Raw genomic sequence first — 141,985 nt, forward strand, 5'->3', positions numbered from 1 at the left:
AAAATAGCTTCTCTGCACCCTCTTATAGAGGAAAGACTTTTTGTGTCTATGTTTCAGAAAATGAGGTGGGTCCCAGGAGTTCTGTTCTTTTACCCACGTGCTGGACTGACAACTCTAACTATGAGAAACCCCATTTGCCTGGGCACTCCCTGAAGTGTGGGTCCCTTGGGAAGCACCTGTATTGGAAGAAGGAGGTGGCAATAGAAGGAAGGTAAAAGTTGGGTGTTTTCCAAACCAATCGTCTCATCACACATACATTTTTAATGCTGTCAAAATTGGTTATACAAAGCTGGAAGCAGTAGCGTTGTGTGTAAATAGCAAATCGTGGGAAGACTGCTCTTCTCAAATACGTTTTTTTTTTTTTTTTTTTTTGGCCAACCCAGTCTGTTTTCATATCCATTTAATGTGTGAGTCTCTGTCCCTGGTGCTGAAACAATTGAATCAGCCGAGCGCCTGGGCTTCTGGAGGGGGACACCTCTGTCCGAGGTGCTGGAACTCCCTCCCCTTCACCCTCTCCTCGCTCTCATGGAGCTGGCCAGGAGTGCGTGGTCACTGCGCCCTGCCATTGCTGGGTCACGCTGCAATGATAGCTGCTGGAAATTACAAGGCTGGACTATAATTCCATCCTTATTTGGAATGTCTTGAAACTCATCCAGGTGCTGCTGCTACAGCCATCCTGTTCTGCTCTAGGGAGAGGGGCTATGGGATTCTAAGCCCTTTTGGCAGCTCCATGGGGTGTGTCTGGCCTCAGGTGTTGGAACCCATCAGTAATGCCATGAGAAAGGGCAGGTGGGCCACAGATCTCAGTTCACCATTTCCACTTAGTATGACACCTGCCAGTCCAGCCTTACATTGCCTAGTCTGCAGTGGTACCTCTGCAGGAGTCCACGTGTCCAATGGGGCAGATATGTTTCCATTTCCCTCAAGATGGAAAATAAGGAATAAGCTCTGTAAATCATGTGGCTCACAAGAAGTAAGTGACAGATAATAACTTAGATTTTGGAATGACAGAGTGACCATTTAAACATATTTGTTGGCTGGGCACTGTGGCTCACGCCTGTAATCCCAGCACTTTGGGAGGCTGAGGTGAGTGGATCACCTGCAGCCAGGAGTTCAAGACCAGCCTGGCCAACATGGTGAAACCCTGTCTCTAGTAAAAGTACAAAAGTAACCGGGCCTTGTGGTGCGCACCTGTAGCCCCAGCTATTCGGAAGGCTGAGGCAGAAGAATCCCTTGAACCCAGGAGGTGGAGGTTGCAGTGAGCTGAGATCGTGCCACTGCACTCCAGCCTGGGTGACAGAGTGAGACTTCCTCTCATAAAGAATTTTGTTAAAAATTTTGAGATATAACATATAAAGTACACAAATCTTAAGTGCACAGCTTAAAGAATTTTTGTGTGTATGCATGTGTGCGTGTAACCGCTATCCAGATAAAAACACATAACATTTCCAGCACGCCTCCTGCCTTATGCCACCTAATGAAGCATTTTCCACCAAAGGTAACTACTTTTCTTATATCCGTCACCATAGATTAGTTTTTCCCTGTTATCAAGCTTCATGTAAATGAGATTATTCCAGATGCACTCTTCTAAGTTTGACTCCTTTTATTCAACATTATGTCTTCAGGTTCATCCATGTTGTTGTGTATCAGCAGTTCATTCTTTTTCTCTGCTGTTTAATATTCTTTTGTGTGAATAAATCACATTTTACCTATCCATTCTACTATTGATGAATATTTGGGTTGTTCCCAGTTTGAGTCTATTATGAGTGAAGCTTTGAGCACTCTTGTGCATGTCTTTTGATGAATGAAGCACTTGTTTTTGTTAAATATATACCCAGGAGTGAAATTGCTGGGTCGTGGCACATACCTGTGTTTTCAAAGTAGTTGTATCAATTTACAGCCATTGCTTGAAAAAAACATTTCTCCTCTCTGATTTTAACTCTTCTGTCTTATTTTGATCAACGGAGATGTTCTAGGGGCAGGCTCTACTTAAATAGTTGTGGCTTTAGAGTTTTCCAGGGCACTCTATTGATCAGTATTGATTAGATGACTATTCCCTACTAATCTCTGCCTGGAAACTATTCTCCTCTCACATCTTTCTTCTCTTTGGCTGTCACCATGACTGACTCCTGTAATGGAATCTGAATGAGGTGGTGCAGAGTTTAGAATAAATCACCTGCTTTTCTTCTTCCACACCTCAGGCTAGAACGTGCCTGACAGAAGACTCCAGCCAAGGAGAGCCAGGAGTGTGGTCTTCATCCCCGGTTCCCTAGATGAGTCCTAGAGCTACAGATAGACAAAGGCCAATTAAAAGTCTGCAAGGAGGCTGAGTGCAATGACTCATACCTATAATCCCAGCACTTTGGGAGGCTGGAGGATTGCTTGAGCCCAGGAGTTCAAGACCAGCCCGGGCAACATAAGGAGACCCCATCTCTACAATAAATTGTAAAAATTAGTTGGATATGGTGGCACATGCCTGTGGTCCCAGCTACTCAGGAAGCTGAGGTGGGAGGATCACTTGAGCTGAGGAGGTCAAGACTGCAGTGAGCCAAGATCATGCCACTGCACTCCAGTCAATCTGCAAGGAGCTCTTTGCTCCAAGAAGAGGGGTGGGCAATTAGCAGGGAAAAGAGCAAGCTCCTCCTGTGTTCTCCCTCCTCACCTTTTCCTTAGATTCTATGAGATTTGGGGCAACATATCTACTCCCAGTGTATGCATAGTGTTTAGATAACTTTAGGCTCAAACTGTCAAACTGGGACTGTTTTATAGACAGCTCAACAACCTCAGGGGCACGCATGGAGGACTTTATCGACTGTCCTAGACATTAATCCGTTCATTACAGCACCCACTGCTGAGTTTGCCTCATCCTGCTGCTGTCCTCTCTGATGCTGGGGTCACAAGATTTCTTTTTTTTTTTTTTTTTTTTTTTTGAGACAGAGTCTCGCTCTGTCGCCCAGGCTGGAGTGCAGTGGCCGGATCTCAGCTCACTGCAAGCTCCGCCTCCCGGGTTTACGCCATTCTCCTGCCTCAGCCTCCCAAGTAGCTGGGACTACAGGCGCCCGCCACCTCGCCCGGCTAGTTTTTTGTATTTTTAGTAGAGACGGGGTTTCACCATGTTAGCCAGGATGGTCTCGATCTCCTGACCTTGTGATCCGCCCGTCTCGGCCTCCCAAAGTGCTGGGATTACAGGCTTGAGCCACCGCGCCCGGCCAAGGGTCACAAGATTTCTAATCACACACTGACTCCTCTGTAAAATCAATCTGTGTGTGTCTCTGCCTCTCTCTGACTGTATCTCTGCCTGTCTGTTTCTGCCTTTCTGTCTCTCTGTCTTTGTCTGTCTCTCTCTCTCTCTACCTCTGTCTTTATTTCTGTCTCTATTTCTCTGTCTCTCTCTCTCTCTCTGCATGTCTCTGTCTCTTTGTCTCTGTCTCTCACTGTCCTTTTTTTTTAGATGGGATCTCGCTCTGTCACCCAGGCTGGAGTGCAGTGATGCAGTCATAGCTCACTGTAGCCTTGAATTCCTGGGCTCAAATGATCCTTCTGCTTCAGCCTCCCAAAGTGCTTGGATTACAGGTATGAGCCACCCTGCCCAGCCACTCTCTGTCCTTTTGAACACTAGGTCTCTGTCATCCTCCTTGCTTCTTATCTCTGGACCTCTCTTCATCCCTGTCTTCTTCTCCTCCCACTTCCTCTTTTCTGCTCTACTCTTTGGAGAAAAGAGCTCGCAATTCAGAACAACCAAAGTAGCTGGTGCAGAATAAAATGAGCCTCCTGTGTCCTCCTCAGATGGAGCCAAAGGTTCTCGGAGCCCTTGTAGAGGCAGCAGTAAAGATGAGTAATGTTTTATGCTTTGAGAGATGGGAGCAATCAGGGCTATGCCAACAGGAACATAGATCTTTCACCCTGCCTTTCTGAGTTGGGGTCAAGAGAGCTTTTGGCTGGGCTGAGGGTTAAAGGACTCTGAACTTAGGATGAGGAGGGAGAGTAAATATTTGTGATGTACTTTGGCTTGGATTTCCTTATCCTGGAGACGTAGAGGCCAGGCAGGCATGGTGAGCAAAGAGAAGGTACAGAGAGTTCATTCTGGGGCCCTAGGAATATTAGAGGTTCACATAGATCTTTGATGTGCTTTTAGGGCAGTTCTGAGTACAATCTGCAGGACCGGGAGTCAGAACTCTGCCTGTTTCAAGGTTATTTAGTTCTCCTGTTAGGCATGACAGCTACCTGCAGGTCATACAGGAAACGAGCTCAAAATGCAACACAACTGCAGGCGCCTCCCCTGGCCCACCGGCCCCTCTGGCCTGCTGATGGTCACTGTCAGCACTTTCCCTCTCTATGCAGATCAATAGGGCCCTTGGCTGTGACCTCAGGTTCAATTATGGCTTCAATTACAGAATAAACAGGCTGCTACTGCACACCCACCTCTTATTAAAAACGCTGCACTGGGGGCTGGCAGAGACTGGACCTGGGGGGAATCATTAGCCCGCTAATTTGAAATCAATTTAAAGTGCATTTGCTTAATGGTATGAGCATTGTGAATTATCTACAAATTGTTAATTTAGTTGAACGTGACACTAGATTTTCATTTTACAAATTGCGTTTTGGGGTTGGCAAGTGTGGGTGTGTGTGTCCTTCATCTCCCCTCAACCCCTGCCATCTCCCTTTTTGTAAAAAAAGGTTTGGTCGCCTGTCTTGTGGTCTGAGCTTGCGATCTTTAGCTACTCAAAAGTCTTTGGTGTTTGAAGCAATTAGGGCAGGAAGGATGCTGCAAAGAGCTTGCACACCTGTGACCCACCCATGCATCAGTGACAGCTCAGGGAGGCGGGTGGAGCAGAGGAGGAAGCCTGGAGGAGACGACCTGTCTCCGAGCTGGCTCTGCTTGGCGCAGAGTGGGAGGTGGCTGTGCTGTCTTCTGTGTGGGTCACTTCCTCTGTCTGGACCAGGAGACAGGAACATGTGCTCCAGAGGCAGCTTCCCGGGGTGAGTGAGCTGGGAGTGGCTACCAGGCCTGTATGTTCTTTGCAACCACTGCCGTGGGAACAAGGTTGTTGACTTCAGCTGCAGCTTTTATGTGGTGGACTGGGCACCTTCAGATACGAGGTGGCACTGGGTGGGCCCTTGTGGCGGGCAGGGACTCGATACCAAACTGGCTGGAATTTGTAAGACTCTTCCTGAGCTTCTCTTCCATGCCAGGCATTGTGATAAAACTGGAGGTCAAACATGAGCAAGGACCTTGCCCTCAAAAATAGCTATGTTGCCAAATCATCATTTACTTTTATGGAGCCTTTGCTCTGTGCCAAGTGCTTCCCAACCTTGCCGTATTGAGTCCTCACTGGAACACTGAGTTAGGCTCATCTTTGGTCCCTTCTGATGGATGAAGTAACGGTGAGTGGTTGTTTGCACAGATTCCCCTCCCTGTGTCCCCATGCCTTTGCAACATCATTTCAAATTTCCTCCCATTAAGAGGTAGAGCCTATTCCTCCACCATTTGAACCTGGGCTGACCTGGGACTCACCTTGACAGCCAAAGGTGGCAGAAATGATGTTGTGCCAGCTCTGACTCCAGGCCTGGGGAGGGTGCTAGTTCCCAAAGGCTGCTGTAACTATGTAGCATAACCAACAGAAACATTTCGTCTCACAGTCCCGGATGCTAGACTCTGAATTCAAGGTGTAGATAGGTTCCATGTCCCTCTGAAACCTGGTGTGGCGGGATTCCCTCCTTGCTTCTCTGTAGCCTCTGATGCTCTGCTGGCCGTCCCTGGCTTGTGGGTGCACCGACCTATTCTCCATCCTCACATGGCATTTTGTCCCAGTGTCTTCACCTCGTCTTCCCTCAGCAGTGTCTGTGCCCAAATTTCCTCTTTTTATCAGGATACCAGCTGTGTTAGTTTGCTGGGGCTGGCATAACACGTGCCACAGACTGGGGGCCTAACCCAGAAAGGTTTTCTCCCACAGTTCTGGAGGCTGAAGTCCGAGATCAAGGTGTGGGCAGCGTTGGGTTCTCCTAGGCCTCTCTCCTGAGCTTGCACACAGCCGCCCTCTTGCCACCTCTGCACGTTGCTGTCAGTCCGTGCTTACAGGCCACTAGTGTCTCTCTGGGTGTCCTAATATTCTCTTCTTAAAAGGACAGCAGTTAGATTGGATTGCGGCCCAGCTGAATGACCTCGTTTTAACTTCGTCACCTCTTTATGGACCTTATTCTAAATACAGTCCTATTCTGATGTTCTGGGGATTAGGGCATCAAGATATGAATTTTGCAGTGGAGTGACACAATTCAGTGGATAATCGCAGTCATGCTGGGATGAAGGCCCACCCTAATGAGCTCATCTTAACTTGGTTCAATCAGTAAAGACCCTGTTTCCAAATAAGGTCACATCCTGAGATACTGGGGGTTAGAACTTTGACATGCTGTTTTTTGTTTTTTTGTTTTTTTGTTTGTTTGTTTTTTAGATGTAGTCTATCTCTGTCACCCAGGCTGGAGTGCAATGACGTGATCTTGGCTCACTGCAACCTCTGCCTCCTGGGTTCAAGCGATTCTCCTGCCTCAGCCTCCTGAGTAGCTGGGGTTACAGGTGCCTGCCACCATGCCTGGCTAATTTTTTTTTTTTGTATTTTTAGTAGAGATGGGGTTTCACCATGTTGGTCAGACTGGTCTTGAACTCCTGACCTCAAGCAATCCACCCACCTCGGTCATGAGCCATCATGACCAGCCCAACATGCTTTTTTGGGGAAATAAAATTCAGCCCATAACAGAAGGTCATGGGCCTTTCCACTCACTCTCCAGGAACCCTGGCGTTGCCCTGTGAACAAGCCCAAGCTAATTTGCTGGGTGGTGAGTGGCATATGACCCTGTGACCCCTGCTTCCTGCCTGACAGTCAGCTAAGCCCCCAAAGCAGAACCACCCAGTGAACCTACAGCTGACTGTGGACACACCAGGGAGCCCTGCCAGGGCCAGAACCTCCCAGATGAGCCCAGGTACTTTTGTGACAGAATCATGAGCTAAATACATGGTTGTCTTAAGCCACTTGATGTTGAAGTGGTTTGTTAGGCAACAAGAGATAATTGATACCCGGAGGCTCAGAGAGATTAGGAGTCTTGTACAGGTCACACAACTATGGGTGGAACGTAGGGAGCCTGATGGTCTCATCGCCACACCAAAGGGACAGGATATGTCCCAAGATATCAGGTTCTGCCAAAATGTCCCTGAGACAAGGGCTGCCCTGGGTGGGACCTCTGGAATTCAGTGATCCAGGGGACAAGATGGGAAGAGCCTTGCCTCAGCTTCGTCATTTGCTGTGAGCCCCCGGGAGAAGTCACTCCACCTTGCTAAGCCTCGGCTTTCTCATCTGTAGAATGGGGTGGTAACATGCCTGCCTCACAAAGTCATGAGGAGCTGCTGAGGTTCTGAACAAGACAGCCTCTTGTGAGGTGCATAGTCTCTCTTCTTATTGTAGTAGTGTCACAAATCCCCTGTCTTTCACTGAGGCCCTTTGAGCCATTGCTCCCTGTGAGGCATTCATACATAGTACAAACTGTCCTTGGAGTCAGCTGGCCTGGGTTCCAATCCCACCGCTCAGTGAAGGTGGGTGAGTCACTTTCCTCTCTGAGACATGGGGGTGCACCTTCTTCACAGAGTGGGTGGTGGGGAGGAAGTGAGCTTAGGTGGAGGGGAGCCTGTGGAAGGGACTCGGTTACGGCTCAGCTTTCCTCCCTTCCTGGTGCCCTGGCTTCTGCCTGTCCTCACCAACAAGGCAAGGCAGATCAGCCCTGAAGGCGCTCCGGCAGGCAGAGTGGAGTGACTGGGGACAGCCCCGTAGGAAGCTCTTCTCTTCTCCCCATGCAAACCAGGTAAGTACAAGCAGCATCCCATCACGTAGACCTGGGCATTCATCTTCTGGACAATCCGCATCTTCACCTAGAGTTCCTTGGAGAAGAGGCAGGACGATGATGGGAAGCAGGGACGGGCAGGCAGAGGCGGCTGGAGAGTGAAAGGTGCGGGGCTGGCTCCTCCCACTGCAGCCAGGACAGGCCAGGACACTGCTCTGCGCCAGTTCTGATGAGATTGTTCCCATTTTACAGAAAGGCAGATTGAGGCTTGAAGGGATAGAAAATGTATCCAGTCAAGAGATATTTATGAATAGACTATATGCCAGGAACTGGGGATACCCAGTCTTTGTCTTCACGGAGCCTTCATGCCTTCTCCCTGGAGTGTGGGGACAGAGCCAAGTACCAGGTCATTAACAACACAGGGCAGAGGAAGTACAGCGCTGTGTGTTCATATGCCAGAATGACGAACCCAGACTTGGGCACCAATGAAGGCTTCCTGGAGGAAGCTGCGTCCTGAAGGAGAAGGGGAGGCTATGAAGGTGTAGCAGGTGCAGGAGGAGTGTTTAGGCAGCGAGGGAGCCACAGCTCGACACACCTAAGGAACTGAAAAGTTGGTTCCGCTGAGACCTGAGGTGCAGTGTGGAGGCAGTGGCATGAGATAAAAACGCAGAAGTCATTGAGACCCTAAAGGACCTGGAAGGCTGGGTGAAGTAACTTCAACTTCATTCTGGAGGCAACAAGCAATGCTTCAGGCAACTATTGCTGCGGTAAAGCTGTGAAACAAACCTCTCGCACTCCATGGCTTCGCATGACAGTTACTTGGTGTCAGCTGGGAGTCAGTTGACCTGTACCAGGGCCAGCACAACCTGGCTCCAGGCCACACGTGGGCTCAAGTCAGTTCCACGTGTCTCTCAACCTGCTGGAACCAGTGGGCTCGCTGGGGCTTGCTCTTCCCAGGGAGGCAGAGAAGCACAGGGAGGTCCCCTCGGACAGGAACTACAAGCCTGCACTGGCCTCGCTCTTGACAACATCCCCAGGGACAACAAAAGTCACGTGGCTGGGCCAATAGGACAAGAAAACATACACCACCAGCAGTTGGAGAGGGACCAGCCGGGGACAGAATAGTTCCTATTTATCGCAGGGCTTTGCAATTCCAAGTGCATAAATGCTGTCCTGAGTTGGGAGAAATCTGTTTCGTAACAACGATGACGTCGGGATGATGGTTTTAGAGGTACTGCTGTGGCCAAGCCCTTGGCAAACATCATCTTATTAAAATACGATCATGCACGATGGGTATTATTCTATTGAATGGATGGGCAGACAGGTTAACATGGGGAATGTGACTTGCTCACATCCACATAGTTCACGGAGGCAGGGTGAGGAAGCGTTCCATGACCGCACCGCAGGATGGCTGCATCTGAACTCCGGCTTCTTTCTGTTACCCTGTGCGGCCCCCTCCCAAGCACCCCCTCTGCTCTACTACAAGGGTGGGCAAGGGAGCAGCATCAGGCAATGTCATGCTGCTCAGTGCTCCAAAGCCTCTGACTGGGACTCTAGCTCTGGAGCAGGCCAGAGGAGTCCTGTCGCATCCTTACTCAGGGAAGGCAGGGAGGGTGACTGGCGCTAGTGCCATCATCTCCTGGCGATGCCTCCAGGGCAGAGCAAGTCAGTTGACATTTGCTCATGCCTTCTGAGCAGGGGTGAGCTCCTTCTCTCCTTCCTCCCTGCTCTCTCTGCCTCCCCTCCACCCTCAGCCCTGCAGCCAGCGAGAGCTTTCTAAGGAGCAAATGACAGCCACGTCTCTCCCCTGCTTACAAAATATCATCTAGATAATACATTTCCGTAGTAAAAAAAAATCCAAGAGTGTGAAAAGATTTATAAAACCTTCCTCCTGTCGCTTTCTGCCATCTGCCTAACGCCACTCTCTCCACACACACAGGTAAGCACTGTTTCTGTTTTTCTTGTTTTCTTCAGAATTTCTTTATGCATATGCAAGCAAAAAATGAGTACATGTTCTCTCACCCAGCCATTTTTTTAACACATATTTTTTATACACACACTAGCATATTTCACACACTGTTCTGCAAGCTCCCCCCCGCCATTTAATATATCTTGGCATTTTTTTTTTTTTTTTTTTTTTTTTTTTTTTTTTTTGAGACGGAGTCTCGCTCTGTCGCCGGGGCTGGAGCGCAGTGGCCGGATCTCAGCTCACTGCAAGCTCCGCCTCCCAGGTTTACAGCTCACTGCAAGCTCCGCCTCCCGGGTTTACGCCATTCTCCTGCCTCAGCCTCCTGTGTAGCTGGGACTACAGGCGCCCGCCACCTCGCCCGGCTAGTTTTTTGTATTTTTTTAGTAGAGACGGGGTTTCACCGTGTTCGCCAGGATGGTCTCGATCTCCTGACCTCGTGATCCGCCCGTCTCGGCCTCCCAAAGTGCTGGGATTACAGGCTTGAGCCACCGCGCCCGGCCTCTTGGCATTTTTTTTTTTATGTTGTTACACAGAATGCTTCCTCATTCTTAATACGGCTACAGAATGTTCCACTGTCCCTGTGCCGATGGATATGTGGGGCTCACAGCCCTTTGCTGCACCGGATAAGCCTCTAGTGAATAACTTCTATACTTGGCCAGCACAGGAGGTTTAGCTGCAGGATAGATTCTCAAAAGCAGGATTGCTCAATCAAAAGAACTGTGAGATTGTAATTTTGATAGTGACTGCCAAATTATACAGTGGAATCTGTTAAATGCCCATCAGCAGTGCATGGCAGCCCGTGTCCCCTTAGCCTGGCTAGCAGTGTGCTATCAACCTTGTAGATCTTTACCAAGTGGATAAATATAAAATGGTCTTCTGTTATTAAAAACCTTTCATTGTAATTCCCATTCCCTCCAGGATAAAGTTCGGCTTCCTTGGGTGGACATGGGAGTGGGCACAGCCTTGCCCTTCCTCAAGGACCCTTGTCAGCTGGTGGGGTGTGGACCTGGGCACAGCTCATGTTTCTGGACTTCAGTTGCTTAGCAGTGAAATGGGGCAAAAACATTCTCTCTGACCGGTGCTCGAAAGATTCCCGAGAACACACAGATTCTCGCCCAGGCAAGGCAGGCGCTCCATACACACGAACACACGTTGATACCTCCTGGTCTCCAAAGGGAAGGAGAGAGAAGCGAGGGCTCAGAGAACCTTGGCAGGGAGTGGGGGTCCCTCTCCCCTCGCTCTCCTCATGCCTTCAGCCCCTCATCTGTGTCATGCACTGCCACCTTGGCACGCTAAATGTCTGCACATCCTCACAGACCTCAGGCTACCTGCTGTGCCTGAGCTAACAAAGAGCATCTCATTAACGCTCAGCAAAGCTCATTAAGACCGTGAGTTGTGCATCAGTGGCAAAGGAAGGTCAAGGTTCTTTTCGTGGGAGTTAGTGCCTCTGAGACCCTGTGGCGCCAGTATTCACAAATAAGATGAAGGGGGATTTATTTGGAGGTAAGCAAGCAACCGGTTGTGTGCCCAGAGTTCCCGGAAACTCCCAAACACTCAGAGCCTTCCCCCAGCCTGGCCATGGTCCCGCTCCTGGAGGAAGAACTACCACCCGCCGAGAGCTGGACAGATCAGGCACTGCACAGGGCCAGACAAGGGCCAGACACGTCAGCTTTGATGAGGAGACGCAGACCTGAAGTTGAGAATGCCATCCCCAGGGGTGACCCTGGCCAGAGGCTGGTGGGGAGGGAAGCTGCCTGGCAGCATGGTGGGTGTGCGCTCTTTCCCCTCTCTGGGCCTCTGAGTACTCATCTGTGAAATGGGAACTCCACTCGCAGGAGCATGAGGGTTACATCAGAGGTGTACGTGTGCCACGGAGCCCTCGCCACCCTGGGGGAGATGACAGTGACACAGGGCCAGACTTCTCCACCCTGGACCTGCCTGCCCAAAACCCCCACAACACCCTGAAAAGACAGAGGCCAGGGGAAGGAAGAGGAGCTGTACCACAAAAGGAGACGGTGGTGGGGGAGGGTTTCTTTACAAATGGGCATTATTATTTATTTATTTATTGCCACAGTCTCGTTCTGTCTCCCAGGCCCAATTTTGGCTCACTGCAATCTCCACCTCCCAGGTTCAAGTGATTCTTGTGCCTCAGCCTCCCAAGTAGCTGGGATGACAAATGTGCACCACCATGCCCGGCTAATTTTTGTATTTTTAGTAGAGACGGGGATTTACCACGTTGGCCAGGTTGGTTTTGGACTCTTGGCCTCATGTGATCTCCCCGCCTCGGCCTCCCAGAGTGCTGGGATTATAGGCTCAACCACTGCACCTGGCCAAATGGACATTATTTGAACTGCATGCAAATGATATGCAAATGATTCTATCTCCATATTAAAACTAAGCTTTTGGGAAGGTCTCGGGACAAGTACTTGGAGATGTAGATCCTTTTTCTAAGCACCTTCTGGGGCATCCTGTCAATTTGCCAGCCCCCTCCCCTCCCCTCCACTCCTGGGCCTCCTCCCACCACCCTGCCTCATTTCCCCCACATGGGTGGTCATTTGGACGAGGACTGACCCTGCAGATGTGGCCTCCTGCACACCTGGGGACTGCCGCAAGTGGGTCCCAGGTCAGAGCCCGGCCTGTGCCCTGACCAGGCCCTTCAGGGCTGTGTGCTTCAGGCCATGGTCCTTCCCCTCAGCCACTGCGCTCTTGGCTAGGCCTCCAAGGGTCCGGGTTTTCCAGATGTTGGATGGGAAGATGCTCAGGTATGAAGCATTGTACAAACACAAGGGTTCTCATTCCGGATTTTCTAAGCACAGGCCTCTTGATCTGACCACCAACCTCAGACAACCCTGTAACCACCATCAGCCTTTGTCAACTGTATTGAGAGGCTGTGAATCTGGTTGAAGGGTTGGTTCTTCTGGTTGAAGAAACACCCTGGGGACAGACGGGTGGCGCTCGGCGCCTGGCTCCACCATTCAGTAGCTGTGTGATCCAGGCAAGTCAATCTCAGATCCTTGGCTGCCCCGTGTGCAAAATGGGTGCGACAGCACCTACTCCTTATGGTTAACAAGTGAGCTCACACAGGGGAACCCTGCTGTGTCCCTGGAAAGATGTTGAAGTCCTAACTCCCGGTACCTGTGAATGCGAGATTTGGAAATAGGCTCTTTGCAGATGATCAAGTTAAGATGAAGTCATTAAGTGGGGGGAGGGCTAATCCAGTATGCTTGGTGCTTCTCTTAGAAAGAAGGTGACGTAAACAGAGAAACAGACTAAGAAAGTCACGTGAGGGCAGAGGCAGAGGCTGGAGTGACACCTCTTGGAGACAAGGAACAGGAAGGCTAGCTTGCTACTAACCAGCAGAAGCCTTCTAGGAGAGCAGGAGACAGACTCTCCCTGAAAGCCTGCAGGAGGAACCGACGCTGCCAATACTTTGCTTTTGGACATCCAGCCTCCAGAACTGTGAGAATCAACTTCTGTTGTGGAAGTCACACAGTGCATGGAGCTTTTTCATGGCAGCCCCGGACACAGACACAAACCCTGAGGAGAGCCTCTGGCAGTCAGTGCCGCCCGCTAGGCTCACTCATTGCTTGTCTGATGTCTTTCTTCACTATGCATTGTGGGCCAAGGTCTGACAGTCCCTCAACAAACACTTGCTAAGTGGAGTACACAATGGTGTACATCTATCTTGCATCCCCAGGCCCCCAGTTAATATTTACAGAAGGCCAGGAGGGCTGGCCTGCAAACCCCCTTTGATGTCTTTCCCACCCTCAGGGATTCATTCCAGCTCAGTCTGAGTCCACACTCATAAAGCCCAGTGGCAATGTCAGTCTCCAGGGAAAGAGCTCAGTGACCAGCACAATACTCGGCACACCAAAGGCATCCTCAAGATGCCTGCTCTGCGGAGCCAGTTGGATCCCTTAAAGAAAGAAGCATCTCTTGAACCTCACCTCCCCCAGAGCGCCCTGTGACCTGTTCCAGGATGGTCAGGCACCCTCAGCCCACCCACCTCTCCCTCTGGCACCAGCCCCAGCCTTTGTGCCAGGTTCAGGCTAGGCAGTGTGCAAGGTCGCTTCTTTAGAAATGTGGTGGAGACAGCAGTGCTTAAAATGCTCGTGTTAACAGCGGTGGTCTGCAATCCTATGTCACTTTAATAGGAACCCTCTGCCATGAGCAAGGCGGCAGGCATGGCAGCTCCTCCCCACAGGGGCGACCCCCCAAAACATCCACTCAGAGTCAGATGGGAAACATGGGGGCTTAGATCCATGAGGAAAGCTGTGCGGAGCCCCCACAGAACCAGAGAGGGCCTTCGAGGGGCCCCTTGAGGCTGGGGTCAGGGGTAGAACATGCAGAAGCCCAAGCCGGGTCCCTCTGTCTTCTCTGGCCAGGATCAAAAGGCCCAGGGAGGGCCACAGGGCCATTCAGCACTGGCTGCTGTAAAGCTGAAGGGGAGGGTTGCGGGGGAGAGGGGGGTAGGGGGTGTGAGGCCCCCACCCTGGATCCACTGTGCTCTTCCTGCGTGATCCCCCAGGGCAGCATGGAGCTTGGAGGCAGCTCTGGTTCTGCTACTGATCCAGCGGCAGGGCAGCCACTGTGTCCTGGCGCCTCAGTTCTCACATCGGTAGAATGGGGGTCACCCTGTAACATCCACACTGGAAGGTGGTGAGCACTGAGGCAGTGTGAGCGGGAGACTCCCTACAAAAATAACCTGACCCCCATGGTGACCGGGCATGGGAGGAGGGCAGGTCTCTTCTGCCACTGGGCAAAAAGCCGAGTGTGGCTGCCAGCAGACGGCCTATGGGGTGGCGGCCGTCTCCAACTCCCAGCTCCGCAAAGGCAGTGCGGTCCACACCATTTGTGTGGGTGTCAGCCTCCACGCTGGCCCACAGGGCGCCCTGGGCCCAGGCCTGGGGACACAGCTAGCTGGAGCCGAGCTGGGAAGCAGTTCCTGTCCCCCACCCACGGGACCAAAGGTGCAAGTGTCCAGAGCCCGGCCTGGGCTATAGGGAGGCCCCTGCAGGCAGAGGAATCTTATAGCCGCTCCGCAGGAGCACGAGGCAGGCACCCAGCCCCAGGGCCCCCGCCAGCAGCACGGCACCCAGGGCCTTGAGGAAGGAAGTCCGGGTCCGGGTGAAGGAGCCGGGCGCCATGATGCCCAGCAGGGCGGTGCTGACGGTCAGTGTGTAGAGGATGGACACGCCCGTGTTGAGTGCCACGATCTTGCCGAACTTGGCAAACGGGGCGATGATGCAGAAGAAGAGGGGCACTGTGGCGATGACCGTGGTGAGGGCACTGGAGACGATGGCCACGCCCACGTGCCGCACGGCCTCCAGCGTACGCCACTGGCGCTGCGTTCGGGCGTCCTGGGGGCGAGAGGAGAGCTGGGAGCCCAGCCCGCCCGCCCGCGGGACCCCTCTGGCCAGCACCTGGGGAATCGCACACCCCCGCCCCAGGCCAGGTTCCTGCTCTGTCACTGGGATGAGAGCTGCAAGCGGCCTCACAGGGTTGGGAGGGTACGCACCGGTGGGTGCTGCTATGTCAATAGGATGCGAGGGTCTGCACAGTGGGTCCTCATAAATGGGAGCCCTGCTTGGAACTCATTTTGTTCCTCTGACCACAGGCAGTTGAATGTGTAACTGATTTGATTTTTACATATTTGTGAATGTTTTCACACCAACGCCAATTCCAAACTAAAGAAAAAACCTTTACTAGGCCCAGAGCTGGTTTTGGCACTGAGTTTGTGAGCATGTCCTCACCAAGTCACCGGGGGCTGGAGCAGACTTGTGGTCTCTGAGTCATGGCTGGAAGGAGAATGAGCCATAGCTTGGGGCAACATGAAGCAGGAGGGCCCCCTTGGGATCCTGCATCTGGCCCAACCCTCTCATTGCTCACTTGGGGAGACTGAGGCTGGGGGGTGTGGACCTTAGAACTAGAGTCCCTGGGGCTTGGGGATCAGCTTTGGGAAACCTTAGTTTCTAGAACATAGCCTGCATGGGGGGGCCTGGTGCTGGGATGTCCAGCTGCCCTTGAGGGTCCCTCAGCTGCACCCAGGTGGGAGAAGACCCGATGTGGTGGGAGGTGGGTAAGGTGGGCAGGGTGCTCACCTCGGCCTGGTGCGGGGGCAGGTTCTCTCCAGCCAGCAGGTAGCCCTCCACCAGGTGGACGCAGTAGTCCACGGAGGAGCCAACGAGGATGGACAGGGAAATGGCTTCCACGGCGCCCATCTCCCAGCCACTCCAGTACATGATGGTCACCACCAGGCATACGATGCCTGCAAGGGGACAGCAGGGGAGGCAGCTCAGACCTCCCACCCTGGAGGCCTTAGGGGAACAGGGAGGTCTGGAGTCTAGCCCCCACCCTCAGGTGACAGGAGAGACAAGGCACACTGAGGGGACCCCCGAGGGAGGGGACAGGTGCAGCAACACATCACTGAGCTGAGGGCTACTACCTGGGTACCCTGGCTCTGCTCAGGAGCACAGACATGCGGGAGAGACAGTCCTATGAGCCACTGTCCCAGATGGCACCTGGCAGAAGGTCTTGTGACCTGGGGTGGGGGTGGGGGAAGCCTCCACCGAGATGTGACAGTGAAGGCTTCAGAGACACTTGCTACCTGGAGGCCAACGAGGGAGACTCTGCCTGCTCCCATCCCTACCGGCCGGATGCCTGTCAGCCCCTCGCCCACGTACCCAAGATGCTGAGGAGCACGGGCAGCAGGAGCAGGATGTGGGTGGTGAACACGGCCACCGCAGCCACGCAGATGAGCAGGGATAGCACCAGGCCGCACAGGGCGCTCTGCACCCCTGCAAGGGAGGACAGGGCCTCAGTGCGCTGCTCTGTGGGCGCTCACAGCAAGCTGTGCTGCTGGGGTGAGCCCTTGACCTTTCTGAGACTCCAATTCCCTGTCTGTAAAATGCGGTCATAACAGGACCTTACCCCACCTGCCTTGTTTGGAGTTGAAGAGAACACAGGTCAGGCCCTCAGCCCAGAGCCCAGGCACCCAGGAGAGGCTGGTAACTGGCAGCTGCCATCATGGTCATGACTGTTACTTTTTAGGTGGCCAAAGTCCAGATTAGAGAATGTAGCCAGATGCCCCCGAAGGAGAGGACCCAAACTCCAGCCTCTGATCAGTGTCCTGGCCACTGAGGCACCCGGTTTCCCCAGGGCTTTTGGCCAGGACAGAGAGTATGGCTCAGACTGGCCGCTCTGTGCCCTCCCCTCCCAGGTCCCTCTGCCTCCTGCCCACCCAGGGTGGAGGGGACGAGGCTGCTGCTTGCCTACGATTTCCATGAAGATCTGCTTCCAGTGCTCGCAGGTCTGGAAGCCCCGGCGCAGGGCTGAGCCCTCGGGGAAGGCCTGCAGCTGCTGCTGGAGGAAGCTCTCCCAGCGCAGGTAGTCTGAGTAGGTCTGGAAGGAGGATTTGCCCTTGTACGTGGTCTGTGGGGAGAGACATGAGCCAGTGAGACAGGCAGGGGCTGTGGCCCACCCGCCCTTCCCACGCATGGCTGGTCTGTTCTGTGGCCACCAATGGAGTGTTGCGTCTGTCGGGGAGGGTATGAACGATTCAATCCAAAATGAGTCCCCACCAGCTTCTGGAGGTATTATGTGATTGTGACAGCAGCACTGGTCCACATGCAACCACAGTCCCTGCCCACCAGAACCCCCTTCAGCTCCCAGGGTCCCCCACACTCTTGTGTCCATGCAGAGCGCGTGCTATTCCCTCTGCCTGCTCAGCCAGTTCCTGCTCATCCTTCAGGACTTTCTGGGGTTCCGTCTCCTCCAGGAAGCCTTCCTTGATGCCCCAAGGTGGGCCTCCGTTGGGGTCTCCAAACCCTCAGTGCTTCCCCTACTCTTGTCACTGCCTGGCAACCTGCCTGGCCCTGGCAGGTGGGACTGTGAATTGCAAGGTCAGGAGCAGCCTGGCTGGCCCACAGTGCCCAGCCCCGAGGGGTGCTCATGGATGATGAATGAGAGAAACAGGCACTCGCCCTGCTCTAAAAGGTTCTTAAGGTATCTGCTCATCAATTCTGCTCCTGCCAAGTACAAGCCAGTTCCCAGGAGGCCTGCGTGTGCGTGCGCAGGTGCACGCGTGTCTGAGTGCTGGTGGGGTCAGCTTGGAAGTGGGCGCCCTGCTGCGTGGTGAGCCTGAGTGGGGACTTCTCTCCTGCCTAGAACTGCCTGGGGCTTCAGCCTGCAGAGGGAGGTGAGTTCGGACACATGCTGCAACATGGTGAACCTCGCACTGAGTAAAATGAACCAGTCACTGGCTGGGTGCGGTGGTTCACGCCTATAATCCCCACACTTTGGGAGGCCGAGGTGGGCAGATCACCTGAGGTCAGGAGTTCGAGACCCGCCTGGCCAATACGGTGAAACCCCCTCTCTACCAAAAAAACAAAAAACAAAAACAAAAACAAAAATTTAGCTAGGCATGATGGTGGGTGCCTGTAGTCCCAGGTACTACAGGCACCCACCTGTAGGCTGAGGTGGGAGAATTGCTTGAACCTGGGAGGCGGAGGTTGCAGTGAGCCAAGACCGTGCCATTGCCCTCCAGCCTGGGTGATAGAGTGAGACCCTGACTCAAAACAAACAAACAAACAAAAAAAACCTGTTAAGATGGTTAATTTTACCTTATGTATATTTCACCACTGTAAAAAAAATGCAACCTAAAAAAGACCCATCTGGGTCTTTGAACTGGTGTCTGCATTTGATTGGGGGCCTGTTGAGGGCTCTGAGGCCCCCTTGGCTGGTGGCTGGTTTTGTTGCTTGTGCAATGAGTAACACAAATAAATAGTGGGAAGGAAGTCAGGGCGGGGGCCAGAGGAGAGTCACCTCCTCGCTTAAGCTGTCACATTGATTCTTAGTCCCCAGACTTTCCCATGTGTTCTTACCTCCACACCTGCCAGAGGGGCACAGGGATCTTGAACCCTCTTCTACAGATAAGGCCAGAGGGGACGAGTAACTTGCTCAGGGACACAGAGCACACCAGGATCCCGGCAAGGACTGAGCCCAGGTCTCTGCACGGAGGCAGCAGGGACCGGCTTGCCAAGCTGGGGAAAGCCACGTGCCAGGGCCGAGAGTCCCCACAGGGCTCAGGTCAGGAGTGTGTGCATGTGTGTGTATGTGCACGCGTGTGCCTATGCCTCCTTGGGCAGAGCTCAGCGAGCGTCCAGGGGTGACAGAGGCAGCAGGGAGGTATGGGGGATGGCCAGTCCCCTGGCCACCCTGAGGGAGGCTGCCAGGGTCTGGGGCCCCAACCTGGCCTCTCACAGTGGCAGAGGGGGGCATTCTGGACTTCCACCGGCCCCTACAGACCAGAGACTAAAAAATACCATGGATCCCCGGCTGGTGGAGAAGGAGGGAAGGGAAAGGGTAGGTGGAAGGGAACTGGCAGGCCACCCATGGGAAGAAAGGGCAGCGCTCTGCAGTCAGGGGGCCTGGTTTAGCACTTGACACTGACACCCACTAACTGTGTGACCTCAGGCAAGTCACTCCACCTCTCTGGGCCTCAGCATCTCCCCCCGATCTGGGAAGAGGGCTGAGATCAGAGGTGGCACACTCAGGGCAAGTATGCAGCACGGCACCCAGCGAGGCTGCCTGGGCTCACCGACTCGAAAGCCATGGAGATCCACTGCACGCGGCCCTCCCTGACGCCCACGGCCCCGTGGGACAGCTGCCCCGGGAGCAGGTTGGGCTCCGGCAGCTCCTTGCACTCAGGGTGCAACATCTGCAGGAAGGAGGAGATGCTGTAGCCTGTGGGGAGAGGCAAGAAAGGGAGTGGGTGGTGGCCCTGGAAGAGCCTGTCCCCCTGCATCACACCTGTGCCCACGCGCTCACCTACCTCTGAGGCTTAGAGTGTTTGTAACCATTGGCAACGGCACTGGGAAACCTACAACATGCATTTGCCATCGGGGTAGAACATGACGTGTGGGCCCCTCCCAGGGACGCCCCTGTGGTGACCTCATCCACATTGGCTGTGGGCCAGTCCCTGGCCCTACCCCCCAGTTTTGGAAAGGCTACTCCTACAGATGTGCCCCACATCCCACACACGCACACCTCTGCACCAGTCCTGTTCACACACAAGCCTGCTCACATCCAAAAACCCTCGACTGCCGACACACACCCCACCCTGGTGTGGACACACTCAGCACAGACACACAGCACAGACACTCAGCAAAACACCCCCACATGCCAGACACTGTGTCCTTCAGCTGTCTACCTTGGACCAGCCTCTGTGCCTCCCCAGTCAGTCCATTCTCCCTTGGAGGAACAGCTCCCCACACCCCACGCACCTGAAGGCAGGCACTGGGCCCCGCCTGGCTTCACCAGCTCGGAGTTGGCTGCAATGGCCTTGCAGAGGCGACACAGGTGTCCAATTTCCTTGAAGAGGTCAAAGCTGCTGTCGTAGACAACGCTGCCCTTTCCCAAGGAGACATAAGCCGGCCCAGGCCGCTCAGTGAGACAGGGACTCAGTCCTGCATGCTCACCCCCAACCCCAGGGAAGAACTTCCAGCAGCTCCCTGCTACCCGTCACCCTCACGTTGTCAGCCTCCAACTGCTCACTCACTGCCCCACCCTAACCCTCTGTCCTGCCCCCGCCAGCATCTTCTGCTTCCATCACTGCACACCCCACACAGGCCCCTCCGCCTCACCTCCTCCCCTTCCCCCACCACCTTCTCACCTGAACTTCTTGCTTTTCTCCCCACCCTCCCAGCCAGCCATATCCTCACTGTCCTGCAGGACCTGCCTGGTCCCCCAGCCCCTGCTCCCAGTGCCTGCAGATGCCCAGTGTGGACTGAACACACAGATCTCCTCCGACTCCACCTTGCTCCCGACTTACTCCACGGCTGCCATTCCCGTGTACCCCGCCGGGCTGTGACTAATTTATTAAAGGCAAGGGACACCCGCCCGTCCTTCCTCCCAGGAATCCTTAGCACCCACTATGTGCCGAACAGTCCCAGCTCAACCAGTGCCTTCAAACACTGAAGAGCCCCACACTGGACAGGAGTGCATGTGAGGGAGGGAAGCCTCAGAGAGGAGAAAGCCACAGCCCAGCTCAGAGTGAGGGGGAGGGCAAGGAGGTGCCCACCTGGACTGCCCTCTCTCCATTCGAGTCCCTCACAGGCACCCAGCTTGGACCCTAAACCCAGATTCCTGGGTGAGTCTAAGAGGTCAATGCCGCTGAGTCCTCAAGAAAAACAGGACCCCCAGGAGCCCATGGGGGATCTGTCTGGGCTAGAGGAGCCATCGAGGAGCCAAGAGGGGGTGTGAGGAGCTGGACGTGGTTCCCTGGACAGGTGCTTATTTGCAAGACTGTTGCAGCTGGGGCCCTCGGCATCTGCCCAACGCATGCCCCGTACCGGGTCTCCAATGACGTGGTTGTCCACCTGCCGAGTGCGGTTGACGCCAATAATGCCAAAGACCACGAAGACCATGGCCCCAGTATCCACCAGTGGCCGCACCGCTGGCTTCCCGCAGCCTGTGTTCACGCAGGGGTTGAAGCCGAAGGTGGCCGAGAGACGGGCCTTGGGCACTGCGAACAGGGAGTCAGAGCTGTAAGGGAAGGCGGGGCCCAGCTCCTGAGGTCCCCACCTGTGTGCCCCTGCTGTACCTTTCTCACTAGGCACGAAGAAGAAGCCTTTGGTAGGCCCATCAGGGCTGGAGCTGAGCAGGCAGCCAGGGGGTGCCATGCACACGCGCCCGTGGAAGGGGGGCTTGTGGGACTGAGCGAAGTACAGCTTCCTGTGGAGGCAACGGAGGCCGGGCTGAGGCCAGAAAGGCCAGGAGGAGTCAGGGGAGGTGAAGCCAGTGGGCCGGGGCTGGGGGTGGGGTGTCGTGGGGTCTGGACTTGGGCTCTGCTCCCGAATGGGGATTTGTTCTCAGGTTGAGGGCTGAGGGAATTGCCCTAGGCTGGAGGTCTGGAGGCTGTTCTAGCCCCGCCCCTGCCAAGGCTGACTATGGGAATCTAGTCAAGGCCCTTCCCCTCTGCCCCTCAGTCTCCCCATAGGAGTCATGAAGGGTGGAGAAAACCAGCAGCTTTCAAACTGTCCCCCATTGGGTACAAAGGTTCAGGAGGGGCCCCAGGGACAACCCTAGCGGTCCCCGCTCAGGGGTCCCCAGCCTTGCCTCAACCCCAACAGTTAGGGAGTCTCTACATTCTATAGGAAGGAAGCGCTCTAGGGTCAACAGCTGGCTAACCACTAGACCCAGTGCAGCTCAAAGTTCTTTCCAGAATGTTTCCAGCTCATCCAGGCAGGCTACCCAACCCCTGGTCACTGATGTGTCTGTGCAGGTAACACAGCAGGTCAGCATGGGGCTCAGGGGAGGACAGGCAGAGGGCCCCCCCCCGCCCAAGTCAGGATCCCAGGCTGGAAAGGACCCAGCCAGTGCTGTCCTGCCATTCCCCGGCCTCCAAGCTGCACCCCTCAGCCCCATGCAGAGTTCAGACTCCTCTGGGTGTTTGACACTCCAAAGCTAGCCCCATCAGAGACCAGTCCCCGTGTGTCACTGAGTTCTGTCAGAGACCACAGTCCCCGTGTCACTGAGTTCCATCAGAGACCACAGTCCCTGTGTGTCACCGAGCCCCATCAGAGACCACAGTCCCTGTGTCACCGAGCCCCGTCAGAGACCACAGTCCCCGTGTGTCACTGAGTTCTGTCAGAGACCACAGTCCCTGTGTGTCACCAAGCCCCGTCAGAGACCACAGTCCCTGTGTGTCACCGAGCCCTGTCAGAGACCACAGTCCCTGTGTGTCACCGAGCATGGCCTTGCACCACTGTTCTCCACCACAATGACAGTGGGACTATTTCTTTCAGAGCACGTATCATGGTTTGTAATGACATTGCTGTTTACTTGTTAGCTGCCTGTCTCCTGCTAGATGGCCCGAGGGCAGGAGTCACATCTGTCTTTGTCACTACTATATCCCTAGCACAGTGCCAGCACAGTTGGAGTCCACAGTTTGTTAAATCAGTGAACGGCGGAGGGAGGAGACCTTCAGCTAATATGGCCTCCACAGATAAATGGATATGGGGCTGTGTTTACAACACGGGGAAGGAAACCCCAGAAAAGGTGCCCCTGGATGGCATGGAGACCCCGAGAGCACAGAATGCGGCTTCTGACTCGGCATGTAGTGGGGGCCCGACTTCACACCGGGCGCTAGCAGGGACTGGGCCTGTGGCAAGTGAATACAACAGAGGCCCTCCCCTCACTCTCCTTCCAGTGGAAGGGGCAGGGGCATTAACTAAACATTTTCTGAATTAATGATGTATTTAGAGTGTGGGTGAGTGCCTTGTCAAGGAAGTGCGGCATGTACTCATTCATTCATTCAGCAAGCAGTTATTTGCACCTACTATGCCAGACACCGTGACAGGTGCTGGGGAGGCGGCACCAAAAGAGATGGCCAAGGTCCTACCACAGGATGCCTGTGTGCTCCCATGGGAGGACAGGTGACACTGCAGGTCAGCATAGTGGCAGGTGGCAGTGGGGCCAGGAGAGCAGTGGGTGATGTATGGAGAGAGGCTGGATGTGGTACTTGGGGAGGGACAGCCTCTCCCGAGAGGTGACTTTTGGACAGGGACTTGAATCTTGAGACGTTGTCTCGCACGTGAGGAGCTGGGGAAAGCATTCTAGGCAGAGGGAACAGCAAATGCAAAGGGCCTGGGATGGAAAGGGGCCTGGTATGCTACAGGGACAGCCAGGTGACCACTGCAACCCCTGAGGAGCTATCAAGGCAGGGAGCAGCTCCTGCGCCCGTCATTTTGCCAATGTTCTGCACTCCCCAGCCCTGGGCAGAGACCCATCTGAGCAGGTGGGTGAAAATAGACAGCAGTTTTTTTTCTTTTTTTTTCCTTTTTTTGAGACAGAGTCTCGCTCTGTTGCCCAGGCTGGAGTGCAGAGGCACGATCTTGACTCACTGCAACCTCTGCCTCTGGGTTCAAGCGATTCTCCTGCCTCAGCCTCCTGAGTAGCTGGGACTACAGGCGCCCGCCACCATACCCAGCTAATTTTTTGTACTTTTAGTAGAGATGGGGTTTCACCGTGTTAGCCAGGATGGTCTTGATCTGCTGACCTTGTGATCTGCCCATCTCGGCCTCCCAAAGTGCTGGGATTACAGGTATGAGCCACCGCACCTGGCCAGAGGTTTCTTAAAGGGGTCTGTTGGCATCCCTCAGGGCCAGGTGCGGTGGCTCATGCCTGTAATCCCAGCACTTTGGGAGGCCAAGGCATGTGAATCACCTGAGCTCAGGAGTTTGAGACCAGCCTGGCCAACATGGCAAAACCCCATCTTTACTAAAAATACAAAAAATTAAGCAGGTGTGGTGGTGCACGCCTGTAGTCCCAGCTACTCGGGAGGTTGAGGCAGCAGAATCACTTGAACCTGGGAGGCAGAGGTTACAGTGAGCCAAGACTGTGTTACTGCACTCCAGCCTGGGCAACAGAGTAAGACTCTGTCTCAAAAAAAAAAAAAAAAAAAAAAAAAAAGAGGGCCTGCTGGCATCCCCTATGTGAAAAGAGAGAGAAAAGAGAGAAAAGAAGCAGCCGGGCTGATGGGCACCGGCTTGTCTGCCAGGCTTTGTTACCGGGTGTGCTGCTGCTCCTTGGTGGCCACGTAGAAGCTGAAGTCAAACTTCCAGCCCCGCTTGGCATCACAGGCCAAGGTCGTCAGCATCCACTTGCGGGAGGGGCTCGCCGCCTGGAGCAGCCCTACTGTAGACATACAAGCGGTCAGCTTCTTGGTGAAGTTACCAAAAGGCGCTCTATACACCTAAGCAGTGGGTTGACAGAGACAAGACATGTGACTCGGGGGGGCTGCCTCAGCCTGGGCCAGCCTCAGGCTCCGTCCCCTCCCTCCTCGGCATAGTTCACCCCATCCCAGTCCTCGGAGTCGGGGACAGAGCCCTGGGCACAGGCTTGGGAGGCCTGGGTTTGAGTTCAGTGCTTCGGCAAATCCTTTCCTCCTCTGAGCCTCGTTTCTTCCCTCAACGATCGTTCACTGAGTGTCTGTGCCATACCAGGCACTGCGTCAGGCTCTGAGGGGCACGGTCCCTACCCTTGTGGAGCTGGCAATGATGATGGCTTCCAAGAATAAGGAAGATAAGACAGGATAAATGGCAGGGAGAGGAGGACAAGGCGAGAAAGGCGCCGGGGCAGGGCTCTGTGGGGCCCCACAGGGGTGCCGAGACCTGAACGAGCACCAAGGAGTCAGCCACACACGAAGCCGAAGGAAAAGCTTTTCAGGCAGTGGGAACGGCACACGCAGAGGCTTAGAGGCAGGAAAAGCCTCAGAGACCTCATCTTCCAAATGGAAATATAAATCCTGAACAAACAAATTGGCACGTGTCCCTGTCACCATGGAGGGCGTACCATGTTAAAGAAACACGAATGAGCCTGGGCAACACAGAGAGACCCCGTACCTACAAAAAATAAAAGACAAAACTAGCTCGTGTGGTGGTGTGTGCCCGTGGTCACAGCTACTCAGGAGGCTGACGAGAGAGGCTCGCTTGAGTCCAGGAGGTCGAGGCTGCAGTGAGCTATGATCATGCTACTGCGCTCCAGCCTGGGTGACGGTGCAAGCCCCTGTCCTCCCCCCAACCCTCCCAAAAAAAGAAAAAGAAAAGAAACAAATGACCCCCACGAAGGGGAAAACTCAAGTGTGGGCCTGGGGACTCCTTTCTGCGGTGCTGGAGCAGCTACCAAGGACAGCAAGATTCCTGGCCGCCACTGCCCGAGGAGGGACTGTACCCAGGCGTTCTGCACTGCACAGGCCTCACCTCACACACCTCCAACAATGCTGGCTGGTGCTTGTCACATCCCCATGTCACGGATGAAGAAACTGAGGCTCAGAGAGTAAGCAATCTGCCCAAAGACACACAGTTAATAAATGGCAGAGCCACGATTTGAATCCAGGCCTGGCTGACTCCGAAGCCCATGCTGCCACCACTTGGCAGGTTCCTGTCACAGACAAGGCTGGTTTGGGGCGGGGGGTTCTTCATCCTCAAAGCTGCTTCTCCCTATGTGGCCAGTGCCCACCAGTGTGGCCCTGAGGGCCCCCCGCCCCCAGTGGTGGTGGCTCGCTTCACGATAGCCCAGGCTCACCTGGAAGGAGGGCACCTCTCCATCCCCAGGCGACACAGCCTGCCAAGGAGCAGGCAGACTGGCATTGAGGGAGAGCCTGTAGACAGCGGGGTGGCCTTGACTCTTCACTTTAGAGATGTACACGGTGCCCAGGAAATCTATGGACAAATAAAGGATGAAAGAGAGGTGAACTTGACCTTGACTGGCTTCTCCTGACCCTGGAGCAGCCCACCCTCAGCTCTGTCGACTAATGAGCTCAGTCCTGGCCTTGGGCTCATCTCAAAATGCTGGCTGTGCCCCTCTCTACTGGACCAGGCCCATGGCAATAATAGTGGGGGAGGTGGTGGGCACAGGATGGGGTGGCAGGGGTGGTGGGGGAGGTGGTGGGCACAGGGATGGGGTGGCAGGGATGGTGGGGGAGGTGTTGGGCACAGGGATGGGGTGGGAGGGATGGTGGGGGAGGTGGTGGGCACTGGATGGGATGGGAGGGATGGTGGGGGAGGTGTTGGGCACAGGATGGGGTGGGAGGGATGGTGGGAGAGGTGGTGGGCACTGGGATGGGGTGGGAGGGATGGTGGGGGAGGTGGTGGGCACAGGGATGGGGTGGCCCAGATAGCGGAGGTGACAGTGATGAAGGGCATCCTGGTGAAGGTGTGCCAGTGATGGTTCAGGGCTGGTGCTGGGAGTGACAGTGGTAGGACAGAGGTGGTGACAGTGCCATAGGGTGACAGGGACAGACAGAGCTGCCTGATGGGGGATTCATTCCCCCAGTACACTTGTCCCAGCACCCACCTCTGAGGGAAACTCCAGCAGGGATAAGCCAGTGTTCGGGGCCCGGGACGCCTGCCTCTGCCCCTGGACACTCAGGATGGCTTTGGTGCACAGGTAGGGCTTAGGGGGCACCACAGACCAGGGTGTCGTGGGAGCCTACTGTCCTGGCAGGATGGCAGGTGAGGGCCCCAAATTCACCCCCCATCCCCAGCTCCTCTGCAGTGACCAGGAACACAGAGTGTCCATCTTGAAGTAGAATCCAGAAGGAATTTTATCTGCTCCCCTTACAGGATCCCCAACCCTAGCACCAGGGAGGATTTCCCCACCCTCCACCCCCCGTGCTCACCCTGCAGGGTGGCCTCAGGCTGGCTGGCCCAGGGAACCCCCGAGCCTCGCCTCTTCTTCTCCAGGGACGTCCGGATGTTGTTCTGCAGGCTGTGGGGCTTCTCCTGGAACAGACCTGCCCCGCAACGCCACGTCAAGGACAGCAGGACAGCAGGGCATCCCGGGCTGGGCCCGATGGGCAGAGGCAAGAGGCTGGGATCTGACACAGTCTCAGGAACTGGGGCCCAGGGACTGGAGGGGGTGGGTGTGTGGGGGTCAGAAACTAGGAAGAACTTTTAAAAAATCAAATACCAAACTTTTAGGAATTTTAGGCCCAGAGAAAGGCACCATCAGCCTGCCCAGAGAAAAACACTGAAATGCTCCCTGCTCACCCTCTCTGTGCCACTCTGCCCCCTGCTCACCCTCTCTGTGCCACTCTGCCCCCTGCTCACCCTCTCTGTGCCACTCTGCCCCCTGCTCGCCCTCTCTGTGCCACTCTGCCCCCTGCTCGCCCTCTCTGTGCCACTCTGCCCCCTGCTCGCCCTCTCTGTGCCACTCTGCCCCCTGCTCGCCCTCTCTGTGCCACTCTGCCCCCTGCTCGCCCTCTCTGTGCCACTCTGCCCCCTGCTCGCCCTCTCTGTGCCACTCTGCCCCCTGCTCGCCCTCTCTGTGCCACTCTGCCCCTGCTCGCCCCCTCTGTGCCACTCTGCCCCTGCTCGCCCCCTCTGTGCCACTCTGCCCCTGCTCGCCCTGTGCCACTCTGTCCCCTGCTCACCCTCTCTGTGCCACTCTGCCCCCTGCTTGCCCTCTCTGTGCCACTCTGCCCCCTGCTTGCCCTCTCTGTGCCACTCTGCCTCCTCTGTTGGATAGGGATGATACCACACTTCCCTTGGTGGTGGGACATCACATCCTCTGCATCCAATTAACAGGAGTGACTGTTAGGGTGACCCAAGGTCATCAGCTGGCAAACATGTTGGGAGACATATATGCCCGTTTTGCTTCAAGCATTGTGTGTTAGCCCTTTGGGTTTTTAAAATTAGAAATGAGAGAACTGCACCTTCAAAGTTTTAATCCTCACAGCCATCCTGAGGCTGTTCCCATGGACCCCACTTGATGGAGTGGAAAGCAGAGGTGAAGGGACCTGCCCAGAGAGGGACTTGCCTCCCCATTGGGGTCTGGCCTTGCCTGCCCCTTGTAAAGCCGAAGCACTCTGCTGCACTCTGAAGGGGTCCCTCTAAAAGGCAGTTCTCAGAGGAAGAGGTACAGGGAGCAGGGGCTGGGCTCTGGCTGGGGTCCTGGCTGGGGTCTGGCTGGGGTCCTGGCTGAGGTCCTGGCTGGGCTCAGGCTGGGCTGTGGTTGGGGTGCTGGCTGGGCTGTGGCTGGGGTCCGGGCTGGGGTGCTGGCTAGGGTCCTGGCTGGGCTGTGGCTGGGGTGCTGGCTGGTGTCCTGGCTGGACTGTGGCTGGGGTCCTGGCTGGGCTCTGGCTGGGGTCCTGGCTGGGCTCTGGCTGGGCTCTGGCCTGGTCTTGGCCCCAGATGTTGTCAGGGAGCTTTGGGGTTTGTCCATCTGTGGAAGGGGAGCAGGCCCTTTGGGCAGGCCGGAGGCCTGTGGTGGCGGTGATGATCAGGAGCAATGCCACGTCCTGGCAGTTGGGGAGAGGAGCTGGGGACGTGGCCGGGGCTGGCTCCGAGGTGCGAGGGGCTCTTCCGGTGCCTCTCAGAGCTGCAGTGGATTATCACACATTTGGCTGCCATTGCCAAGGGGAAGGCTAGGTTAATCTCAGCACTGCCCTAATTAAATAAAGGCAATTACAGCAGCCAGCAGATCCGCTCCTGTGAGCTGGAAGCTCTCACCCAGGCATCTTCTCATTTGGTTTCTAACTGCCCTGGCAAAGTGAGATGACCTTGGGTTGACTTTGCCTGCCCCCACCCTGCTCCCCCTCTGTAAAACGCGGCCTGGGCCAGCTACCTCAAAATCAAGGAGCCATCTCTATCTTCCCTCCTGGCTCATTCCCAACTCTCACTCCGTCACCAAGTCCTAAGGAAACCGCCTCCTAAAAACCTCTTGACTCCACCACCGCTGTCGTCAGCATGCTGGTCCCAGCGCCACCAACTCTCCTCTAGAATACCCCACCAGCCTCCTACCCAGCCTCCCAGCCAGCTTCCACCTCAGTGCCCCAATCACCTCCACACAGCACCTGGGAGACTCCATCACCCCGCTTCTCCACTTAAACCACGTGACTAGTTTCCAGTGACAATTAGAATAAAATCCAGACCCCTCACTTCAGCCCACCCGCCCTATCCCAGTCCACTGGGCCAGCCTAGCTCCTGCAACTGCCTCTCTCAAATGTGGCCTTGGTCTTTCCCACCTCTGGTGCTCTCCTCTGCCTAGACTCCTCCCTCCTCTCCCCTCCCAGCCTGGCTAACCCCACCCCTTCCCTCCTCTCCCCTCCTCACCAGGCTAACCTCTCCTCTTCCTCCCTCTCCCCTCCCAGCCTGGCTAACCCCTTCCCCCCCTCCCCTCCCAGCCTGGCTAACCCCACCCCTTCCCTCCTCTCCCCTCCTCACCAGGCTAACCTCTCCTCTTCCTCCCTCTCCCCTCCCAGCCTGGCTAACCCCTTCCCCCCTCTCCCCTCCCAGCCTGGCTAACCCCACCCCTTCCCTCCTCTCCCCTCCTCACCAGGCTAACCTCTCCTCTTCCTCCCTCTCCCCTCCCAGCCTGGCTAACCCCTTCCCCCCCTCCCCTCCCAGCCTGGCTAACCCCACCCCTTCCCTCCTCACCCCTCCTCACCTGGCTAACTCCTCCTCTTCCCTCCTCTCCCCTCCCAGCCTGGCTAACCCCTTCCCCCCTCTCCCCTCCCAGCCTGGCTAACCCCACCCCTTCCCTCCTCTCCCCTCCTCACCAGGCTAACCTCTCCTCTTCCTCCCTCTCCCCTCCCAGCCTGGCTAACCCCTTCCCCCCCTCCCCTCCCAGCCTGGCTAACCCCTCCCCTTCCCTCCTCTCCCCTCCTCACCTGGCTAACTCCTCCTCTTCCCTCTTCTCCCCTCCCAGCCTGGCTAACCCCTCCCCACCCCTTCCCTCCTCTCCCCTCCTCACCTGGCTAACCCCTCCTCTTCTCTCCTCTCCCCTCCTCACCTGGCTAACTCCTCCTCTTCCCTCTTCTCCCCTCCCAGCCTGGCTAACCCCTTCCCTCCTCTCCCCTCCCAGCCTGGCTAACCCCACCCCACCCCTTCCCTCCTCTCCCCTCCCAGCCTGGCTAACCCCACCCCACCCCTTCCCTCCTCTCCCCTCCCAGCCTGGCTAACCCCTTCTCTCCTCTCCCCTTCTTACCTGGCTAACCCCTCCCCACCCCTTCCCTCCTCTCCCCTCCTCACCTGGCTAACCCCTCCTCTTCTCTCCTCTCCCCTCCTCACCTGGCTAACTTCTCCTCTTCCCTCCTCTCCCCTCCCAGCCTGGCTAACCCCTTCTCTCCTCTCCCCTCCTCACCTGGCTAACTTCTCCTCTTCCCTCCTCTCCCCTCCCAGCCTGGCTAACCCCTTCTCTCCTCTCCCCTCCTCACCTGGCTAACTCCTCCTCTTCCCTCCTTTCCTCTCCCAGCTTGGCTAACCCCTCCCCTTCCCTCTTCTCCCCTCCCTACCTGGTTAACTCCTCTTCTTCTCTCCTCTCCCCTCCCAGCCTGGCTAACTCCTTCCCATTCTTGTGAGTTTTGGCCTAGACGTTACTTCCTCCAGGAAGCCTTCCATGATATGGGCCTCTAAGACACCCTAGTCTTCCTCCACCAAAGCCCAGATCTACTATTACAGTGACTAGTCTCTAGAGCTGGAATGTGAGCTCCCTGAGCTTGGGAAGCCTGTGCCGCCTGCCCACTGTACCTCCCCAGAGCCAGCATCCAGCAGGCACCCAGCAAGCATCTGTTGAATGAATTGTGGGAACACGGGGGCTCATCGGTGAGTGGGATTTGCCTGAGGTCAGGCATTGATGGGGAGCCTGGATCCTGCCTCTGTCAGACCAACAGCCTTTGGGACCCAGACACCTGAGCGGGCCGGGGACGGCCTGGCTGGAAGCCTCACCTGAACAGGTGATGCAGGAGATGCCCTCGGCGCTCAGGTTATACTTGAGGTCCAGCAGCACCTGGATGTTGGTATCAGGCCGGAAAAGGAGCGGGGCCCGACTGGCGGGGCGGAGCCGGCTGGCGAACACCAGGGACAGGATGAGGATGGAGACGAACAGCCCTGTGAGGAGATGGCGCTACACCAGGCGGGGCTGGGCCCAGCTGGTCCATTCCCAGCGGGGCTCCCAAGTGCCAGGAGACAGCTGCTCTGGTTGTGGTGGAGGTGGGGGGGGGTGTCCTAAGGGCGTGGGGGAAGGCCCTGCATGCCAGCCCGTGGGCACAGCTTACTGGGGATGGTCCTCCAGGGCCAGGGATCAGTTGCTTTGTGGTGTCCCGTGGGGTTTGACTATAAGCTATAATCTAACACTGCTGGACAAGAAGCGGCCGCCACCTAAGAGTACCTCATAGTTTATGAAGAGCTGGTGCACTACTTGATCTCACACAACCCTGAAATCCTGTTGAAGATGACAATAATAATAGCACTTAACATTCACAGAGCACTTACTACATGCCACGTGCTGGGCTGAGGTCTTTATACATACTCTCCAACTACAGCTGCCTTCCTAGCCACCGTTCTCATCCTCAATTACAGAATAGGAACTGAGCGTTAAACAGACTGGAATAGCCAAATTCACACAGCTAGGACGCGGCCAAACTGGGACTCAGACTCAAGTGGGTCTAACTCCAGGGCCCATGCGTGGCATGCTCTGTGCTACTGCCCAGTGTGAGTGGCTGGCACACAGCAGGGGCCGATGAGCAACAGCCGCCCGTGACCAGCTTCATTCTGCACAGGAAGGAGCGGGGCGGGTTGGAGAGGGAGAGACCCCAGCCCAGGCCTCTGCCCTGGGGCATCTGCGAGAGGGGGTGGGCTCCCAGTTCCTGTGTGTTTTGGGGGTGGAGCTGCGAGACAGGGGGAGGGGCAGAGGGCCCACTTACCCACAATCACCCAGCGGCTCTTGACGGCTGACCACAGGACCCAGTGGTGCAGCAGCTCCTGCAGCTGCACAATGAGCTGGCCGCGGCTGCCCGTGTTGGAGGCTGGCTGCAGACCTTCGGGGGACACAGACACCAGGGACACGTCTCCCAGCTCCAGTGACACTGCCAGGGCAGAGCAGTGGCCCGTCAAAGCCTGAGTCAAAGCCCACTGTGGTCCATGCTCGTTTCCAGGGAAGCCCAGATGCCTGGTGAGGAAGCCCGCAGGCCTCAGGACCAACTTATCAAGCGTTACTCCCCGGGCAGAGGCAGCGCTGGGTCTCGCTGGGGTCAGCAGGGCAGGCCTGTGCCAGCTCTCACCTGGCTCTTCCTCGACCTCCAGCAAGGGGATGTCATCGTCCAGGTAGGGTATGGGACCCTGGGCGGGGCTGCCTCCAACCTGCTCGGGAGCGGCAAACACGTCTCCAGGGAAGTGCAGGGAGCTCTTGCGGCCGCAATTCTGGTGGCAGCTGTGGTGAGAGTAGGGGACAGCGGTGAGCCAGAGGGTCCTGGGTACCCAGGGAGAGGGGGGCAGGGCCCTGAGGATCAGATGAACCCAGGTATCACAGTGCTGCTGACGTCACACACAGGATGAGCACCCCAGACTTCTGGGAGCTGGTCACCTGGTTTCTTTCTAGTATCGTCTACCCCAGGGCCCTCAGGTGCCAGTCTTCCTCCAGAGAGACAAATGGGGACAGCAGACATTACCCAGCAAGAGGGGATGACAACACACAGTGGCCCAGGCACTAAGGTGATCAAATCAGGGGACTCATTCCTTTGCTGCTGTGTGGCCCAGGGGCTCTGCCACCAACTTAATACGCAGGGGAGCCAGGAGGAGGGAGCAGGGCAGGGCTGAGGGTGTAGCTGCATGGCCGAGGTCTCAGCCGGAGTGAACACATGAGACACATGGCTCACCCTAGGGACTGGGCACCAGAATAATCCTCATGGCTGATATGAGCGCTGTGTGTGTGGCTAATAGCACTGCCACGTGCCAGCAGTGAGCTGGGAGCCCTGCGTGGATTATCTCACTTAATCCTCATGAGACTCACACACAGGGATCACAGCTGTTTCATAGAAAAGGAAACTGAGATGCAGAGGTGAAGTCACCTGCCCAGGGTTCCACGGCTGCCGAGGGAGGAGGTGAGGCTTGGAGCCCACGTCTGATTGACAGGGAACATGACCGCGCCCAATAGGACCACTGGGGAGACAGCCCCAGGCGGGGCGGCGGCAGAGCGGGGGCTTATTTGGTATCTCTGTAGAGATCAGAAAAAGGTGCCTTTTCCCCACAACGCTGCTTCTATGACATGAAACTGTCATGGAAAACAGTCAAATCTGAGCGCCCATGGTACAGAGAACAGTGTCTCTGCCAGGATACCCGTGTGCAGTGCCAACCCGCACCACCACAGCAGAGTCCTGAAGGGAGAGGATGTGAGTGGGGAGAGCTGAGGAGTCCTGCCTCAGGCCCAAGTCTAAGCTCCTCGCTGGGCCCTCCTCTCCCTCCAGCCCCTCCGGGGCTCACCATGGGCAAGTGGACATTGCTGACCACCACTGGCCAAGGCCTTTATCACAATGAGTGAGCGCTGTTCCGAGCCCAGAGCCCCTCCATCCTCCCAGCCCCAGGCAGCCACCCAGGCTTGATTCAACTCCACCACCATCCCCCTCCATCTTCCCAACCACCAGGCCCACAAGACCTTTCCCCCTAAACCTCCAGCAGCAACTCTGAACTGACCCGTTCAACTCTGCACACGGCTCACTACATCTACAGACGAGAACCTGAGGACACTCAACATGGTGGCTGACAGCATGGGCTCTGGAGGCAGAGTTCTTGGGTTTAAATCCAGGTTCTACTGCCTACTAAATGGGTGACCTTGAAAAAGCTACCGAACCTCCCTGAGCCATTGTTTTCTCATCTGCAGAATGGGCACAGCAAGAGAACCCTGCTCCCAGGGTTCTTTGGGAAGTGAATGGTGATGTCATCAGATCTTGGACCAAAGTGCTTTGCTCACTTCCTGGTGACACTGGTGACTCCAAATTGCAATTATTGGATGGAAGTATCTTCTCCTTCCCTGTTCCCTGCCTAGCACAGGACTGGGCATACAGAAGGCTTTTGGAAGAGAGGGTGGTACGCTGAGTGGCTCACAGAGGCCTGTTGTGGATATCTTGCTTGGGAAGAGGCCCCGCCTGACTTACCTGGTCTGGCAGGAGCTCTCCAGCGGTGCCAGGTAGAGGCTCCAGAGGCCCAGGGCTGCAGGCATGGTGACAAGCACGGCCAGCCAGCAGCAGGACACGATGAGAGACATGAACAGGCCAAAGTCGTGGACGGCTGGGATCTGGTGATGGAAAGGAAGAGAGGGATGTGGGGCTGGCTGGACCTGGAGTCAGTGGGCCTCGGTGCCCCCCTGCAGCCAGAGACACTCAGGATCCCAGATCCGGCCCAGACTGAGGCAGTAGGAGGTGGCCCAGGCTGCCAGAATGCCAACCACCAGCCTCACTGGTGGTGACACCAAGGGCTGGTATCAGGGGACAGGGGACACAGCAGCACAGGAAGGATTCACACCTCGAGTGGAGGCTCTTGTCTATCTGCAGCCCACTGCCCGGAACAGAGCCTGGCACAGAGGCAGTGGTCAGTAGCTGTCATTACGTGAATGAATGGGGGACAGAGGAAGACACATCCCGTTGGACCAAGCCATGTGCTAGTGGGGAGAGGGAGGGAGAGAATTCTGCCACATGAAGGAGGCAGGGACCCTGGGGACTAGGAGCAATGGGTATGTTCCAGAAGTACGACAGGGACCACACAGGGAGGTGCTAGTTGGAAGGAAGCTGTAACCACCAACAGAGCAGCCTGCACTCTGTGAAACACTTTCACCATCATCCTCTCATCTCAGTCCCTGGATAATCCACACATGAGGAAAGCAAGGCTCAGAGAGGTCACACAGCCTGCCCAAGGTCACACAGCAGAAGCTGAACCCAGTTCTGCCTACCTTCCAGAAGTGATTTCTCTAGAAGGACCTGGATAATCCTAAAGCATCTACTGGTTTCCAGAGGGACTACTCAGCCCAGGTCATAAAGTCTCTCAAAGACTTGGGCCAATTCACTGTCTTCCCACACCAAGAACCCAGCCTGGGCTCAATGCCTTCTCCTAAGCCCCACTCAGAGGCAGCAAGAGGAAGTCAGCGCGAGGGAGGAAAACGCAGCCAGAAGCAGGCAGAGCAGGAATGGCCGTGGACTTGGTCAGGCTTCTCACTTATCTGCTGTGTGATCCTGAGGAAGCCACTTTACCTCTCAAGGGTCAAGATTTTTTTGGAAAATAGGATGGTAATGGTACCTTTGTCAATTACCATGGTAATGAAGATAAATGAGAAAGAGCTTTGGAAACTGCCAAATGTTCTCCAGGGTAGAGGTTGGATTACTACTACTGAGGATCCCTAATAAATGCCGTCTGGATTATTATAACATTCACACTTGTTAAGTTTGGGTAATGGGTGATTCGTGACAAAAATGAACTCTAGAGATGAGGCAAGTACCTTGAGGTGAAGGCTATATGGCCACTCAAGCGGTGGTGGGAAGAACAGAGATCAGGGCCTAGGTATGCACGGGCGGGTGGGAGGCCAGGACAGGAATGGAGGGCAGGTCCGCACCTGGGAGAAGACGTTAGCTGCGTAGGCGGCTGCCGTGGTCAGGGAGGTGAAGAAGGTGGCCTTGCCTGCAGTTTGGACGGTGTGGATCATGCGCAGCTGTGGGTCTTCCAGGTGGGTGGCCTGGCGGTAGGTGTTAATGAACACAAAGACGTCGTCCACACCTGTGGGAGGGAGTCCCGGGCCAGGCTCAGCATCATTCTGCTATCTCCAGGATCAGGCCCAACCTGGCCCTAGACCAAGTCTGAGTCGCCTCCTGGGAGGTCAGACTGCAGGAGTCCTGCTTCTCAGCTTAGAGTGTGGAAAGACCCCTCTGACTAGCTCCTCCCACCAAGAGTTCAAGCTCCACCCACCACACTCCTTGGCCCCAACCTCACCCAGAGCTAGGTACCTTCTCCCACATCCTGGCCTCCTTCCCATACTTCCTGGGCCTTTCCCACCATCCTCACTTCCATCCAGCAAACCTTCCTGCTCTCTCCACTCACCCTATGCCAAGGATCTGCCCACCACCCACATTCTTTTTGTTTGTTTGTTTGTTTTTGAGCTGGAGTCTTGCTCAGTCGCCCAGGCTGGAGTGCAGTGGCGCCATCTCAGCTCATTGCAAGCTCCGCCTCCCAGGTTCACACCATTCTCCTGCCTCAGCCTCCCAAGCAGCTGGAACTACAGGCGCCTGCCACCATACCCGGCTAATTTTTTTTTTTGTATTTTGAGTAGAGACGGGATTTCACCATGTTAGCCAGGATGGTCTCGATCTCCTGAACTCGTGATCCACCCACCTTGGCCTCCCAAAGTGCTGGGATTACAGGTGTGAGCCACTGCGCCTGGCCCACCACCCACATTCTAAGCCCACACTCCAAGGCTCTAGGCCTCAGCAGGAGCTGTGTAGAGCCCCCAGGAAAGCCAGGCTTTGTATCCAGGGAGAAAGGGGATGTGGCAGACTTCCCATGTGGGAGGTGCACTGCCATGGCAACAGAGACGACTCACCAATGCCCACGATCACGAAGGCGGCCACCCCATTCAGGATGCCCAAGTACTGGATACCAAAGACCACGTGGTATAGGAAGAGGGCCACCAGGCAGCTGAGACCAATGCTGGCAATCCCGAAGAAGGACAGGAACACTGGGCAGGGTAAGAGGCACGAGGGAGAAGGTGGGGGGACCCTCATGGGACACAAGCCCCATTAGAGTCCCTGACCTCAGCTGGGTCCTGTCTCTTCCCCTCAACCCTGGGCACCATTCATGACTCTGTTCCCAGCACAGGGCTAATTCTCAGTTTTCCACGCCCAAAGAGGGCACCGGACAGGAGGCCCAAGTGGCAGATGGAGCCATCCCTGAGTAGGTCAGGCTGTCCTCCTCTTTGCAGACTTTACCTCAAGAGCCTTATGAACATCACGTATGACCTGGGGCTAGGAACTGTGTCTGGATCCCTGGCACCTTACAGCATCTGGCATACAGTTTGGTGCCCAGTAAATATCTGTTGCATGGATGAATTAATGTCTTTCCCATTTTGGAAAGTATTACCATTGTTTGCTTGGGCAGTAGAATGTGCTTACTGTATACAGACAGGAGTAAGCAGCAGCTAGTGTCCACGCTAGCAACTAGCAGCACGCGGAGGTGAAAAAGTGATCGGGGACAGAGGGCTGTTGACTTGGGACCCAAAATAGGCTACAAAGTAATCCACAAAGGAATACAATACCCCAGGCTCCCCAACACAAGGCTATCAACAGGAGACAGATGGTCAACAGGCAAAAGGTCCAACTGCGCAGGGGCCCAGGGTAGAGGGTGTGACCCAGGCTGGTACAGCCCAACCTGCCTCCAGGCCTCAGTCTGCGTGCTTGGGGTTGATAAATGATTTATTTGCATATCCCTGTGTCCTCAGCTCTGACATGCTCGGTTCAAGAGTACTGTGGCATTCTTGAGAAGGCGGGCTCTGGGTAGACATGAGCACCCTGGGAGGGGAGAAGGGGGCTGGCTTGAGAGAAGCCCTACCTGAGCAGGAGGTGAGGACGTAGACCAGGGCAGCGATGCAGCTGCTGCTGATGAAGGCCAGGAGCATGTCATTGTTGAACGTCCTGCGCACTTCATAGTCAAACAGGTCTGTCCCCCCATAGAGAACCTGGACTTTGCTGGGGGAAAGGAGGACGTGGAGAGAAGAACAACAGGAAGAGGATTAGAGATGGCTGTGAACACGTGGAGGAGGATCAGGAGTTGTCCACTTCACCTGTGACTCTGTACCTCTGCTGGACATCAAAATCACCTGGGGGCTTCCAATTATCCTGATGTCCAGGCCAGGCTTCAGACAAACTAGACCAGAACTGCTGGGGTGGGTCTGAATCATCAGTACTCTTTAACTGTCTCAGGTGATTCAAATGTAGGGTCAAGGTTAAGAACCACTGCTCTACGCAGATCATGATCAATTATAATCAGCTCTATGTCATCTTCCAATTCTCCACATCTATGGTCAAGTTCTAAATTCAAACTGGCTGCTAGATATTCAGTTTTACACTGCTATTCAATGTGTGCTTAACACAAGTTATTTTTAATTAAAAAAAAATAACATAACCAGGCTGGTCAAACTGTGTCTTAAAATACAAACATAAGTGACATCTGCTTCTGGCCAAGATGGAGTAACAAGATGGAGTCCATATTTATCTTCTCACTGGAACAAAAATGTGAGAAAATGCATGAAACAAGGCAACCAAGGATGATCTCTGAGAGACGAGAAACACAATGAGTCCTATGCTTACCCTGGCTTAGTGCTTTGAGAGTTTCCAGTCCTCAGTGCAGCCATGGGTTATTGGACTCCCCAAAGGAGGCTGAAAATTTTCCAAACTTGATGAAAACTATAAACCCACTGACACAAGAAGCTTCAGCAATGAACCCCAAGCACAAAAAAAACTACCATGCACATCATAACCAAACTGCTCAAAAATAGTGACCAAAATAAAATCTTAAAAAGCAGCCTGAGAAAAAGACACAGAGGAACAAAGACAAGGCTGACAGCAGACTTCCCATTAAAAACAGGGCACGTGAGAAGGCAGGGGAGCAACATCCTTTGCAGATAGTGGGAAGAAAGTCAGCCCAGGATTCTATACCCAGCAAAAATACATTTCAAAAACAAAGGCAAAATAGAACACTTTTTTTAGATAGACAAAAACTGAAATAATTCATCTCCAGTATACCTGCACTAAAAGAGATTTTTAAATTTTTTTTGAGTCAGGGTCTCACTTTGTCACCCAGGCTGGAGTGCAATGGCAAGATCATAGCTCACTATAGCCTCTAACTCCTGTTCTCAAACAATCCTTCCACCTCAGCCTCCTGAGTAGCTAGACTACAGATGCATGCCACCATGCCTGGCCAATTTTTTATTTTTTAGTAGAGATGGTGATAGGGTTTAGCTGTGTCCCCACCCAAATCTCAACTTGAATTGTATCTCCCAGAATTCCCAAGTGTCGTGGGAGGGACCCAGGGAGAGGTAATTGAATCATGGGGGCTGGTTTTTCCCATGCTATTCTCATGATAGTGAATAAGTCTCACGAGATCTGATGGGTTTATCAGGGGTTTCTGCTTTTGCTTTTTCCTCATTTTCTCTTGCTGTCCCCATGTAAGAAGTGCCTTTTGCCTCCTGCCATGATTCTGAGTCCTCCCCAGCCACGTGGAACCGTAAGTCCAATTAAACCTCTTTTTGTTCTCAGTTTCAGTTATGTCTTTATCAGCAGCGTGAAAACAGACTAATACAGTAAATTGGTACCAGCAGAGTGGGGCTCTGCTGAAAAGACACTTGAAAATGTGGAAGCAACTTTGGAACTGGGCAACAGGCAGAGGTTGGAACAGTTTGAAGGGCTCTGAAGAAGACAGGAAAACGTAGGAAAGTTTGGAACTTCCTGGAGACTTGCTGAATGGCTTTGTGCAAAATGCTGATAGCGATATGGACAATAAAATTCAGGCTGAGGTGGTCACAGATGGAGAGGAGGAACTTGTTGGGAACTGGAGCAAAGGTGACTCTTGTTATGTTTTAGCAAAGTGACTGGTGGCATTTTACCCCTGCCCTAGAGATCTGTGGAACTTTGAACTTGAGAGAGATGATTTAGGGTATCTGGCAGAAGAAATTTCTAAGCAGCAAAGCATTCGAGATGTGGCGTGGGTGTTGTTAAAGGCATTCAGTTTTATAAGGGAAGCAGAGCATAAAAGTTTGGAAAATGTGCAGCCTGACTATGCAATAGAAAAGAAAAACCCATTTTCTGGGTAGAAATTCAAGCCAGCTGCAGAAATTTGCATAAGTAGCAAGGAGCCTAATGTTAATCCCCAAGACCACGGGGATTAACATTCTCTGACATGGAGAATTTCATGGCAGCCCCTCCCATCACAGGCCTGGAGGCCCAGGAGGAAGAAGTGGCTTCCTGGGCCAGGCGCAGGGTCCCCATGCTGTGTGCAGCCTAGGGACTTGGTGACCTGTGTCCCAGCCACTCCAGCTGTGGCTGAAAGGGACCAATGTACAGCTCAGGCTGTGGCTTCAGAGAGTGGAAGCCCCAATCTTTGGCAGCTTCCACATGGTGTTGAGCTTGTGGGTGCAAAGAAGTCAAGAATTGAGATTTGGGAACTTCCATCTACATTTCAGAAGATATATGGAAACGCCTGGATGCCCAGATAAAAGTTTGCTGCAGGGGTGGAGCCCTGATGGAGAACCTCTGCTAGGGGAGTATGGAAGGGAAATGTGGGGTCGGAGGCCTCACAACGAGTCCCTACTGGGCCACTGCCTAGTGGAGCTGTGAGAAGAGGGCCACTGTCCTCCAGACCCCAGAATTGTAGATCCACTGACAGCTTACACTGTGTGTCTGGAAGAGCCACAGACACTCAATGCCAGCCCATGAAAGCACCCAGGAGGGAGGCTGTACCCTGCACAGTCACAGAGGCAGAGCTGCCCAAGACCATGGAAACCCACCTATTGCATCAGCGTGACCTGGATGTGAGGATGTGAGACCTGGAGTCAATGGAGATCATTTTGGAGCTGTAAAATTTGACTGCCCCGCTGGATTTCAGACTTGCATGGACCCTGTAACCCCTTTGTTTTGGCCAATTTCTCCCATTTGGAATGGTTGTATTTACCCACTACCTGTACTCCCATTGTATCTAGGAAGTAACTAGCTTGCTTTTGATTTTACAGGCTTATAGGCAGAAGGGACTTGCCTTGTCTCAGATGAGACTTTGGACTGTGGACTTTTGGGTTAATGCTGAAATGAGTTAAGACTTTGGAGAATGTTGGGAAGGCACGATTGATTTTAAAATGTGAGGACATGAGATTTGGAGGGGCCAGGGTGGAATGATATGTCTGTGTCCCCACCTAAATCTCAACTTGAATTGCATCTCCCAGAATTCCCATGTGTTGTTGGGGGGACCCAAGAGGAGGTAATTGAATCATGGGGACTGGTCTTTACTGTGCTATTCTCATGGTAGTGAATAAGTCTCACGAGATCTGATGGGTTTATCAGGTGTTTCTGCTCTTGCTTTTTCCTCATTTTCTCTTACTGTCACCATCTAAGAAGTGCCGTTTGCCTCCTGCCATAATTCTGAGTCCTCCCCAGCCATGTGGAACTGTAAGTCCAGTTAAATCTCTTTTTTTTCCTCCCAGTTTCAGGTATGTCTTTAACAGCAGTGTGAAAAGGAACTAATACAGATCGGGTCTCATTATGTTGCCCAGGCTGGTCTTGAACCCCTGGCCTCAAGCAATCTTCCCACTTTGGCCTCCCAAAGTGGGATTACAGGTGTTAGCCACTCTGCTAAGCCTAAGAGAGATGTTAAAGGAAGTCCTTAGGAAGAAGGAAAATGGTAACAGATGGAAATATGGAAATATGGATCTACACAAAGAAACAAAAAGCAATGAAAATGGTAATGACATAAATAAATACATAAAATTTTCTTTTTTTTTTTTTTTTTTGTTGAGACAGAGTCTCGCTTTGTCGCCCAGACTGGAGTGCAGTGGCCGGATCTCAGCTCACTGCAAGCTCCGCCTCCCGGGTTCACGCCATTCTCCTGCCTCAGCCTCCCGAGTAGCTGGGACTACAGATGCCCGCCACCTCGCCCGGCTAGGTTTTTGTATTTTTTAGTAGAGACGGGGTTTCACCGTGTTAGCCAGGATGGTCTCGATCTCCTGACCTTGTGATCCGCCCGTCTCGGCCTCCCAAAGTGCTGGGATTACAGGCTTGAGCCACCGCGCCCGGCCAAAATTTTCTTATTATTTATTTAAATCTCTTTAAAAGATAATTGACAGTTTAGACAAAAATAATATAGTGTGGGGTTTATAATATACATTAAAATAAAATGCATAACCACAATAACATAAAGGCTAGGAGGGAAGAAATAGTAGTATATTGTTATAAATGCTCTTACACTACATATGAAATGATATATCATTTGAAGATACACTGTGATAATTTAAAGATGTATACTATAAACGCTAAAGCAACTACTAAAAGAGTTACAGCATAAAAGCCAACAAAGGAGATAAAATAGAATCATAAAAAACATTCAATTACTTCAAAAGAGGCAAAATACAGGAAAAGGGAAACAAAGAGCATATGGGACAAATAGAACAAAATATACTTAAGTCTAACCATATTAATAATTGCATTAACTGGCCGGGCGCGGTGGCTCAAGCCTGTAATCCCAGCGCTTTGGGAGGCCGAGATGGGCGGATCACGAGGTCAGGAGATCGAGACCATCCTGGCTAACACGGTGAAACCCCGTCTCTACTAAAAAATACAAAAAACTAGCCGGGCGCGGTGGCGGGCGCCTGTAGTCCCAGCTACTCCGGAGGCTGAGGCAGGAGAATGGCGTGAACCCGGGAGGCGGAGCTTGCAGTGAGCTGAGATCTGGCCACTGCACTCCAGCCTGGGCGGCAGAGCGAGACTCCGTCTCAAAAAAAAAAAAAAAAAAAAAAATAATTGCATTAACTGTAAATGGCTTAAACACCCCAAGTAAAAGGGAGAAAGTATCAGAGATATTTATTTATTTATTTATTTATTTATTGAGACGTAGTCTCGCTCTGTCGTCCAGGCTGGCGTGCAGTGGCGAGATCTCAGCTCACTGCAAGCTCCGCCTCCCGGGTTCAAGCCATTCTCCTGCCTCAGCTGCCGAGTAGCTGGGACTACAGGCGCCTGCCACTATGCCGGGCTAATTATTTGTATTTTTTAGTAGAGACGGGGTTTCACTGTTAGCCAGGTTGGTCTCGATCTTCTGACCTCGTGATCCACCTGCCTCGGCCTCCCAAAGTGCTGGGATTACAGGCATGAGCCACCCAGAGACCTTTAAAAAAGTCAAGACCTAGCTGACTACAAGAAACCCACTTTAAATATAAAGACACAAATAGGATAAAAGCAAAGGGATAGAAAATAATATACCATGCTAACATGAATCAAAAAATAAGCTGGATTTGTTATATTAATAAAAAATAAAGTAAATTTCAGAGGAAAGAATATAACTAGGGGCAAAGAAGATAATTTCAAAATGATCATCAAAACTACAATCCTAAATGTTTTTATAGCTAATAACAGAGCTTTAAAATACATGAAGTAAAAACTAACAGAACTGAAAAAAGAAATAGACAACTCCCCAATTGTAAATAGATGTTTCAATCTCTCTCTCAATATTGCCAGAAAAATTAGACAGAAAATCAGTAAGGATATAGAAGACCATGAACAACACAATCAATGAACTTGATTTAATTAAGACTTATAGAACATCTCACGCAAAAACAGAACTTTTTTTTTCAAGTATACAGGGAACATGCAGCAAGGAAGACCATGTACTGGACCATAAAACAAGACTCAATAAATTTAAAAGAACTTACATCACACAAAGTATGTTCTCTAACCATCATGAAATTAAACTAAAAATCAGCAACAAAAAGCCTGAAAAATTCCCAAATATTTGAAAACTAAATAAGACACTTTTAAGTTATACGTGGGTCAAAGAAGAGATCAAAAGGAAAAATAGAAAGTATTTTGAACTGAATGAAATGAAAATAACATATCCAAATTTTGAAATGTGCTAAAATAGTCATACTTAAGGGGAATTTTATAGCATTAAATAACCTCTATTAGGAAAGAAGTTTCAAATCAATGGCTTTAGCTTCTATTTTAAGAAAGTAGTACAAGAGAAAATGAAATGTAACATAATCCAAAGAAAAAAAATCATAAAGATCAGAGCAGAAATCAAGGAACTAGAAAACAGAAAAGCAATGGAGAAAATCAATGAAATGGGTAGCACAATAGGGTAACTACAGTCAATAATAAGTTAATTGTATATTTTAAAATAACTTAAGAGTTTGTAACTTGAAGGATAAATGCTTGAGGGGATGGAGAGCCCATTCTCCACTGATGTGCTTACCTCACATTGCATGCCTCTTTCAAAGCATCTCATGCACCCCATAAATATATACACCTACTATGTGCTCACGAAAATCAAAAATAAAAATAAATAAGTCTAATTCTTAGAAAAGAAAATCAATGAAACCAAAAGCTAGTTCTTTGAGATCAATAAAATTGATAAGCTTCTAGCCAGACTGATGATGAAAAAAAAAAAAAAGAAGACACACAGAAGGTGACATCGCTACAATTTCTACAACCATTAAAAAGATAATAGGGAAATATTATAAATCATTTTATACCAACGAATTTGACAATTCTTTTTTTTTTTAAGAGACAGGGTCTCGCTCTGCCACCCAGGCTACAGTGCAGTAGCACAATCATAGTCCACTGCAGCCTCGAACTCCTCAGCTCAAGGGATCCTCCCACCTCAGCCTCCAAAGTAGCGAGGACTACAGGCTAATTTTTGTGTGTTTTTAGAGACAGGGTCTTGCTGTTTCCCCGGCTGGTCTTAAACTCCTGGCCTCAAGGATCCTCCTGCCTCAGCCTTCCAAGTAGCTGGGAATATAGGCATGAACTATGGTACCCTGCTAGCATTCACTGTCTTGATGGTGGTGCGGGGTTCCCAGTGTATACACACATGTCAAAACTAATCAAATTGTAAAGTATGTGCAGTTGGTTGTATGTCAATTATGCCTCAATAAAGCTGTTAAAAATGTAAACAGGACTTTTAAAAGCCAAGTTGAAAGGATCTCTGGATTATCTACTTTGTTGAATTAAATAGGTTAACTATCCTTTCATTAGAGTAGAAAATCAATCATTTATTCATTCACACATTAATTTGAAAAGCATTTATAGAGTATCTTCTAGATTCTTGGTCCTGTGCTAGATGCTGATTATAAAAAGACATAGGCCCATACTTTTACTCTCAAGTTGAAAGAAATAGCTCATGGAAGACCAGTATCCTCACCTAAAACTACTAAAATGTCCACTAAAATTCAGAAACTATCTGTGATGACAGTAGAGAGTTGCTGAAGTAATCAGAACTAAAGGGCTAAGATTCCAGAAAGGAAAGAACCTAGGAAAGGTAAGCTGCCCTTCTACAGCCATTTTTACCCTGGAGGCATTTGCTGATTCTAAACATGGGCAGAAGGCTGAAAAACTTGGCTGGGAGTCAGATAAGCTAGCAGAGCTTTGGGCAGACACTTGCAGATCAGCAGAACACATGGCCAGGTTTTCCCTCAGCACTTCTGCAGGAGACTGGGGCTGTGTGGGGCCTGAAGCCAAAAAACCTAAGCAGAAAGCCTCGGAAAAAGCAGAGTGGAATTTTTGTCTTTGTTCTAATTTTTTTAGCAGCTTTGAGAGATAAAAGATTAGAGTTTGGAACCTATCCAGGCAAAGGACTCTGCAGAATACACCAAGCTCTCAGTTGAAAATCCTAGAGAATCTAGGGCAAACTAGAGGTAGACTGAGACTTTCCAGGATTGCGAACCATCCTCAACTCTCAGTGTGGTCACTGCCTGCTTAAGGTGATCAGCCACGACTCTATGTGACTTCTGAAGTGAAGGAAAAATTCTCTCTGGGGGAAATAACATCATATGGACCTCTGTGTGTGTGTGTTTTTCACATAATGTTCATCACTTAATAAAAGTTACACTTTGAGAGGCCAAGGTGGGAGGACCACTTGAGGCCAGGAGTTTGAGACCAGTCTGGGCAACATAGTCAAATGCTGTCTCAAAACAAAAACAAAAACAAAAAACTAGCTGGGCATGGTGGCACGTGCCTGTAGACCTAGTTACTCAGGAGGCTGATGGGAGGATTACCTGAGCCCAGGAGTTTCAGGCTGCAGTGAGCTATGATCATGCCACTTCAGACTTAATGACAGAGTGACACCTTGTCTCAAAAAGATAAAAATAAAAAAATAAAAATCACCAGGTATACCCACAGGCAGGAACACATGATCCTAAACCAAGTGAAAGAACAGACTACAGAAACAAATCTGCAGGTTAACCGTATATTAAAAGTTGGTAAGAACTTTAAAACACTATAATTAATATGTTTAAGAACAGAGAGGAAAATGTGGACAAAATAAACTAAATGATGAATAAAATAATTGCACCAGTGATTTAGATCTATAACAGATTCAAATGGAAATTCCCAAAAAGGAAAAACAGAACAATAACATTAAAAACTCAATAGACATTAAATGGCAGACTACAGACAACAAATAGAAAGCAGGATCAGTGAACTAGAATATCTAAACCAAAGCATAGAAAGAAAAAAAAAAAAAAACCCAGAAAAAAAGCATTGAAAACATATGGGGCTCAGTGAAAAGATCTAACATTTGTGTAATCAGAGTGCAAAAAAGAGGAAACAGAGAACAAGATAGAAGCAAATCTGAAGAGATAATAGCTAGAACATTCTTAAAACTGATTATGGTCATCAACCTACAGCTTCACGAAGCTCTGTGCTCCCAAACAGAACAAACACAAAGAAAACACACCAAGATACGTCACAGTAAGACTGGTGAAAACAAAGACAAAGAAATCTCAAAAGCAGAAAAAAGAGAATTTTTAATGGAGCAACAAAAAAGATTTACAGCCTACTTTTCTACAGAAATGATGGAAGTCAGAAGACAATGGAGTGACATCTTCAGGTAAAGTATTAAAAGAAAATAACTGCCAATTTGTAATTCTATACCAGCAAAAATATGCTTCAAAAATGAAAGTAAAATAAGGATGTCTACTAGGCAAACAAAACAGAGAATCTATCACCAGCAAACCTGTACTGAAAGAAATGCTAGAGTTCTTTAGACACAAGGAAAATGATCCCAGAGGGAAACATGAAATTATACAAAGTAATGAACACCAACAGAAGAGGTAAATATGTGAATAAATATAAAAGAACAGTCTTATGAGGCTTAAGTATTAAGAATTAAAATGCATGCAACATAAATGCAAAAAATTGAAGCTCAATAAATGCAGTGAACTCATTCTAAGATTCTAGTATTAAAAGCAATAAAAGTGATCATTTATATTATTCTGTTATAAGTCAAGGTACATGTTACCATCTCTTGGGTAACCAATAATAGAGTAATTTTAAGAATTTTGTTCACCCAAAAGCACTAAAGTCAAGTCTACAGGATTGTCACCACTGCTGTGATGCTCTAATGGGAGAAAACAGAAAAGAGTGGCTTCTTCCCTAAGGGCAAGGGATTCGCCTCAGCAGCTAAACATCTGGGCAGAGTTAATACTGGTATCTAAAACCATGAAAGTCCTTCTATAGTCAGCACCTCTCAGTTTTCCAACACAGCCAAGTACCTTTCCTTGAGGCATCTCCATTCATTTATTCATTCACTCCCCTAACAAATCCTTACTAAGGGGTACCTGGCCTTGTGCTGGGGCTCGGCCCATAGAAACTGAACCAGAAACAATCCCAGTCTTCAATAAACTCACGTTCTATTGAGACAGATAATTAAACCAGACCTCTCTCAAACTTAAATATGCAAACAAATCACCTGAAAATACTGCAGGCCTGGGAGAGAACTTGAGATTCTGCATTTCTAACAAGCCCCAGGTGATGCTGATGTTGTTGATTGGAGGAATGCACTGTGAGTTACAATTGAAAGACAGAGTGAGAAACACTGTGATAAAATTGTAGCTCAGAGGGGTGAAATAGCTTGCTAGAACTCACAATAATTTGAATAACTGGGACAGGACCCAAGATATTATCTGACTCCAAAGTTTGTGTATGCTCTTTCCTGCCTCCCTTAGGGAGAAGAAAGGGGACTATGGAAACAGGTAGCGTCTCAGTCTGATTTATGTTGCTATAAGAGAATACCTGAGACTGGGTAATTTACAAAGAAAAGAGGTTTATTTAGTTCATTGTTCTGCAGGCTGGGAAGTTCAATGGCATGGCATTGGCTTCTGGTGAAGGCTTTTGTGCTGCATCGTAACACGGAGGAAGGTCAAAGGGAGAACAGGCAAAAGGGACCAAACAAGAGGAGGAACCTCACTTTATAACAATCCGCTCTCTTGGGAACTAATCCATTCCCTTGAGTGAGAACTAGCTCACTCCCACAAGATGGCATTCATCTATTTATGAGGGATCCACCCCCATGACCCAAACATCTTCTACTAGGCCCCACCTCTCAACACAGCTGCACTGAGTTTTAGGGGGGACAAAGCATATCTAAACCATAGCAGGTAATCAGCATTTAGTCCAGCCTTTGGCCAATGTTGTCCAAGTTGGATCTTAATAGATCTTAATAGGAGCTTGCCTGACAAAGAAGTAAGTCAGGGAGAAGGCTCCCAGTGTAGTAACTGGCACAAAAACACAAAGGGTGAGGTCGGGATTTGAATCTCATTCCACTACTGATGAGCTTTAAAATTGTGGATGACTTACCTAATTGCTATGTCTCAGTTTCCTTAACTATAAAATGGAGATCATCATAACAGCACCCACCTCATTGGGTTGGTGTGAGAATTAAATGAGCTGGTATGTATAAAGGGTTTTGAACAGTGTGTGGCACAGAGTAAGTGCTCAATAAACATTAGCTCTGATTATTCCAGCAGTTGCTCAATATAAAGGATGAACAGTGGAAGGAATGAGGGTATTTTGGGCAGAAGGATTCCTCCTGTGCCTGGGACTGGTTTATCAGGGTGGGGACTGGGAAAGCACTGCAGTTATTGCCCAGAAGGACTGCTGCTCTGTTCTGGTGTACTCTGGGGCACACCATTCCAAAGCACCTTCCACCCCAAAGCACTGTCACACCTGTTAGCTCATCTCTTCTTAGTGACTCCAGAGGGCAGCCAGAATCATGTTATCCATTTTAACGATAGGAACACTGACACCCAGAGAAGTGAAGTGACTTGTCCATTACCTCCCTGGGTATTAGAGGCAGGAAGTGTGGTTAATTTTAGGTGTCATTGTGATTGGATTAAGGAATATGGAGAGAACTCATAAAGCATTGCCTCTGGGTGTGTCTGTGTGGGTTTTCCCACACACTGGAGACTGGCATGTGTGTCAGTGGCCAGGGTGGGCACCGTCCAATTGGCTGGGGCCCAGGACAGAACAAAAAGGGCAGAAAGGTGATTTCCTATCTCTCTCTCTTTCCCCACTGGAGCTGGGACACTCTTCTCCTGCCCCTGGACATCAAAACTCCGGGCTCTCTGGCCTTCGGGCTCCAGGACTTACGCCAACAGTCCCTGGGGTCCTCAGGCCTTTGGTCTTGAACCAAGAATTACACCATTAGTTTCCCTAGTTCTGAGGCCTTCAAATTTGGACTGAGCCAGAGTACCAGCATCCAAAGGTCTCCAGCTTGCAGATGGTGTGTCATGGGACTTAGCCTCCATAATTGCATGAGGCAATTCCCCTAATAAATCCCCTCTCACATATCCCTCTGTCTATCTATCCTACTGGTTCCAGCCCTCTTGAGAACCCTGACTAATACAGTGAGGAACTCCTTATTCCCTGGCCAATACTCTTTCCAGAAATACCTCGAGTACCATCTCAGGAGAAAATCAATACCCAAAACCTCCAGGGCAGAGTCTGAGATTTCCTACCTGGCCCAAAGCTGTCATGTTCACTAACCATAGCACTGATCAAGCAAAGGGGACTTCTATTTGTCAGAGTGACTGCAAGGATGTACTTGGTTCTGCCTTGATTTGGAAAGAAAGACGTCCAAAGGAAAAGATAATAGGGAAAGAGGTATGGTGTTGATTAAGAGGCAATTGGAAATCAATGTCCTGTCCTAATGCATGCCTTTCCTGGGACACACATGGGTATGCACACACAGGATGCAGCAGCTGGACTTCCTACCTGGTAGACTGCTTGGCCAGCATGGCCACGTAGGTGACCACGAAGCTCTGAAACTTAGCCCGTTGTTCCTCCCAGCGGTCATCCACTGAGTAGTAGTTGGGCAGGGGTGCTCCAAACAGGATCTCACTGCGCAGGAGAGAGCTCTTCAGATTGTCTGCAGAGAGGCCCTCATCCACATACCAGTAGAACTCAGGGTGAGTCATGGCCAGCTCCAGGGAGCCTGCGAGGACAGCGGTGGGGGCCTCAAGAGTTCAGCCGGTCAACTCCCACCAACCCTCCCTCAAGGTCATCCAGTCTCATTGCAGCCCTGCCTCCCAGGATTCCCCTCTGTCCACATCCACCAAAACTCCACCCCAGGTCCCACAACCTCTCTCGCAACCTGCCCCACCCTTCCTCAAGCCCCATTCCTAATTTACCTAAAACGAACCCTACCTCAGTCTTCTTGAACCCCAATCTTTCTCCTGTCTTCCTCTGGCCAGATTCCTGGTTCTCTATAGCCACATCCTGGCCTTTCTCTAACCAGCCTCACACCCGAGCCCCACTCTACGCTTTCTCTACCTCTGACCACAACAGAACCCCCACCATCCTTCACCTGGGTCTGCATCCAAGCTTCCCTCTTCGGTTCCCTCTCACGCTCACCTCACACCTCAGCCCAGTCCTTTTCACCTTGCCCTCCAGCTATGCCCAGGACTCAGCTCCAGACTGACTGGGCCTGGGCCTGGGCCAAATCTCCATAAAGAGCTGTATAAAACCAGGACCTACGCCCCACCCCAGCATCCTGGCGGCTCACCCCGGATGTCCGCCAGGTCCTGGCCCATGCCGTCGTAGTAGATCTTGCCACCCCTCTCGGTGGGAAAAAAGTAGGTCATGAGCGAGCTGGGAGGCGAGCAGTAGGAGTAGGAACCCAGCGGCAGGTCCTTGAGCACCTCGTGGGGCTTCCAGCAGAACTCCCGGAAGCCTGGGTGGTCCATGATCTTGCGCTCGATCTCATGGATCGTGACCAGCCGCTCACTGGTGAAAATGTTGCGCTCCGCGTCGCCGCGTGCCAGGAAGATGAGCTCGATGCGCCAGTGTGCGTGCGTCTGGGTGTTAGCACTCACATAAGCATGCGAGTAGTCCCAGCGGGAGGCGCCTCGGCGGGCACGGCTCTGATTGGCCGCAGCTGCTGCGGGGGTCGGGATGCTGGGCGGGTGCCACCCATTCTTGCTTAGCCGCTGGTTTCGCGGGTCTTCACTCTGGTTGGCTGCCAGATCCTCCAGGGGCGGAATCTCACGCCGAAGTCGCCCGCTCCCATTGGCTGTGGGCTTTTGGGCCGCTGAAGTGTCCCGGGACAGGCCTGGGCCGCGGAGTGAGGTCGCGGGGATGACACGCGGGGCTCGGGAGGCTTGCCGCGAGCGGTTGCCGAGATGCAGCTGCTGCAGCTGCTCTGAGATAAGGCGCTGAAGCGTCTCGGAGGTGAAGTCGGCTAAGTCACGCCGGTTCCGCCCCCAGGATCCAAACTGGGACTTGAGCGCCAGGGTGAGGGCATCAAAACGCTGCGAGGCCTCATGGTTGCGGATTTCAAAGGCGTTGTAGGAGATGTCAATGTCCAGCGGTGGGTAGTAAAGGAACATGAAGGCTGACAGGGCCATGGGAATGCTGCAGCCCAGGAAGAGCACCAGCCCAGCACAGCAGGGATTGGTGAAGGCCCAGCCCAGGGTACTCCAGAAGCCTGAGGCTGGGGGCCGGGAAGGCAGGGGCCAGTGTCGCCAGCAACACTGCCCTCCTGCCCCAAGTTGGGGCCCTGGCTTCTGGGCCCCTGGAAAGGCTTCACCCGTTGCTTCTTCTTCCTCCTGCCCCTCTAGCCACACATCCTGCAGCAAGGGGTCATCCTCCATGTCCATAGCCTGCAGGAGAGGGAGAGGGTCAGTAGGCTAGAGAGACAGGGAGGGGAAGGTGCCCTGTGGTGCAGTTCGCCCAGCCCTAGGTACCAACCCCGTCCACTCATAACCAAATACTAATACTGCAATGGAATGGCATCAAGCATGCATCAACACAACTGAATTTAACCACCTGTGAAAAACACAAAGCAAATTCCTATTTGCCCGTCACCTCTCCCTTTTGGGTCTTGGCTTTCAAGGCCACAGAAAAAAGGAAAATCGCAGAACAACTGCAAACAGAAAAGATGTTTCTCCTGGGAGGAGGGATTAAAAAAAAAAATTGACCACACAATTTTCTAATGTTTGCTGCATCCTTTGACTTTAGAACTCAGGCCCAATGTAAGATGTGACTCCACTGCAACCACTCTTATTTAATGAGCAGCTGTAAAGTACCTCTAGGAGGTATTAGGGTGCAAGGGAAAGAGCATGATCTTTGGAATGAGGCAGACCCTGATTTGGGTCCTGGCAGTCTGAGTATCCAAGGCAGGGAGCCTCCCTGAACTTGAGTCCTCATCTATAAAATAGAAGTGGCCCATTGCTGCCTCCTACGACTGTGGAGTCAAAGGTGGAAGTACTCTGCAGTCTGTGTAGTACGTTAGTTATCTGTCACATAGCAGATTTCCTTGCTCCCCGCTGGGGTGCTGCAGCTGCAGCCACTGTTTGTCAGGCTCAGGCCACTTAATATGCAACTCCAGCAACATCAAACCTTTGGGCATGGGCAGGGGCCGGGCATCTGCCTCCCAGAGACTTGAGTGCAGCAGCAGGAGGGCCTGGCAGAAGAGGGCAGGGCTGGGCAACCCGAGGACTCCAGCGGGGTGTCCCAAAGAGAGGAGGCTTTCCGGCATCCCCGACATGGCCTGTCCCCCTTGTCCTGCCTGCCCTCTGGACAGAGAGAGACTCATTATCCAGTTAGATGCTAGGCAGTGAGAGGAGGAAGCTAATTATGCTAGCGCTAGCTAATTAATGCTGCCTTTCCTATTAACATTCTCTGGAGTGCTCCATTTCAATTAGATGATCTGTCCAGGAAGAGAGGCTGCCGTCAGTCCAGAGAAAGTAAGCAAGAGGAGGTGACAGAAGGAGGGTAACAGAGACAGAGACAGAGGAAAAGAGGAGAGAGACAGAGGGGAGAGTGGAATGGTCAGAGATGGGGGAGAGACTGAGATGCAAATAGGGAAACAAAAGAAGAAACAGGAAGAGTGACTGAGGATGTGAGGGACAGGCAGCAGAAGACTCGCAAGACAGAGGCCTGGAAGGGGCGGGAATTACTCCTGCAATATGCAAGATTCCTATCAATGAGATAATTAAACTTTCCATTTGCAACGCCCTAACACGAGCCTGCCAGCTTGCCAAGGGGATGGTAACTGCTCTGAGACCCAATTTGTATTCGCACTGGAGGCAGCTCAGACTCACCCCATCTCCAAAGGGAAAAACCAAGTCTGCATGTGGAGGTGAGGAGTGTGGGAGCCTCTGCCTGATTCTTAGCTTCAGAAGAAGAAAGCTGATGGGAATAAGGTGGAGAGGGGAGGGGCCGTGTTTGCAGTTTTCTGGGAACTAAATCCATCCATCCTGCCCGTGCCTCAGCCTGCCTTGTGGGGACTACAGTACGTGTGTTGGTGTTGCAGGGGGTCAAAGGCCAGGGTTCTGGGTCACAGCAACACTCCCTGGGTGATCTGAAGGCCCCTTGATCCCATTGCTATTCCACCAGGAATGCCACCCCCTTCCCCTAGGGGTCCACATTGAATTCATCATGCAAGGCCTTGCTCAAGAGTTACCTCTTCCAAGAAGCCTTCCCAGATCTGAACCTCCCCCAGCTTCCTGTCGAAGCTTCTCGCCATCCTTACTAGATTTTGCCTGGTAAAAATTACTGCGGGGAAGGGAGGGAGAGGCAGTGTAGCAGCATGTTAAGAGCTACAGCTTTGGAGGCAGACAGACTTGGGTGCAAATCCCAATTGTAAGATTTAGGGCAGGCAGTGTAACCTTGCTGAGCTTCAGTCTCCCCATCTGCAGAACGGGTATAACAGTACTCACCACAGAAATTGTCAGAAAGATGGTATACACAACAGACTGAATACGGTGCCTGGTAGGTATAAGTGCTTGGGAAATGACAGCTACCATTCTTTCATACGCTACTTCCCTCCAAAGGCTGGAACCCCTAACAGATACATGTAGTGGGCTGTGTTTTCCAAAGACGGCTGCAACAATATCTGCCATCTCACATGCTTATCTCATGATGTGACTTTGACACTCCACCCATCAAGCAGGCAAGGCTGCTAAAGTCACCAACCCACCCAGATTCAAGGGGAAGGAACGCAGGCATTAGGAAATAAAGGAAGATGCAGCTTCCTCCTAGCTCTCTTCAGACACTCATCCTTGGGATCAGCCACGGTGCTAACAGAACGTCCAAACGAGCCCCTGCAGAGAGATCACTCGTAGGACTTCCTGCTGACAACCAAGTTGACAGCCAGTGTCAACCACCATGTGATGTGAGCATGTGAGCGACGATGCTGCAGACAATTCCAGCCCCCGGTCATTGAGTAACCTCTAACCTTCAAGTCTTTCCAGCCGAGGCCCAGATACCACAGAGTAGAGCTCAGCCATTCTCTCCTGTCCTGACCTGCAGAATGCACGATAGTTGTTATACATCTCTGCACTCTGGGATGTTTTGTTACATAGCAATAGCAACTGGAACGATTGCAGTGAAGCCTTGTTCTGTATGTGTGGCTCCATGCCCTACAGACAGCATTTGCTGGATTTAAGTGACCAGAAAATTGGGCCCAGCCACTCCACCTCCCAGTGAGAGCCCCACAGGTGGGTAGATGTGAGCTTTAAGGGAACAGGGACTTACTTGGCTGTCGTATTCCCTGCTGGCTTCTCGTGGCCTAAAACACCCTTGGGGAGGGGGGCAGTCAGATGTGGAGAGAAAGAAGGAAAAGGAGTGTCTGATGAACTTGGGTTAGGTATTCAATAGAACTTTCCCCTGGACAAATGAATTAACAGCATTCATAGCAACCTGGATGAGATTGGAGACTATTATTCTAAGTGAAATAACTCAGAAATAGAAAACCAAGCATCGTATGTTCTCAATGATACGTGGGAGCTAAGCTATGAGGAAGCAAATGCATAAGAATGATACAATGGATTTTGGGGACTTGGGAAGGGTTGGGGGGGCAAGGGATAAAAGACTATAAATAGGGTACAGTGTATACTGCTCCGGTGATGGGTGCACCAAAATCTCACAAATCACCACTAAAGAACTTACGTAACCAAGTACCACCTGTACCCTAATAACCTATGGAAATTTTTTTTTAAAAAAAGAACTTTCCCCTGGACAGAAAGGGCAGTCAGACCCCAAGCCACATAAGCATAGGCAGGGGATATAGCTTCCTCCGGTTTGGGAAGGATCTGGAAGAGTGTGAAATGGACAAGGCCGGAAGTGGATTTGATGAATTCTTGGTCTACCACGCACCCTCCCCACCCTGTACCTGCCTTCTTAGTCCTCCCCAAAATGAAAAGTGCCACAAGGGAATCACACAAGACTGGTGGTCAACTCATGTGTCACCAGGCCTGGCCCAGCCACCGGCTTTCTGGGTGGCCCTGGGTATGTCCCACCCCTCTTGGGGCCCTGTCTCCCCGATCTCAAAGTGGGATGGTAAAAGCCCAGGTCCTTCCAGCTGTGCCACCCCTGGGGTCTCCAAGAAACCCCAGACAGCTACGCCATCCCACTTCGCAGTTTGCAGCCCAAGTAGGGCAGAAGCCATCTGAGAGTCCCTCGCACCAAACTGAGGCCGGGCTGGTAGGGGTGGAACACCAATGCCTCAGCCAGCACCTCCCTCCGCAGGCCCCTCCACAGCCGGTAGGATGGGCAGCAAATTGTAAATTTGTTTTCCTTTCTCAAATGATGGGAATTGATTAGCTTAGCAAGGAGCTCCAGCTGCTCCATGGAAAGGAACTAAGGTGATTCCTGAGGTAGCTGTCACTGATTCAGACAAAGCCCGGAGTAGGACTAGGAGGACTGTGGCCGTGGGGGTGGAGTGCGGTGGGGTAGACTGGGGGCTGTGATCAGGCCTTTCTGGGCCCTGGGAATGTTCTCCTTCCCTCTGTCTCTGTCACTCACATACAGGCACACTCAGAGGTAGTCAAAATTTAAACTCTGGGCCTCGCTGGGGCCCATGAATCAAGGTGGACACACATCCACGAAACCGATCGTCCTCCTCTTGGGAAAGGCAACTGGGGCAGCTGCTTAAAAGAGAACAACAGGCCCTAGGGAGCCTCGAAAGGGAAGAACTCACCCACTTTCAAGCCCAGGCTTGTGGAAATCCAAAGCCATATCTGCAGTCAAATCCCAGGTTTTTAACAGAAAAAACAAAAACAAAACAAAAAAAACCCCACATATATATGCATTTAAAAACCCATTAATAGCAGTAACCTGTTAGGGAGGGTTATGGGTGATTTTTATTTTCTCCTTTGTACTTGTCTCTTCCTAATTTTTCCGCAATGATCAGGTACGTCCTTAGTTTTAGAATCAGAAATAAATGTTATTTAAAAATAGAATATGTGTGTATGTGTGGGGAAGGGATTTTGCTAACAGCCTTCAACTCTTTGAGGAATTACTATAATAGGCAGGGGAGGAGGGCTCTGTCCTCTGAGGAGAGAAACCAAGGAGAGTTGGCGTAGGTTGTAGCAGGAGACAGCCCAGTGAGAAAGCAGAAGGACCTTGGACAGGGGGAGTTGGCAAATGCCCTACGGGTGAGTGAGTGTGGAGGGATCGTTCAATGTGCAGGAAGTAGATAATGGCCCACTGGACCCAGAAGAGACCTCAGAGTATACCTTGTCTAACGCCTTCATTTTACATATGGGGAAACTGAGACTTACCCAAGGTCAAGTCAAGGAGAAGGTCATCTTATCAGTGGCAGGACCAGGACTCCTGGATGAAGTTTTCATTCTACTCCATCCCCAGATTCTGAGGGCAGTTTTTGGCAGCCCCAGGGAACAACCAGACCTGGGTGGAGATGGCTTGTGGGCTCAAAGTGCCAAAATAGGAGAGCTATTTTTGTTTTTGTTTTGTTTTGTTTTTTGAGACAGAGTCTTGCTCTGTCGCCCAGGCTGGAGTGCAGTGGTGCGATCTTGGCTCACTGCAGCCTCTGCCTCCCAGGTTCAAGCGATTCTCCTGTTTCAGGCTCTCGAGTAGCTGGGACTACAGGCATATGCCACCACGCCTGGCTAATTTTTGTATTTTTTAGTAGAGATGGGGTTTCACCATGTTGGCCAGGCTGGTCTCAAACTCCTGATCTCAAGTGATCTGCCCGCCTCGGCCTCCCAAAGTGTTGAGATTACAGGCGTGAACCACCATGCCCAGCTGGCAGAGCAATTTTTGAAGCTGAAGAGAAAAGCCAATCTTCAAGTCACAGGCCAGATGGACTTCCCCATTTGGACAGAATGGGGCTTTTGTGGGAGGTGGTGTTGCCTCAAAAACACTCCCAGCCCCCTGCCAGGCCTCACTCTTCTCCAGAGCAAGTGAGTTCCCACGGATGTGAACCCCTGCCAGAATCTCCCTGTGTTCCTGTTTATAACTTCCCTGCTCTGGCAAAGGTTGACAGAACCCTTCCTTCTCCATTCCCCCATCCCAGCCAGACTATTAAAATGTAATCAAAAAATCATATTAGACATGCAGATTTGACTTAAAATACGTATATGTATATACAATTTAACGGCAATTAGGAGCTAATCAGCTTTTTCTTCCTGGCTCAGGGTGTTTTGCCTTCCCCGGTTTAGCTCTGGTCCTTGAACATCTTGAGGTCTTTGATTCTCTTACCCTTGGGTTGAGAGATTTGGGCAGAGTCTCAAAATGAGTTATTTTGAGTTGAACAGCTCCAGAGAAGGGAGGAAAGAAAAGAGGAGGCCTTGGTGCCTCCCAGGCATCACTGTCCTAAGTCCTGATACTCCATCTTCTGAGAATCCCTCGCTCTCTGGATGCCCCGGCTATGTGCCAGTCATCAGAATCCCAAACCTTCCCCCGAGACCTGGATACTCCACCTAGGCCAGGAGGCTGCAGAGGCACTGGAGATGTGGTGGTGAAACTGGGGCAAAATCACACACATGGAGTGAAGTCAAAAGTCCAGCTAGTTCAATGAAGAAACTCTGACACCCATTAAGACCATCATCATAATTAACTCTGCATCTACCATGTGCCCAGTACTCCTTATCCATCCTCTGTCATCCTCACATCAGCCCTGCAAGACGCTAGGGAAGGCATTATAAGCATCCACTTTTTACAGAAGCAAAATCAGAATCAGAGAGGTTAAGTGACTCCCTGGTGGTCACACAGCTACTAAGGGGCAGAACTGGAGTTTGAACCTCAGGTCTTTGATCCTAAAGCCCAGGCTCTTTGGGCCATACCAGGTAGCCTATGAGCTCTTTGAAAGCTGAGATGTCAGTACTCGTGGAAGAAACCCATTGCCTTTTAGCATTAGCAAGCTTGCACCATCCCCATAAGACTGGAAATCACTTGGGGTCTAGTAATTCTGCTTTCAGTAGGCAGCAACTCAGGGCACGATGTAAAGGAAGTCTCCCACCAACCTCAGAAGCTTGGCCTTCCCTTCAATGGGTCATGGGTGTGATGGTTAATTCTATGTATCAACTTGACTGGGCTATGGGGTACCCAGATATTTGGCCAAACATGATTCTGTGTGTGTGTGTGTGTGTGTGTGTGTGTGAGAGAGAGAGAGAGAGAGAGAGAGAGAGAGAGAGAGAGAGAGAGAGAGATTGTGTCGGGTGGGGGCTCTGTGGCGAGCCTGTCCAAGCCCCCCATTTCTCAGAGAAGGTCCGGCTGCACAGATGGAGTGGATGAAGGATGACTGGCCTCCTGGGGCTGACAGCTGGTGAGGAAACTGTGGGCGCTGATACGTAAACCCAACGGCTCAGTATTTATCAGGCAAACAAGCTTTGCCTGGGTCAATATATTACCTGAGGAAACATCCCAGCCAACACCAGAGGGATCTAACGTTCATGGGCACAACAGCCACTATTACTTTCCCTGTTCTGTGTCCCCTCTCTAGTGAGCTCAGTAGGACAGAACTGGACCCCCTAACACCAAGAGGGAAATCTGTAAAATGGGGGTGGCGATACTGCTCCCCTGCTGAACCAGAGCAGCTAGTATGATGATTAACTTCTTAGCCAGCCAGAGCCCAGGTCTGGCCCCTGCTGTAGGCAGGTCCACAAGTCAACTGGAACGGACTCTTTTATTCTCTGCCCCAAAGATCCTTGGACTTTAATGTGAGAGTCACTAGGCATACTTGTTAAAGTGCAAATTCTAGGGTGACAGCAGGTCAGATTCTGAGGAGGTGGGGCCCAGGAATCTGGGTTTTGTTTTGTTTGTTTTGAGATGGGGTCTCACTCTGTCGCCCAGGCTGGAGTGCAGTGACACTATCACGGTTCACTGCAGCCTCGACCTCCCAGACCCAAGTGGTCCTCCCACCTCAGCCTCCCACGTAGCTGAGACTACAGGTGCGTGCCACCACACCTGGCTGTTTTTGTTTTTTGTTTTAAATTTTTTGTAAAGATGGGGTTTTGCTAGGTTGCCCAGGCTGATCTCAAACTCAAGCGATCTTTCTGTCCCACTCTCCCAAAGTGTTGGAATTACAGTAAGTATCAGTCACTGTGCCCAACCTGGAGTCTGTATTTAAACCACCTCCCCAGGTGATTCTGATACAGGTGGTCCAGAAGCATTCTTGGAAAACCCTTGCTACCCTGGTCATCCTCCCCTGTTCCCAGTGGCTCCCTCCAGCAACTGATCCAGCCTTTGGCCTCCCTGCACCCCTCCACTGTGACTCACATGTGTCCCTGGAAGTTCAGGGAATAGACTCAGGCTGTTGTGTCTCTAGCCAAGACTCACTCTTCAGGGAGTCTTTTCCTCTAGCCATGGGGAGGGAAGAAACGATGGCATTTGGGCCGACCACACAGGGGGATACAAACAGCACACCCAGATCTGCCGAACGGCTCTTCTTGGTAGGGCCAGACAGTAAAAGGAAATAGAAGTCCAAGGGCTTACTGTCTGCCAGGCCCCTTACAAGCGGACTGGTTGGGGAGTTTACCATCCACTGAGCACTACTGTGTGTCTGGCACATGGGACCTGTTTTATTTATTTATATCACGTCTGATCCAACCCCTGCCCTACAAGTCTGCTTGTAGAGCTGGGCTGGATTGGAGCCTCTGGAGGCAATGTCAGAGCCCATCCTTTTAGCCACCGTGCCCTGATACCAAAAGGAATTCCACCAACTAACCCTCTCAGGCCACCTCCTGCTTCTGCCTGCACAACTCAGGCCTCACCTCCAAGACCCATCAGCGCTGGATCCTGGAGCCCACAAAGCAGCCTTGGCATCACTGAGGAAAAGACAATGAAAGCTTAACAAAACCAGCAATACGGCCAGGCACGGTGGCTCACACCTGTAATCCCAGCACTTTGGGGGGCCAAGGCGGGCAGATCACCTGAGGTCAGGAGTTCGAGATCAGCCTGGCCAACATGGTGAAACCCCATGTCTACTAAAAATACAAAAAAATTAGCCAGGCGTGGTGGCAGGCGCCTGTAATCCCAGCTACTTGGAAGGCTGAGGCAGGAGAATTGCTTGAACCTGGGAGGTAGAGGTTGTAGTGAGCCAAGATTGCGCCATTGCACTCCAGCTTGGGCAACAAGAGCGAAACTCTGTCTCAAAAAAGAATCGAAAACAGGCCGGGCGCGGTGGCTCACGTCTGTAATCCCAGCATTTTGGGAGACCAAGGCAGGCGGATCACGAGGTCAGGAGATCGAGACCATCCTGGCTAACACGGTGAAACCCTGTCTACTAAAAATACAAAAAAAAAAAAAAAAGAAGAAGAAGGAAAGAAAAAATAGCCAGGCATGGTGGCGGGGGCCTGTAGTCCCAACTACTCAGGAGGCTGAGGCAGGAGAATGGCGTGAACCCGGGAGGTGGAGCTTGCAGTAAGCCAAGATCGCGCCACTGCACTCCAGCCCGGGCAACAGAGTGGGACTCTGTCTCAAAAAAAGAAAAAAAAAAGAAAACAAAAACAAACAAACAAAAACCCCAGCAACACTTACAGAACCTGTGAAATATGACCAGGTTCCCAGATGCCCCTGGCCTGACGGGTCAGCAGGTTCTTGGAAACTCTCACTGCAGGCCTTGGCCAACCTGTCCAGACCGCCCCCGCCCCCCACATCTCTCCCACCCTCAGTCCCCAGTCCTGGGTGTGTGAGGCTGGAGACCACAGTTGCCAAGTACAGAGGAACCTCTGGGCCCAGCAGCCAGTCCAGCACCCCAGCCCCTAAACTGCTGGGTTAATAAAAAAGAAAAAGATCCCAACGATATATGAGCAATAACTATGGCCATAAAAGCCAAATTGGATTTCTTCCTGGCTGATGAGCTCAGGGCCCTTTTCATTCTGAGACGTGATTAACAAATATGTAAAACAATTCCCCCAGCATCTCGTCTTGGGATCTTGCTGCAAGTTCAAGCTTGGAGGCAAGGGAGGTGGAGGAAGCAGGGGATCTGTGCCTGGAGCAGCAAAAGTGGCCCCAAGGACTTGGGGTTGGAACCTGCCTGGCCACTGGCCTGCGGTGTGACCTAGAACAAGCCACTTAACATCTCTGGATAGGTCGTTTAGAGAGCGGGAGGAGACGTTCTCTAAATCCTCTGCCTCTGATTCTCAGTCACCACCCAGTTGTGGGAGGCAGAGCAAGGGGAGCTGGATGCTGGGAGAGGATTCCCTTCACCTCTCTGCAGAATAACTGGAGGGGGCAGCATGCAGGGGTCCTGCTGTCTTTGGAGGGGAGCAGGCACAGGAGCCTGGCCAAGTGGCAAGAAGAGCTGAATAGCCAATAGCCATGTACTGGGTGCCATCAGCTTTGCTGGGACACAGCAAGGTGGTCACCTGCCTGTTCCGAGCTCTGGGGAAGGCTTGGGAGACTGCAATCCCTCCCGCAGCCCCAGCACACCCAGACCACAATTTGTGGGTCCCGAGATGTTGCAAAACTCTTCTTTGTCCCATAGCACCCAAAGCGAAGCTGGAGCATACATCAGAAGCTAAATGTGCTCAAACCTGCTGAGGGGCCGCCATAAGGCGCTCGGGATGGAGCTCTGGGAGAGGGCTGTACCCACAGCCTCACTGCCTGGGAAGGAAGAGAGAACCTTCGAGCACATATCTTTCCCTCTGAGAACTTGGGGCTCCCCCATCCCCTGCTTCCTGGGCCTGTGAAGGGCTGAGGAGACCAGCAGCAGATGAAAGGGGCACAGCGAGGAGATGGCGGAGACTGTCCTTGTGTTCCTGAGCCAGAGCCCTTTCTCTGCCCATCCTCAATCCTCTCATTGCAGGGGTGGTGATGGGACTGAATCGTGCTGCATCCATGCAGCAACTTCCAGTTTGCAGATCAATTTTGCATGGGTTTTCTCCTCCTAGGAATTATTTCCAATTTGCAGACAAGAAAACGGAGGCTAAGGAAGTGAAGGGACTTATTTGAACCTGATTTCTGATGAGCTCAGTACCCTTCTCACTGTCGTAGATTTTATTTGAATCTTACATGTTTGAAAATCTCAGGGTCCTAGAATCAGTCCTCCCAACTCCCACTTGGGTGTGTGTGCATACACACACACACACACACACACACACACACACACACACACACACAGCATCTGCCCTCAGCCGTTCTGCTCACAGGTTAGGTACAGCGCTGGCTGAACTGTGGGTTCCCAGGGAAGGGAGGAGGGTGGAGACATGAGGGACTGACCTTCAAGTTCCCCATCACGGGTGCCCAGGTAGAATCTCACCTTCGGTGCCCACACAGGTCAGTGGCTCCAGGGAAGGCTTCCTGGCTCCCTTCCTGAGTGATAGCTCAGGCATGGATAGTGGGGAGCAGGTGTCCATCCAGGAGATGGGCTCAGTACCCCTCAGCCCCTGGGGCCAGCACAGAGGCCCTTGCTCTGGGGTGGAGGGAGTCTGACACTGGCCTCAGCCTCAGCACCCCTTCCACAATGATGCAGCTGCCTACAGAGACAGGAGTTGGGGGTTGGTGCTCAGCTGCCGAGGCAGAGGGCTGGGGATGGAGAGTGGCTCCTCAAGCACTGCCCCCCTCCAACTCTGCTGCCTTTCTCATAAAATGCTTGGGAGGCTCAGGGCCCCAGGAACTAAGAACTGCTGCTCCCAGCCCCAAAGGCCAGGAGAGACCCAGCAAAGCTACCTGGGCTAAAAAATCCCAGACTGTTTCCCTCACGCCCCCACCCTGCTCAATGGTGGAGTGTTATCCAAAGTCTAATGGGAACGCCCCTACCCATGCACCAGTCCTTCCATGATAACGGGGCCCTGTCTCCTATTTGAACTTGGGCAAGCCTTTCCTTCTCCTGGGCCTCAGTTTGCCCTTCTGTCAAATGGGAGGGCTGGACTTGAGCTTTCAGGTACCTCCCAGTTCTACCATTTGGAGTCCCTAGAGGGCCAGGACACAGGAGTATGACACAGGACAGAAGATGGGGAAATTTAGGGCTGGGTAACCAGTTGAGAAGGTTAAAAACATTGTAGGTTCCCTGGGGTCCTAAAGCAGCAGCTTCCATCCGCTTTCAGCCTCCTGGGTTCCAGTCCATGCCACAGCCAGAAGCCAGAGGCACCCCATGACCAGAGGGTCCTGCAGAATGGGATGAGGGTGGGGCAGGCAGTGAGAGGGCAAAGCTCAGGGAGTCAGTCTCTCTACCCAACCTGAGCCAAGGGTGTTCTGGGCCCCTCATTACTCCAGGACGGGGGAAGCAGCTGGAGGAGGTGAAGCCTGGGAATGCTTTGAGAGTAGGTCTGCAGAGGGAGAAATAAGCTACTTAGTCTTTTAGGTTGGTGACAGCAGGAATGATGCAAATTGATTCCTATTCAAGTGCTGTCCCAGGCAAGGTGGTGGCAGGGAAGGCAGAAGCCTCCTTTTCCATAAACAATCACCTCCAAGTGCACTTGCTGAGCACCAGAGTAACTTCTGAGCAGGGGTAGCAGTGGCAGCCGCCCCATTCCCCCAGACCTGGGCTCAGCTGCCCGTTCTCCATGTCCCCTCAGGAAGGGAGGACATCCAGGACCCTCTCCAATCCAGAGCCAACACTCCCCCTGCCCCTCCCCAGGCTCCTTGGACCCAGGGCACTCTGCTGCCGAGTAGGGCAGCTCCTCGGCTTTTCCTGGGGTGGGGGACATTCTTTCAAGATTGGGGGGATGAGGACAAGAGAAGGACCTTTCCCTTTGTCCATACTTGGGGTCAGGCCCTGCCAAATCAAAGCACTGACTGTCAAAGTCCCTCAGCCCCATTCCCCAATTCATACATTTACCAATTCATTCACTCATTCGCTCTAACTTCATTCACTTGTTGGTGCTTGCTATATAAAATAAGGACTTTCTGTTAAATCATCATAATCTGGCCAGGTGTGGTGGGTCACACCTGCGATCCTAGCATTTTGGGAGGCCAAGGCAGGCAGATGGCGTGAGTCCAGGAGTTCAAGACCAGCCTGGGCAACACAGGGAGACCTTGCCTCTACTAAAAGTAAAAAACGTATCCGGGGCATGGTCATGCGCACCTGTAGTCCCAATTACTCAGGAGGCTGACGGGGGAGGATTGTTGAGCCCAGGCACTTGAGGCTGCAGTGAGCTGTGACTGTAGCACTGCACTCCAGCCTGGATAACAGAGAGCCTATCTTAAAAAATAATCATCACCATAATCTTAACTTAGTGATGTCTTCAACTCCTTTCCTCCTGAAGGCTCCATGAACCTTTTCACCCCAGATCTATTCGCATGTTCATTAATGCCCAAGAATGCCAATTGGCTGACATATCCCTGTTCATTGCAGATTCCTGGCTCTGTTACTCTGGGATCATCTGCTGGGAGTCTCTGGAGCACCAGGTCGGAAAGTCAGAAACCCTTGGAGGGAACCCACAGCAGCTACTAGCCTGTAATGCACACTCTCAGCCAGCCTCTTCCCAGCTTCCCTGGCTAAAGAAGGGAAGGAGGGGTTTTCTCTTCCGGCTGCTGACACTCTTCCAAAGCCGATTCCTCTCTAATGTCTCCCAGGCCTGGAGTGCAGGGAGGAACAAAAACCGACATCCTGCCCCTGTGAAGTCACAAGATGACGCCTTAAAACCAACAAATACTTTTCAACCTGGGAGTCCCCACACATGATCACATCCAGAGGGGTGCAAGTCTCAGCTACGTCTACATGGAAGGAAAAGGGGAAACATCTGGATGAAAGCCAGCAATGTCCTGCCTCTCTGTCAGATGCTGCCCACACCTGGACATTCAAAAAGTGATCTGTTCGGTGGCTTGGCAGTCAAGAAGCAAATGGTCAGCCCACATCACCCTATCCATCAGAACACAGCCCGAGTCCCTATGTACAATTCCCGAGATTACTGAAGGACTCGCAAGGTACTTTGGCTTCAATCATACTCATCCTCAAGGGCCCAAATCAAGAGAAGGTGAAGGCCAGAGTGTGGGGCTCAGTCCTTGTGCACATGGCAGCTGGGTCCCATCTCCACTGCTTATTAGTAAGCTGCTTAGTCTCTCTGCACTTCACATTTTTCATCCTTAACATGGAGATAACAGTGCTATCCCCCTTGCTGAGCAGGTATGAGGATGAAATGAGATCATATCTGTAAAGTTCTAAGCCCAGAGCCTGGCAGGTAGTAAACATCCAAAATATGTTGACTGTTATTATCATGATCATTATCATCGGGGTGATTACCCTGCAGAGCTCCCCAGTGAAGAACAGAGAGATCTCCCAGGACAGTGCAAAGGTCAATGCAGTTGCAGGGTGTGGGGGACACACACTTTTCCCAAACCTCCCAGGAACACCAATTTGCCACAACCTTCCCCACCCTGACCCCTGTTGAAGCTGCCTTCCCCGGAGACAAGAATATCACCACATCATCCTTCACAACAGGAGTGGCTTCCAGCTAGCACTCATGTGTCCTCTATTAACAAGGTTTGGCAAGGGATGCATCATCCAGGTGCCAGTGTATGTGTTGGACACCCCGAGCAGATGGCTGGGCAGAGTGAGCCTTCTCCACGGCACCCTCCTCCTACCAAGACATCAAGTTCATGGAGTGTCTAGTTGTACTGGGGGTAACACCTACAGGAAACCTTCCTCCTGACACTGGAGTGACCACTTGACTGGATCATGCCATCTCAGCCCCAGGGGACACGTGGGTCCCTCTTCTACTGTGGTGGGGGGCCCTGACTGAGACAGCATTAATCATCTATCACCTCTGCTCCTTCGACCAGAGGTCCTGGGGGGGTGGGAATGGGGACTCTGATGAGCTCCACAGTGACAGAGACAGGGACAGAGATCGAGACCTTTCCATTAGGTTGGTGCAAAAGGAATTAGGGGTTTTGCCGTTACTTTTAGTGGCAAAAATGACAATTACTTTTGCACCAACCTAACACTTCTACAAGCCCACACCTGGCACACAGTAGGACTACTCAGGTAGATGCTTGGGAGATGGGAGATAATGGAGAAGGCCTTTCCTGGCAGAGGAGGTTTAAGTCCCTGGACACTATCTCCCAGGACGTCACTCTGTGGTTCCAAGAAGAGACCCTGTAAATGGTACCTGTGAGAATCTAAATCCAAGCCAATCCTTCCCATTGTCCTTACCACCCCCTTGTTCCCAGGTCAAGCTCACTGTATACACAAACACCATAACCTGCCACCCGACAGCCTTTTCCAAACTGGCAGATTCCCCATCTGGTTCCCTCAGAGGGAGGAACGGATGGAAGGAAGGAAATTGCCAGGATCAAGAGCATGCCGGGAGTTCTGCAGGCAACGAGATCCTCTCCAGCATCTCTCCCCTGAGTTCAGGGAGAAATAGACCCAGACCTTACACTTCACTAATGCCCTCAGGGGGTGGCCCCAGGACGCTGCACCGGGTTCTTCCTTCCAGGTTTTGGCAGAGACACAGTCTCTGCTGGTACACATGCCAGCAAGCGTGACCAGCCTGGAGGTATAATATAAATAGCCTGCCGCTGCCCATCAGCTCCTCCACCCCCTTGGCATTAGTTCCAAACCTTCGCCTTCCTCACCCCCAGAGCGAACCAGCCAGCAGGGGTTCTGCTGGGCTCCACCTGCCTCCTCACCAGCAGTGTGACCTTGAGCGGGTGACTTGACCTCTCTAGCCTCAGGTCATTCTATTGTGAAATGGAGTCAGAGCACCTCCCTCCTGAGGTGCTCTGACTCCATTTATGGGGATCACATCAGTTAAGGTCCACGAAGCATTTAGCACACAGCCTGGCATGTGGCTGATGTCAGAGGGGGTGCAGGGGAGAGGACTGGAGAGATGACAGCAAGCCGCATTTCACCTCTGTACTGGGGAGTTGTTAGGTTTACTGGCTGCATCAGTTCGGTCCCCTTCCCTGGTGTGGTTTGGATGCTTCCCACGCACCCAAGGAAGCCAGCCCAGTTGCCTGGGAAGATACCTGGCCTGGGGATTCTGAGACTCAGGCTCTGCTACCAACATGCTGTGTGATGCTGGGCAACTCACTTGCCCTCTCTGAAGTAACTTCCCCATCTGCAGAGGCTTCTCATATCCTTGACCTCTTACAGAGTTGTCTTTCACACGCCAAGCTTCACAGCTTGAGTCCCATTCCAGACTCTCACGGGGACTCAGCTCCAGCCCAGCCATGGCTCAGAAGCCTTGGGTACCGAGACCAGGCCACTGACTGATAAACGCAGGTGAGGGTACTGCCCTTCACCTCTGGCCTGTCTGGCAAAGGAATTTACATTCTTTTGAAACCCATCACATAAACAGGTTTCTTGATAAGAAAACATTTATTGAATGACAGTAACCAAAACAATTCAGGGTACTGGGCAAAATGGGGGTTTTTGCTTCATTCAGATCAAAATCTGATCCCAGCTTGGCCTCTTCTCACTGTGTGACCTTGGGCAAATCTCTTCACTTCTCTGAACTTTGCTTTTCCCATACATTAAATGAGGATGACAATTCATGTGCCATGAAATGGTGGCAAGGCTTAAGTGAGACAGTCCACGTAAATGCTTAGCACCTGGCACATAGTAGGTATTCAACACATGGCAGCTATGATTGGTTGGTATTTTTATCACCAGCCTCCCATTGTAAGGCGGAGGACCTGAGGCCATCAGCCATGTCTGGTGCCTGTTTCCAAAGAGCTTTGACAACACAGAGACACATATTCCTCGCAATCCTCCCGCCTGTGTACCTTCCAGCTGGTGCAGAGTGGACAGCGGCTGTCTGGTCTCCCCGTGGCCAGGCAGAGAGTGAGCTCACTGGGGGAGGCTCTGCCGCCATCCCTGGACTGGTCCCGCAGCATCCATGCCTCCAGCGTTTGTTGGGCAGCTGCAGCGTGAGCCGCACTGTCTGCCCGTGAAATGCGACTTTTGGAAAACATGCATATTTGTGAGTTGGTGCATGTTTCTATTTTGGGCTGACACTGCTCTCTTTATTTATTTTCCCCGGGCTTCGATGCTTTGGAATTAGCTTGGAAGGGTGTTTTGACAGACTTTGACACCTCTCCCAGCTCCTTTGGCAAGACACCATGCTTGGGTAGGGGAGGGCAGGCAGAGAAGAAGAGGATTTCAAACGACAAGCCTTCTTCCTTGGCTAGGACTGATGGACAATCCCACATCCCTGCCTCACTGTCCCAGCCCTCTGTTTCTCCATATTTGGGTGTGGGGAGGAGTATAAGAGGGGTTCAGGTGGCGAAACAATTTCAAAGAGGGGGAAGGGAACCAAAAAGGCTAATCACTGAGCTCCCGATTTGAACAATGCTAACGTCATTATCAACACCTATAGTATTGTTATTGTCAACCATCACTACTACCACCCCCACCATTTTGGGGTGCCTACTTTTATTGCTGGCAGTGGGCTGACTGATGGCCCTTAGGGACACCACCTCCTTGCTCACCATCTCACTTGGCTCATCTGTGAAGGCTATTTTTGCCATCCCCAGCTCATGGGGCTATGAAAAGAGGCTGCTCGGCCACATGGTGGTCATAGCTGTCTTTCCTCTTGGCATCAGAGCCTGGCCAGCAACCAACTGCCCATGGGCAGTCTACTTGATTGGGTCCAAGGACATGAGGCTGATTGCAAAGCCCCTACTCACTGGTCAGGACCTCTAAAGCTGCTCTCAGCTGTTCCCTTCTCCGTGGCCATTTACAACCAGCCCAGTGTCTGCCACTTGGGAGGAAGGACCTTAACTCAGACAATTCCATCCGCCTTTGATGACTAGGGGAATAGGGGGTGGGGAGGATGGGGAGACGAGGGAAGTAGGTCTATACTAGCAGCGAAAGGGGCTTAAATCATCCAAGGACCTGGGGATCAGGAGATCCAGGTTTAAATCTTCTATTCATTCATTTGTTCATCCACTCATTCATTCACCATACATTACCAGCAGAACCGGTGGCTTATGCAGAGGATATATAGACAGTAGAAGTAATGCCTGTCCCAATGAAGATTGCATTTCAGCAGTATGACCTCAGGAGAATTACTTGACATCTGTGGTCCTATTAAGGAAATCATCTAAACTTCCCTCACTCAGGGAACAGGATGACTTCACTAGTGGTGGGTGCTCTAAGGAAGGGGAAAGGTAGGATAATCTTTGGGGTTAGAATCACAATTTTCAATCCCACCCACACTCAAGAGACTCACTAGAGAATCAATGTTCCAGATTATTAGGGCCAAAAAGTGACCCTACAGGTCACCTCAGCCAGTCCTTTAACAGACGGGAAGCCTGAAGCTCAGAGACGGGAAGTAGTTTGCCCAAGGGCAAACTGGGAGTCTGTGGTTAAGCTTGGACTAGGATCCAGGTCCCTCACTTCCAGTCCAGTGCTCCTTCCACCACACCATACTGGGACTGTTCTTCTTTCAACCCAGTTTCTGGAGTTGAAGGACAACAACAAGAGAGGTGTCAAAGGGCAAGCCAGGTCACGGCTACCAGATCTCATGGCTAGCCAAATCTCCAGGGGGGTTCCAGAATGCTTCACCCAAAGTTCTTAGCCCCTTGGAGAGATCACTGGGGCTCTGTGGCATCTGGCCCTGGAAAACTTCCTGGGGAGGGGAACAGAAGCTGCTGAGGCCACGGTGGAGGGCCATCAGATTTCCAAAGAGAGAGAAACAGGGACATGGAACCTGCAGTGAAGAAGGCAAGTCTGAGAGAATGGAGTCAGCTCCCCCTAAGGGTCAGCTGGGCCCACATCCCAGCAAAGACTGGGTCCGGCCCAGCCTAAGGAAAGTTGGGGAGAGAAGCGAAGGCAGTGGGGAAGGATGACTGGAAAGACCAAAAAAAGAGGGTGAGTTTGTGTGTGCGTGAGAGAAAGAGAGAGAGAGAGAGATAAACCTGAGGGAGGGAACAGAGCAGGGAAACAGAGGGTACAAACAAAGAATGCAGACCCTGATTGTACATCTGTGTGTCTGGACTAAGGTTAGAGGAAGAGGAGTGAGTATTGGGGTAGAAAAGCCAAGCAAAATGGACCGTGGGCTGAAAATGGAGATTCTGTAAGGCACCTGTCCGGGCTGGGCTTCTGCCCGGAGCTTCCACAGAGCCACAGCCTCCTCCCTCCCTCCAGAAGATCCCCTGGTTCCTTGGGAGGTGTAGTAGGAGGTGGGGAGCCGGTGTTTGCTCTAAATCCCCATGCTTCGCCCCTAGGAGCAGGACAGTGCGTGTGTGTGTGTGTGTGTGTGTGCATGCGCGCACGCGCTGGGGGTGGGAGCGTGTCTGTGCTTGGGAGCCTGAGCGGCTTTGTGAGTCACTGGGCATCGGTGGGAACACCAGGTGGTGGGCTCTGGAATCTGGGGCTTAGTCAGTGAGTCCAGAGACAGCAGCCTCGAGTGCAGAGCGGGGGCGAAGATGCTGCCCAGGTCCACGAACGTGTGTGCTTGTGAGATCTGTCTGCCCACGTGCGTGTGAACCGTGGGTCTGTGTGGATTGTGTGCGCCTGAAGATTGTGGGTGGGTGTGTACTTGCGCAAGTGGACTACGAATATGTGTGTGGACTGTTTTCCAGTGGTCTGTAGATATGTGTGTGCGCGTGGATGGGTGTGAGTGTGCGTGTGGACTGTGGGTGTGGGCGGGCTTCTTGAGTTTTCAGGGCGGCCGCGAGGCGCTGTCCGCGGTGCTGACCCGGGGCGTGGGCCGACAGAGACCGGCGCCCAGTCTCGCAGTGGGTGGGGGACAGCGGGAAGCTGGCGCCGGCCGTGGAGCAGAGAGGGGCCGAGAAGAGGAAGCCCCCAAGGAGGCGCCTTCCCAGCCCAGCTGCCGGCCTCCCCAGGGAGTTGGGAAAAGTTCTTCTGGCGGTGGGGTTGGCTCCCGGGACGCGGCGCCCCTTTCGCTGGGACTCTTCCCTGACCCTCAGCGCCGCCACTGCCCGGCTGCCCACTCCACCTCCACCCTCGTTCGCGTTCTCGGCAGAGCCCGGGGACCCTCACGCGTGCTAATTCCATCGCCGGCCCCGCCCGCCCCAAGCCCCCACGCGCCCTCCCCGGCCGCACCTGCAGCCAGCTTAACCGGGAAAATGTCCCTCCGAGAGCACGAGTACGCTAGGTAGGGGGTGAGTGGAGGGGGTCATTAGCCTTACTCTGTCCCCTCCTTCCGCTCTAGCACGGCCGAGAGCCCGATCCAGGGGCGGCTTCAGACTGACGCTCAACTTTTATGGACCCAGATATCCCCCAGCGGGGACGAGCAGGGGCCACAGGTCGGAAGGCTTGCCGTTCCTGGACATCCAACATCCAACTCGCCTTGGCCGACCGAGACTGCTGCAGTCCCGCGGGCAGATGGTGCGGAGCTGGGGCCGGGTCGCGGAGGGCAAGCTTGGGTTCTGTCCACCCCTGACTGGCTTTCCCAGGGGGCTCCGAGGCCCGCATCCCGGGCTGGCTGGAGAGCGGGAGAACTTCGCGCGCGGCGCCACGCAGGTCCGGATGCGGACGGCGAGGAGGACTTCCCCCCTCCTCCTAGCAATGCATCCGAGACCGAGTCCGGATGGCGCCCCGCGGCCGTGCACTCACCTCGGCCGGCCGAATGGGGCTGGGCTGAGCCGCCGGCGCCGGGGGGCAGTGCGCGGAGGGTCGGGAGGCGGCGGCCACCCCGCTGCGCAGACTCGTCTCCTCGCAGGAGTCGCAAGGGGAAGCTCCTCGGAGCCGCAAGAAGCCGGGGTTCCACGCTCTGCTCCAGGGCAAGCAGACCGCGGGAAGCGGCGCGCGAATCCCAGTCACCAGCTCGCAACCCGAGCACTCCGCGCCGCCGTCGCCTTTTATTCGCCGCCCGCCTTTGTTTGGGTCCGGGCTCCTACCATAGGTCGCAGGGGTGTCCGAGTCAGGCTCCGGAGCCGCGCCGCCGCCCAGCCCCTGGCGCCTCCTCGGACTCCGCGCTGTCGCGCCTTGCGTCCGTGGTCGGCGAGAACCTGCGCCACGCCGCGAGCTGCGGTCTCTGGGGCCAGCTGTCTGGCCGTGTCTTCGCCGCCGCTCCCCCTGCCGATCCGCGCGGTGGTTCAGTCCGGCCCTGGCGCCCGCGGACGGGGGAACGAACGCGGCGCAGCGACCCCTGGGGGTCAGTCCCAGCCCCTGCAGACTGCCCGGGCCAGGCCCCCTCCAGCCCCGCCCCCGGGTTTCCTGATTCCCAAGTCTCTCCCGGGCCTGCGCTCCCGCTCCTCTCCAGCCAGCCCGCCCAGCCTTGGCAGGTCACCAGCCTCCTGGACACTCGCGGGCATCCCCGGGCGCCCTCCGGAGGGAGCTGCCAAGCCCAGGCTCCTGGCGCTGTCCCTTCCTCGTTTGTTCTTCAGTTACCCCTCTGGCACCAGAACCCGGAGCCTTGCCAGCCCCTGGGACTGGGCATCCCTCCAGCTCTAGCACATGGCCTGCCTGACACCCCTAGCCAAAGGGCCACAAGGAGAAAGAGCTTGGGGTGGGGTGGGGGGGCAAGCCAGTGCCTTGGCCCATTTCTCTTCATCAGGGCTCAGAAAGCATTGGCATTGGTGTTGCCCAGGGAGAACGATGGGGGAGCCCTCAAAAGGGGGACAGCTGCTAGCCCCCAGCTGCAGGGTGGAGGGATGTCAGTGATGGAAACCAAAAAGGAGGGAGGCCATTGCCATGCTGTGTGAGGGTGAGCCATGAGCTTGTCATTTGTCCTGGGTGTGTGCTGACCAAGGACCTGGAAAGATAGGGCGATGGTGAGACACAATCCTTGCCTTCAGGAGATTTCCAGCTTATGGGAGAGAGAAGAATATGGGAGAGTTATGAATGAAACATGACAAGCCCCACCAGCCAACACACTGATGCTGAACTCACGGCAGCCCCTCTCCGCCCCGCAGCCCTTATTTTTAAAAGAGGAAAACTGAGTGGGACGCACCTCTAAAAATCAGGGTGCTGAATGGAGCTCCTGTGCTGCTCACCTGCTGCTCTTGCTCTGTCTGTCCGCTGTACGGTCCCTGGAAGCAGTACCCACTGACTGGCTGTCAACTGGACACATTGGTATTTATGACCCTGGGTACCCCGAGAGCTCATCTATGCAGAAGCAAATGGCCCGAGCCAGTGGTGTCTCTGCCCCGGCACTCACTCCCCGTGTGCTCAAGGTCTCAAGAGAGCCATTGCCAGGCTGGGCAAGTCTGTCAGAAGACTCCCAATGGCTCCATCTGGCCTTAAAGACATTAGGGTTGGGGGCAGTTCCTGGGGTGAAAGGTGCCACTCTGAGCTGTGAGGTGAGAGAGAGACAGGAGATCTCTCCCAAGAAGTAGAGGGTATGCAAATTGCTGTCCCAGGACCAGAGGCCAAATCTGACATGAGTACAGAGGACCATACTTGGCACCGCCCTGCAAACTTCTAGTCCCATTTGCCATATCCTAGAGGGAGGGCAGAGAATGAGGAGCCATGGGAGAGGGTGGGAGGAAGGAGAACAAGGAAAAGATTTGTTTTTAAGGGAGCAATAGAGAGACATAAAGTGTGTTCCCAAGCCCAGCTGAGAGCAAAGGGTTTTCTTGGCTGGGTGAATGGCTTGATTCTTTTCAGTTTGCTTTAAGGCTGCTTCTAGGAGCCTCCTCAAAGTTCTCCAAGGCTCCAGACCTGTTCCTCCCAGTTTGACAAATCCATAGGCCATCCCATTGGTGTGCCCTATGGTGCTGTGTCGCCCTCAGCCCATGCCTGGGAATACAGCTCCCACTCCCCTGGGAAATAGATTTAGTGGGTTTGATATAGGTTCTTGATGAAATTCTCACCACCTTCAAAGGGGTTTTGCTTCATGCTGCCTAGCTGGCCACAGCCTCCTCACAACCCTCCCTGGCCTCTTGAGACCTCCAGAGGATCTCCAGTGGGGCTGGGCTTGCTCTGCCCTTGGTGGGGGATTTTCTGTGAAGGTAGGGTGCAGAGGCAGAGGCCCGTGGAGGGGGAGAGGAGGTGCAGAGTGTGGTATCCAGGAACACTGGAAGAATGCAATTTTCCCAGGCCATCAGCGAGGTTTTAAAAATGCAAATGGAACCAGGCCTTTGAAATATGCCTGCCATAAAGGGGAACCGGTGGTGGCAGCGGAGCTGGTGCGGGTGTGTAAAGTCATGAGAATCCTCCTCCCGGGGTTCATCCCCAGGCTCCCTCCCCTTCTCCTGCCCACTCCCGCTTGCAGGAAGCCTGTTTACTACAGGAGCCTGGGGATGCTGGCCTCAGATATCCCCCCTGCCCAGTCACAGGGTACTTCCCTGAAGCCTCCGGTACCTCCAGGTGAGTAACAAAGATGACTCTGGTGGATAAATGATCCACCCAGCTGAAAGGCTGCAGAGAATAAGATTCTGTGTCCCCTCTGACTCCTTGTTCCAGTGCTGTCTGGTGGAAGTTCTTCCTGGGTCTGATTTAAATGCCTCGTGGTGCCGATAAGTTGCCTCTCTTATACTCTGTCTTCACGACTAATTGAAAAGCCTTCTTTGCAAGGGATATGAGCTATAAAGGGCTGCTTTGTCCTCTCTTCCTATCTATAAAATACTTCTATTTTCTCTCCGACTAGGTCTGAAGCAGAGCCTCTGAGCTGAACTTCTGATTCTACCCCTCCCAGTAAAGCCATATTTCTGTTCTGCCCCTTATGTGTTGCGTGACCTTGGGAAAGTCACTTCACTTTGTTGAGCCTCAGTTGTCTCATCTATAAAGTGGGGATGGTAAGAGTATCTGTCTCATTGCAGCGGTTATAGTTATAAATGAGATCATCTCTGTACAAAAATTGCATTTAGCACAGTTTGTGGCACACATTAAGCACTAAATACACATTAGCAGTTCCTTCATCATGTTGTTAACGCTTACTTGGCAAGTGCTGACCATAATACATCTCACTTTTTGTGACACCCCTCCACCCCGCCCCGTGAAGGGGGGTTGTATGCAAATCAAGTCCTCCCACCAGATGGGTTAACAGCTGAGGGTTAGCATATGGGGAGGGTTGGGAGTGTTTATCTTTTAAAATATGGCATTAAGACACTGTCCCAGCACCAGGGAATAGAATAAATGGATTTATAAGTAATCCCCTCTTCAATCTGCTAAGACATTTTTGGTGCTCTTGGCCCCCAGCCCCAATCTCACTTTCTCCAGGAAGCCATTGGGCAGAGTCAGGTAGGCTGGGGTACACTGGAAAGAGCTCTAGATTTAGAAAACTGGGTTTGATTTTTATGTGTGTCTTTTATTAGTATGACCTTGGGCAAGTCACTGCATTTCTCTGGGACTTAGTTTCCTCATCTGCAAAGTGGAAGTCATAATGACCACTGCCAATAATATTCCTGTTTAATAGTCTCTTCAGCTAAAGTAGAACACATATTTATAGGTAGCCATTTGATAATTAGTTCTAGATATAGTTATAGCTATATATAGGAAGAGATAATAGGATGATCAATCCCTGTTTCCATGATTTTCAGGGTTGATTGCACTTCATGTGACATAATAGACATAAAAGAGCTCAAGGAGCTTGCCCAAGTTCCTGGTGAATGAATTTCTGACTCCAAGTCACATAGAAACTTAGTGGAAGAGCTTGGGTTGGACTCCAGTTCTCCCAGCTTCCAGAAACACCATCCTTCCTCTCCCCAGCCCCTTCCTCCCTGAAGCTCTGTTCAGGAGGTGAGTGTGAGCTTATGGATGAGGGAAACATTAGAGGGTCTCATAATTAAAGAGAAGAGAGAAAGAGAGCTCTGAAGAAGGGCCTGAGGAAGGCTGACAGGGCTAGGCTTAGGGCAGGGGTACTGCAGATAGGGCCTGGGGGAGGCTGGACAGATGGCAGCTCTCTCCTCCTGCCTCCCCCAGAATTCTGCAAGCAGCCAGACCTAGCACTCCTTTCTCAGCCTTTCCTGCCTCCTCCAAGGGAGCAGGCATCCTGTGCCAGAGTGAGTACAATCCAAGTTATTAATTGCCTGCAACAATTAGCCCCAGCGCCTGGGCCTGCAGACACCCAGGCTCTGAGAGAGGGAGCCAATTACAGCTTCATCAATATTCACCCTGTCGCATAATCCTCTTCCAACAAGACGGCCCCCCGTCCCCCATCCACATTTCTAAGGGTCTTTGCTCTGACCCCAACATCTGGGGAAGACTAAATATTGCTGAGTTCTTCAAGAGGAAAAGTCACTGGAGGGGTTAGACCTGAGGGGCTATTTGCATAGCAGAGCCAAGGCATTGGCAGGGAAGAGCAGGATCCTGCCAAAGATCTGGACAGTGTGGCCTTAGCCAAAGACAGTCCCATTGTTGGGGGAGAGATTATAACCTCCAGGTTGACGGTTTTACATAGATACCCTGAGGGCTCTTACTGATGGAACTGGCTTGAAAGGAGGAGGTCATAAATACCCAAAAAGTTATAATTTTAATCCCAGCTCAGCCACATACTAGCTTTGTGGTTTCTGGAGAAGCCCTTTGCATCTCTGAGCTCATGTCCTGACCTGTAAACTGGGGGCAGTGGCCACCCCTTCCCAGGGAGGAGGATTAAGGGACGTGCTCTGCAGAAGCACACAGCAGTACAGTGAATGGTACAGAGTGGGCTGGAAATAAATGGCTGTGCTTGTGTTCTATCCAGAAAAAGCTCCAGAAGGAGATCTTATGACCCCTAGAGAAGTGTAGGGTGATGGGGAACAAGGCAGATGGGCAGTTAGGAGACCAGAATGCTGACCCTAGATTTGCTCTAACATGCTCTGTGGCCTTGGTGCCCTTCCATCTTCGGCCTCTTGTTTCTATTTGACAGATAAGTACATGAGCTAGATGTGCTCCAGGGCCCCTCTGACTGTGATCTTCCAGGAGAATATGGGAAAAGAGAATGAGATCAGACTGGGTAGGAGGCCACAGGGAATATGCAATCCCCGATTCTCCAAGGAGGTAAATGGCAGCAGTGGTCAATGTGATGGAACCGCCAAAAGAATGTGAAGGTAGGCCCAGAAATAGTTAAGCCACAGTCACACATTTGTTGGTTCTGTGGTAGTAAAAGAAACCACATATCTTTTATCAGGACAGAAAATAAAAATCTTCATGTTGTTCAGAACTCCTGGGAAAGGCTGAGTAGAAGTCCCAGCACAGGCCTTGTCCCTGGGGTGTTTCAGAACCATGGACAGTGGCTGCTGCCAGCTGTGTTGGCGATGCGGGCGAAGGGGTGAGGGGCATGAACTCAGCCACTGAGTTGAGTACTTGGAGGTAGTATGATGTTCAGGGTGAGTGATGTTGAGCACGTCCAGGTTCAAGAATAGCAGTTACAACTGGCTTTTTTTTTTTTGGAGACAGAGTCTCACTCTGTCGCCTGGGCTGGAGTGCAGTGACCTGATCTCAGCTCACTGCAAGCTCCACCTCCCGGGTTCATGCCATTCTCCTGCCTCAGCCTCCCGAGTAACTGGGACTACAGGCGTCCACCACCTCGCCCAGCTAGTTTTTGTTTTGTTTTTTTTTTTTTGTATTTTTTAGTAGAGACGGGGTTTCACCGTGTTAGCCAGGATGGTCTCGATCTCCTGACCTCGTGATCTGCCCGTCTCGGCCTCCCAAAGTGCTGGGATTACAGCTTGAGCCACAGCACCCGGCCTGGCTTTTTTTTTCTTTTCTTTTTTTTTTTTTTTTTTTTTTTTGATACAGGGTCTCTCTCTGTCACCGAGGCTGGGGTGCAGTGGTGTGATCATGACTCACAGCAGCCTCGATCTCCCTGGGCTCAGGTAATTTTCTTAGCCTCCTGAGTAGCTAGGGCTACAGGAATGTGCCACCATGCCCAACTAATTTTTTTTTTTCCCGTAGAGATGGGATTTTGCCATGTTGCCCAGGTTGGTCTTAAACTCCTGGGCTCAAGCAATGTTCCACCTCGGCCTCCCAAAGATTGATGCCCAGACATAAGAAGTGCTCAGTGAATGTCAGCCATTCCCATTTTATTATTATATTTTTAGAGACAGAGTCTTAGAGACCTCGGCTTCCCAAAGTGCTAGGAGTACAGGTATAAGCCACCACACCAGACCACACCTGACTTTTGAGTGCCCAGTGGGACAGGTTAAATGTTTAGAAGGTAGGGGGTCTTCCTCTGTGCCCCCTCCCAGGAATATCTAAGGTTCCTTGTGCACCTGCTTGTGTACGGGCTGTTTGTGACTCAGCACAGAATCCCAGCCCCACCTCCCCACTCTGCCCTGCTCCTCTGTCTCTCTCTGGCTTCGGTTTCCTGGCACAAGTTGACCAGTGCCGTTGACCACCCCAGTCAGCCTGGCTGGCCCACTGGCGCCAGGAGCCAGGTCAGCTTTAACCTTGGCCACCAAATCCCATCTGGGCCTCAGCAGTGACAGCAAGAAAGAGTTTTTCTGGCATCTTCCCAGTCAAGAATATGTACAGCTCTTGTGGGTTGCCCAAGTGCCAGCTCCTCTTTCGGCACTTTCAGTGTGGCCAGGACAGAGCATGTTCAGTGCCAGGACCCCTGAACTGACATGTAGGGCTGGTAGGCTGATCATCAATGTCCTGGCAGTTAAAATACTTTTTTATGCAGCAAGGGATGCTACTAACAACATCAGCAACAACAATCATTAATGGCTGCCATTTCTTGATTGCCAGATCCTATGTATGCATTATCTCATTCAAACTCACAACTCCCCCATGAAGCAAGTCCTCTTATCATCCTCATTTCCAGATGAGGAGATTGAGGTAGAGAGAGTAGTAGGTTGCTACAGCAGGTAGCAACCCAGTCAAACCCACCCAGGCAGTTTGACTACAGCCCAAGTTCTATATGACATTATTCTTCCCATTTTACAGATGGAAAAACTGAGGGTCAGAGAGATTGAAAGACATGGTAAGGGTCACAGTAATGGAGAGGATTTGAATCCAGCATTGCCGATGTGGTAGATACTGTTTATCTGCTCTACTCTACCGCTCTCCATGGAACTAAGTCCCTGTTGGGTGCCCACTCTCAGCGCTCCCTACTATGGCACTGAGGTCTCACCCTAAGTCTAATCACAACTAAACTCATCTCCGTGTTCATCCTTAGGGAAGTCACAGCCTCTCTCTGAGCCCCAATCTACCAAGGGAAACTTTCTAAGGCAGAGCTCACATTCCAATTTGAGAATGGCTTCGTTTGGTGAAATCCTTCTCCAGAAACCAGAGGAGTCATGCCATCCTGCAAACTGGCAGGGTAGTTCCCAGGACCCAGGACAGCTGAATCATGCCTATACTTCCAGGACAAGATGCAGGGGCCAGGGCCACTAGCTGCAAACACACCATGGGATTGGCATCACCTGGCACAAATACCAAGTCATCGCCCAGCCTATCATTTCACAAATGGGGAGACTGAGGCCTAGGGCGGGTGAGCATGGTGATATGGTTTCCTCCTGACAGTACTGTCCTTTTCGCCACCCCTGCAAGCCTCTGTGCCTTTCCCAATATCCCTGCATTCTCATTTTGCAGCTGGGCACGACAAAGGACAGCTGTTCTTGCTGGCATCTAGGGCCACATCTGGCAGCAGGATGCAGAAGGAATGCATGAGTGGCCTCAATGGCCACACGGGGAGAAGCCCAGGCCAGGACAGCACAGCTGGCTGTGCTTGGGGAGCTGGGCTGGCAGCAAGTCCTCCTCTTCTACTCCTCCTTCTCCACCTCTTTTTCCTCCTCCTCCACCCCTTCTCCTCTTCCTTCTCCTTGTCTTCTTTCCTGTCTGTATCCCACACTCCCAAACTCCCTGCCTTCCTTCCTTTACAATCATTCCTTGCTTTGATAATGATGACAGTAAACGTTTACTGAATACTTACTGTTGACAAGGCCTGTACCATCTTCTTTAATCTTCACAACAACCCTTGGAGAATAATCATCTGTCTTTTACAGACGAGGAAAATATAGGTCAGAGAGGTCAGGGTTTGTATGGCCCAGCTGACTTCAATCCCACACTCTCCTGTTCCTTTGCTCTTTGGGGGACAGTAGCACTTCATCACACATGGGGCAAAAAGACCAGAGATGGTGCCATCCATTCTCTTTTGATCTTGGATGTGTTGTTTGGCAGATTTTTTTTTCTTCTGATTTTTATGTAAACTCTAAGCTGATTTCATCCCCACCCCTAGTCTGTTTCATCCTCTGTTCCTTCTCAACCTCCACTTCCCAATGCGTGTACGCACAGCCAGGGGTCAGCTGATGGTCATCATTCCACTGACTCAGGAAAGTGGAACCAGACCATCACATGTGGGACCTGAGTGCAGAGGACTTCCCCTGTCCCCAAGGATGTGGTGGTTGTCATCATTTTTAGTCCAATCAAAGGGGCATGTAGAGCAGGTGGCTCAGAATATGGAGTTCGCAGTCAGACACACTTCAGTCTATTCGTAGCTGCGTCACTTACTGGCTGGGTGATGTTGGCCAAGTCGCCTCAACTCTCTGAGTCTCAGTTTTCTCACCTGTAAAATGGAGACAACACCTGCCTCGAAGAGCAGTTGTGAGGATCGAATAAGTCTGTGTGTATAGTATGACCAGCACAGAGCTGTCCCCAGGTAATGTCATTGCCGTGCTCCATCTCATTGTGGATCTAAATAACTTGGAAAAACACATTCCCTCCAGCCCGTGGAGGCCCGTGAGGACGGATTTCCTAAGAGTTGTTTGCTCTGTTGGCAGGATTTAGATAACAAGGTAATAGCCAACATTTTTCTATGTGCCCTTTGTGTGATGTGCAAATTGCTTATATCATATATAGAGCATGTAGGTTGAGAGCACAAACCCTGGAAACCAGATGATCTGGGTTCAAATCCCAGCTCTGCCGCTTACTAGCTGTGTGACTTTGGGAAAGTCACCTAACCTTTCTGTGCATCAATTTCCTCATTGTAGAAGGGACTAATAAAACTGCCTACCTCTTGATGCTGTGCTAAGAAGTTAGGGGGTGCCTGGAAAGTTGTGAGATCGATGCCCAGACATAAGAAGTGTTCAGTGAATGTCAGCCGTTATCATTATTATATTTTTAGAGACAGAGTCTTACTGTTTGGTCCAGGCTGGAGTACAGTGGTGCCATCATAGCCCACTGCAATCTCAAATTCCTAGGCTCAAGTAATCCTCCCACCTCAGCTTTCCAAAACACTGGGATTACAGGTATGAGCCACCACACCTGGCCCCAGCTGTGTTGTTGTTGTTGTTGTCATTATTATTATTATTAATATTATTTTGAGACAGAGTCTTACTCTGTCACCGAGGCTGGAGTGCAATGGTGCAATCTGGGCTTACTGCAACCTCCATCTCCTGGGTTCAAGCAATTCTCCTGCCTCAGCCTCCCAAGTAGCTGGTATTACAGGCACCCACCGCCACACCCGGCTAATTTTTGTAATTTCAGTAGAGATGGGGTTTCACCATGTTGGCCAGGCTGGTCTCGAACTCCTGACCTCAAGTGATCCAACTGCCTTGGCCTCCCAAAGTGCTGGGATTACAGGCGTGAGCTACCGTGCCTGGCCCAGCCATATTATTGTTTTGTCTCCACTATAATCTTGGAAAGTGAGGTTAAGTCATGAGTCCAAGGTCACACAGCTAGTAAATGGCAAAGCCCTTTGAACTGGGGTCTGTACTGGTTCCCAGGCCTAAGGGTTTCCCGCTGCAGCCTCATGTCTCTAAGGTTCCTGGGGCCCACCTATGGCTCAGCCAGTCTCCTCCAATGCCACAGCCCAGGTGAGCTCCTCTTCCCACTCTCATATTTTCTCTCGCACCTGTCTCAGCTGGAAGCTTGCCCTTTCCCACTGAATTGTTTATTTCTAAAACACACTCCTCCTTAACTCTAGCTGAGTGCCTTAGGGCCTCCTACCCTTGAAACTTGCTCACTCTGCAGGGTTCCCATGGCATAGGTGCCTGTAGAAACTCCAAATCCAAGTCTTGCTCCCCACTGGGCCTGGCTCATAGGACACCTAAGACACCCCAGCCACTCCTGCTGGTCACTTGAGGAGGGTCTGTTGCTCCAAGCACTGCATGTCCCCCACCCCACTGCCTGAGGGACACAGCCCTGACACTGAACATGGCACTCAAGGTCTGCTCCTCAGTGACATCTCTCTGACCCCATTAATTGGCAGTCCCTGTCCACACCCCCAGCAGCCTCGACCCGCCTGGCTTGATCGTTGCTCAAACATGCTGGCTCCTTCCTGCCTCTCAGCCCTTCCCCACACCACGCCCTGTACCTGGAGTGCTCCTTCCCTTCTTCCCTCCCGGTGGGAATATTACTCATCCTTAGGGCCCAGCACATCCCTTCCATGGGGAAGCCACCCCCAGCCCTACCCCACTCTTTTCCCCAGAGAGCCTTCAACCCTCTCTCCTCTTTGCTCCTGGAACAATTTCACACATCTATTTCTGCGTTTATCACAGGCTGACGTGTTTTCTATATAGAGTCTGTTGTCTAAGCGTGAGGGTGCATGATAACTCTCTAGGGGGGCCACTTCCCAGGCCAGGGCTGGGGTACTGGGGAGATAGATCATAAGCAGCAGAGCCGGGACCGTGTACTCCAGGACCTGGCTCATAGGTCCGAAGCTGGAGTCAGACCATATTCTTCTCATTTTAGAGATGGGACAGGAACGACTCTCTCATGATCGTATGGTGCTTCATGGGGGACGGCTGAACCTAGGCTCCCAACTCCTAATCCTGCAGGGCTCCCAAAGTCCCAGTTTCAGGGCTGGGCTGATCCTTACCAGAACCTCTAATCCTCCTCATCAGCTATTGCCACAACAGGCTGTGCTTCTGAATCTCAGCAGCGTTTAACAATAACACCAATACTTTGCTCACAGGTCTAGAAGCTGGCAGGGAGCTCTGCTTCAGGCTGTAGGTAGCTCAAGTCTGCTCCACTTGTCATATTAGGGGCCAAGGCTACTCTGGTCAAGTTCCTTTTCTAGCTACAGCAGGAGAAGGAGAGGGCAAGCAGAACCACCCAACACATCTCAAGGTTCTTCCCTCATTATACCTGCTACCATCTCATTGGCCAAAGCAAGACACCTGACCAAGCCCAGAGTCAAGTGGTGAGGAAGTAGACTCAGCTTACTGGGTGGCCTTGGCAAGGATGTGAATGTGAAATACTACTCCAGGAGAGTGAAGAATTGAGTCCAATAATTCACTCTTCTATGCTGCATTTTCGCCTCCGCTTTCTTTATTACAGATTCAGATTGATAGCTGGCTGTCCCCCAAAGCCACTAGACAAAGCCTCCCAGTTCCCTTCCCTGCAGCCACTACTTGCAGAGACTGTGGCTCACTCCCCACCATCCCCATCTGAAACTTAGCCATGTTGACTGCAAGATGACAACAGAGAAGGAAGGTAAAGAGGACACTCAGGCTCCAAGAGTTGGGTGTAAAGGAAGAATGAAGGGCACATGATCTGTTTAATTCTGGAAGGGCAGAGAGTGAAGGAGATCTCCCTTCATCCCCAGCTTCTAACGCTGTCTATTGTCCCAAATCTGAGAGATTAACTTTAGGAATCTCTTAGAGCTTTGAGTCAAGTTCTCATAGGATCACTGCTCTCTATAGCCTCAGAATCTCAGGATGCACTTTTTATGTTTGCCTTCCTGCATCTGTTCACCTTTCTTCTAATAGCAGCCCCTCAGTTTCCAAAGAACTACCCTTCTGCTTCAGGCCATGTGATTTGGGTGGGGTGCATGCACAGACACAGGCCTAAGCCAATCAGAATATCCCATCATCCCCATGACCACAGTGATTGGTTCAGGGATAGACTCATGGCAAATCCAGGCCAATGAGAATTCAGTTGTGAACTTTTTGTGAAATTGCTGGGGAAGAGACTATTTTTCCTGTAGGACTTGAACCTGAGAGGATATAGGCTTTGTGTTACCAGCAGCCATCATGCCACAACGTCAATGCCAATAATAAAGTAACCATGAACTGAAGGACAAGAGGCATGACTTGAACTCCTGGATCAAGCTATGCCTGAAGTCCTAGTTCTACTTTTGGACTTTTCTGTGACTCTGAGACCAGGCAGAACATATTTTCTGTTACTTGCAACTAAACTTAGAATCCTTTAATAACAAAATTTTAGATTCCTAGAGCCAAGGATACTTAGAATCATAAATGTGGTTGACTCTCAGAGTTGGAATTTCTTAGAGATTAAGCCTGACTCAGGGAACAAGTGGAGGGGCCTAAAGCTATGAGTGTGGAGACAAGGAAGCACCACATGCCTTTATGTACCCCCACTAGTGCTGGCACATTTGTCCTGGACCGGGAAGTCCAGCAGGGCCTGGCCCTTGACTGCAGATCAGCCTAGATGAGCCAGATACAATGAGATTCGTAATCCCAGCTTCTTGTCTGGGCCATGGCACCCACTTGCAGCCCTTCATGGTTGTGTTCCTAGATGCCACCCTCTCATCCAAGGAGGAGATGGGGTCTGAGCTGGCCTGGGACACCAGCCAATGTTGGTAGGAGAGACTGTTGCAAGCAGGGGACTGGGAAGCACAAGGGCAGCTCTGAGAGAGAAGTGGGCAGTGAGGACACCGCTCTTCAGGGTTGCATTTGGCCAGCAGGGAAGGCTGCCTCAGACCAGACTCCTCTGAGTCAAGCACTCGTCCCAGCAAGCCAACCTCCAGCTTGGCATCATCGCCGGCTCCTGCTGGCTGACTTTTCTAAGCAGATATTCTAGGAAAGAGAATGAAGGCTCCTACCTTGCTCTGGTTTTTCCACCTGCACAGACAATCTTCGAAGGTACCAATGACTGACCTGGCTCCTGGACCACTTTCCTCTGCCAGGGCTGGGGCTGCCACTGGCTCTGTTTCCAACCAGCCCACAGAGCTTCCTACTTGGTTTCAGCTCCTGGACCCGGCAGGACTGCTGACCTAGCCACTCTGCCTCAAAAAGCAAAGGACCCTTTTGCACTGAATGGAGGTTCCTGAGTATAATAGACGTGGGTTCTAATTTCACTTTCTTCAATGACTTGCTACTTGCGTAACTTGGAGCCCTGTCCAATAATGGTATGCCTCACTACATGCATGAAATAGGCCTTTGCTCTACTCCCTATTCTACAAGCAAAGAAACCAAATCTCTTTGAGCTCAAGACTTCCTTCAACAACATTTATTTAGCAAATATTGTTGAGCACTCACTAACTTTCCAGCCACTGTATTAGGCTCTGGGGACACCAAGGTGATTAAATAAGGTCCCGACCCACATGCTGCTCAGTTGGGGTGAGTAACAGACTTGCTCACAGTCACAGAGCACGCTGTCATCCCCCTTGCACATAGTAGGTGCTCAATGAATGCATGAATTGACTGAAATACCTTGGGGGGGAGCACTGACGAGGAATCATGGGCAAAAGGACAGTGTGATGCAAAGGACGCATCAGGAGAAAGGGAGACGTCAATTTCCGGCCTCGAGGCTGGGTTTGCAAACAAAAAATCTATCATATCTGACGCTATTTGCTAAAGACCAGAATGGAGATGAGGGAAATGAGCAGTGGCGGAGGGTGTGCTTGGCTCCTGTCTGACAAGCAACTTGGGGCCTGCAGGGGCTGTGCTTGTACAGTGAGCTTCAGAGTGGTCCCCAGGTCCCCCAGTCAGGGCTGAGAAAGGGTGGGAATACTGCAGTCAGCGTAGCATGCTGGGAACACTGGGAACAGGAAGGAGGGTTTGCAATATGAGAATGAACACTTAATGCCTAATTGAAGCATCCTGAGCTGGGCATGGGGCAGGGAAGTAGGGGAATTGCCTGTAATCTCAGCTATTTGGAGATGGGAGAACTGCTTGAGCCCAGGAGTTCAAGTCCAACCTGGGCAAAGTAGCAAGACCCCAATTCTTTAAAAAAAATCTCAAAAAGTGCCAAGTACCAATAATGATACCAGAAGCTTCTTTCTCTCCTCTGGGACCTTGCTTCTCAAAGCATGGTCCATGGACCAGCAGCATTGGCCCATAGACATTTGTCAAAAATGCAGGTTCCAGGGTCCCTCCCAGACCTGCTGAATGTGAATCTGCATTTTTTTCTTTTCTTTTCTTTTCTTTTATTATTATTATTATCATTATTATTATTATTTGAGACAGAGTTTTGCTCTTATTGCCCAGACTGGAGTGCAATGGCGAAATCTCAGCTCACCACCTCTACCTTCTGGGTTCAAGTGATTCTCCCTGCTTCAGCCTCCGGAGTAGCTGGGATTACACGTATGTGCCACCACACCCAGCTAATTTTTGTATTTTTAGTAGAGACAGGGTTTCTCCATGTTGGTCAGGCTGGTCTCGAACTTCTGACTTCAGGTGATCCACCCGCCTCGGCCTCCCAAAGTTCTGGGATTACAGGCGTGAGCCACTGTGCCCGGCTGAATCTGCATTTTTATCATGACCCTCCACTGTTTCTCAAGCTGGGCTGCATGTTAGAATCACCCTGGGCGGTGTAGAAAGCATTGATGCCTAGATGTACCCCCAGAGATTCTGGTTTAGTTGGTCTGAGCTACCACTGGGCATCAGGACTTTAAAGTTAAGCAGGTGTGAGCCAAGGTGAGGACCACTGCTTTAGCTTCACAGAGTATATTCCCAAACTTTGCCTATTAAGCCCTTATACACCCCTAGGAGCTCAGGAGGGTAAATGGTTATCCCCATTTTTCAGAAAAGAAAATTGAGACCCTCTACTCCCAGCAGGTTAATGTACAGCAGCAGTTCTCAAAGTGAGGTCCCCAGACCATCAGCAATAGCATCACTTGGGAACTTATTAGACATGCAGACTTCTAGGCTAGGCATGTGGCTCACACCTGTAATCCCAACACTTCGGGAGACTGAAGTGGAAGGATCACTTGAAGCCAAGAGTTTGAGACCAGCAACATGGCAAAACCACCGTCCATACAAAAAAAAAAAAAAAAAAAAAAGCTGGCTGTGGTGACATGCACCTGTGTTCCCAGCTACTTGGGAGGCTGAGGCGGGAAAATCACTTGAGCCCAGGAGGTTGAGGCTGCAGTAAGCTGTGTTTGTGCCACTGCACTCTAGACTGGGTGACAGAGCAAGACCCTATGTCAAAAGAAAAACACAAAAGAAAGAAATGCAGGTTTCTGAAACAGCACCTCTGAATCAGACATGGGACCCCGTGTCTGTGTTTTAACAGGCCCTGCAGGTGATTCTGATGCACGCTCAGGTTTGAGAACCTCTGGTATCATGGAAAGAGCCCTGGGTTGGGAAGGCAGATCTAGTTTCTCTCCCTCGCTCTGTGTGTCATTGGACAAATGATTCGCCCTCTCTGGGCTTTCTCCATGTGTAAAATGAGGGGGACATGGGCAACCAGATCAGGGGTGCCTCCCTCTCAGGGTGCTCCCATCGCAGACATGGCTAATCCATCACAGCACCGCTTCCCACTGCTCCCTGGATTGACACAAGAGCCTTTCTCGGTATACTTTCTCACTACTTGATGTCCTCTTCTTCACCTCCTCCTCTAGAGTAATCTTCAGCAGCCACCAAGGCCCAACTCAAATGTCACCTTCTCCATGAAGCTCCCCCTGATGACTCCAGGCAGGGACATCAGAGCTTCCTTGGAGACAGGAGAACTTCCTACATGCATTGTGACATCTCTGTTGTAATCCACTTCCCCCAGGGGACTGTGGCTCCTGGAGATCGGGGACCATCAGGGTCCCTAGCACCGAGCTCTGAGTGTGGCAGAGATAGTGCTCAAGACAAATGAGATTGGAGGAAGCACCCAGACTCCTAGTGGAGGGGAGGGCGCGAGGTGTCCTCATGGGCACAGTGCCTCCTATTCTTCATTTGAAAGGCGTGTTGGCTGACTTCCCACTTGCCAATCCTCCATCACACGGAGTCCAGCCCTGGTCCTGGCACAGATTGAGAAACGTGGAGCCTGGGAGCTGCCAGGGTGCCCTGCACAGCCTGTCTGGCCTGGCTGCTTCCCAGGAAGGTGGTGGGGAGGAAGAGAGAGGCAGGTGGTGGCTGCATACCTGCGGTCACCAGCGAGGAGCCCACAAGCAGGTTAGCTAGGCAGTGACTGAAGTCAGAGTACTGACCCCATCACGCCTGTAATCCCAGCACTTCGGGAGGCCAAGGCAGGTGGATCACCTGAGATTAGGAGTTCAAGACCAGCCTGACCAACATGGCAAAACCCTGTCTCTACTAAAAATACAAAAATTAGCTGGGTGTGGTGCTGGGCGCCTGTAATCCCAGCTACTCGGGAGGCTGAGGCAGGAGAATCGCTTGAACCCAGGAGGTGGAGGTTGCAGTGAGCAGAGATCACGACATTGCACTCCATCCTCGGTTGGACAGAGTGAGACTCTGACCCAAAACAAAACAAAAAACAAAGAGTATTGATCCCAGAGGGCTGGGGAAGGGGCGCCAGGACTGTGACTGTGTTCACACATCAGGTCCAGTTCACGGATGTGGAGCAGCTGTCCTTTCTCTGTGTGCTTGCACGGTCTTCATTCGCAGTGCTCATCCCAGCTGGGAAGGAGGAGGGTCCATTCAGTCTATATTAACTGTGCACGTGCTGTGCGTTCGGCCACAAGTGCAGTGCAGGGGGGCATCCAAGAAAGACGCAGTCTCTGCTCTCAGGGGGGAATGAGCAGGGAAAAGATGCTGGTACGTATTGAACATAACTACGTATCGAGCCCTGCAAGAGGGGAACGTGCATTCAGCACCAATGGTGTGCCAATCCTAGAGGGAAAGGAAGTGCATAGAGCACCTACTGTGTGCTGAGCCCTGCGAGGAGGGTGTGTATCGCCTACCCCCTGCACTGGCCCTGAGAGAGGAGAATCCACTTTCTCCACGTGAGCATGTACTACTATGTGCTGAGCCCCGTTTGGGGAAGGGATGTGTATTTCTCACCCCTGGCACTGGGCCCTGAGAGGAGAATCCATTTCTCCACTTGAGCACCTACTGTGTGCTGAGTCCTGTGGGGCTGAGTACATTGCATATCCACAAAGCACCTGACCCTGAGAGAGGAGAGCATGGATTGAACGCCTGTTGTATACAAAGTCCTGTGGGAGAAACCTTATAACAGTCCTTCCCGGGAGCTTAGAAAATGGGCTTCCATGCCTTTGTCTCCCTCCTCTACAGGAATCTAGCTCCTCCTCAACCAAGGCCCAGCTCAAAGGCCATCTCCCATGGAAGCCTTTCTGCACTTTGGTTCTTTTCTCTGCTTTTGCTCAGCAGTTTCAAGGCAGCCCTCCTCTCCTCTGCCTGGGATTGTTGACAACCAGGACTTCCCTCTGTCCAGCCCTTCCGATGGCCAGAAAAGGCATACAGTACCGCCATGCATTATCTCTCAGTCTGTACCACCAAGCTCCTGGGTAGGTACGACTGTTACCCATTTTACAACTGAGGAAACTGAGGTCCTGGGAGGCTAAGGGACTTTCCTGAAGCCATGTAGCCAGCAGGTGACAAAGCTAGAGCTTGACCCTAAGCCCAGCTCTTCCCAAGGCCACTAGGTGAATGACATCACCCGATTCCAGGCCCTGGAGCATGGCTGGCCCCAGAAGACAACGAGCTATTTTAACAGCAGGAAAACAAAGCCTTCTTCCTAAAGTGGCTGCCCTCACCCCATCCCCACTAGCCGCTGACTTGGCGGGCGGGAGCCCCTCCCCTGCAGTGCAGCAAAACTCAATACGTTATATTTCCAAACTGGGACACACGCTGACATTTCTGGGGAGAGGAGCAATCTGGAGGAGCTGGATTTTCACCCTCCCGGGGGAGTCTGCACACCACACTTAGCGTGGCGCCCTCCCTCCCTCTCACAAAATAATTGCTGAACAGATTGCATCGGAAAGAGAATTCCTGGATTATGGAGTCATGATTCTAAATGGCTGTTTAACTGTGTTTTCCTTCATTTCTTTAAAAAAAAAGTTAAAATTTAAGTAAATGAGTTAAATGCAAAGGAAATGAGGAGCACTGTGCCCATCATCCCGTGGAGGACAGTATTGTGCACCATGGGAGGAAGAGGCTGGGAGGAATCGTGGCCACTAGAGACTGCCTGCTGGCTTTTTGGACTTGCTCTCCATTTGTCTGGCACAGTATCCTTCATTGTCTGCCCCATCTTATACATGAGAAAAAGAGTGCCCAGAGAGTTCAAGTAACTGGGCTGAGGTCACACAGCACTGGAACTGAAAGACCAGTTGGTCCAACCCCAAAGCCGAGCTTTCCTCCTTCCCATGCTGAGTTAGAGCATTTTTAGGCTGCCTCCACTTGAGCCCCACTGATGGCTGCTCTACAGTGACAGAGAAGAACCCAGAGGTCCAGAGAGAAGTGACTCCTAGATCACAGAGCTGGCAGCAGAACCAGGGTTAGGATTCCTACCCGGAGATGCCAGGCTCTGCCTACTATGGGCAGGGCTCTGCCAGAACTGGGTGGGGAGATGGATGTAGGGGGAATCATGGTCCTCCCCTGCCCCCGGGGAGGTTACAGTCTCAGGAATAAGATGAAGGGGCCCAGCATGGTGACATGCAAGACCACGCCATCTCCTCAGTCCAGGGCCACATCTCTAGACCCTGGCTTCCCACAGCACCAACGCTCTGAGCCTCCCTTTGGGCCCTGGAGCATGAGATCCCAGGTGCTAGGGAAGCTCTCTCTGCCCCTCAGTGCATGGCCCTTTGAGGAATCCTTCATGCTGCCAGATTCAAATCACAGCCTCTACAGTTTATCAATCACTAGACCGTGGACAAGTTGCTTAACCAGTCTGAGCTTGGTTTGTTCATCTGTAAAATGGATTAACAATGGCGCCCACTTGGCAGGGTTAACATTGGGATTAAATGAGTTAAGGCAGGTAAAGGGTTTAGAACAGTGGCTGGCATGGGGACACAGGAAGTGCTCAATTATTCTTCATTCAAGAATTCATTTACTGGGCACCTGTGTGCATTCCATGCTGGGGAGGCAGAGGTGAGCCATGGACTCTGCCTGCCTGGAGCTCGTGTGCTCAGGGCCTGGGGAAGCATGGTAAATGGGTAAAGACCCTGGTGAGGCTGTGAGCTGCAGTGCAGGTGAGCACAGGGCATTTAGGGGCCTAGAGGCCAGGGGTCAGTGAAGGCTCCCAGGAGAGTGATGGCAAAGCTTAATCTTTTTTTTTTTTTTTTTTTTTTTTTGAGATAGAGTCTCGCTCTGTTGCCCAGGCTGGAGTGCAGGGGCGTGATCTCGGCTCACTGCAACTTCCCACTCCCGGGTTCCAGCAATTCTCATGCCTCAGCCACCTGAGTACCTGGGATTACCGGCACCTGCCACAGAGCCTGGCTAATTTTTGTATTTTTAGTAGAGATAGGGTTTCGCCATGTTGGCCAGGCTGGTCTCTAACTCCTGACTTCAGGTGATCCACTCCCTCGGCCTCACAAAGTGCTGGGAGTACAGGCGTGAGCCACTGCGCCTGGCCAGCAAAGCTTAATCTTGATAGATGAGGGCTCATGCACCAACTGGACAATGGTAGGGTCGGTCAGGCATCCAGGGAGGATGACAGCACAGATGGAGGCCCAGAGACAAGGAAGAGCCAGGCACACCTGGGAAGCTGCAGGTGGCCAGGATGGCTGGATGGCCAAGGTGTGACAGGCAGTGATGAGAGATGCCACCAGGAGCCTCAGCAGCTGGGATGCATTGCATTCTGTCCCCAAAAACAAATGTATTGAACTCCTGACCCCCAGTACCAGTGAATATGACCTTTATTTGGAAATGGGATTGTTGCAGATGTCAGTGGTTAAGATTAGGTGGTATTGGAGTAGGGTGACCCTCAATCTAATATGACTGGTGTCCTTATAAGAAAGGGAGGGACGCAGGGAGGAGAAGGCTGTGTGAAGACAGAGGCCGAGGCCAGAGCCATGCAGGCATGGAACGCCAAGGGCGGCCGCCACCTCCAGGAGCTGGAACAGGCCAGAGGGCGCTTTCCCTTGGGCCTTCAGAGACAGAATGGCCCTGCAGACACCTTGAGCTGGACTTTCGGCTTCCGGAACTGCAAGAGAATACATATCTTTTGCTTCAAGCCGCCCGGTGTGTGACACTTTGTTACAGCAGCCTCAGGAAGTTATGTCCACGTAGGAAGGGTGGGCCCAGCTATGCCCAGGTAGGGAGGGTCTGGCCACGGTGGCTTCTCTGAGCTCCCCTCAGTGCTCAGCAGCACTTCACAGAGACCTGGCACCCTGCTCCCTCCTGGTGCCCCCACATCAACCCTGTCTCTGCCCACAGTGCCCCTTCCTCACCCTTGTGTCCATGGCCTGAATCGGGGCTCAGCCAGCTCGGGGCTCATTGCTGAGAAATACGGCTGGCCTTGAGCTGGTGACAGGGCCCGGCTGGACTGGCATGAATCATGTTTATCACAAACAGGAAACAAAGGGAAGAAGGAAACAAAGCCCGGGACTGGGGGAGGGGGGCAGGCGGGAGTGAGGGGGAAGTGGGGGCCCGGCCAGGCGCTGCCCACGGAAAGGCCTATTAATTTCCTAATGTTTGCTCCAGGACCGAGCAGCCCGGCGCCTGCTGAGGTTTATCTGCGCGGCTCAGCTGTGGAACGTGCTGCGTGCCAGCTTCTGGGTGCTTCAGAGATTTGCCAGGCCCAGGAGGGGGCAGGAGGCGCCGGGAGCAGCTTCTGGCCCATCCATGACACCAGCCAGGGCCGCTTTTCAGTGCCAGTCATGGGTGAAATCGAGGTACATTTCGCCTGGTAATGAGGTGCTGCGGGCCTTGGCCAGGGGACGGGAACTGCTCCGGCTGCCTGGCCCAGCAGGTGCCCCCCAGCCCAGACCGACCTGGCCTGAGAAGCCAGTGGGGAGGGGAGTGGGTTTGGCGGAGGTGGAGGATAGTGAAGGCAGAGGGTCAGCAGTGAGGGAGTGGAGCTTATTGAGCACCACTGTGTACCCACAACCGCACTCGCTTTGCTGCATTGAAATAACAGTGTATTCATTTCTCAGGGCTGCTGGAACAAGTTAACACAAACAGTGTGGCTGAAGACAACAGAAATTTATTCTATTACTGTTCTGTAAGCTACAAGTCCAAAGTCAAGGTGTGGGCAGGGTTGCCTCCTTCTGGAGGCCCTGAGGGAAATTCCATCCCAGGAGTCTCCCCAGCTTCTGGTGGTGGTAATCGTCGGGTTCCCGGCTTGTAGATGCGTCGCTCCAATCTCTGACGATTCATCACATGTTGTTCTCTGTCTGTCTGCGTCTGTGTCCAAATTTCTCTCGTATGAAGACAACAGTCATTGGATTCGTCCTCACCCTAATGCAGTATGACCTCATCTTACTCATCTTAACTTGATCACATCTGCAAAGACCCCCTTTTTTTTTTTTTTTGAGACAGAGTCTCACTCTATTGCCCAGACTGGAGTGCAGTGGCGCGATCTCAGCTCAGTGCGATCTCAGCTCATCGCGATCTCTGCCTCCCAGGTTCAAGTGGTTCTCCTGCCTCAGCCTCCCAAGTAGTAGCTGGGATTACAGCCATGCACCACCACACCCGGCTAATTTTTGTGATTTTAGTAGAGACAGGGTTTCACCATGTTGGCCAGACTGGTCTTGAACCCTGATCTTAAGTGATCCGTCCGCTTCAGCCTCCCAAAAGTGCTGGAATTACAGGGGTGAGCCACCGAGCCTGGCCCAAAGACCCTGTTTCTAAGTAAGGTCACATTCTCAGGTACTGGGAAGTTAGGACAGCAGCGTATCTTTTTGAGGGACACAATTCAACTCACAAGAAACTATTAACATTTACTGATGGCTTATTTGACGCCCAGCACTTTGCCAGGAGCTATTCATGAGCTCTCTGATTGGATCGTCACAACAGAAATATGAGGTAGGCACTGTTACTTCCCCATTGAATTGATGAGAAAATTGAGGCTCAGAGACAAGTAGCTAAAATGTGGATCGAGATCCAGACCTAGGAAGATATTACACAGAGTCACGCTGTGATGTGAGGGATACAGGGTACGGAAGTCCGGAGCACTAAGAGCATTTAGTAAAGGCATGCGATGCGGTTGGAGAGGCCAGGGTGGCGTCCTGGAGGAGGCGATGCAGAGGCAGAGGCTAGGGGGGCTTCCTGGAGGAGATGCTGCTGGAAGAGATTTGGAATGTGAGTAGGAAATTGTCATTTTACAGACAGGGAGACAGAGGCCCAGAGGACGGGAGGACAAGCCCAAGGTCACAGTGTTGAGGGCTGAGTGTGGCAGCTCCAGACCCTGCATCTTGGGGCAAAACGAGACAGGAGCCCTGGCCCCCACTCCCACTTCTGCCATCCTTCCCCCATCAAAGGGGTCCTGGTCCAACTCCATTCCCCAGAGAGTGCCCTGGTGGTCTTGGCCGTCCCCCAAAGGCACTGGGGACATGATAGCAGGGCTGGGGCCCAGCTCTGCCACTTCCTAGCTGTGCATCCCCGAGCACCACTTCACCTCTCTGAGTTGCTTACTGCAACAGCAACTGAACAGGATCATATAAGATGACAGATGTGAAGGTGGTTTGGAAACTAACACCCAGGAAATGTCAACACTTCTAAAACTCTTGAGATCCAATCACAACCACGCCTCTCCCCCGACTCTCCCTGGCACCCCCAGCTGTACCCACCACCCACCTGTGCCATGCTCTCCCTCTCCTCTGGGCCTTCGCACAGGCTGTGCCCTGCCAGGAATATCTTCTCCCTGTTCCTTCTTCTTTGCAAACTCTCAGCTTTACAACATGCTGGCTGGGTGACCCTGGAGGAGCGATGATGTCTCTAGACCTCCGTTGCCATAAAATGGACATAACTCACGTGCCTACTTCCTAGGCTGCGGTGCAAATGAGATGAGGTTATATTCTTAAAGCCTCGAGTGCAGTAGCTGGTGTTAGTCTGAAAAGATGGTGGTTTCCACTTGAGTGGCTGGGAAAATGGCAGTGGTCCCACTTACACAAACAGGGAGGACAAAAGGCAGGGACAGGCTCGGGCAGGGGACAGATAGGAGAGACAAGAACTTTGGAGCTGACTTCAGAGGCAGGATCTGAGAATAGAACCCAAGGGTCCCTGCCTCCTGAAGACACCAACCATTCCTTTTCCCAGCAGCACCCCTAGGATCACCTGTCCTGCTTCCTCCAGATAACCGGTCGTTTGCAGGGAGCCTGTTTCACTCATGCTCCAAAACTCATCTTGGTCACCCTCTTTTATGAGGACAGTCTCGATCCCTATCCCTCTACCCCAGCCTTCGCCCAAGACTCTATGCCCCTCCTCTCGCTGGCCAATCTCCAGGACACAGCTCCTGCAAGGCATCTGTGGACTTTATTTCTGATCCCTAGGCTAGCACGAGACTGAACGTTTCTCAATGAAGCAACGAATGAAACGAGTTCACGAATGACCGCGTGGGAGACGGAGCCAATGACAGAGTCAGCAGCCCCGGCAGCCCCCACATGGCCCACACCCGCGCCACTCCTGCCTCTGCCTTCCCTCCACGTACAGCCCAGTCCACACCCTACAAGGGAGGGAACCTGGGAGACAGAGGGAGGCTCCATCACTGCTCTGCCCATCACCCCCAGCAGAGAGGCCCCAGCCAACATGCAGCTCCGTTGGGCACTGAGTCACTGGAACCCTGCCATCTGCACCCTACCTCTTGTTACAACCTCAGCAGAGGGGAGACCTGACAGTTTGCGGGGCTACCTGGTAGGTCCTGGGGAGAGGTGGGCCTCACCAAGGGAAGGGTAACAGTGTCCCAGCCGCCCGCCGCACCCAGGTGCACCGTGTCCTCACCCACTCAGCAGGCTCTTCAGCTTCCAGGGCACCTGATATTTAAGGAAATTAAGGTCAGGCCTGGCTGCTAAATATTTGTCTAAGCAGAACAGAAAATGGTGCCAGAAAAGAAGGCCTTCAATTTTATGAGCAAATAAATCGTATGAGGGAGAATGGGCTGGGGATAGGGAGGCGGGGTGGGGTGCACAATTATTTAGAGCAGATAGTACCTACCCACATGTGGGGGCTGTCCAAATTCCCCCCTTTATAAAAGCATGGCTCCTTCACCTTGCTCCTTGGGGTGAGGCACGGAACAGACCTCTTGCAAGCTGTCATCCCTCTTCCCGGGATCCACAGCAGGTGATTCGGGCTGCCCCTCCCCGACGGCTGCACATCGGGACACCCCCGACCCACCACCACCCGGTTTAGCAGAGCAGAGGAGCTTGGCCTCTGAGCTCAACTGGGCCTGAGTCTGAATCCAAGCTCCACCACTGGCTTCAGCAAGCCTGGACCTCCCTGGGCCTCAGTTTCCCCCTCTATATAATGGGGTAAGCTAGTACTGACTTCCTTGAGTTGTTGTGAGTGGGAAGTGAGATGCCTGCTCCCCACGCATGATCCACGGGAATGCGCCCGGGGCCAGCAGAATAACGGCCCCCCAAAGATGTCCATGCTCGAATCTCCAGAACCTGTGAATATGGCGCCTTGTGTGGGAAGGGGGATCCAGGTTGCGGATGGAATGAAGGTTGCTGATCCACTGACCTTGAGATGAGATGGAGAGACTATCTGGGTGGCCTAGTGTCATCACAAGGGGAATGTAAGTGGAAGAGGGAGGCAGGAGAGTCTGTGTCAGAATGATGTGGTGTGAGCAACTCGACTGTTGTTGCTGGCTTTGAACGTGGAAGGGGACTATGGCCGAAGAATGTGGCAGCCTCTAGAGACTGGGAAAGGCACAGAGATCAGTTGTCCCCTGGAGCCTGCAGGAAGGAACACGGCCCTGCTCACACCTTGACTTCAGTTGGAGTGACACCCATTTCATACTTCTCACCCCCAGAACTGTAGGGTAATAAATGTGTGTTGTTTTAAAACACTAAGCCTGTGGTCACTGTTAGAGCAATGGTAAGAGATGGACGATCACTACTATCGCCTCTGAATAGTCACTCAAGGAAAACACGTTGATTACATGGATAAAAATAACTCTGGCCTGGGCATCAGGAATCTTGGAGTCTAGTTTCAACCTCGTCCCCAACAGGCTGTGCTACTGAGGCATCCCCTCTGCTCTCTGGACTCAGTTTCCCCATCTGGAAACTAAAGAGTTTGGATTACAAATGCTTTTCAGGGTCCCTGCCTCCCAACTCTAAACATTTTCTTCTTATAATTGTCTCTCAAAAGGGATTCATGCCCCCCCCAACTCCCCTCCTCTTCTTTCCACCTGCAATCTGCTCCCTGCTTGAGGGCAGGGTCCAGGCTGGGACTGACAGAGCCGGCAGCCCCCAGAGGAGATAGTTAATAAAGGCGGGAGGAGGAGAATCAATGTGCACTGACAGCCCTATGACAGATTGGCGAGAGCGACAGATTTAATATCCTGCCGTTTTCCTTCCCCAGCCCGGGGACCAGAATTGATTAAATAAATTAAAGCTCTGCAGCCTGCGAGGCTCTGGGTAAGGTCGTCTGGTCCTCCCGCTGTCACCATCCGGCTGCACGGCTCAGCCTACCGAGGACGGAGTCCTGAGAAGCTCGGTGCCTCGTCTTCTCTGCTGGGACCACAAGAGGGTGCAGATGAGCCCTGGGACAGGTGGGAAGCGCGTGATGGGACGGGGAAGTGGGGAGGAGAAGGGGAAGACAAAAGGCAAAGAAAGCGTGGGACTTTACGGAGTGCCAGGTATAGGGGTTGCAACTGTGAGCTACGCAGCTGGAGCCTGCTGTACGCAGGCTCGGTCAGGTTATGTGCCCAGGCTGGACAGAGCAGACAGAGAGAGCCCTCGGCAGAGACTCAGGACAGCAGAGAGGGGAAAGGACTTGCCCAGTGGAATTTGAGGCCGAACGGGAGCTGAGCCCCATATTCCTCTCTTTAGGTCCGCTGAGCCCCTCCCCTGGCACACCAAGTGGGCCTGCGTTGACCTCCCCAGCCTGCTCCTATTCCAATTTCTCCCATGACTGGTTCATGGAAGGCAGGCTCCTGAGCCTGTAGAATCTGGAGTAACTCAGGTGTTAAAAATGACAGCAGAATGCATCCTAAGGCTTAGCTGAAATGATTGGTCCTCCAGGCACGGTCTTCGTCCCAGCTCCCCTCCTTGTGTGCAGAGCTGAGAGCTACTTTTAAGGCAGAGGAATGTCCGTGGGGCCCTATCCCCTTCCACCACCCACAGCCTTGGCTTGGAGTCTCTCAGCCATTGACAGTGGCTGGCGGTGTCTTTCAGTCATTTTCCTTCCCTAGTGCTCGCTGTTATCATCCCAGTTGAGTAGAGGGCAGATCCTCACTTCCCAGATGAGAAGACTGAGGCCATAAAAGGGGAGCAGCTTGCACAATGTCACGGTTGCAGCCTGAACTGGAGCCTGGGGTGACTGGCTGTCTCCCAGATCAAAGCTTGTTCCACATTAGGGGAAGCACAGAGGCTGGCTGGGGGCTGGGCCGGGGCAGGGGTGACGGTGGGGCAGGGGCAGGTTGGAAATACAGTGATGAATTTGGCTCTGGCTCAGCGACCACCTCACTCTTTGCGTTCTGCCAAAGACATCACCAGCTGCCTTCAGCCTCTGGAGTCAGATCAACTGGGGTTCAAGTCCCAGCTTTCCCACTGATGTTGCCCTTTGTACAAGCCATCAGCTTCTCAGAGCTTCAGTTTCCCTGTCTGGAAATGAGGGTAGTGATGATGAGGCCACCAACTCCATGCAGAATGACCTGTCCTGGGCCTTGCTACAGGTGACAGAGTGGAGACTGGAACTCAGGCCTGCCCATTGCTCGCCTGTGCCTGTGATGCCTGCATGTTCGGGGAGGATAATTCCTCTGCATCAAGTCCCGCAGAGGCCAGGCATGCAGCAAGCACTCGGCAAACATCAGCTATGCTCAGATTTGCTGGCAATGCACCCGAACCCTCAACTATTTTCTGGGATTCAGTTTAATTCATGAGTTCATTCAACACAGAGTCTGAGATGTTAGTGGAGTTCACCTTGTAACCCTTCCCTTTTTCATGAGAATTTGGTCAGCAGCACCCAAAACACATGTCCCGATCACTGAAAATCTCATCGCTGCAGAGAAATGACAAGAGGTGCTCAGAACTCATGGTTTGAGCCACCTGGATAGGGCTCTCTTCTCCTCCATCAGCCCATGATGCACTTGCTTTGCTCATGGGGCTTGGGCCGGCCATGGTTCTTCATTCCCCTTGAGCCGGGCCCCCTGTCTTTCTAGGCTTTGATTTTCTCTGTGTTGCAATTGAGTTGGAACACGTGGAGGTGAGAGGAGCTGGGTGCTTGGTGAATCTCAAGCACAGTGTCCACGCTCAGCCGTCAGCTTGTCCCAAAGCCAGCTCCTCCCTGCAGCCCATGGGGCAGCATTTCTCCCTTGCAATTAATTCTTGCTCCAATTTAAACTCTTCCCAGGGAATGCTAAGCAGGTACCCTAGGAATGGATGAGTCCCAGGAAGGAAGGAAGCAAATCAGGGCAAGGTAATGGCAGGATTGGGGGAGGTGGGCAGCTGGGAAGACCAACAGTGGGCACTCCAGGAGGGTGGTGTTCCTGTGTCCCATTTTTCAGCTCCTGCTCTTGAGTCCAGAGCCAAATTCATCATCCTCCTCCCACTCTGCTTCTGCTGTACATTTACCCTTGCCCAGCCCCAGCCCCAGTACAGCCAGCTCTTCGCTTTTGTGCTTCCTTTTTCTCCAAATGCACCTCCAAAAAACAGTCTTCCAGGTGCTCAGATGGAAACACCCATTGTCAAGGTTAACAACAGCAGTAATAATAACAGCTCCCATCCCCAAGCACGCGCAGGCCAAAGGGCGAACAGGCACAGTGCCAGGTGTTTTGGACAATCATGTTCTTTCATTCTCACACCACTGAAATGATAGGTATGACTTTGCTGCCAGTTTGCAGAGAAGGAAACTGAGGCTCAGAGAGGAGCCTCCCTGTGAGGCAGAGCTGGGGATTTGCACCCAGGCCCACCTGGCTCCAGAGCTGACTCCCCATCACCTCGGGGGGCCCGTCTCACGGCACCTACAATTCCCGGCCTTCTTCTCTCACCTGGTGATGAGTCTTTTATTTTATTGTTTTATTTTTATTTATTTTATTTTTTTGAGATGCAGTCTTGCTCTTTTGTCCAGACTGGAGTGTGTGGCTTGATCTCAGCTCACTGCAACCTCCATCTCCCAGATTCAAGCGATCCTCCTGCCTCAGCCTCCCGAGTAGCTGGGATTACAGGCACCCACCACCACATCTGGCTAATTTTTGTATTTTTAGTAGAGATGAGGTTTCACCATGTTGGCCAGGCTGATCTTGAACTCCTGACCTCAGGTGATCCGCCCACCTCAGCCTCCCAAATTACTGGGATTACAGGCGTGAGCCACCACGCCCAGCCACCTTTTAGATCTTTCCTCCCCTACACCACCTTCCTGCTTCCCCAGCCCCAGCCCAGGCTCTCTGACTCTCCTGGGACAGTGCCATGGTTCAGCCCTGGTCCCCTAGCCTCTTTGGTCTACCCACTCAGTCACGGTCCAGCAGAGGCTTGTCCTGGCTGGGAGGGTGCAGAGCTCAGTCTCTGCTCATCATTGCTCCAGAGCTGGGCCACGTAGGACAAATGGCTTCACTCCCGGGGCTCCAGTCACCCCATCTATGCAATGGAGGAAGCTTGTCCTGCCGCAGCACCAGGTCCATGGAATTCACCTGCTCCTACTTCGCTCAAAGGCGCCACATATGCTGGTAACAGCCTTGACCAGCCCTGAGGAGCCCCCACGAGGCTAACGATGAAAGTTGCCACTTTGGAAAGCAGCGAGACTCACTTCCGGCACAGCCTCTGCTGTAGGGGATGGGGACAGGTGAGGGTGGCAGGAGCTGGGGCGCACTCAGAGGGCGGGAGCGGCCAGCTTGCCGGGAGCAGGCACTGGCAGAGGCTGCACCAGATGGCTCTGGCTGTCCCCGCTCCTCATTAAAGCAGCCGCCCGAGGGCTACTGCCCACCTGAAATGCAGGGGCAGTTCACCAAGCCCTGCTGAGGGTACTGTGCCCAGCCAAGCTGCCATCCTTAGCTACTTGGCCTGCTCAGCTGTGCCGTGGAGGCCCCTAACTGAGGTCTGAAAGCCGGAGGCCAGTGAGGCCAGGATCCAGAAGAAGCTGGATACAGCCTCTTCTCTGCATGGATGGGACATTGACTGAAACCCAGAGAAGACCGGAGACACCCCAGATCTCCCTCAACTCACACTGCAAATGTCTCGAGGCCCGGAAACAGCAGTCCCATGCCAAACCCATCCCTGGAACACTGACCTGTCCGCATCTTCCAGTACCCCAAACCTGGGTGAGGTGTGTGGGGGCAGACGAGGGGTCTCCGTGATGTAACTGTGTCCTTTGTAATAGATGTATATGATTTTTTTAAAACTCAAGCAGTGTAAAAGAGAATTGATAAGTGATCTTCCCGCAGACCTGCCCTTGTCTCCCTTCTTCGTTTAACTGTGGTAAATTAGACGTAACATAAAATTAAAAATGCTTTAACCATTTTTAAGCATACAGTTCAGTGGCATTGAGAACATTCACACCATTGGGCAACTTTTGCTGTCATCCACCGCCAGAACTTTCTCATCTTTCCAAACTGAAACCCTCTTCCCATTGAACATTAACTCTCCATTCCTTCCCCCAGCCCCTGGCACCCACTGTCTCTGTCTGTCTCTGTGAACTTGACTCCTCTAGGGACCTCACGAGAGTGGAATCAGACAGTATCTGCCCCTCTGCAATTCTGTTTCCTCTCTGCCCAGGTCCATGTGTGTCCTTCAGTCTCCCTTGTCTCTTTCCTGTTGCAGAAGACCGGGACGATTCCTTCCCCCGGCACAGGTGGGGCCGCCTCACTCCTTCCACCTCATTTCCCCGCGGTGTGACAGTCCCCGTCCACGAGCATCGTGTCTGCTCTTGTGAGAGCTGCTGCGCTCAGGTACGTGGCTCTCTGTGCGCATGGGTGAGTATCTCTGCAGGGCAGGCTTCTTGGAGTGGACGTGCTGGATCAAAGGGAGTGTTCACCTTTTTAGTCCTGAGAGGTACCTCAAATCACCCTCCAATGAGGTTGCTCCAGGCGCACACCTCCCCCATGGTGCTTTGGGGGCAGGAAACAGCTTTAGGGAGAGGGCAGAGGGGCTAAGGAGCTGAGCCAGGTTCCGCTTCCCCCAGCTTCTCGCTGGGTTTGAGGGGAGCAAGCCGGTGACACCGCATCTGCTGTCCTCGGTGACATGGATCCCTGGAAGCCCTCTGACCTTCGTCCCCAAGCTAGAAGACCAGGCTGGGAAGAGGCTCAGGCCCCTCGCCAGTTAGCCCTCCGGTTTCTCTGCTCCCCACCCACCTCAACACTGCAGGCCTGCAGCCCAGGGGTCCTCGGTCTGCCACAGAGACCCTGGCTGAGTTATGGCCTCATTCATTCCTCTAGCGGATTCGTCCAAGGGTATTTATCTTGGGCCTTTCTTTCCCTGAGGTAAACTGAGAAAATTCACAGGCTGCTGTTCTCCATGGCAAGGCGGGAGCTGGGGGCATTGCCGGTCTGGAAGTAAGGCCTAGGGAGGGAGAGTCCTGGGGAGATGGTCAGGACATTGTGGGGTGAACCTGGGACAGGGTGGCCGATAGGGCTTTGTGCTGCGATGGGGACGGGCCCCGTCCACCTGCTCTGCTCCCAGGCAGGTGTCCTCGGCAGACTGTGGGCCCCTCAGAGAGCCAACTGGCAATAAAATAAACAGCCACCACCTGCCGAGCTCTCACAGTGTGCCAGACTCTATATTTACATGTTCTCACTTCACCCTCCCTCAAAACCTGCACCCCCAAATGATCCCCTTTTACAGAGGAAGAAATGGAGTCTGGCAAGGCTGACTCGCCAAGGCCAACGGGTGACAAAGGGCAGAGCTGGGATTCCAACCCAGGCCTCCCTGGCTCTAAACCTCAGCTCTCAGTCCCTTTTCTACAAGGGAGTGAAAACCAGAAATCTGAATTCTGCTTCTAGGGTTATTTAGTTTTTCCTTCCTCCCCACCCAGACCACTTCCTCAAGGCCAAATCCAATTGCAGATGGGGATGGAAGTTTCTGGATGGTTTCTCGTGGGTCTCCTTGCTTATCACAGCCACATAGCTGTGAGCATCCGCTGTGGGGCCGGCCACAATCACAGGCAGAAGCCTTGTCAGTCCAACGTAATCCACCAATCCAGCAGAAGCCAGGGAAGCTTCTGGAACTTGTCTCTGAGAAGCCCGCTTGAGTCTCCTCTGCACACCACACGCCAGCCCTTTTTGCTCCACCCCACAACCCCGACATGACCCCTTTTTCTTTTCCAGGACAAGCACAGAAGCACAGAATGCCAATTTCCCTCTTGAGATCTCTCCTGAATTGGGAAGATCTCTCGTGAGGCTGGGTCAAAGAATCACAGACCAGAGACTGTTGTGAACTTCCCACCAATGAGGCATGGATGCCCCAGTCCTCATGGGGCATGTCTTAGGAGCAAAATCCCTAATTCTGGGGAAGGTTGGGAGGCACAACAAACCATTGGCTGTCTCACTGGCCTCTCAGATGGCCCACGTGACCAGGGGGCGTGGACCCCAGCCCTCAGGCCACCCTGTGTCGAAGCCCCATATGCCTCTGGCCCCAGGGATCTGTCTACCTCCTCCTCCCCTGGCCCTAATCCTGCAGTCTTACAGGATTCATTGCTGACAATAATTAGGTCTCACAAGGATAAAAGCTAACCGAGTCCGAAGCCTTTGGGGACAGTATTAGCACGCTAACCCTGTTTGTGGTTTAAATATTAATGTCAGAGTGTAATTACTACCCCTTCTGTCGAAGGCAGTGGTTTGGAAACAGTTTCAGCCCCGCAAATGGGATCCATCCATCCTCGATGGTGATGCACAGCGGGGAAAGTTTAGCATTGCGGAGAGTTCCAGAGCACTTAGAACGCGGGGCATTTAGAACAATGATTACAAATAGGCAGCCTGTGGACCCAATCTGGCCCACATACCTGTTTTAAAATGTTGGCCTGACTGGGCGTAGTGGCTCATGTCTGTAATTCCAGCACTTTGAGAGGCTGAGGTGGGCGGATCACTTGAGGCCAGGAGTTCGAGACCAGCCTGGCCAACATGGTGAAACCCCATCTCTACTAAAAATACAAAAATTAGCCAGATGTGGTGGTGGGCACCTGTAATCCCAGCTATTCAGGAAGCTGAGGCAGGAGAATCGCTTGAACCTGGGAGGCAGAGGTTGCAGTGAGCCAAGATCACACCACTGCACTCCAGCCTGGGCGACAAGAGCAAAACTTCGCCAAAAAAAAAAAGTTGGCCTGCAACACATTTAAAAAACAACAAAAAAATAAATGTGTATAATAAACCTAGACTTATAATTTCTGTTGAACAACAGGGACCTGTGGCCATGCCTGGCCACAATCCCACAGGGTATCAGTGGGCTGGGCTGAGTGACGGCTATCCCCTAGAGACAGGCATCCACCTCCAGCTTACCACAGTCCTCACCACTCCCTATTGTACCAACCCAGCCCACTTTGCCCATTTGCGGCAGCTGTCTGGGCCCCAAAGGCAAGTGGAGGGTGCAGCTCCTGGTTTGGAATTTGGAAAGATTAGAAATAAAGAAGGTTGGAACTGCAGAGCTAAGAACTAGGACCCAGGAGCCCCAGAAGAACACTAGCTCTTGATCTAGGAGGAGGGGTGTGCCTGGGGAAGGAGTGACACCTACATTCCCCTGTCCTGCCCATTACTAACCTCCTTGGCATGGATCTTGGCCAACACCAAAAAGGCTCCAGAAATGGAGCCTCGCCACCAGAGGCCACCTGGAGATAGGGGTGGGGTGAGGAGTCTTGAGTCTCGCTGGGCATTTTCAAGGGTTATTCTGCCCCTAACTTGCCACCACCACCGCCATCATTCCAAAGCCTTCCTACCTCCATGAAGTGAGAGCCATGGCCCTTGGATAGGGGCAGCTGTTGGGTGACCCTGGAAAGGTCCTGTGGCCGCCTAAACTGCTCATCTGGACAAATGCATCTGCTTGACCATTTCACTCAGGGCTGAGGCCACTCAGATGGAGGGTCACCCAACACTCTCCTAAGAAAGGGGCTCTGGGGGGCGTCCAACACAATGTACCATCTATGGAAGGGGTTTGAGTGCAGCAGAGAAGAGCTCTGGAGTTAGCGTGAGAACAGGAAGCAAATCCCTGCTTCTCCTTTTGCCAGCTGTATGAGCTGAGGCAAATTAACCTTTCTGAGCCTGATTTCCTAATCTGTAAGTGACAGAAATGGTGCCAGCATCACGGAGGTGCTGGAAGGAATGGATTAAGCCCCAGGCCCAGCATTTGGCACGGTGCAGGTCCTCAGCACATGCCGGACAGGATCTGCCGAGCTCAAGTCAGAAGAATAAAGGTGTCGTGTGAACCCAAGAAATGCCGGGGTAGGGGAGGAGAGGCTGAACTGGGGCGGGGGTGACAGAGGGAGTGTGAGAGGTGGTGGAGAGAGGAGCTTGGGACAAGAGGACAGGAGGGGTCCCAGGAGCAGGGGCTGTGCTGCGTGCCCCATACAGGCTCAAAGGAATCAGGTTCACAGCAAGATACCTGTGGTTGCCAGAGACAGAAACACACCTGTGCCCACCTGTGCAAAAGGGGAATTTATTAGACAGTTTTAAAGGTGCCTCATGGGACCAAGGGCAGGAGTGGAGGTAGGGGGTGGGGGCTGAATGGCAGAACAGTAAGATGAACCCCCCAACCTCCTACCCCCAGTTCTGTAGTTCTGCCTCTTATGTGAATCTCTCTGTGTTGTCAGCCTGTCTCTCCCAGTCCCCGTCACTGGGCCCTCATGCTCCTTCTGTCAGTCTCTATGTCTCTCTCTGTCTCTGTCTCTGACTCTCTGTCTCTTTGTCTCTGTCTCTCTGTCTCTCTCTGACTCTGTCTCTCTGTCTCTGACTCTGCCTCTCTGTCTCTGACTCTGCCTCTCTGTCTCTGTCTCTCCGACTCTCTGTCTGTCTCTGTCTCTGACTCTGTCTCTCTGACTCTCTGTCTCTGTCTCTCTGTCTCTCTCTGACTCTGTCTGACTCTGTCTCTGTCTTTGACTCTCTGTCTCTCTGTCTCTCTGTCTCTCTGTCTCTCTGTCTCTCTGACTCTCTGTCTCTCTGTCTCTCTGACTCTCTGTCTCTCTGTCTCTCTGACTCTCTGTCTCTGTCTCTGACTCTCTGTCTCTCTGTCTCTCTGACTCTCTGTCTCTGTCTCTGTCTCTCTGACTCTCTGTCTCTCTGTCTCTCTGTCTCTCTGACTCTCTGTCTCTCTGTCTCTCTGTCTCTCTGACTCTCTGTCTCTCTGTCTCTCTGTCTCTCTGACTCTCTGTCTCTGTCTCTGACTCTCTGTCTCTCTGTCTCTCTGACTCTCTGTCTCTGTCTCTGTCTCTCTGACTCTCTGTCTCTCTGTCTCTCTGTCTCTCTGTCTCTCTGACTCTCTGTCTCTCTGATTCTCTGTCTCTCTGTCTCTCTGTCTCTCTGACTCTCTGTCTCTGTCTCTGACTCTCTGTCTCTCTGTCTCTTTGTCTCTGTCTCTGTCTCTCTGTCTCTCTGTCTCTGACTGTCTCTGTCTCTCTGACGCTCTGTCTCCCTCCCTCTCTCATGCTCTCCTGCCCCTCAGCTCACAGAGCATCCCTCTCCTCTAACCCCTTGCCCACTTAGTTTTGTGCCTTCTCTCCACCCACTAGCCTGCACTTTGTCCCAAGCTGAGCGTCAGATGCAGCTACTGAAGCCTCAGCTTTGCACCGCACCCCAGTTCAACTGTCTGCCCTTCAGAGATGGAGCGGAACCTCCTGGGGCGTGACTGCCCACCTCTGTGAGGAGGCCGTGGGGCCTGCCTGGACTGGTGCATACACTTCTGGTCTGGCTCACCTCTGAGGCCGGGCAAAGCACACTCTCCTGAGGGACTTAGCAGTCAGGTAACGGCACAGTTCGCAGAGAGGGCGGGCTGGGCTCGGCCAAAGCCCCGGATGAATCTACTCCAAGGGCTTGAGAGGCTGTGGTTGGGGGTCAGAGCTAGCCCCTGACTGGGGATTAGCACTGGAGGCCAGGCTTTGGCTGGCAGTGACCCTGGCATAGGTACCCTAGGGCCAGCTGTCCAGCCATGACTATCAGAGCTGACATAGGGTGTGGCACTCAGAGCTAGAGAGAGTGTCACCCCTCTTCCAGGGGAGTCAGTGGGGCATGTGGGGGCTCCTAGAGACATCGGCACCGTCATGGCCTGATGTGGGCCCAGGAAGCCCCTGATGTGTGGCTCAGTGAATGTTCGCTGACTGGTTCCCCGAGTGAGTGGGAAACAAGTGCTGGGCAGAGTCACGGATTTTAACTGAGACAAGAGGGAGGGAGCATGAGGAAAAGAAGATTGAGCAGAGGAGATGGAGGGGGAGCCGAGGGGCTGGCTGGGAGAACCGAGGGGCTGGCTGGGAGAACCAAGGAGGCAGAGAGAGGAAGGGAAGGAAGACAGCAGAGAGAGGAGAAGGAGAGACCGTAATTCATTCCACTTCATCTCTGTTCATTTTGGACAAATAGAGCAGAAACTGCAGACCAAGGAAGGAGGAAACAGGGCATGAAATTGCACTGGGCCTTGTAATAGCTCTGCCAGCCAGGCAGTCCAGGGCTAATAACCCACAGGGTCAGCCCCCACCCGCCCAGGAGCTGTGGGGTGAGCACTGCGACCCCCAAACCGGGCAGCCACGGCTGCTTGGTTCCTGCCCCAGGGAAGCTTCTCTCCAGTCACCCACCTTCCTCGGCCTGAGTGGCCGCAGAACCAGGAGGCTGCTGGGAAGCCTCAGAAGAAGACTCCGAGGAGCCGGGGAAGGGACCTCCTTTAGACATCAGAGAAAATCTCGGGGAATTTAAGGGATTTGGTGAATTAATACAACCTGGATTTAGATGATCAAAAGCATTTCTTGAGGCAGCTAGATGGGAGCCACTGGAGGTTTCTGGCTGGATATGGGCTGCAGGAAACCTTCCTTTCCGTCTGCAGGAGGCTGGTGGGATACAGGGTGGAAGAGGGTTGGGCCAGCTGGGGTCTTGGAGAGGGACGAAAGATCTACAGATGAGCGGGCCTGCTCCCCGCTGCCCTGCCCAGGCTGGCTGGCTGGGGCTGGGCCCATCAGCAAAATGTTTAGACACACGGAGAGGTTTAGATATGAGAACGAGTTCCTGGCTGACAAACTCCGGGTCCCCAGCTTCCCAAGGAGGTCCGCCTGGAGTGGGGGGATGATGGAAGAGCCTCCAGGTATCCATCTCCCCCCTACCAGATTTGGGCCCAGACAAATGGCCTGGTGGGCCCCCAGCCCAGGGATCTGATCCTTCTGCTTAACCTTTTTTAAAGTTCTCTATGGCTTAACTTTCTCCAGCTCAGCTTCAGCCCCAGTTCTCCCCTTCCTAATGGGCCCCACTGGCTTTGAAATAAATCACATCAAGCTACACAGCAAGTGCGACTGTAGAGTGAGTACTCACTAGCTCCCAGATGCCGTGCCTGGGATGCTGTGCATTGGCCCAAGATGCCATCAGCTCCTTACAATAACACATATGATCATCACCCTCATTTCAAATACAACAACTCTGAGACACAGAAACGTCAAGAAAGTTGCCCAAGACTCCACAGCAGAAAGTGACAGAGTCAAGAATTGAACCCCAATCATCCACCCTGGAGTTCAAGCTCTTCCCCGGGGCTGGTGGGATGGGTGGTGGGTGGAAGAGCTGGCTCATGCTGGTGAGGTGAGCTGGTGGGTTGATGATAGATGTGGGGTTGGGTTAGGCTGGTGGCTTGGATGGGTGGGTTGGATGGTATGTGGGAAGGTGGCTGGGTAAAGTGGTTGGTGTGTTGGTTTGGGTAAATTAGGGCTGGATAGTTGGGTGGTTGGACAGGATGAATGGATGTGGGACTCAGTGGCCCTAGAGCATGGCACAAATTTCCTAACCTCCAAATCTTGCCTTTGCCATTCTTCCCACTGAGAGTTCCCTCCCTCCACTTCTCCCTTTTTCTCACTCCCCTCTCAGGTCTCAGCCAAACTCTTGTACCACATTATGCAACCAGTGCAAAAAGCAAGTTCAGCCCTGCAACAGCCTAGGCCATTCCTGTTGGTACCACTCAGCTCGCACCTATCATCTGCTGTGTCCAGCCACTGTTACTTCTGCTTAACAAATGAGACTGGAAGCTCCTGAGGGCAGGCAGCACGCCACATCCATCACAGTATGGGCAATGGTGCTTCTTTGTGCCAGGTATGTGGGGAGCAGGAGTAATGGCAAATCTCTGGCCAGGAGAAGGAAACGTCGGGGCTCCTGTCCACGGCCTCCCTGCCATTTGCCCAGGACCCTTCAGAGGGTCCCCAAGACACAGTAGTGTGGGGACCCTTGGGCCATGGCCTCAGAACTGCCACGTGTCTCATTCCAGATTCCTCCTCCATGGAGCATCATCAGCTACACGCCTCCAAGCTGAAGAAAGTGAGCTCGGCTACAAAAGCCACACAAGTTGGCACACAGTAGGGACATGGCCTGGGACAGAGACAAGAAGCTCCAGGGGCTCCTATCAGACCCAGAGTCCAGCGTGCAAGGCAGAGCCTGGGACAGGGGACTTCTAGGCCGGGGTTTCTGGCAGCCTTCCACAAGGCCAGTAGTCACCCGACCCTGGCTAGCTGGGGCCCCTGGCTCTTCATTCTCCTCTGCTGGTGACATTCACTGCGGCCCCCTTCCTACATGCTGCCATGATGCCCCTCCTGTTTGTTTACCCTCTTGTGGGGACAGTAGGGGGGCATTGGAAGGAGAACCAGCCTCCCCATATCAAGGCAAATACGTTCCCAGCTAATTGGTATTTGCATGGCAAATCCCGGGTAAAGACGTGATCATTTGCATGTTCTAAGAGTAATGATATTTGATGTTGTCAACTTATTACAACCTTAATCACCACTCAATTTCCTGCCTTCCAAGCTCCCAATCACGCTGCCACCCAAAATAACCACCTCTTTGAAACTCATGCAGAGCCCCACAGGGAGGGAGCCACGTGGGGATCCCCAAGCTGAGGGGGCTGCATGACATCCCAGCTCTGCTATGACCCTTCTCCTTTTCCCTTCCCCACTCCTCCTTCCCTCTCCTCCTCCCTCATCTTCCTCCTTCCCCCTCCTCCTGTCTCCTCTCTTCCTCTTTCTCTTCCTCTGCCTCTTTCTTCCCTCTTTCTCCTCTCCTCCCTTCTTCTTCTCCTGTCCTTCCCCCTTCCCTCCTCCTTGCTCACCTGCCTCTCCTGCCCAGTGCGGAGAGCCCTCACTTTATTAAATCCACTTGTTGCCAGTGGGAAGCCAGACATATTCCAAGAACAGGAAAATAAACTCCCACACAATGGGACAAGCCTCTAATTGGTCGATTTGCTTCCAGGAGCAAGAGGGGAACTTCTCTGCAGGGCTGCACTGGCATCCCACCCGATCCCTTTACACAAAACAGAATTACTGAAAAGGATTAACAAAGAATAACTACTATTTACCGGCCCTCCCTGTGCCAGGCACTGCGCACAGCACTTCACCTAGGCTGGCTCGTCGCCTCAGTTCCACCCAGAGTAAAGCCAAGGTCCTTACGAAGACTCCTGAGGTTCCCTGGTTTGCTTATTTCCTGGTATGCTCTCACACTCTCTGCTCCAGCCACGCTGACCTCAAACACCCGGGGCGTGCTCCTTCAGGCTTTGCACTGGCTGTTCCCTCTGGCTGGGCCACTCTTTCTACAGATGTCTCCTTGACCCACTGAGCTGGCTCTCTCCTTCTCCCTGTGGCCTGACCTAATCCACCTGCCTGCTTTGATTCTGGGACATGGTGCTCCATCCCCAGTGAACAGGGCAGGCACACGCGCACACACACACACACACACACATGACCCTGCCCTGCCTCCAGCGTTTGGAATCCTAGTTCTGCCCTCTTCCGTTCTCCCTTTTAACCCATCTCATCGTCAACTTACTTAATGTGCAAGTTGTCCACCTCCCACCACCAGGCCAAGGCAGGGATCCTTCTAGAACATATTGGGCACTTGCTGAATACGTATTGCCTGAATAAAGGAATCTTCACAGTAACCTTAGGCGGTGAACCCTGGCAGTATCTTTATTTGACAGTGGAGGAAACTGAGGCAGAAAGCGGTTTAGTAACTTGCACAGGGCCACACGGCTGTTGTTAGGCGTCAGGCCCAGGATCTGAACCCAATCTGCCTGATCCCGGAACTGTGCCCTTACCCAGCCTGATGCTACCCAGAATGACAAGCTTGCATTCCACCCTGTGTGGCTGGTGTTGGTGTGAAGCTGCCCTGTCAGGTCTGATGAAGCAATCCCTGTTAGCAGCCCTGCATGGCGTCACACAGATGTGGATGCCAACCCAGGCTTGCCTCCTTATCCTGAGTGGCTAAGCAGTTACGAAGTCTCAACCTGCCTGAGTTCACTCAGCCACCAAGTGGCACCTGCCTCCCAGGGTTGGGAGCGGACTCAGTGAGCTAATGACTCTCACCTCCTTTGCACAGCATATGCTGAGTACCCAGTGGATACTGGTTCCTCTTATTACCTTTTCTAAGATTCTCATGAATATCTTCCAAGGTTTGGGGTATGGCAGGGCCACCCACTGGCTTTTCTGCTCGGTGAGATGACCAGGCCAGTGGGTAGAGGGAATGTACTGACTGAGGAGTCCATTGGGTGGGACCATGGAGCTCCCCCAACTGATTCAGTGGGTCCCAACCCCAGGGTTGAGGCCCCTGTTTTTTCCCCATCCATGGCGAGGTATACCCCAGGTGGTCTGCCCCTGGTAACCCTAAACTTAGGGTTAGGGTTGTTAGGGTTAGGATTAGGGTTGTTCGGGTTAGGGTTGTTAGGGTTAGGGGGGTTAGGGTTAAGGTTGTTAGTGTTAGAGTTGTTAGTGTTAGGGTTGTTAGGATTAGGTTTAGGGTTGTTAGGGTTAGGGTTGTTAGGGTTAGGGTTGTTAGGGTTAGGGTTGTTCGGGTTAGGGTTGTTAGGGTTAGGGTTGTTAGGGTTAGGGTTGTTAGGGTTAGGATTAGGGTTGTTCGAGTTAGGGTTGTTAGGGTTAGGATTAGGGTTTTTCGGGTTAGGGTTGTTAGGCCTAGGGTTAGGGTTGTTAGGGTTTGGGGTGTTAGGCTTAGGGTCAGGGTTGTTAGGGTTAGGATTAGGGTTGTTAGGGTTAGGATTGTTAGGGTTAGGATTAGGGTTGTTAGGGTTAGGGTTGTTAGGGTTAGGATTAGGGTTGTTCGGGTTAGGGTTGTTAGGGTTAGGATTAGGGTTGTTCGGGTTAGGGTTAGGGTTGTTAGGGTTAGGGTTGTTAGGGTTAGGATTAGGGTTGTTCGGGTTAGGGTTGTTAGGGTTAGGGGGGTTAGGGTTAAGGTTGTTAGTGTTAGAGTTGTTAGTGTTAGGGTTGTTAGGATTAGGTTTAGGGTTGTTAGGGTTAGGGTTGTTAGGGTTAGGGTTGTTAGGGTTTGGGGTGTTAGGCTTAGGGTCAGGGTTGTTAGGGTTAGGATTGTTAGGGTTAGGGTTAGGGTTGTTAGGGTTAGGGTTGTTAGGGTTAGGATTAGGGTTGTTCGGGTTAGGGTTGTTAGGGTTAGGATTGTTAGGGTTAGGGTTAGGGTTGTTAGGGTTAGGGTTGTTAGGGTTAGGATTAGGGTTGTTCGGGTTAGGGTAGTTAGGGTTAGGGTTAGGGTTGTTAGGGTTAGGGTTGTTAGGGTTAGGATTAGGGTTGTTCGGGTTAGGGTTGTTAGGCCTAGGGTTAGGGTTGTTAGGGTTAGATTTGCATGAGATTTGCTTCTGGTTATAAAGTTAGTTGACATTATGGTATCACATCTGTACACATTCTGCAACGGCCAGGAGAGAAAGAGGAATTGGATATAATTCTGGGACATACCTGTGGAAGACATAGTTCAAGGGAGCACCATGAATTGGTGGGGTCTAAGGAGGGTAAAAATGGGGGAAGGCCTGAATGTGGCTCCTGTGCACTGGGTCTCTCCTCATCCCAAGCCTTACACAGCTGAGCCCAGTAGGCAGGAGAAAATGGGCTCACATATCCCAGTCTTTAGAGGGTTCCTGCAGACCCAGCCACCAAACTCAAACTGGATCTTTCAAGAGTTCAGGAAGTTGAGGTGGGAATGGGAAGCCCAGCGTGTGTACAGGTGTGCAGAGAAACCCAGTGTGGCCTACAAGCTCCCACAGAAAGTGATCACCCCTTCACTGGCCCCATGTGACCCTGCTGGAGATGAGCCCACAGCCTGGCCCAGGGCAACGGGGCCCTTCCATTGTGCCGACCACAGCTGTGAGAGGATGGAGGTTCCCTCCCAGAGATGCCCTCATGCCAGCAGCACCCCCCACCCCCCCCACACACACCTTGGGAGCCACATCCTTTAATCTGCATCGTTGGTAATCAATGGCCTCATTTTTTGCCACTAAGCGGCCAAGGAACATGATCATTAAATACTCATGTAGTAATTCGACAAATCACAGCCTTTTAAACTATCTCAAGGAAGGGAACTTGGGCTTGCACCCAGCCTTGCTCGTTCCTTATAGATTTCTTGAGCTGAATAACAAATCGTTTTCAGCTAGCCGAGGTGGACCGTGGCGGGAGAGGCAGCTTGGCAGCTCTGCGGAGAAGCAGGGAAACAGCCCTCGTGCCGGGAGGGTTTCCCAGGAAAGCACTTTGAAGGAAGGAGGTGTTGGGGGGAGTTTGGGGGAGCAGCTCGGAACCAATGAATTAAACATTCACTGATCTCTTTCGAAGCAGCTGCTACCAAGGAGGGGAAATGCTTTAATTAATAAAGCACTGTCGGGGAGAGAGAGCTATTTTCCAACACACCCCGGGGCTCCGGGAGCAAGATCAACAAAGCAGGTGCCCACCACCCTGGCTGGGGCCGTGCTGGGAGGGGCAGGTGCTCTCTGTCTCAGGGTCTGGGGAGAGATGGCTGGCCAGGTGATTACCTGGCCCCAAGGAGGTGGGAGATGTCCTTTCTCGGCCTCAAAGCCCAGCCCAGAGCTGAGGCCACCTGCCCTGGATGAGAACCTGGAGATGTGGCAGAAAGAGCACTAAACTGGGAGTCTGGAGAAGGTGCCCTATTTTCAGTTCTAGTTGCAGTGTGACCTTGGGTTAGTCATTTCCCCTCTCTGGATCTTGGTTTCCTCACCTGTCATCCTCAGACTGGGCTCTGGGAAGCCATCGGGTTCCTTGAAGGTATCCAAAGATGGCTTTGGTTGGGCAGGGGTGGTGCAGGCAGGCGGGGCTCTGGGCCCCAAACCCAGCTTCAGCCAGAGTAGCTTTGCTTTCATCTGCTAATATCTTGAGCTTCATGTAAAATGTCCTTTGAAGAAAGAACACTGAGGGTTTTTTTAAAAATTGAAAACCATTGGCTTAGATGTTTTCTCCTGTCTCTTCAGGAGCCTGGGCCTCAAAGTTGAGCAATTTTCAGTTGGCCAATCAGTCAGCCTCAGTCATAACCAAGCACCTAGCCCATGCCCGCTGCTAGGGTGACACAAAGAAGAATAAGGACACTCTATTTTCTTTCCAGGGGGCTTCCAGTCTAATCCCAGTGTGTCAGATATGTGGCATACGTGCCATTGTTCCTGACTGTATGCCTGTGGCAGGCATTACTAATTGATCACAGTCCTCTCTCTCACAGAGGCCAACTGTGATCTCAAACACTTTTTCAGCCTAGTGCTCTAGGCAGCCCCTGCCAATCAACTAGCCCCAGCACTTGAAATGACACCTCTCTCTCCCATCTATGTTCCAACAAACAAGTTTCCCAAAGCACAATGGGCTGCCTCACATGTTTATTCATTCGTTCCATAGGTATTTATTGAGCACCTACTATATTCTGGACACTGTGCTAGGGCTCCAGCAGTTCTTGTGGATCTTATAGTAGAGAAAGAGATGGATAATCAATGTGTAAACAAGTTAAAAACCAAATGGTTTTTTAATAAATAGTGACACAGACAGTGAAACTAGAGTGAACTGAGAAGAAAGGACAGGCTGGCTGCACTACCATGGGTGGACAGGACGGGCCTGAACACAGGAAGTGTCGTATAAGGAGGTATCCCAAAAATGAGAAGGAAGTCGTCATGCAGAGGTCTAGGGAAAGAGCATTCTTTTTTTGAAGGGGAAGAATCTTGCTCTGTCACCCAGGCTGGAGTGCAGTAGTGCGATTTCAGCTCACTGCAACCTCTGCCTTCCAGGCTCAAGCAATTCTCGTGCCTCAGCCTCCTGAGTAGCTTGGATTACAGGCACACGCCACTGCACACAGCTATTTTTGTATTTTTAGTAGAGATGGGGTTTTGCCATATTGGCCAGGCTGGTATTGAACTTCTGACCTCAAGTGATCCGCCCGCCTTGGCCTCCCAAAGTGTTGGGATTACAGGAGTGAGCCACCACACCTGGCCAGAAAGAGTGTTCTTGACAGAGGTTTGAACAACTGGTGCAATGGCCCTGGGGCAGGACAGAGCTCAGGGTTTGAGAGTTTGAAGGACATCAAAGTGGTCCCTGGGGCTGGGATATAGGAGAGGAGAAGAGATACAGAGTAAGGTGGAAGAGGCAGGCAGGGGCTGAATCTCTTGGGTCCCATGAACTGTCATTAGGAGTTTGAGTTTAGGAGCAATGGAAGCCATTGGAGGGGAGGGGTGGGTCTGATTGTTCTAGAAAGATCTTCAGCAGCAGCTGGACCACTCCCTGCTGGGGGCCTGACAGAGGATACTTTTTTCCCTAGGGAGGAGCTAAGGAGTTTCTGAGCCCAGCCAGCATGGAGATTCTATATTCTTGTGGCTACTTGTCAAACCCTGAAGAAGGCTGGATCTCAGTGTCTTTCCACTTCCACTTCTGGAAATTTCTACCTGAGGAGTCTCCTCCTTTCATTTTGAAGGCTGTCCTGTGGCCCCCACCATAGTGCCCCACCTAGCCGACCCTCCTAGGTCCTCGGTGCCCTCATCCTTTCCAACTCTCTTACCCACCAAGCTGCCCTGTCCTGTGTCTCCCTCCCTGACTGTCCAGCCAGCTGTCTATGCTGATGTTGAAGGGGGTGGATTACCAGGGGTTGGCTAGTAGGTTACCTGCCCCAGGCCATTCCTGGAGTGGAGAGGAAGGGATCTGGGAGAGAGGTCCAGAAACACCACCTTCCCCCAAGGAACTCAGACTAGAAGAGGGAATTTGGAAGCAAATACAGCAAACCACAAATCACGTTTCAAGTGGACCCACCTATATGTGGGCCACTCTGCAGGTCCAAACCCATCCCTTCCCAAACCCCACCACACACACTGGGCACTTTCACCAGCTCCTTTCAACCCAAGGTGGCCACGGAGCCCAAGAGGTGACCAATTGATTGCAAGGGGTCTACTACAGACACATTCACGATTGCCTACAGATGAAATAAATAATGTGCCTCACTCATCTACATAAGAGCATTTTCAAGGGCATTAAGATGCTGTTGTGGTTCACACAGGGAAAGTTGATGTATGCATGTTGGCTGGATTCATAGTCACTGCCATCATATTGAATGTTCTCAATGAATGAGTGAGAAAGCACAGCTAATGACATGTGGGACCCCATGGACCAGATGGGCGCCGAATGGAGGAGGCTTCACAGACGATGTTCACCATCGTGTTAGGTGTTGGGCAGGAGCAGCTCACAAAGAAAGAAGTATGTCAAAGCCCACGTTCGTAAAGATATAGGAAGAAAGCCCAGGAAAACCACAGCACACAATGGTGAAAAGGTTTACAGCAATTTTAATTTTTTTCCTTTGTGCTCATACCTTTTCTCAATATTCCACCATGGGCCGGGCACAGTGGCTCACACCCATAATCCCAACACTTTGGGAAGCCAAGACAGGTGAATCCCTGAAGGTCAGGAGTTCAAGAGCAGCCTGGCCAACATGGCAAAACCCCATGTCTAGTAAAAATACAAAAATTAGCCAGGCGTGGTGGCGGGCACTTGTAATCTCCGCTACTCAGGAGGCTGAGGCAGGAGAATCTCTTGAACCCGGGAGGTGGAAGTTGCAATTAGCCGAGATCGCACTACTGCACTCCAGCCTGGGCTACAGAGAAAGGCTCCATCTCAATAATAATAATAATAATAATAACAGTAATAATAATTCCACCATGAACCTGCATCACCTAAACTAAATTATATAAAAGGAGGGGGGCCCTCAAGTTGGAAAAGATGGGGAACTACAGGCACAGAAGAGAATCCATTCATCTTCCCTTGTACCCTACTAGGGGGAGCAGAAGTGGAGCCCCTGGACCTGCTTGGCCCGGCCCCTAGTTCTGCAGCTGGGTGGGTGGAGATGAGCACAGGAAATGGTGCAGCGGGGCAGCTGGGGACCAGAGGGCTCCGGGCTTCAGGGTAGCTCTGAGGGTGCTCTGAGAGGCAGCCCAAGAGGGCAGGAAACCCTCCGGCCACCATGGGGGTCCTGGGCAGACAGACCCCGCCCCCAAGGCTTCCGTGGTGGTTGAGTGTTCCACCATTCATCTCCCTCACACCCAAACTGGCCTTCTTGGGGCATAAAAACGTTGGCTCAAATGACCAGAAAACGAAAAGTCCCTGTGTTCTGGTTCCAATCTGGGGAAAGAAAGTGTATATAAAACAGCTTCTTATCGGCGGCTCCAACGCTTTACGCCTTCAAGGCTCTTTATTTCACTCCGCCGGCAAATTTCTCCTGACAATTACTGCCTTTGACGAGCCTGCCAGGCTGCAGCGAGAGGGCGGGCAGCTTGTCCTTCACATCCTGCCTGTGGGAGACACGGAGCCTGGCCTCCCTCGGGTAGGACGATGGGTGACGGTGGCAGGGAAGCTGTCTGTGAGGCCCGGGTCCTACCTGCTGCTAAGAAGCCAGATGTGGATGTGGGCTTTCTTTTCCTAGACAGACTCCAAGCCTGAGGGTGTCTGAGAGCAAAGAGCTGACTGGGATCCCCTGCCCAGTTGTCCCCCAGGAGCGAGCGGGAGCCTGGCCTGGCTTCTACATCTCTGGTCCCAGGTGTTGCAGGTGAATGGGCCTGCGTCACTCTTCATGGGCACTGATGTCAGGCATGGGCCTGGAAGAGGACGGAGAAAGTGCCCTCTGCGAGCTGCCTCGGGAACACCATGGCCAGGCCCCAGCCACCTGCTCTCTCCTCGCTTACAGGCTGGAACAGGCTCCAATCAGCCTCTACGAGCTGCTGAAGACAGCCCCTGGGGAGCTGGGTGCAGTTGGCAGCCAGCAGCAGGGCCAGGTTGGAACTGCAGGTGGCAGAGGGGACAACAGATGAGGTGGTGATTTGTGCTTTCCTGGGAGAGAGGTTCGGCCCCTAATGGGTGACATGCCCTTCAGTCCATTGTTCTGGGCTCAGCAGCCCAGCGATCATGAGTGGAGAATTGCTCCCTGTGCCGGAGAGTTCTAAGGCCTCCCTCAGGGGGAGGCCCACCACCAGCCAGAGGGCCCCTCCACAGCGACCTGGGATACTGGCCCAGGGGTCAGCAAAGCCAAGGGGTAACATCAGCTGGTGGAACAGCTGCTTCTCAGGAGGATTTGCTGCTGAGACACACCGATGGTGTCCCTAGGCGAGGGACCCCTTTGTGCAGCACACTCTTGTTACAGACCAAGGACTTTCATTCTGGGCCAGTGCTGGGCGTTTGCCTTGATTTACCCCATGCATTGTCTCATATTTAAGGCAGAAGTGAGACATTCATTCAAGACATCTCCGCTGAGCACCTAGGGCTACAGTGGGGAGAAAGGCAGACAGGACAGTGGCCCTCCTGCGTCCCATTTCATTTACTTGCTGGCATCCAGCCTGGCACACAGGGGTTGCTCCCGATAGTTATTGCTCAAGATGATGGAAACCCATCTCCCTGCCCTCAGCCAATACGTGGTCTTCTCCACTGATCGTCTCCTCTGAAGAGCGGAGAGCAAAGCGGACATGGAGATCCCACCTGCCCCCCTACCAGGTAAGTTCTGAGGGTGCAGGGGGTGCATTAAGTTGGCCACTGCTCTATTCCCAGCAGAGCACAGTGCCTTGCCCATTTACTCGTGTAGTCAGCAAATGGATTTTGAGCACCTACTGTGTTAGGCACAATTTTAGATGCAGGGGATAGTAGGTCAATGAACAAAACAAAGTCCCTGCCCACATGGAGGTTCACTCTTGGTGGCCAATGATAAACAAGTAAGTAAAATGGGCTGGGCACAATGGTCATGCTTGTAAGTCCCAGCACTTTGGGAAGCTGAGGTGAGCAGATTGCTTGAGCTCAGGAGTTTGAGACCAGCCTGGGCAACATGGCAAGACTCGGTCTCTACCAAAAAGTGCAAAAACTAGCCAAGCATGGTGGTGGTGTGCACCTACTACTCCTAAATCCCAACTACTTAGAAGGCTGAGAAAATTGCTTGAGCCCAGGATGTCAAGGCTACAGTGAGCAGAGATCCATGCCACTGCACTCCAGCCGGGATGACAGAGTGAGACCCTGTCTCAAAAAAATGCGTAAATAAAAAGCAATAAGTAAAATGATAGATATTAAAAGCAGTAGGTGCTGTGGAGAAAAATAAAACAGGAAAGGAAGAGGAGCTGCAATCGAGTGCTCTATGGAGTTCAGTAGGGTGGCCAAGGAGTCCTCACCAGACAGGTGATATATGAACAAAGACTTGAAAGAAATAAGGACATGGGCTGTGGGTTTATCTGAAGGCACTCTGAGGCGGTATTGTTTAGGGAACTCCATGGAGACTACTGTGGCTGGAACAGGCAAGAGGGAAAAAGGAGGTGGGAAGGGGCGGAACCTCTACTAGGCTGTAGTGGGCTGAACAGTGGCTCCCAAATGATATGTCCATGTCCTTATCCTCGGAACCAGTTACTGTGACCTTATTGGGAAAAAGAGTCTTCGCAGGTGTGATTAAATTAAGGATTCTAAGATGAGATCATCCTGGATGATCTGAGCAGGCCCTAAGGCCAGTGACAAAGGTCCTTAACAGAGAGAGGCAAGCTACGCCTGTAGGCCAGCACTTTGGGAGGCTGAGGCGGGAGGATCACGAGGTCAGGAGATCGAGACCATCCTGGCTAACAAGGTGAAACTCCGTTTCTACTAAAAGGGCAAAAAAATTAGCCAGGTGTGGTGGTGGGCACCTGTAGTCCCACCTACTCAGGAGGCTGAGGCAGGAGAATGGCATGAACCTGGGAGGTGGAGCTTGCAGTGAGCCAAGATCGTGCCACTGCACTCCAGCCTGGGCGACAGAGTGAGACTCCATCTCAAAAAAAAAAAAAAAACAAAAAACAAAAATAAAGGACAGCCATGTGAGCACAGAGAGCATGATGTGGCCACAAGCCCAGGAGCATGACAGCTACCAGGATCGGGAAGTGGCCAGGAAGGATCCTCCCCTATGAAGAGGGTGCAGCCCTGCTGATGCCGAGGGCCCGTTGAGGCTCCTGAATTCATTTGAGAGCAAGTCAAAAATAAAGATAGGCAGAGCACGGTGGCTCATGCCTATAATCCCAGCACTTTGAGAGGCTGAGGCAGGTGGATTGCTTGGTCTCAGGAGTTCGAGACCAGCCTGGGCAACATGGCAAAACCCTGTCTCTACAAAAAATACAAAAATTAGCTGGGTGTGGTGGTGCATGAATGTAGTCCCAGGGAGGATCGCTTGACATCAAGCCATGATCACGCCTCATGCCACTGCACTCCAGCCTGGGAGGCCGAGGCAGGTGGATCACCTGAGGGAAGGAGTTCGAGACCAGCCTGGCTAACGTGGTGAAACCCTGTCTCTATTCAAAATACAAAAATTAGCCAGGCATGGTGGCAGGTGCCTGTAATCCCAGCTACTCAGGAGGCTGAGGTAGGAGAACTGCTTGAACCCAGGAGGTAGAGGTTGCAATGAGCCAAGATTGCACCATTGCACTCCAGCCTGGGCCACAGAGGGAGACTCCATCTCAAAAAAAAAAAAGAAAGAAAGAAAAAGAAAACAACTCTATCCAGGGGTGTGCTTTTTGCTATTAAAATGAGCACAGGGGCCGGACACATCATCTCAGCACTTTGGGAGGCCGAGGTGGGTGGATCACTTGAAGCCAGGAGTTCGAGACCGGCCTGGCCAACGTGGTGAAACCCCATTTCTACTAAATATATAAAAATTAGCTGGCGAGGTGGCAGGCACCTGTAGTCCCAGCTACTCGGGAGGCTGAGGCAGGAGAATCACTTGAACCCGGGAGGCAGAGGTTGCAGTGAGCCGAGATAGCGCCACTGCACTCCAGCCTGGGTGACAGAGAGAAACTCTTTCTCAAAAAAACATATGAGCACAGGTCAGCCCAAAGACACTAATCATGGGTACGTGGTCTTGTGTGAATGTGGGGATTTCCCCTGTTGCTCCTCTCCCTCCTTGCCTCAGGATGTTCTAACCACGAGCCCAGGATACAGCTGATGCACTGGCGGGCAGTTTGTTCTCTCCGTCTCTTTGGCAAGTTTGTTCCCCTCTAAGCGGGGCTGTGACCACACTACCTATCTAACCTACCTCACCGACACCTTGATTTTGGACCTCTGGCCTCCAAAACTGGGAGAGGATACCTTCTGTTGTTTGAAGCCACCACGTCTCCTACAGAGGCCATAACACGGCTGGAGCTTTCACTCGGAGATGGGAATGCACAGGAGGCTTTGAGCAGAGGGAAGTCGTGAGCCCGTGTGCGTTTTACCAAGAGGCCCCCGGCTGCTGTGTCGTGTCCAGCTGCGGGGAGGAAGGTCGGAGGAGCGGGAGAAGGGTTGGGAGGCAACTTCAGGAATCCAGACAAGCATCTGATGAGTCTGTGTCAAGTGTTGAAGCGGAGCATGGGGTAGGCGCTGCGGGAAACAGAAAATGCCCCCAGGGCCTGGTCCCTGCCTTCCACAGCTCATTGCCCAGGACAGAGAGTGGAGCAGGAACTGCAAGATACCAGGTGGTTTGCATGAAGGGACTGACAAGCGGTCGGGTGGCTACTCACAACATAGAGCGTAGGGATCGTTTACAACTTTCCAGGAACACACATGGCCCCCGCACCTTGCTAAGTGCTTTCCATGCGTTTTTCCCTTTTCATCCTCATCAGAATGATAGACGGTAGGTAGTGTTATCCCCATTTTGCAGATGGAGAAACTGAGGCCTGCTCAAAATGGTAGTGCTGGTGAGGAGAAATGCTAGAATTTGAACCAGTTCTGAGCCAGATGCGGTGGCTTACGCCTGTAATCCCACCACAGGCTGAGGTGGGCAGATCACTTGAGGTCAGGAGTTCGAGACCAGCCTGGCCAACGTGGCAAAACCCCGTCTCTACTTAAAAAAAATACCAAAATTAGCGGGGTATGGTGGTGCATGCCTGTAGTCCCAGCTACTTGGGAGGCTGAGGCAGGAGAATTGCTTGAACCCAGGAGGCGGAGGTTGCAGTGAGCCGAGATCGTGCCACTGCACTCCAGCCTGTGCAACAGAGCAAGATTCCGTCTCAGGAAAAAAAAAAAAAAAAATGTTGAACCAGTTCCGTCTAAGGCAAAAGCTTCAACTCTCCTGTGGCTGGAGTAGAGGGAGGGCGGTGGAAAAGGAGGGAGAGAAACTCAGCTAGGTCACCCAGCAATAGGAGGCAGGGCTAGGACCCCAACCTAGGACCTCTGTGGTTCACAAAGCACAAATTCACACTGGTAACTTACATGTCCTGTAAGTTACCTGCTGGAACAGAAGGAAGCCTGCATGGGTGTTCCAAAGCAGAGGAACTGGCCAAGGGTGAGTAGAGAGGTGTCTACTCCAAGCACATGGGACTCAAGTCTTCGGTAGCCTGAGGGTATGGGCATGTGGCCTCAGACAGAGCAAGTGAGGCCCAGCCCACCTTGCAAACTGATCCCCAGGACTGTGGCTGCTGGCCGAAGCCATCTCTACTGCCACCAGGCCCAGGCCAGTGAGAAACCGGGGATAAAGACCCGCAGCCAAGCCAGGAGCCACCTGGGCTTTGATCACTCCCATGTGCCCTGCCCCACCATCTTCTCCCCTTTTTCCAGATTAATGTTATCAACGCGGCCTGAGCAAACTTAGCCACATGTTGGCAGCTCATTTTTTGTTTCCAAATATGCATCCTAATGATTATGCAGCTCTAAATAGGAAGTCATGGCAGGAGCGGAGAGTTTGCTCCAGTGACATGAGGAACGAGGCATTACACGTTCTCGGCAGCTGCTTCGGGGACCCTCGCCCTCCGCCTTCTTGCCTGTGTTTTGTCTCTTCTTGTAGCTGTTCCTAATAACCACATCAGGCCAGAGACTGGAGCAGGGAACTGACACCTTCCATAAAACAACCGTGGAGATCGGGCCCTGGGGAGGCCCAGCTGATGGGCAGAAGAGAAATGGGACATGGCATAGAAGCGGGCAGTGAGTCCAGCCTTCTGCGTGGGGAAGCACACGCATGGGCCCAACTGGGTCTTGTGATGACCATGGCTACTGACGGGGGGCAGAGCACGTCAAGTGGGAATGTCATGGGGCAGGGCATAAAAATGGAGATCGTGGATGCCCCCACAACTCCTTCATCCCAGCTTGTTCTTATGTACGCGCACACACACACGCACACACAGATACATACACCCTCACTAAACTCACCTGCAGCTCCATCCTCATAATTAACCATCTCATTAATTTCATAAACAGCAGTGAACCATCGTTTTGGTGGCTTTAGACCCCCCCCCCCCCGCTTTTTTTGAGACAGTCTTGTTCTTTCACCCAGGTTGGAGTGCAGTGGTATGATCTCAGCTCAAGAGATTCTCCTGCCTCAGCCTCCAGAGCTAGCTGGGACTACAGGTGCGCACCACCATGCCCAGCTAATTTTTTGTGTTTTTACTAGATACAGGGTTTCACTATGTTGGCTGGGCTGGCCTTAAACTCCTGACCACAGGTGATCCAAACCAGCCTCACCCTCCCAAAGTGCTGGCATTACAGGCGTGAGCCACTGCACCCGGCCAAGACCCTTTTGATAATCTGATTAAAAACTCCAGATTCTCTCCCCTGAAAATGCACATACATGCAACTCCAGGTGGTTCACAGCCCCCTGAAGCCTATCAGGATCCCCAGGTGAGCTTTGAATATGATGCAGGGGTGAAGAGGGTGGATTTGAGGGTGATTCACCTGGGCTGGAACCTTGACTCTATCATTTACTGACAGGGAAGTATCTTAAAGCACATTCTGTCGCTTCTCCAGGTCCCAGGTAGTGCATTTGTCAGTGGAGATGGGATGATAGTATTAATGCCTTCCTTGAGGGGCTGGAGACAAGCTAGACGGGTTCATCTGTCTTGAGTAATTAATATAGGGCCAGACACATTAAAAAAAAAAAAAGCTCAGGATATTTGGGATATTATGATAATTAGGGGAAAGGACTTGGCAGAGAAGCGTTTTAGTCCTGGTTCTGCACTAAACTGCTGTGTGGCCTCTGGCAAGTTACTGCCCCTCTCTGACCTTCAGTTTTTCCCTCAGTCAGGGGCATTCTTTGATTCTCTAATTTGTCGAAATCAGAGACATAGGGCTGCATGCTTCTGGGGTAAAGAGACCCTGCCCCTACCCTCAAGGAGCCCCTCTGTCTCTGCCTCATCGCTCAGCTGTGGATAGGGACAACAGGAAGAGGTGGGGTGAGCTGGGCTAGTCAGGGAGGGCTTCCTGAGGAGGTGTTGCCAGAGCTAGGATTTGAAAAGCAGGAAGAGATGCAGGGAGAGACATGGAAAACAGGATCCTGGGGTGAGTCCTAATGCCCCAGCTTCGCTTTCTGCTTAGGATCCATGCTTTGTCGGCCACCACTTCCACAACACCCTGCACCTGCCCTGCACATAACCGGTGCTCATGAAATGCTTGCAGACAGGCAGGAAGGGCACACCTGTGTTCCCAGGCCCTGGTTCCTGCCTCCCTGAGTCTGCTGGTCCAGGCTCTGGCCCCTGGGTCTCTCCCGCAGCAGAGAGGGCCACATTTCCCTGTGGGTATAAATGGTTGCAGACAGTTATGACTTAACTAATTTAATTAAATTTTCTGTGTTGTACTCAGAATGAAAGCTTCAGGTCGGGGGGACAAGATCCTGGAAGATGAACTTTACACACACACACACACACACACACACACACGCTCTATTGCCTGTACCTTGTCTGTAGCCACCTCCAGGGGCTGGGGCCCTGGGGACTGGGTCATGAAGGCCAAAGGTTTGAGGCCAGGTCACGGGCCATGGCACCAGGAATGGGGGACCAAACCCTTGGATAAACCTTAAATTTGTTTTCACTGGAGGGCAAACCCAGACAAGAACTGAGTCATCCATTCGATGCACTGGGCTGGGGATGGGGTAGGGTGGGTGTGAGGGATAGCCTCTGAACTTGAGCTCCACACCAAATACATGGCACCTAGATGCATGGCCTTGGGCGAGTCACTCCTTACCCTCTCAGAGCCTCAGTCTTCCCATCTGTAAAATGGAAATGAGTCATGATAAGGACCACAGATCATATTCACAGCTTGGCACAGAGCAGCTGTGTACTAGTCCATTCTTGCACTTCTATGAATGAAGAAATACCTGAATCTGGGTAATTTATAAAGAGGTTGAATTGGCTCATGGTTCTGCAGGCTGTGTAGGAAGCATAGCAGCTTCTGCTTCTAGGGAGGCCTCAGGGAACTTACAATTGTGGCGGAAGGCAAAGGGAGGGTAGGCACATCTTACAGGGCAGAAACAAGAGGAAGAGAGAGAGAGAAAGAGGTGTGTTAAAAGCTACACACTTTCAAACAACCAGATCTCGTGAGAACTCACTGTACAGTACCCAGGATGGTGCTAAACCATTCATGAGAACTCTTCCCCCATTATCCAGTCACCTCACACCAGACCCAGCCTCCAACACTGAGGATTACAATTGACCATGAGATTTGGGTGGGGACACTGATCCAAACCATATCAAGTTGCTGTTCTTGCCCCTCAGGTGGAGGGTCTGGAGACAAGCAGCAATTTACTCTTCAGTGGGGGTGGTGAAGGTAGTGAGAGTTGGGGGAGGGGACTCCTGCCATTTAAGTCTCACTACAGCCCCAAGAAGGCCCACTGATATGGTTTGGCTGTGTCCCCACTCAAATCTCATCTTGAATTGTAGCTCCCGTAATTCTTACGTGCTGTGGGAGAGACCCGGTGGGAGATCATTGAATCATGGGGGCAGTTTCCCCCATACTGTTCTCATGGTAGTGAATAAGTCTCACGAGATCTGACGGTTTTATAAAGGGTTTCCCCTTTCACTCGATTCTCATTTTCTCTATTGTCTGCTGCCGTGTAAGATGTGCCTTTTCACCTTCTGCCATGATTGTGAGGCCTCCCCAGCCATGTGGAATTGTGAGTCCATTAATCCTCTTTTTCTTTATAAATCGACCAGTCTTGGGTATGTCTTTATCAGCAGTGTGAAAACAGACTAATAAACCCACATAGGATGAGGTTTACAGTACAGGTCCTACACCTTTCTAGGTTCTACCAACCTGAAACATTGGTATTATTCTACTATTTACAGTAATAGCAACAGCATGTATAGGTTACATCCTACCATGAGGACAAATATCTTTGTGAGGGACAACAGCAATCACAAACCTATGGTCAGCTCCCCATACACTGGTACTAACCTGCTGGAATGAATCTGGGGCAGATTTTCAGTTGACAAAGCCTCCCTCCCATGATTCTTCACCTTCCACTTCATTTTCCCTATTATCATTGCTGCCCTAGTAGCTGTTCACCTTCTATTTCTCCACAAAACAGGATCCAACAACCCATCAGGAATCTCATCAGATTCTGCAAAATCCCATATCATCCATACTACACAAGCAAAGATGTCTGAGGTTTAACTCGCCTTCTACTGTGATTACTTGTCCGAGTCCTCTTTTCGCCCTGACCCGTCAGGAGACCCAGACAACTATACCCCCAGCAAATCTCCTTAACACACCACCCAACGTTTAACCAACGTTAAACCAGAACGATATTTTCTGTTTTCCTATGCAATCCCTTTTTCTTTTCTTTTCTTTTTTTTTTTTCGAGACGGTGTCTTGCTCTGTCACCCATGCTGGAATACAGTGACATAATCTCGGCTCACTGCAACCTCCTTCTCCTAGCGTTCAGGTGATCCTCCTGCCTTAGCCTCCTGACTAACTGGGACTACGGGAATGCACCACCATGCCTGGCTAATTTTTGTCTGTTTAGTAGAGACAGGGTTTCACCATGTCGGTGAGACTGGTATCAAACTCCTGACCTCAAGTGATCTGCCCACCTCCTGCCACTTTTCTGGCCTCCCAAAGTGCTGGGATTATAGGCATGAGCTACCACCCCTGACCCCCATGCTTTATTTATAATAAACTGTGGGGGTTTTAGCCCTTGGCCTGGCTATAGGGTTGTAAACTTACAAATATATATGAATTTAGAAAAGGAGGGTTTATTTTCTATAAGGGGGTTATAGCCTGCAAGGTGGTCATCCCAAAGGCTGGGAAGGTGCCTCCAATAAAGGCCATTGATGGTCACTTTGAAAGAGAGGGTGCATTAGGCCATTCTTACATTGCTATAATGAAATACCTGAAATGCAGTAATTTGTAAAGAAGCAAGCAAAGTTTCATTGGCTCATGGTTCTGCAGGCTGTACGAGCACGGCACCGACATCACTTAGCTTCTGGGGAGGGCTTAGGGAGCTTTGACTCATGGTGGAAGGTGAAGCGGGAGCAAGCATGTCCCATGGTGAAAGCAGGAGCAGGGGAGTAGGGCATGCACTTTTAAATGACCAGATCATGTGTGAACTCAGAGCAAGAGCTCACTCATCACCAAGGGGATGGCCCAAGGCATTCATGAAGGATCCAACTGCATGATCCAAACACCTCCCACCAGGTCCCCCCTCCAACGCTGGGGATTACATTTCAACATGAGATTTGAGCAGGGACAAATATCCAAGCTCCATCAGAGGGGTTCGGGTGGAAGCTTTATGCTGAATGGGTTGGCAAAACATGCATATTTAACAGGTTACAGGAAGAGCTATGAGTATTTATGAAGGTGGTCCCAACACATGTGTATTGAATAAACGTGTATGTTACGTACGACACATGTTCACCTTGGGATAGAAACTTAACATTTAAATGTATTATAATTAGGCCCTATATGTTGAAAGGTCTCTTTAGGACATGAAGGTACTCAAGTGTGCAGCCTCTGTAAACCAGCCAGAACCGGTCCGTGGAGGGTGGTCTTTCTATCAGGAGAAAGTTATTGCAATCAGTCTCTTGTCCTATAAAAGCTGTAGTTATGGCTGGTGGAATAGGGGCTTAGTGTCTGCGAGGTAGATGAGTTGCAATTGTTTTAATAGTGTTTATCTTGAGGGCAGTGCTTGTTTAGCTGTTAAAGTAAAACAAACAAACAAAAAAACTTGTGGCAGTCAGAATATAGTTTTTTGTTTGTTTGTTTTTGAGATGGAGTCTCGCTCTGTTGCCCAGGCTAGAGTGCAGTGGTGTGATCTCGGCTCACTGCAAGCTCTGCCTCCCGGGTTCACGCCATTCTCCTGCCTCAGCCTACCAAGTAGCTGGGACTAGAGGCGCCTGCCACCACGCCTGGCAAATTTTTTTTTTTTTTTTGGATTTTTAGTAGAGACAGGGTTTCACCATGTTAGCCAGGATGGTCTCGATCTCCTGACCTCGTGATCTGCCTGCCTCAGCTTCCCAAAGTGCTAGGATTACAGATGTGAGCCACTACGTCCAGCCTGTGTGTTTGTTTTTGAGATGGAGTTTTACTCTTGTCACCCAGGCTGGGGTGCAATGGTGTGAACTCAGCTCACTGGAACCTCCACCTCCCAGGTTCAAGTGATTCTCCTGCCTCAGCCTCCCAAATAGCTGGGATTACAGGCACCCGCCACCACATCCAGCTAATTTTTACATTTTTAGTAGAGATGGGGTTTCACCATGTTGGCCAGGCTAGTCTTGAACTCCTGAGCTCAGGTGATCCACCCATCTCAGCCTTCCAAAGTGCTGGGATTACAGGCATGAGCCACTGCTCCCGGCCCTATAGTTTATTTTTTAAGTGCAGGGGTCCATGATTTAACCCCTGCCTGGCATGGCTTTAGGTCTTATTTATAATTTAGCATCTTATTGCCACAAAGAGTATGTCCTGTCAGTCTTATCATTTCCATTTTAGCCTTAATGCTGGTCAGTATCTAAACCACAAAAGGGAATGAGGTATAATGAGGCACCACCAACCTCCTGTTCCATCATAACCAAGAACTCGGTTTTTTTTTTTTGTTTTTTTTTTTTTTTTGAGATGGAGTCTCACTCTGTCGCCCAGGCTGGAGTGCAGTGGCCAGATCTCAGCTCACTGCAAACTCCGCCTCCCGGGTTTACGCCATTCTCCTGCCTCAGCCTCCCGAGTAGCTGGGACTACAGGGGCCTGCCACCTTGCCTGGCTAGTTATTTTGGTTTTTTTAGTAGAGACGGGGTTTCACCGGGTTAACCAGGATGGTCTCAATCTCCCGACCTCGTGATCCGCCCGTCTCGGTCTCCCAAAGTGCTGGGATTACAGGCTTGAGCCATCGCACCCGGCCAAGAACTCAGTTTTAAGGTTTTTCTGGGGTCCCCTTGGCCAAGAGGGTGTCTGTTCAGTCAGTGGGAGACCTTGGAATTTTATGTTTGGTTTACAGGGTTATATTAGGTTCCTAACAAAGCCTCTCTTTTTGGAATCCTTTGTCGATTATGTAGCTTGGACCACATAACACTGTGTAGGAAAACACATTAGCCTCAATCAAAGCTAACTTGAGACCTTCTGGAGTTTCCTGGTGGATCAGCTTATAAAATGCAGGAAGGAACATCGACCCAAGCGTGTTCACTATTCCTGGGTGCATGGCCTCAGAACTGCAAGGACATGGCTGGGAACAAACCCGCTATGGACAAAGGGATGAACTTGGGTTTTCTCGGGACTGAAAGTCCCAGTACTCCCCTCAGTCCCAGGCAAGCCAGGACAGATGATCCCCCTGTATACAGAAGACCCATGCCAGCAGTGTGTGTCTCAGCTGAGGCGAGTGTCACACACACCCAGTGGATGAATGGAAAACATACCTTTCCTATTCTGAAGCAGACAGGAAGCTGTAACTTGGGTTGAAATTTCCAGTGACAGCAACACAAAGGACTCAAAAGGCACTGAGTCTCAGATCCCTCGAAACAGGGGTCTCCTGTCTGCCAAGATCCAGTGGGGAAGGCCCCAGAAAGGGGCTGGAGCAAAATAATTTCATGAAATGCATTAAATGGAAAAATTCACGTTTCTAAATTAGCACATCTTATTTCAGATACATGGTATTTAATAGACACACAAACTAATACATAACTACTTTTTCCAGTGGCACAGGAAAATAGACATTCAAGTTTTCCCTGGGAAAATGGAGAATCCCTTTCCACTCAAGGCCCACTTGCTGTCTTGGTGGGCTCTTCAGCACCTCACCCCCCAGCCCTCGGTGGCATGGATGTTGTAGATAACTTGGATCTCTTCATGCTGGACAGGAGAAGGGATTCATTCCCTCAGTCATTCAGCAAATATTTGCTGAGCACTATGCACCATGGACTTGGGACACAGCAATGAAACAGAGCTCAAAGTCCCCGCTCTTATGAGCTCACATTCCAGTGGGATTCTCAGAAAATAAATTCACAAATAAATGAAATGTGTATTGAGTTAGTGAAACACGCGAGGGAGGACAAAACACAGCATGACAGAGGGATGGGAGCAAGGAGTGAGGAAGGGGGTTGAGTTTGTTTTTTTTTTTTCTTTTTTTTTTGAGACAGAATCTCGCTCTGTCACCCAGGCTGGAGTGCAGTGGTGGGATCTCGGCTCCCTGCAACCTCCACCTCCCGGGTTCAAGCGATTCTCCTGCCTCAGCCTCCCGAGTAGCTGGGGATTACAGGCATGTGCCACCATACCCAGCTAATTTTTATATTTTTAGTAGAGATGGGGTTTCACTATATTGACCAGGCTGGTCTCGAACTCCTGACCTCAAGTGATCTGCCAGCCTCAGCCTCCCAAAATGCTGGGATTACAGGTGTGAGCCACCACGCCTGGTCTGGGGTTGACATTTTAGAAGGAGTCCAGGAAAGGCTTCACTGAAGAGGGACACTTGAGTAAAGATCTGAGAAAGGGAGGGAACTGGGGCTAAGTAGATTTCTGGGGAAAGAGAATAGCAGGCAGGGGGAGCAGCACGTGCCAAGGCCCTGGGGCAGGGGCATGCCTGGGGCATTGGAGGAGAGGCAAGGAAGCAGGCACTGGGCAAATAAGGAAAGTGGAAGTCCATGCAATGAAACCTCACAGGTGGTGATAAAACCCTGGCTTTTATTTTGAGTGAGTTGAGAATCCATTTGAGGGTTTTTAGGAAAGAAGTCACATGATTTGATTTATGTTTTATAGGATTCCCCTGGCTGTTGGATGGAAAATACAGAGAAGAGGCCAGGGCAGAAGCAGAGAGACCAGTTAGGCAGTGATTACCTTCAGAGGCTCAGAGGGTTGCAACCCAGGAGGTGGAAAGAACTGACCAGATCCTGGATCTATTTTGAAAATAGAGGCCAGGCAGGGTGGCTCACGCCTGTAATCCCAGCACTTTGGGAGGCCAAGGCAGGTGAATCGCCTGAGGTCAGCAGTTCAAGGCCAGCCTGGCCAACAGGGTGGAACCCCATCTCTACTAAAAATAGAAAAATTAGCCGGGCATGGTGGCATGCACCTGTAGTCTCAGCTACTTGGAATGCTGAGGGAGGAGAATTGTTTTAATCCAGGAGGCGGAGTTTGCAGTGAGCCAAGATCATACCACTGCACTTCACTTCAGCCTGGGTGACAGAGGGAGACTGTCTCAGAAAGAAGAAAGAAAGGGAAGGGAAGGGAAGGGAAGAGAAGGGAAGGGAAAAGAAAGGAAAATGAAAGAAGGGAGGAAGGAAGGAAGAAAGGAAGGAAGGAAGAAAGGAAGGAAGGAAGGAAGGAGAGCAGACAGGATGTGCTAATGGACTAGATGCAGAGGATGATGGAATGCGGGGGCGGCAAGAATGACCTTCGGCCCGGGCAACTGGAAGCATGCAGCTGCCATACCTGGGTGGGAAAAGAAGAGGGTGGAGAGGCTTTGGGGGAAAGCTCGGAAGCTCAGTTTTGTGTATGTTAGATTTGAGATGTCTTTAGCCCTCCAAGTGGATATGCAGTGTAGGCAGCTGGATGTGTAAGTCTGGAGCTCAGGAGGCACGTCGGGACTGAAATAGGTATTCAGGGATTATCAGCGTCTAGATGGTGTTTGAAGCTATGAGCTTGGCTAAGATTATTTAGCAAGTGAGTATAAATAGAGAAGAGAAGTCCAGGCACTGAGCCCTGGGCACTAAACACTTAGAAGTCAGGTTGTTAACAATCTGATCTTTGACAAACCTGACAAAAACAAGAAATGGGGAAAGATTCCCTATTTAATAAACGGTGCTGGGAAAACAGCTAGCCATATGTAGAAAGCTGAAAATGGATCCCTTCCTTACCTTATACAAAAATTAATTCAAGATGGATTAAAGACTTAAATGTTAGATCTAAAACCATAAAAACCCTAGAAGAAAGCCTAGGCAATACCAATCAGGACATAGGCATGGGCAAGGACTTCATGACTAAAACACTAAAAGCAATGGCAACAAAAGCCATAATAGACAAATAGGATCTAATTAAACTAAAGAGCTTCTGCATGGCAAAAGAAACTACCATCAGAGTGAATAGTCAACCTACGGACTGGGAGAAAATTTTTGCAATCTACCCATCTGACAAAAGGCTAATATCCAGAATCTACAAAGAACTCAAACAAATTTACAAGAAAAAAAAACAAACAACCCCATCAAAAACTGGGCAAAGGATATGAACAGACACTTCCCAAAAGAAGGCATTTATGCAGCCAACAGACACATGAAAAAATGCTCATCATCACTGGTCATCAGAGAAATGCAAATCAAAACCACAATGAGATACCATCTCACGCCAGTTAGAATGGTGATCATTAAAAAGTCAAGAAACAACAGATGCTGGAGAGGATGTGGAGAAACAGGAACACTTTTACACTGTTGGTGGGAATGTAAATTAGTTCAACCATTGTGGAAGACAGTGTGGCAATTCATCAAGGATCTAGAACTAGGAATACCATTTGACCCAGGAATCCCATTACTGGGTATATACCCAAAGGATTATAAATCATGCTACTATAAAGATACATGCACATGTATGTTTATTGCGGCATTATTCAATAGCAATAGCAAAGACTTGGAACCAACCCAAATGTCCATCAATGATAGAAGGATTAAGAAAATGTGGCACATATACACCATGGAATACTATGCAGCCATAAAAAAAGATGAGTTCATGTCCTTTGCAGGGACATGGATGAAGCTGTAAACCATCATTCTCAGCAAACTATCACAAGGACAGAAAACCAAACACCGCATGTTCTCACTCATAGGTGGGAATTGAACAATGAGATCACTTGGACACAGGGCGGGGAACATCACACACCGGGGCCTGGATGTGGGGCTGGGGGAGGGATAGCCTTAGGAGAAATACCTAATGTAAATGACGAGTTGATGGGTGCAGCAAACCAACATGGCACATGTATACATATGTATCAAACCTGCGTGTTGTGCACATGTACCCTAGAACTTACAGTAAAAAAAAAAAAAAAAAAAAAAAAAAAAAAAAAAAAAGAAGTCAGGTTGTTGAGCAGGGAGACAGAGAGGGACAACCAGAGAGAGACAAGAGGAGGAGCCAGGAGCCAGTGTCCTGGAAGCCTCAGGAAGAACAGGTTCAAGGAGGAGACAATGACGAGAGTCAAAGGCAGTCGATGGGACAAGGACAAAGAGGACCAAGGGTCCAGCATGGAACAGAGCAATGAAGAGGGCATCAGTGACCTTGACAAGGGCAGTTTTGATGGAGCAATGTAGGTAAAGCCTGATTGGGTGGATTCGGGAGAGACCGGGAGGAAAGGAATTGGAGACAGCAAGTCAGAACTCTTCCAAGGAGTTTTGCCGTAAAGGGAAAGAGAAATGGTGTAGCACAGAGGAGAGGAGCGTGGTTGAGAGAAGGTTATTTTCTTAAGATGGGGAAAAATCATGGCATGCTTATGGCATTGAGAATGACCCAGGAGAGAGGGAAAATTGATGACACTGGAGAGCGCAAGAGGAGAGAATCGCCGTCCTCTAGTAGGGAGAGGATGAGACAAGGGTATAGGTGGATAGCAACTGGCTCTGGGGGAGCAGGAGCCCTGGGGTCCCAGGACCTGTCTTTAGATGTTCCTGAGCACCCAGCACAGGACCCACTCACAGATGGTGGGTCAGTGGGCAAATGTAGGGCAACTCAGTATACGTCTTGCAAGAATTTTTTTTTTTTTTTTTTTTTTGAGACGGAGAAGAATTTTTAAAGCAAACTCTGGACCCAGATAAACCTACGTGCAAATCCTTATTCTGCCACCCAGCAGCTGGGTGACCTTGAGCACATTTCTGGACTTCTCTGAGCTTCAATTTTCTCCTCTAAAATGAGGAAAATAATGGAACCTACTTCACGGGCTCATAAAAAGATTAAGACAATCATCATGCACGTAGAGCTCTGAACATGATACCTGCAACGGGGGAAAGTGCTCCGGAGGGGTTCACCATCCTCATTATAAGCAGTTCAATAATTCCCCCATCCAGGCTCATCCAGAGTTTAATAAAATCCAGCATGTAAAAGGAAATGAGTGTAGCTATAAAATTGCAGTGCACACACCCCACTATCACTCACAATTGCCCTGACTGCTAATGACCCTCGGGCTGCTGCGGCGATGAGACAGCCCCAGAGGCCACGCTGTTCCCAGATATAATGCCCCCCGGCCTCTTCCCCATAAGCCAGCACATGGGATGAGTGACAGTGACCTTATTAGACAGAGAACATTAAATCTACTCTACTTGATTTTTTTTCTTTCTTTTTTTTCTTGAGACAGAGTCTTGCTCTGTGGCCCAGGCTGGAATGCGGTGATACCATCTCGGCTCACTGCAACTTCCACCTCCTGGGTTCAAGCGATTCTCCGGCCTCAGCCTCCCGAGTAGCTGAGATTACATGCGCATGCCACCATGTCCAGCTAATTTGTTTGTATTTTTAGTAAGACAGGGTTTCGCCATGTTGGCTAGGCTGGTCTCGAACTCCTGGCCTCAAGTGATCCACCTGCCTCAGCCTCCCACAGTGCTGGAATTATAGGCGTGAGCCACCGCATCTGGCTCTATTTTTTTTTTTTTTTTTTTTTTTTTTTTGAGACGGAGTCTCGCTCTGTCACCCAGGCTGGAGTGCAGTGGCCGGATCTCAGCTCACTGCAAGCTCCGCCTCCTGGGTTTACGCCATTCTCCTGCCTCAGCCTCCCACCGGCTCTATTTTTTTAAGCAAATTACTCACAACGGTTGGTACATCAATGATTATCAGTGGCACGTTACTTGAGCGTACTTGCAACTGAACTGCATACCAGGGTGGCAAGCAGACCGCAGTGCTAGTTAGGAGAAACAAACCAAACACTGGGTGAGCAGAGGGGGCTTATGTCACTTCTGGGAACCCCAGTCCAGCCTCCTTCCAGGGCACTAGCGGGCCCTGCAGTCCTGAGTCTTGGCAGTCTGGGAGAGGGAGACGGGCCTCCTCCTGAGAGGAGGAGCCTGACCCCACCAGGCCTAAAGAAAACAATTATATTTGCATTTCATTTGAAGTTGAGACAACTGCTGCTGTGGGCTAATGACGGGCCAATTGATTACCAGAAACATATGTGTGGAAGAGGAATCATTCATTACGCAGGAGTTGCAGCTCAGATATCAAGCAGCTGTCGGCAGTTCCACCATTCCTGGCCTGTTGGAGTCTGGGGAGCTGCCAGGATGTCTTTGCTCGGGAAATGAGTCCCCAGGATGGGGCTCAGTGTCCCAGGTCTCACTCCCTTCTCAACTTCCTCTGTAAATAGGGATAATAGGGGCCAGCTGAGTTCACAGTCAATCAACAAACACTTAGTGAGTCCCCACTCTTGGCAAGATGCTGTGTCTTAAGACACAGAAAGGAGTAAGACACAGCTCCAATCTCAGAGCACTCTGTAGACCTTGTGAGAGCTGCAAAGCAGTGGGTCCAGGCAGCCATGGAGGCTCAGAGGAGAGGATCCTCCTGGAGACTGGGATGGGGATGAGGAAGTTGTGGGAAGGCTTCCAGGAAGAGGTGACATTTGAGCTGAGTCCTAAAGAGTGAGGAGGAGTTGGCCAGGAGATGAAAGGCATTTGAAACAGCAGGACCAGCATGGGCAAAGGCTTGGGGCCAAGGAAAGTCTGGGACATTTGGGAAATCGAAAGTAGCTTGTTTGGGCTGGAGCACGGGGAGCATGTGAGTTGCTGCAGCTGAGGGGTCAGCAGGGGCCAGATCATAAAAGGTGCTGTGGACCAATGGGAGGAGCTGGAGCTTTGTCCCCTGGGCTGCTGCAGATAGGTGACTGGGGAGGCTTCCAGGAGACACACCTGAAGGGTAGTGAGCACAGCAGGACTGGCCAGAGGGAAACTGATCCGAGATCACTGCAGGACTGGCCAGAGGGAGAAGCTGATCCTCAATCGTTGCCCCTAAGATCTGAGCTGATCCTGTGAAGAGCTCTGGGCTTGGACTGGTCCCTACAGAGGTCCCAAATAGAGGCAAGGGAACAGACGTTTGTAGAGTCACATTTGTCATTGTCGGGGGCCTGCAGGGAGGGGTGAGGTAGGGCGTGACATTGATCAAGGCAGGTCTATAGGCCAAAGGCAATGCTCTGTGACGGGCACAGCTTTGAGCTATGAGCAGCTTCTAATTCCAGCAGCTAGGGGTGGGTGCATGCCCTGGAAGAGGGAACCTGGGTGGAGACTGCAGTACCCGTTACACCTTGTGTGGCCTTGTGACCTTGGAAAAGCCCCCTCTCCTCTCTGGATCTCAGGATCCACAACTGGAAAAACAAAAGTTTGGGATCTGTGGTAGGCAGAACAATGGTCCCCAAAAGATGTGCACATCTAATTCCTGGAATGTGTGACTAGATGACCTTCCATGGAGAGAGTTTTTGCAGATGTGAGTGAATTAAGGACTGAGATGGGGAGATTATTCTGGACGGCCTAGGTGGGTCCAGTCTAATCATCCGAGTCCTTAAAAAGGAGAACTTCTTACTTCTGTGGAGATAAACATGGTCTTCCTGGCTTTGAAGATGGACAAACAGGAATGATACCAGGGATTCCAGTGGCCTCTAGAAGCTGGAGAAGGGAAGGAAACAGATTTTCCCCTAGAGCCTCCAGAAACGTGTGCAGCTGTGCGGACACCTTGATTTTAGCCCAGAGAAATCCATGTCAGGCTTCTGACCTTCAAAATCATAAGGAAATACATTTGTGTTGCTTTAAGCCACTAAGTGTGGGGTGATTTGTTACGGCAGCCATAGGAAGCTAATACTTAATCCAAGTCTAGGGGCAGCTCGTGAGATCTGATGGATTGCAGACATGCACACAGACCCTTGACCTGCATTGTCTGTCGAATTTTCTTTGATTATAATTTTGTTCTATGTCTGTGTTGTTCAATACACAAGCCACAGGCCAGGCTAATGCAGCTGGGCAACTGAATTGTTAATTTTCTTTGAAATTAACTTAAATTGAAATAGTCACATATGCCCGGTGGCTACTACACTGGACAGAAAGTTCTATTAGACGGCGCAGCTTAGAGGCTGAGGACTGAAGTTCAGGGAAGAAACAGCCCGCAGCAAGAGGTCAGAGGTCCTCATCCTCTATTCACTTTGAAGAGCCCAGATAATCTGCCAAACAGCTTTCTTTCCTCCACTCCCTCCAGTGGCCTGGCTAATTGGATAAAGACTTCCCCCATATCCTTGTGGCCCATGAAGTCCCTTAGAGAGCCCGCTCTCCTCTGCTATGCAGATACAGGCAACTTGCCACCTTTGAGAGAAAGCTAAGTGTTGTCTGCAGCGAGGCTGTTCCAGTCAGTGGAGCTGTGGGTGGCAGACATCTCAGAGAAGATGAGGCTCAGGCACAGCTGCCCTGGCCCAGGGCTGTCCTCTGTGGTTTGGAGAAAACTGGGGCAGTTTCTCTTGGAGCTGGGCTGCAGATGGCACCCAGCTCCCAGCAGGGGCTCTGGATTTCTTGGAGCTAAAAGAATGTCTGACATTACTAAGAAGCAGCCTTATATTCTCACAGTTATTTGGGACCCCCAGGAGGTCAGAGCTGCTGGAAACGACTTCAGGATGTAACACCCTGAAAGCAAGGAGACACCCTCAGAATATCATTTTTCTGGGGGTGTCAATAGTTTAAACAGATTTTTTTTTTTTTTTCGAAACAGAGTCTCGCGCTATCACCCAGGCTGGAGTGCAGTGGCGCCATCTCAGCTCACCGCAACCTCCGCCTCCTGGGTTCAAGCGATTCTCCTGCCTCAGCCTCCTGAGTAGCTGGGATTACAGGTGTGGGCCACCACCCCCGGCTAATTTTTGTATTTTTAGTAGAGACAGGGTTTCACCATGTTGGACAGGCTGGTCTCGAACTCCTGACCTCAAATGACCTGCCCTCCTCAGCCTCCCAAAGTGCTGGGATTACAGGTGTGAACCACTGTGTCTGGCCTCAACAGATTTTTAAAGGGGTCTGGGACCCCCTAAAAAGTTAAGAAATCCTCTGCCTCCTCATAGCCTTGTAGACTCCTCCCCTCTGCTCTCCAATCCCTCATCCCCCAGCTCTGCCTCCTAGATATATCTCCCCAGGCCTGCTCCCCCCACCTCTTCCGGGACCATCTTTCTCTCCCTCCCCTCCCCCACCTGCTCCACCGGGACCTTGCTCTCCTCCCCGCTCCTGACAAGGCTCGTCAATTCTGGAGGAAAAAGCCAGGCGTCCTTTGTGCTTCTTGGAGCAGACAAAGCAGGGTGAGGAGGGGAGCGAGTGTACAAACAGACTGATCTCCAGAAGAAAGGAATTACGCAAATTACAATTGATTTTCCACTGTTAATGAAGCATGAACCCGTGTGATTGCATCTTGAAAAGATTTATAATTATTCATTGAATCTTGGAAGATAATTAAACTTCATTAAAAGCAGACATGACAAGCCTTCAGAGCAAGCCGAGACCTCCATGCAAGGCTCCACATCGGAGTAAGAGATGCAAGGCTGGGCTCCAGTTGAGGAGGAGAAGGAGGAGGAGGAGGAGGAGGAGGAGGAGGAGGGGGAGGAGGAGGAGAAGGGAGGAGGAAGAGGAGGAGGGAGAGCTGTCACAGAAGAGTCTCAGCTAGAAATGCAGCCAATCTTGGGTCTTCCAATTTCTCTCCCTACCCTTTAGGAACACCTCCTGGGGAACTTCCACCTACTGCCAACCTCCCCTATCCATGCCCATCCCTCCCTCTCAGCACAGGAGGAATACTGGGAAGGGTGAGGACAGCCTCTGCTGTCCTGCTGTTAATCCCTGCTGAGTCCAGGACCAGGACCATGGCGGTGGCAGAGGGGGCTGGGGGAGGTAGGAAATGGAGGAGCGGAAAATGAAGGAAGGGTGATGGATCCCAAAGCACGTGTGCATGTGTGTGTGAGTGTGTGTGTGTGTGTGTGTGTGTGTGTGGTGCCTGCTTCGTGAGATTACAAATTCATGCATTCCGGAAACCCTGCGGAAGGAGGAGGCTGCCAAACTGCTAACAGTGGTTACCTTGGTGGGGAGCAGAGAAAGCAGTGGGATAAAGGAGGGAGAGAATTTCATTTTTTCTCCATAATATACTACTTTGGTGTTTAATCGCACAGTGGGTCAACCTAGATTCAGATACAACACGTGGTCAGCCATGTGCTTCACACCAACGTGTTGGCCCACGACGGCCATATAGACGATGGTGGTCCCGTAGGATGATAATACCATATATTTACTGTACCTTTCTTATGTTCACATATGTCGCGATACACAAATACTACAGTGTTACAGCTGCCGAGAGCATTTGGGACACACACACTGTGCAGGTTTGCAGCATGGGAGCAATAGGCTCTACCATAGAGCCTAGGTGTGGAATAGGCTACGCCATCTAGCTGTGTGTAAATACACGCTATGACGTTCACACAACGACGAAATCACCTAATGACGCATTTCTCAGGATGTGACCCTGTCATTAGCAATGCATGACTAGAATTTAAAAAATTTTTAAATACACATAGCCAGGATCTGTTCAGCACATATTTATGATTGAGGGCCAGACTCTGAGCTAAGTGTGCTGGGGACAAAGACACGGCTCAGACCATACTGGACCCACCTCAGGGAGTGCATGGTAGTGTGCATGTGTGTGTGTATGTGTGTGCACTCATACAACGCATGACTGGTCGGGCTGGTTGTAAAGATTATCGTAGGGAGGTGGCCTTGCTTCTGCCTTCCTGGGTAGGGGGCACCCACGACCCTCACCCTTTATCTATTCCAGGCCATCCCTCCCCATCCTTTGGGGTTCCCTTCTGAAGACGACTCCCATCCCTCCACCCATCCCGATCCCTCTACCAGTCTTAAACCCACCCTCATGAATGATACCACAAGACCGCTCCTCTTGCCAGGTATACAACCCCACACTCACCTCCCCCACCACCTCCCCCGCCTCTCCAGGATCTCACTGTTTCCTGCCAAAACGACAGAAGGAAGGAATATTAATAGGGCTGCCCTCACCATGTCCTCTTCATTGAGCTGCTTTTTGGCAGGGAGGACGTCTTTCTAAGGACAGGCTGGGAGCCATGCCCCAGCATGGGGCTGGCCCAGATTTCATGGCAGGGCTAGGAGGTCACTGATGGGCCAGGTGGTTGAGGGGGAGTTAAAGATCGGGCAGGGCTGGGGGGAGTTGTATTCAAGGCAGGAATGTGGAAAGGATGGTGGGGGACAATCCCTTAGCACAGAGGCCAAGATCCCAGTCCTAAGCCAGATGGCCTACTTTCCAATTATGGTTCTGCCATCTTGCAATTATGTATCCTGGGGTAAGTTAAGTATAACCTCTCCATGCCTTAGTTTCTTCATTGTGGGTTAATACTACTGCCCCTTCATGGGGTTGGCAAGAACAGTCAATGAGATGATATATGCAGAGTACTGAGCACAATGCCCTGCACAGCAGAGGACCTCAGTAAATGGCAGCAGTTGTTGTGTTTGTGTACAGACACACCTTGGAGATACTGTGGGTTCAGTTCCAGACCACTGCAACAGAGCAAGTATTGCAAAAAAGCAAGTCACATAAATTTCTTGGTTTTCCAGTGCATGTACAAGTTATGTTTACACTATACTGTGGTCTGTTAAGTGTGCAACAGCATTATGTCCAAAAAAACAATGTACAGACCTTAACTTTAAAATATTTTATTTCTAAAACGTGCTACCAACCATCTGAGCCTTCAGTGAGTCATCATCTTTTTGCTGGTGAAGGATCTTGCCTGGATGTTGATAGCTGTTGATTAATAAGGGTGGTGGTTGCTGAAGGTTGGGGTGTCTGTGGCAATTCCTTAAAATAAGACAACAGTGAAATTTGCACATTGATTGACTCTTCTTTTCGTGAAAGATTTCTCTGTAGCATGGGATGCTGTTTGACAGCATTTTTCCCACAGAACTTCCTTCAACATCAAAAATGCTGCTGCTGCTTTATCAACTAAGTTTATGTAATATTCTAAATCCTTTGTTGTCATTTCAGCAATGTTCACAGTTCACAGTTCAATGTTCGCAGCGTCTTTACCAGGAGTAGATTCAATCTCAAGAAAACACTTTCTTTGCTCAGCCATAAGAAGCAACTCCTCATCTGTTTGGGTTTATCATAAGATTGCAGCAATTCAGTCACATCTTCAGGCTCTGCTTCGAATTCTAGTTCCCTTGCTATTTCCACCACATCTGCAGTTGCTTCCTCCATTGAAGTCTTGAACCCCTGAAAGTCATCCATGAGGGTTGGAATCAACTTATTTGAAGCTCCTGTTAATATGGATAATTTTACCTCCTCCCATTAATCACAAATGTTCTTAATGGAAAGTAGCATGGTGAATCCTTTCCAAAAGGTTTTCAATTTACTTTGCCCAGATCTATCAGAGGAATCACAGTCTATGG

The 141,985-nt window shown here is 51.9% G+C and overlaps 1 protein-coding gene and 1 long non-coding RNA gene across 19 annotated transcripts; one reads left to right on the forward strand and one right to left on the reverse strand.

The window, feature by feature from the left end:
- Positions 1-13,894: 13,894 nt before the first annotated feature.
- DISP3 (dispatched RND transporter family member 3) lies at positions 13,895-72,019 on the reverse strand. Of its 18 annotated transcripts, none has more exons than XR_012426119.1 (21): positions 71,800-72,019; positions 50,647-51,742; positions 49,857-50,076; positions 37,663-37,799; positions 36,659-36,793; positions 35,678-35,838; positions 34,230-34,369; positions 32,361-32,509; positions 32,004-32,165; positions 31,027-31,188; positions 26,979-27,092; positions 25,883-26,019; positions 24,367-24,490; positions 21,399-21,529; positions 21,148-21,320; positions 20,080-20,201; positions 19,395-19,540; positions 17,068-17,227; positions 16,480-16,593; positions 15,898-16,064; positions 13,895-15,156 (listed from the first exon to the last, which is right to left on the reverse strand). XR_012426119.1 is itself a non-coding variant. In XM_074020345.1 (21 exons), the coding sequence occupies exons 3-21, from the start codon at positions 49,877-49,879 to the stop codon at positions 14,794-14,796; spliced, it is 2,886 nt and encodes a 961-aa protein (XP_073876446.1). In that variant the 5' UTR covers positions 49,880-49,982; positions 50,647-51,742; positions 71,800-72,019; the 3' UTR covers positions 13,895-14,793. The 18 variants fall into 18 exon arrangements, 7 of the variants coding, with proteins under 7 accessions (XP_073876446.1, XP_005544858.3, XP_073876451.1 ...); XR_012426118.1 differs by having other exon boundaries at positions 20,080-20,206; XR_012426122.1 differs by having other exon boundaries at positions 24,367-24,493.
- Positions 67,897-111,037, forward strand: LOC123570355 (uncharacterized). The gene is made up of 4 exons (XR_010581403.2): positions 67,897-68,197; positions 101,783-101,910; positions 108,991-109,212; positions 109,385-111,037. It is a non-coding gene; the product is annotated as an uncharacterized lncRNA (long non-coding RNA).
- The last annotated feature ends 30,948 nt before the right edge of the window (positions 111,038-141,985 follow it).

The sequence above is a fragment of the Macaca fascicularis genome, chromosome 1 (genome assembly GCF_037993035.2).
Source record: "Macaca fascicularis isolate 582-1 chromosome 1, T2T-MFA8v1.1".
Taxonomy (NCBI): Eukaryota; Metazoa; Chordata; class Mammalia; order Primates; family Cercopithecidae; genus Macaca; species Macaca fascicularis.

What these genes read in the sequence shown, in the direction of transcription:
- DISP3 (XM_005544801.4), bottom strand. Translation starts at nt 51,739, where the DNA reads ATGGACATGGAGGATGACCCCTTGCTGCAGGATGTGTGGCTAGAGGGG. An exon ending in GCCTGAGGCCACCCTGCAGG is followed by an intron (nt 26,020 to 26,978) that starts GTGAGCACGGGG and finishes ATTTGTCCATAG; the next exon opens with ATTTCCTGGGCACCGTGTAC. An exon ending in GATCTTCATGGAAATCGTAG is followed by an intron (nt 16,594 to 17,067) that starts GCAAGCAGCAGC and finishes CCTCCCTTGCAG; the next exon opens with GGGTGCAGAGCGCCCTGTGC.